This window comes from Schistocerca nitens, chromosome 4 (assembly GCF_023898315.1).
Source record: "Schistocerca nitens isolate TAMUIC-IGC-003100 chromosome 4, iqSchNite1.1, whole genome shotgun sequence".
NCBI lineage: Eukaryota > Metazoa > Arthropoda > Insecta > Orthoptera > Acrididae > Schistocerca > Schistocerca nitens.
In genome coordinates, this window is record NC_064617.1 from 204,709,038 (window position 1) to 204,813,209 (window position 104,172).

Consider the following 104,172-nt stretch of genomic DNA (forward strand, 5'->3'; position numbering starts at 1 on the left):
CAAAACATGCTGAATTTAGTTTTAGTGCTAAGCTCACCACATGGTCCTTCCAGTTTATCTTCTCATCAATGTGCATACCCAGGGATTTTGCACACTGTACTCTTTCAAGTTGTTTGCCCTCCATGGTGGGATTTAGGTCATCATGTTCACTTATTTTTTCCATATTGCACATAATTAGCTTTTTTTTTGCATTCAGTGTTAACTTTATTGCACTGAACGATTTTTGTATATCTTGTAGGACATGGTCCACAGTACTGTGCAATGACAGCTTCATATCACTAACTATTAAACTAGTATCATCAGCAAATAACATGATTTTAGCTTTTCTCTCTGACACCTGAATATCATTAATGTAAATGAGGAACAGCAAGGGGCCTAATACACTTCCTTGGGGTACTCCTACGGTGACCTCCCTTGGATATGATCTTAGTTTAATTTTTTGGTTAATATTTGGTGCTGTAATTTCAACCACCTGCATCCTCTTTTGCAGATATGACTCAAACCACTTTTTACCCAAGGTTGCTTCATCAGGAAAGAGGGAAGGAGAGGGAAAGACGAAAGGATGTGGGTTTTAAGGGAGAGGGTAAGGAGTCATTCCAATCCCAGGAGTGGAAAGACTTACCTTAGGGGAAAAAAAGGGCAGGTATACACTCGCACACACACACACACACACACACACACACACACACACACACACACACACACACACACACGTATCCATTCACACATATACAGACACAGGCAGACGTATGTAAATGTGTCTGTATATGTGCCGATGGATATGTGTGTGTGTGCGAGTGTATACCTGTCCTTTTTACCCTCTAAGGTAAGTCTTTCCACACCTGAGATTGGAATGACTCCTTACCCTCTCCCTTAAAACCCACATGCTTTTGTCTTTCCCTCTCCTTCCTTCTTTCCTGATGAAGCAACCTTGGGTTGCGAAAGTTTGAAATTTGTTTGTGTGTTTTTTATTGTCTCCTATCAACATACCAACGCTTTCATTTGGTAAGTTACAGTATCTTTGTTTTTAGATGTGTGTGTGTGTGTGTGTGTGTGTGTGTGTGTGTGTGTGTGTGAGAGAGAGAGAGAGAGAGTAGTAATTATCCCTCATTACGTAAATTTCATGCTGATTCATACTCTTTGTGTTAGCTATTGGGCTGCCTCCCAGCATGGTTATTCCAAAATCGAACAACAGAACAAACATAACAGGCAACCATGACAGGACAAAGTCATAGCTAAACAAGAAGAGACTTTTTCTAACAAATGTTAAATGAGCATACGAAAAAATTTTGTCATTATTGTGTAAAAGAAAAATTAATTTTTTCTATTTCTTATTGCTTGAATACAACTGCAACAAAAGCTGTTATTATATGAAAATGAGGAGCAGAGAATTAAAAAGGATGAATTATCCACCAACGGGAGACGTATGTCAGCCACTTGACTACGCTGAGAAGGTAGGAAATTTGCGCAGTAGCTTGCATGATTACACTTAGTAGTGCCTCTCTTATCATAATAAGCTTTCTTTCCTTTTTCCTCACCATTTCCCTCGTGGGATGTTTATTAATCGAAAGGACTCAAAAATCATACCAAACTTTGACTCATCAGCATAGTGTAAATTATTACAAAAATTTCAATCATTTGTGCCATAATACTTTTCAACAAATTGACAGGAACTGATAGAAATGTGATTTCACAAGAAATTGCAGGTTTCAGATGTAAGATTTATTTGCTTAAAAATTGTTCTACTTAAGTTTATTGTTATTATTATTATTTGTAATTGCTAGCACAATCAAAATGGTTGACAAAAAATTACCCATTGTTGATCATAACATAGAACATGCAATTGGCCAAGATTGCGGTGATTTGCAAGAACAGATAAATGAAAACGAGGTGCCAATCGCGCAGCTAGCACAAAGCCGACATACATCAGATATAGGTATCACGTACGTAACAAATGACCACACAGATACACAGACAAACTATGACAATACCATGACTATCAATGAGACTGTTTCACTCAGCTCCCAAAGTGATATATCACTGCTAAACAAAACAGAGTAATGTGAAACAGCAGTGTATTTTGACAACATATAACGGACACTGATTATCAGTAATCCGAGTATTAACATGCAAAGTACAGCTCATAACAATGACAATAGTACTACCTACCAATGTGCTGTTACCACAATTACTGACAACTGTGAACAATAAATTCCATGATATGAACACGAATTTCAATACAAGTAACTTGAACACAGAATGTATCGATTTGTCACAAGGTTTCTCAGATTTCAAAATGGAATGAAAGCAGGTGTTGGAAGATTTCCAAAACAATGTCACAAAAAAATTCAATGATCTGACAGAAAATTTACTCACAGAGATATCTGAAAACTTAAAAGAAATGAAAAAACAATTAAAACAAGAGATTATTTCTGAGTTTAAAGAAGGTATTGATGTTTTGAACGAAAAGGTAGGCTCATTTAGTGACAATCAGGAACATGTAGAAAGTGAAGTAAAGAAAATCACGGACACAAATAATAGTATGAGAGCAAATCAAAACCAAATGTGTCCTGCTATAAAGAAAGTGATCACTACTGTCAACAAGCTACACAAGGACTATGAAGGTTTACCATTGGCAGTAGAGAATCTAACATTAAGAGTAGAAAGCTTGGAATTAGAGTCTGAATGTCCCAAAAGAGAAAGAATTCAGATACGTAAAAATTTAGACAATATAACCAAAAGAGCAGAAGCAGGTACCTTAGATCAAAGTAGTACATTAGTGCAAACACCGGTAGCTGAGTGGTCAGCGCGACCGAATATCAATCCAAAGGGCCCAGGTTCGATTCCCGGCTGGGTCGGAGATTTTCTCTGCTCAGGGACTGGGTGTTGTGTTGTCCTAATCATAATCCTTTCATCCCCAGTGACACGCAAGTCGCCGCAGTGGCATCAAATTGAAAGACTTGCACCCGACGAACGGTCTCCCTGACGGGAGGCCCTAGTCACACAACATTTATTAGTGCGAAAGGTAGTATCTGAATGCAGAGTATATGTAGATGCAGTAGAAGAGGTCATGAATAAAAGGGAAACTGAATCATCAACTACCTTTGGCCAAGATGGACGCATGTAATAGTTATCCACATCTTGTCACAAGCCCGATAGTGAGTGCAAGTGAAGATTGCAGAATTTGTAATTTACCTGCAGCAGTAACTACAACACATGCACAATTGCCACACAGTGCTCTGCGCACTTGTAACACACCAATGTCAGATAATGCTGCATGTTTAACATCCATCTTTGCTGATGAAGGGTTGCTTGGACATAGGCAGTTTCCCGTGTATTCAACAGATGGAAAGCAGATGAACCCAGTAGTTTTTATCAGTGCATTCCACAACATATTTCCACATAACTGGATGGAGGCTCAAAAGATAAGATTTGTTGTTGCTTACACCCAAGGTGATATTCTTTTGTGGGCCATTGAAACAGCAGAATGTTGTCACAGTTACAAGCAATTTGAATGTGCTTTCTTAGACAAGTACTGGTCAGAAGCCATTCAAGAAAGATTAAGATCTGAAATCTTTAACCCGGCTCCATTTTATAGCAAGCATGAAAGCTTGCAGCGTTATTTCGAAAAGTATTTAAATAAAACCAGGTATTGGATCAATCCCATATCACAGGTGGATGTATTGAAGATATTAAAGAGCCGCCTTCTGCCACACATAAGGGAAAAATTAGCAACCACACCAGAACACAACACTGAGACCTTTTTCCAAGTTTTGGATTCTGTTGACCTGGTTTATGAAGAGGCACCATGGCAACATAAAGCAGCAAATAAACAAACACCTCAACCCATCTTTGGAAACCAATCTGTAAATAATAATATTACTACACAACAAGCATGGCAACCATATCCAACACAGTACATACAAAAGGGGAATGGATATGGTAATGGAAATGGGACAAACAAAAGATTTAAGCAACGTTATCAGAACAACAGGAACAATTACAACAGACAAGTGAACTACCATATGCCAGTACAATGTTATCCACTGCCCATAAGTAGTAACAATTGGCCGGTGTTGTGGCAAGTGGTCGGCAACAATCTAATGCCATGTGCTGTGCTGCAGCCAACCTACAGACAACTTAATAGTTTGAACTATAATTCTCCAACTACCAATACAAATTCTCATGGAGACGGGTCACGTGCAGCCAATGGCACGAATTGGCATAACACAACACACACTGTACAGCTCGCTGAAACTGCTCCCGTCACCAAGGTCAATGCTCCTCCAGTGGAGGGAAACTTCAACCAGTCACAGTGAGGCCCCACACTGCTGACCAAATAGAGAGTGGGGGCAAAACACTTATAAACACATGTTTCCTGAGATACAACGAACAAGGTGACATGAAGGATGACTTATACTGAGATGAGGAGGAAGTTCAAGAAAACTTGTATGAAAAGCAGGCACAGGCAGTTATAAAGACAATAGTATTTGACATGGAAGTACACTTAGTGTGAGACACAGGCACAATGACTAATTTAATGCAACTGAATTTTTCCAAGAATTAAAGAAAAGAGGTAAAATTCCCATGTTCCCAGTAGAGAATTGTAGAATACAAACAGTCACTGGAAACAAATCAAAAGTAGTGAAGTTACAAGCACTTATTCCATTGAAAATAGGACACATTACTGTCAAATGTAATTTCCTAATCATTGAGAAATTAACAGTAAATTGTTTGATTGGGATGAACACGTTTAGGACTTATAAGATGCAAATTGATATAGGAAGTGGTAAATGCTACTTCAGTGTAAACGAACAGGTATTTTCTGTCGATTTAATAAAAATGTCAGACAAGAAGGTCAAATACTAACAAAGAGATAGAGGGGCTGGCCAGTACTTACCTCAGCTCAGTACCATAGATGCTACATCCCTTTACACAAACATCCCACATACCCATGGTCTCTCTGCCCTTGAGCACTACCTTTCCCAACGCCCACCCAAAGATCTTCCAAAAACCTCGTTCCTTATCACACTTACCAACTTCATCCTCACCCATAATTACTTCACTTTTGAGGGCCAGACCTACAAACAAATCAGGGGAACGGCCATGGGAACCAGGATGGCTCCGTCCTATGCCAACCTCTTCATGGGCTGCATGGAGGAGGCTTTCCTGAAGACCCAACAGCTGCTTCCCCTGGCCTGGTATAGGTTTATAGATGACATCTTTGTGGTCTGGACTCATGGTGAAGAAACACTCCTTAATTTCCTCCATAACCTCAACTCCTTTTCGAATCTGAATTTCACCTGGTCCTTCTCCAAAACCCAAGCCACCTTCCTGGATGTTGACCTTCATCTTGTTGAAGCTCACATCCACACCTCTGTCCATATCAAACCCACAAACAAACAACAGTACCTTCACTTTGATAGCTGCCATCCTTTCCACATCAAATGCTCCCTTCCCTACAGCCTAGGTATTCGTGGCAAACGTATCTGCTCCAGTGACGAATCCCTCAACAATTACACCAATAACCTGACCAGTGCTTTCCTCTCCCGCAACTATCCTGCAGACCTTGTCCACAAACAGATTTCCTGAGCAATACATTCCTCCCCGTCCAACAACAACGTTCCTACCCCCAGACCACACAGAAGCATCCCCCTTGTCACCCAAGGTCACCCTGGCCTCGAAAACATCAACAAATTACTCCGCCAGGGATATGACTTTCTCAAGTCAACCCCTGAAATGAGATCATCCCTTGACAAAATTCTCCCCACACCACCCAGAGTTGCCTTTCGTCGCCCCCCTAACCTCCGTAACATCCTTGTTAAACCATACAATATTCCCAGACTACCTTCTCTACCCAGCGGTTCCTACCCCTGTAACCGACCCCGCTGCAAAACCTGCCCCATGCATCCCCCCACAACCATCTACTCCAGCCCCGCTACTGGCAAAACATACACAATTCAAGGAAGGGCTACGTGTGAAACTACACATGTCATTTATCAACTGACATGCCTGCACTGCACAGCCTTTTACATCGGCATGACAACAACTAAACTGGCTGAGCGCATGAACGGACACAGACGAACTGTCCGCCTAGGAGATGCCCAATACCCAGTAGCGGAGCATGCCCTCCAGCATAATTCTAGGGACCTAGGAACCTGCTACACCGTACGTGCCATTTGGCTTCTCCCACCCAACACCAGTCCCTCTGAACTGCGGAGATGGGAACTTGCACTCCAACACATCCCTTCATCCCGCCATCCCCCTGGACTGAACATACGTTAAACAACCTCACTCCCATTCACTCTTCAGTCTTCTCCTCTTTCCCTTTCCTCTTTAGCCATTCAAGCATCTTTTCATCCTACATAGTTGTGTTTATCTTTATACTATATATCTCTTTACTTCTGTATGCATCCTCTTTGGTTTGAAGCTGGCACAGTACTTACAGTAGAATATCTTTGGCTTCCCTCTGACAACCATGCCTCCATCCTTGCTACCCTCCCTATTTTCCTTTCCCTGTTGCTTCATAACCTGGGTTGTGAGTAACTGAATCTCCTTCCCTTCTTCCCTTTCTTTCCCCTCTCTCCTCCCCGATGAAGGAACATTTGTTCCGAAAGCTAGGAACTTAAATTTTCAGTTCTGTTTTATGTGTATCTATCGGCTGTACTGAGCTGAGGTAAGTACTGGCCAGCCTCTTTATCTCTTTGTTAGTATTTGTTTCACATCTTTATATGAGATTTTCCATTAATCATTTAGACAAGAAGGTCAAGTAGGAGAAGGCGTCTGATGTGACAGTTCAATTTGTATTTCCTACTGTATTATTTGTAAACACTCCCTATAATGAACAAGTGCCAGAATCAGATGTAAACTATGAAATGGTAGAGCAAAAGGTGAGTGAGTCCAGAAACTTAAATGAGCAGGAGCAACAGGATCTTACAAATCTGTTATTTAAGTATGGAAATGTATTTGGAAAACAACTGGGAGTTATCAATAATTACACAGCCCAACAATGGAAAAACGTTTTTGCTGAAAATACCTTATTCTTATGTTTTTCAGGGTGGTAAATCCAAATATGATATTTAAAAAACTATATCACCCACCATTTCTTCACATTTTGCAGTTAAATTTATTGAATTAAGCTATTTTTTAAAGAATTTAACAGCTTTTATATCCTTAAAATAATTTAAAAAGGAGCAGTAATGAATGTAGATGACATTGATAGCACTACTGAAAAACATTTGCTGGCAATAAAGGTCGATTTTATTTTTGTGTTAACAGATGGTGTTTTGTTTACTGTCAACCTAACCTCACTTTCCCATTTCCTGTACATGTGATCAATACAATATCAAATCATAGTTGTAAAAACTGCTGACAGTTTTTGTTACATTTGTGGTGAATTTGTGATTAAAAAACACCAAAAAACATTACAAACTTTGTGAAAATGGTTTATCTATCACACTTCTGATCGAAAATAAATCCTGGGCACCGCATAAAGTATGTTATGTGTGTGTTGAAGATCTGAGAAAATGGTCCAAAAAAGAGAAAAAAAAGCCTTTACATTTGTTGTCCCTATGATATGGAGGGAGCCAAGAAATCATTCCAATGACTGCTACTTTTGCAGTGTTGTTATTACTGGTCATAATTCAAAAAACAAGAAGGTACCACAATAAGTTACCCTAACCCTCCATCTACCATCCGACCGGTAGGGCATGGTGTAGATTTGCCAGTTCCTGAAGCACCAGATGATTTAAATTCTTTTCCAACAGAAGTATTTTCTGATGTACAATCTGATTTACATGAACCAGATGATGATGAATTCCATTGTAATACAGAAAGTCTAGAGCCCAAATTGTTTACTCAGGCTGAGTTTAACGATTAGGTTAGGGATCTGGGCTTAACAAAAGAAAAAGCTGAATTGCTTGGCTCTAGATTAAAAGAAAAGAACTTATTGGCAGTCGAAACCAGCATATACATGTATAGAAAGAGAAAGCAGCAATTTTCCAAGTTTTTTCAACAAGAAGGTGATTAAGTGTACTGCTCAGACATTCCCAGTCTGATGAATGAGTTTGGTATTAAATACAAAAAGGAAGACTGGAGGCTGTTTATTGATTCATCCAAAACTAGTTTAAAGGCTGTTTTATTACACAATGGTAACATGTATGCATCTATACCTACCTGTTGGACATTCTGTAAATATGAAAGAAAGATAAGAAAACCTAGAAATAGTGCTAAATAAAATAGGCTATTCTGCTCATGGTTGGATGATATGTGGTGATCTAAAAGTAACATGCATGTTTGTTGGTCAGCAAGGTGGCTTTACCAAATTTCCATGTCTCTTGTGTGAATGGGACAGTAGGGCTAGGGATCAACACTGGTGCAGAAAGAACTGGCCTGTGAGGGAGTCTTTAAAACCTGGTGAGAAGAACGTTGTATACAAAAACCTTGTAGATCCAAAAAACGTTCTCATACCACCTCTACATATAAAGTTCATTCTAATGAAACAGTTTGTAAAGGCTTTGCCTAAAGACGGACCATGTTTTAACTATCTCTGCCAAAAGTTTCCACACCTTTCAGAAGCTAAGCTAAAAGAAGGCGTATTTGTCAGACTTGACATCAGAAAATTAACGTTTGATGTTAACTTTGAATCCACAATGACCTTAAATGAGAAAGAAACATGGGTATCACTCAAGAAAGTCGTTATAAAGTTCTTAGGGCATGAAAAATACCCAGAATATGTTTCAGTTATAGCTACAATGTTAAAGAAGTTCAAAACTTTAGGATGCTTAATGAGCCTGAAAGTTCACTTTTTGAACAGTCACCTTGATTACTTCCCAGACAATATGGGAGATGTTAGTGAGGAATAAGGAGAGCGTTTTCACCAAGACATTAAAGTGAGAGAAAAATGCTACCAAGACCACTGGAATACCAACATGATGGAGGACTACTGTTGGTGACTTCACCGAGAAGTTCATTAAGTGAATCATCATAGAAAAAGGTACACAAGAAGCTTCAAAGAAAAAAGAGAAAGAAAATACAAACCAATTCCAGCTGACAAGTGAAACCTCTACTAACACATATCATTGTTTTAAGTGGCTTACTGTAAATACAAACCATGCTTATGTTGTAACAAAGTGTTTCATTAATTTCCCCATTTACCATCTAGCATAGGATTTTTATACTATAAAATAAAAAGCATATTGCTCAAAAACTATGGGTGATACAAAAAAACTAAGGCTACATTTGGATCCAGCTCATAAAAATCTATAAAGATCAGCCATCAAAGTAAAAAAAGTTTTTTTTAAAAAAACTTTTTTGTTGGCCTGTGTTATGAGTACAAAATGGATGTTTACCCACATGAAATTTTTTGTGTGTCATCATATCCCATTCCTTGGGCGAAAAGAGAGGCAGTACAAGGAGGAATCAATTGAATGATTGAATAGTGAGTCATTCAACCTTCCTTTTTACCTTATTGTAGCCCCATAGTGCCTGTAAATAAACTAGATGGATCAGTAAGATTGGTTCTGGACACTCGGGGTATTAATAAGATCCTAGTAACAGTTTGAATCGGGCCTTACAACCTAGATGAACAACTGTTGAAGTTCCATAATGCCCAGCATTTTACTACATTGGACCTGAAAAGGTCCTACTGGCAAATCCAACTCCATCCAGAGACTAGAAGGTACACACCTTTTGTATGTGGAGGTAGAAGCTTTGAATTCTGCATCCTGCCATTTGGTCTGAATATAAGTGCAGGTGTACTCATTGCAGCATTAGATAAAGTATTAGGACCAGAGCTACTAAGCAAGGTTATGGTCTATGTTGATGACTTGTTAATCACCAACCCCACTTGTTCAGAACACATTAACACATTCAGCTGATTGTGAAAGTTTTACATTTTTCAGAATACAGCCCATTTAAAAAAGTCTGACTTAGGCAGGGAGAAGGTAAAATTTCTTGATCACATTGTTTCCAAACGAGGTATCCTCCCTGATCCTAAGAAACTTGTTGCCATACGTAATTGTCCTGCACCTAGGAAAAAGGAACAATGTGAAGTTCATTTAGGATTAACGTCATTCTTCCTTAATTTCATACCCAAACAACTGATGAACAGTGACACCCTGCTTAATTTATTACGCAAAAGCAGACCATGGCTATGGAATGACAAGTGCCAAGAAGATTTAATAATATTAAAGAGGCATTAGTGAATGCAATTATATTTAGTCACCCCAATATGGAGAAAGACTTCTGTCTGTACACAGATGACTCCTCACAGAATCTGATGGCATGTTTGTTCCAGATAAGAGAGGAAGACATATATGTGTGGATGTGTGGATGGATATGTGTGTGTGTGCGAGTGTATACCCGTCCTTTTTTCCCCCTAAGGTAAGTCTTTTTGCTCCCGGGATTGGAATGACTCCTTACCCTCTCCCTTAAAACCCACATCCTTTCGTCTTTCCCTCTCCTTCCCTCTTTCCTGATGAGGCAACAGTTTGTTGCGAAAGCTTGAATTTTGTGTGTATGTTTGTGTTTTTTTGTGTGTCTGTCGACCTGCCAGCACTTTCATTTGGTAAGTCACATCATCTTTGTTTTTAGATATATTTTTCCTATGTGGAATGTTTCCCTCTATTATATATATATATATATATATATATATATATATATATATATATATATATATATATATATATATATATATATAGCGCTGGCAGGTCGATAGACACACAAACAAACACACACACAAAATTCAAGCTTTCGCAACAAACTGTTGCCTCATCAGGAAAGAGGGGAAATATTTTTCCCACGTGGAATGTTTCCCTCTATATATATATATATATATATATATATATATATATATATATATATATATATATATATATATATATATATATATATATGTGTGTGTGTGTGTGTGTGTGTGGAATAATCAGAACAATTGGCTTTTTGTTAAGCACCAAGCATGCTGCAAAAATACCATTTGTGTGACTTCACTATTGGTACATTGCATTGTACGTTCCTTACGCTGCATGGATGACTGTTCATGGCACCAAATTTAGTTTCAACAATGATGGCAAGGATGAACTAGTGGGTGATGGAAGGGAGTCTACAATGTCGATATAGACGTGAGGAAAATGATGGTCCACAAGGGAAAAAGGGGCAATAGAGCCTTCACATTACAGCCCACTTTGGAGTGCTGGCATGGGTGACAGGAGTAGGTCCAGTTGGTGCAGTTCCTCTGCATACCATGCCAGTCAAAATGCTACTGTATGAGGGCTGAGGATGCATGGATACTGGTGTGGGACAGGCCATGGTGGATTTTGAATGCCACCTTGCAGAAGTTGGGGGAATGGTATGAGCAAATATGTTCCACAAATTCACCTGGCTGATTGGTCTCGCATGAAAGTTGCTGCATACAGGTGGTGGGAACCATGCGGCATTTGAGGTTGAGGCTGGTGTCTTGGCTGCTGCCCAGTCTTAGCAGCCTGGGATAAGCTTCACGGATGACAGCAGAGCAGTCTAGTTGAGAGAAGCAGTGAGGACATAGGAACAGCTGAGGTGGTTGGTGATTATATTCTTGACACATGCTTCATGCCATATGTTGGTTGTGAACTGTGCTATGTATCCCTGCTGACAGAACTGCCTATTAAAAATTTGTGTGCCTTTCTTTTAACAAAACCCTATCATAAGGGGGCAGTGGTCAGTGAAGACCGTGAAGGGGTGTTCTTCCACTGAGGGGTGGAAGTACTTCATCACCTTGTGTGTGGCGAGGAGCTGGCAGTCACACAAAGCCCAACTCTGCTGTGGCACAGAGAGCTGCATGGAAAAGAATGCTAGCCACTGCCAGGACCCTTCAATGCATTTTGAAGGATGTCACCTAGTGCAGATTGGTTATTGTTAGTAAAGATTGTGAGTAGGCCATCTGGATGGGTGTGTGCCATGAGGGCAGTGTGCAAGAGGTCATGTTTCATTTGTTCAAAACTCTTCTTCACTTTTGCCATCCAGGAAAGGGCCTGCTAGCTTTAGTGTGGTTTCCTTTGATCGCAGCAGTGAGTGGTGCTTGCATACTTGGAGCATTCTTGTGGTGAGCTGGAAAAATATTTGCGATGCCAAGGAAGCTCTCTCTGGAGTTACTTAAAAGTTGTGGGGCATGAAAATTCAGGAACAGCTCAGACCTTCTCATACAGCAAGCAGGAGCCCATGAATGATATCCTGTGTCCAAGGAAGGTATCTTTGGAACACTGAAAATGCACTTCTCCTGGCTGAGCTTAACTCCCACCACCCTTGGAGGTGGGAAAATATCTCCTGGAGGTGCCAGCAGTGTTCCGTGAGATCACACAAGAAGATGAGGATATCACCCAGGTAGACGAAATAACCCACGGCACCACATAGGACATTACCAACAAAATGTTACCAGGTCTGGATAATGTTACAGAATCCGAAGGGTATAAATACACTTTCTAAAAGACTGTAGGGGGTGATTATTGGCATCCTCTCTACATCCTGCCGGGTGATTAGAACCTGCTTAAATGCTTTTGCATAGTCTTTTTTAAGTTGCTAAAGATGGTTGCACTGGATCATCACTGTACCTGTGCAAGAGGAGCAGTGGATAGTGGTTGGGCACCATCCTGGTATTGAGTGCCTAAAAGACACCACACGAGCGCCAATTACCATCTTTTTTAAGAGACGAGCTGTAGGGCAGAGGCCCATGGGCTTTTTGAGGGGTGAATACACCAGCAGTGATTGGTAGCTTGATTTTGGTCTGCATGGCTCTTCACTCACCTGGCAGAAGACAGTGGAGATGGTAGAAAACCAGGGGGCCCAGCTTCATCGTTATGTATCATGGTGTACCATCCGGAGGGACTGGAAGAGAGGTTGAGGAGAGGAAATTCAGTAATGAGGTCAGCAACGGGGTCTGGATTTTACAGTTGCCTGATGGTGAAATGGAAGGCAGTGTGTGATCTAACGAATGGAATGTCAGGATGGGCCATCAATGATGTGGAGATTTGCCAGGTTGAAGAGGAGGCTGCAGTGGGCAGTGAAGTCAGTGTCAAGAACAGGGTCTGAAACATCAGCCACTGTAAAGATACATGCAAAATAATTCCCATGGTTGAGATCAACATACTGGGTGTTGGAGCAGTAGGTTGTGATTATGGAGTGATGTGCCATAGTGAGGAGGAGTTTGGGGGGGGGGGGAGGGAGGCAGGTAACAGTTTGCAGGCATAGATGGAGAGGTTGGAGCTGTTGTCAGGCATGTAGGTTGTTAGGGAGGAGGGTTTCCAATCATCATGCACAAACAGGAGTTGAGAAACAGCAGAGTTGCTGGGCACAGCTACTGCTGGCTGCCACCAGTGTTTGGGCCCATGCATACAGTGAGTTCCCTGCCGTGCACAGTAGCTGTGTGGCCTGAGGCACCTTGCCATGGTTCATGCAGCTGCCCCAAATGGTTCAAATGGCTCTGAGCACTATGGGACTTAACATCTGAGGTCATCAGTCTCCTATAACTTAGAACTACTTAAACCTAACTAACCTAAGGACATCACACACATCCATGCCCGAGGCAGGATTCAAACCTGCGACCGTAGCGGTCGCGCAGTTCCAGACTGAAGCGCCTAGAACCGCTCGGCCACACCGGCTGGCTGCAGCTGCCCCCATTGGAGGTTCGAGTCCTCCTTCAGGCATGGGTGTGTGTGTTGTCCTTAGTGTAAGTTAGTTTAAGTTAGATTAAGTAGTGTGTAAACCTAGGGACCAATGATCTTAACAGTTTGGTCCCATAAGAACTGACCAACACCATACGGTGCCTGGTGATTTGTGGCAATGCTGCCAAAATGCTCATGATACCAGCAAAGGTCACCAACACTCTGAGTGTCCCAGCTGCCACTTGCTGCCTGCATGGGCATGTGTGCTGTTGGTCATAGGTGTCATTGGGCAGGGACAGGCACAGCATGGATGTGGGGGTGTGTGCATTCTCCAGGGTGGAGGTGAGGTTCTTCATCTTGCCTTTCATGTGGGTTAGGAGCTGTGCTATATACGTCGACATTTTGTGGGATGTGGAGGGTGTGGATGCTGTTTCAGGCTGTACATGACGGAGACTATGTTATGGGATATTGTGACACTGTGCAGCAACAGTGACGGTATGGGAGTCAAGGGATTCAAAGACCCTACCTGTCATGATGGCTGCCACATCAACATTTGTATAGTCATGTGCAGCTAATAATGTGTGGACTGCGGTGGGCAGACACATGAACCAATTCATGAGTATCAGTGTTTTGGGAATGATAGTAGGCAGAGACAGTGGAGATGCTGAGGGAGTTGCAATATCCGTATGTTGGTGCTCCCTATTTTCAGTCTACATGAAGTTTTGTTTTACTTGAGGTACCCAGTATGTTCATAGTCTGTTTACTAACACAGTCACTGTTCACATTCAGTTTTTAAGTTTGTTACATCATACCAAAACAAGATGAAGTCGTCACATGGCATGTCATGATTTCTTGTCAACTGTGCACTTAAGGAACAATTTATTAAACCAGGGCACCATTTATGATGTTCCACTTACCTGTTGTTTTGTTGCAATCAGTCTTGAAGTCTCATATTTCATTGAACTGAAATAACATACTGAGAACTAATATTGGACAGGAGAGATTAAAATGATGTAAACTGGGCATAAAATGAGTTTTAGATGTGGTTCATCTCAATATATTTGCACTGTTTTTTAGTAGGTGGCCAATTCACAGTATATAAGGTAAAAATAAGTGCATCTCCTTCTTTATAATTCCATAAGGAAGGAGCAGCACCCAACTAATGTATTAAGCAACATCATGGATTTGGTTAAAGTTAACAGTGGCATAACATATGGTAACAACAATATGACTGTATCAACACACAAAAAAGGGTCTGCAAATTGTTACCAGCCTAAGTAATACTTTCCTGCAAACAGTTTGCCAATCATTAATACCTTCAGACTGGATGCCATTTAGTTCACTCAAGGTTCATTGGATACAACCATTAATTAGGTAGATCTCATATTCTTTACAGAGATGCTAGTAGTGTGTATTATTTTGAGTCACATCATATTTGATTGCTCGGAGTAGACTCTCACTTTTACCAACAGGGAGATGTTAACTTAATGCTAGCTGGGCTCAAATTTTTACCCAATCTGGCATGGAGGTGTTAGCATAGTACTGCTTGGATGCAGAATATTATGTGATATGACATACAGTTATTGTCTGTGTGTTGGTCTTTTGTGAACTGCAGACTTGGGGTAGATATGACTATTTAAAAATAGCCTTAAGAACATGGTGTGAATTCTGAAATTACATTGTGCTTTGAAAGTCTCTTAGGTTAGATTCTACTGTTTTGCATGAACTCAGACTTTACTATTGTTTGGTTTATGAAAAATGTTTCAGTTTAGTAATTCACAAAAATACATGGAACATTATTGTCATGTGATTCCTGAAATCCCTTATTTACGAGTATTGGATCAATCTTGAAATAAATCTTTTATGATTCTAAAATATTTGAAACCTTAATTACTGACTTAATTAATTTTTGAGAGGTGGTGTCCAATTTAGAAAAAAATATAGCAATATAATTATATTGTCAGAGCTCTGAATCCTGTATTCATTCAAGTGAAATAGGTGGTCAAAATTTCGAAGATTTGAACTTTTAATGCTAATTATTTTGTAAGTTAATTACATTTAGCTACTTCCAAATATGTTCTCGAATAGTTGGGAGTGCTTGCTTTTGAATGAATGCTGACAATATTTCCTCTGCTGCTTATTTTCTCATAATGTTTTTCCTATTATATGACAATGTCATAACTTTAATTAGGGATTACTTTTAATTACTCAGGTTTCCAGTAAAACCAATTGCGTCATTATATTCACGAATATAACTGTGAACTACTAAGCTATAAGTTTAAATGAAATTTTGCATAAATAATAGTTTTACATATTCCTGCACACACACACAGTCATTGCACATGCCTACATAAGGTCTAGGATGAAAAAGTGAAACATTTTAGTTTTTCTTGGGAGCAGAAGTCATAGCAGATGGGTTAGTCCCAACTTGTTACATCTCAGGGTGGCCAGATAAAGACTGCCTTCATAACTCCTAATGGTCTCTATGAGTTCAAAGTTATGCTGTTTGGACTAGCTAATGTTCCAATCACCTTTGAGCTTATGATTGACAACCTGCTTCAACACCTTAAACACTGAATGTGACTTTGTTATCTGAAGTATGCATCATTCTCTGAATACATTTAAAGAATATCAAAGCTGCCTGACAACAACGTTGGATTTTATTTAGATCCAGGCCTCTGCATGAATTTGAAAAAGTGCATCTTTTTCATTCAAGAATTAAAAATCTTGGGGCACTTAGCTAATGGCGCTGAAGTCTGTCCTGACCCAGAGAAAGTATGAGCATTCACAGATTTCCTGACTTCTCAGCACATTTGTGGTGTGAGAAGTTGCCACAGAATGTGCTCATACCACCAACCAATAAAGAACTTTTGTACCATGGTGAGTCCCTTGCATGAACTACTACAGTGACACGCCAAATTTTTTTGGACTGAGGTGCATTAATCAACATGGCATGATACGAATGTCAAGACAGAATTTCATGCCAACACTAGTGATAATAGAATTGGTGCTTGTAGTACAAATTCAGGAAGGTGCTGAAAAGGTGATAGCCTATGCTTCCTGAATACTCTCTAAGGTACACTACTCTATAAATGAGAACGAGTGCCTTGCTATTATTTGGGCCATCAAGAAGCTCCAATCATATTTATTTGGGAAACCATTCACTATTGTGACAGACCAGCAATCTCTATGCTGGCTGACTAACCTGAAGAATCCAGTCAACTGATTGGAAAGATGAGCACTGGTATAAAAAAAATGGACACAGAAACAAAGATTACAAACCAAAACCTTTGGTGAAACACAGAGGTGAGGATGAAATCTTAGTCATTGCTGCATTAAATGGCACTGCTGCTGAACAGACAGAAAAATCCAGCACTGTTGAAAAACCATAGAAGCCTTGAAGGAGGAAGAATCAATCAAAGCAGAATTCCAATTAATAAACAGACCATGCCATGGTTTGCCTTAAACATAATGAGATTAGGGATATAACATTCTTTATTTTTGCTTTTTCACATTGTTTACATTATCCTCTTAAAAATGGTCTCCTCCACAATCCTTAAACAATTTCCCGTGAATTTTCCACTGTTGAAAGCAGTGTTTGAAACTTCTGAAAGTATGTTCATGGTCTCCAACACTTTTTCTTTCATGGCTTCAGTTGTCTCAAATCTTGTTCCTTCCAGTGCAGATTTCACTTTCAGGAAAAGAAAAAAAAATCACACAGAGCAAGATCTGAAGTTCCAACACAGGTATCCCATGCTTAGCCCAAAACAATTTGATAGGCAACAGGTTCTTGGGTACCATTTCTGAACAATCTGTCCTCATGTGAAAAAAGTCATGTAAAATCTACCAACTATTTCTCTGTTGACACTTACAATATCAGCAACTGCATGAATACTTATCTGGCAGTCTTTTTGCATTTACATCTCTAGTTCTTTCAATGTTTCATCCATTGTTGACATTATGGATCAGCTAAGCATGACTCATCATCATTCTCTTCTCATCCCTCTTTGAACTGTTTAAACTGCTTAGAAACTTAATTGCATGACAGACATTCAACACTGTACCCATGTTTCAGTAAAGAACGTGTCTCTGTAGTGGAGTTTCCCAGTTTCACTAAAAATTTCAGATTAATCTTGAGAATTTCTGCATAAACTCTAGAACTACTTTGCCTTCCTCCATCTCAGACACATGTTATTTTAAATAGAAGTGTGAGAGAGACGAATCTGACCTACTGTGAATTGCATGTTTGTGTGTGCAGGTCTAAAAACAGTAACGAACAAATTGTGGATGCAGCGGCAGAACGGCGGCTGACAAGTACCTGCTGTACGATCCATAGAGTTTCAGTGTATGTGTAGAGAGGAACAAGGAGTGTTTGTGTATTATTCTGTGCTTTTAGTGACTGTGATGATTGTTAAAGACAAATGAAGAAATGAGGTTAGACTCTCAAGTAATTCATGTGCTGGACTTGCTAGAAGCAAGACATGTTCATATTTATGAGTGGTTCTTAAACCAACTCGGTTATAAATGTAAGTAAATGTGTTTCTAGAGATTGAAAAGAGAGTGAAATACGAGAAGACAGAGATATTTACATGTGAAATGCGAAGATGTTATTCTGCATAATCCAATACATTGTTAATTGGTGAAAACATAAATTTCAATGCTATTGTAAATGTATTTAATCAAGATTAATGCGAGACAAATTGATTGACTTGCAAACTTTTGAATACTTATGTGAGAAATGGTGATTTTGTTCTTTGTGGAAATTGAAATATACCAAGACTAAACTAAAAGTATTCTGCGAGTATCCACTTATTTCATGAGCAGAGAGAGAGAGGTGGGTAAATTCCCTGAACCAGCTTTATTTTTCAGAGAAAAAGTTTTTGGAGATTGACCTGGCCGACTATCCAGAGAGGAAGATCGGCTGTGAATACAAAGTAAATCAACTGATGTGAGAGCAGTGTGAAGTTTGTATATTTACTCCACACATTCTATTGTCAAAAAGTGTTAGAATCTCTTGTTCTTTCAAAACACTAAGCAGGTTTTTGACAGGCTGCAGATACATGGTCTGATAAAAAAGAAGGCCATTACTGAGTGAGGAGCTGGCAGGTGACCAGGCAGTGTGAATGGAGAGAGAAGATGTCACTTGACTTGGCAATGTAGATTTGATCTTGAGGGCCAAGCTGCTTTTGTGTTAAAAAATCACTCATATTATTTTTTAGTTGAACCTCCTATAAGAGGAACTACGATCCAATTGTACAAAAATGGCTGCTCATCATCACAGCTCCTGTACAACCAGCTATCCTGAAGAATTTTCATGATGCTCCAATATCCAGTCTCCAATGGTTTAATAAGACATTGGCAGATAGTCTCTCGATAAATGATGATGACTGGGATACAAACTGCCTGTCAAGACATTTGCATATAACACAACAAAGCAAGTTGTTGCAGGCTTCACACCACTCTTTCTGCTCCATTATCTTGATGCTGAAATGACAATGAACACACTATGGTCATTTCATCTGTATGACACTCAGGATGACTATGTGAAACACATCATCACCAGGACTGAAGACGGAAGATAGCAGGTTCACATATGGTTCTGGACACTCAGAAGAAGGTCTGTGAATGCCATATAATATTGGCATAGATTTGTTGGCTGTACGGAAAGTGAGGCCATTGGAAAAGTTCCTAAAACATGCTTTGGACTGTATTGTGTACTTCATCACATAACAGACATCACACAAGAGGTTGAAAATATAATGTAATTGAATACATCAAATAATCTAATTGCCAAGCAATGGCAGGAGGACACACATACAAAGGTATTCAAATCTGCATGCTTTTGGAACCCATGGCTCCTTCTTCTGACAGAAAAGGTGAAGAGGAAGAGGAGTAAAGGAATAGGACTGCTGAGGTTTAAGAATTGGGGAGAGTTTGGAAAAGTCACCCAGAACACTAGGTCAGGGAAGATGTACCATACAGAATAAGAAGGAAAGACAGACTGTTGAGGACTGTATCGGGTAAGATTTGAAAATCTGAGAGCTTAAAGCACCCTATGTACCCTCCTACCACCACCTATAATATCCCCGTAACTGACAAAACATATACTATCAAAGTGAGAGCAACCTGCAAAATGATACATGTCATATACTAGCTATTATGTAAACACTGTTCAGCCTTCTACATAAGCATGACTACCACCAAATTATCAATTAGAATGAATGGGCATAAGCAGAGGGTATTTACTGGCAACTTGCAATATGTTGCAGACCATGTTCTACAACATGACATTCGTGATCTTGGCACCTGTTTCACTGGTTTCTTCCCCCAGACACCAGTTTCGCAGAACTCCGCAGGTGGGAACTAGCTCTACAACATGTCCTCAGTTTCTGCCACCCATCTGACCTTAATTTACCTTAACTTCTTCTGTCTCAGCTTTTCCTCACTGTAACTACATTTTCTACTGTCTTTCCTGTCTATTTTTCACCCCCACCCCCCACCCCCCACCTCTGTTACATACAATGCACTTCACTTCTCACTCTTATTAACTCATGCACATTGTTTTAATAGTAATCTCTGTCTTGCATATTGCCCTGTCTTCCACCTTTAAGCTCTCAGCTTTTCGAATATCATCTGATGCACTGACAATCAGTCTTTCCTTCTCATCCTGTACGGTAAGTCTCCACTGACCCACGGTTCTGGATGACTTTCCCAAAATCTGCCCTTTTTCCTAGACCTCTCCAGTTCTTTTCCTTCACCTTTCTTCCTTCATCTTCAACTCTTCTACCTGGAGAAGGAGCCATTGGCTCCGAAAGCTTGCCAATCACAACAGTGTTTTATGTGTGTGTTCTGCTGCCACTTGGTGGTTATATTTTTTATCTAACCAATTAAATAATTTTATCAATAATTGATTGTTTTGTTATATTAATAAACTTTCACGGCTAAATCTATGAAAACTAGCATTTCATTTCTCAGTTGGATGTAAAGAAATACATGTTAGAAGATGAAAGTTCCTGTGGAAACATCACCACAAGAATGCAAAAGCCATGATTTACAAAAACCTTGGACTCCAGCTACAAGAATCACTTTTTGGTCAGAAGTACATTTGGAAAAGACCATTATTCTGTGGCCTTAATTAGTGTGGAAAGGTTAGAAGGTGTTCCAATCTGTGAACAACATAAAAATGTGATTAAGCAAAAAAAATCTGTGCAGACCATACAGTCTACAAAAGCAAAGCTGTATGTGCTACACTAGTACTAGAAGTAAAAATAAGTTCCTTATAGACTCTGCATCCCTGTCTGTGTTTTAGAATGGAGTTTATATTCTGATGCAAAAGGCTATAACAGGTTACCTACTACCATGAGGCAGGAAATCGAAAATTCCAGATAATCAAGAAAAAAGTAAAAGAATATCTCATTAGCCACTTGTTTACAGTCGACCAGAAAATTTTGACTCATGGATGTAAATTCTGGATGAGTTTAATGTTCATATTACAGAGATGTTTACTTTTCCAGTATATGGGTTGAGGCAGCTAAATCAAGGCACCTGAACTATCTCTAAAATGAATATATGTATCTAGTTGCAGTTTTCACTGAGTTGTAGTGGACAGTGTGGCAAATTTTCTGACATACACAAATAATTGTTACTGTTTATAGTGGCTGAATTATCATATCATTTTTTAAATGCTACTATACACTGAATTTCATCTGGGCTTATTACAGAACAGGTCCACGCTAAACGACAGTTGATGTCTTTGGGAGATTGCTAGTGTTTTCTTGTAGATGTCTTTGTTTTGTTTTTCCTCACAGATACAATTATTTGTTAAGGATGGTGAATGACCAATCCACTGATGTTGTTATGGTCTGTTAGAAGGTCTGTAATTATTTGTGCAGTTATTGCACATTTTCAACTGACCGGTCATGCATATTGTTCAGCTTGATTTGCCTGTGATTTGTAAACAATACTCCATTCATAAACAAAATCAAACCTACATCACTCTGCTGTTTTTATAGACACCATTTTATGAAATACAATCAGTTTTGGAAGACATCAATATGAAGCTTTTGATGGAACAAAATGTGGGAAGGACAACATATAATGGAATGCATTATGTGCAGAACATTCCTTTGGCTGATATCAAACACACCTTCAGACTGCCTCAAAGTGACATGAGGACTGTGTGTTCCCATTGTTGAAAAGTTAGTTGCAGTTCTCTCATCAGCTGCTGTTCCTTTTCATTGGATTATTTTATTTTCACTCTTTTGGTTTCTAGTTTGTTTAAAAAAATAAAAATAAAAAAGATGTTTGACATGATCAGGATACTTTTCAACGTACAACCACACTATTGCTGCAACAATTTGGCAACATACATCATAAGTGAAAACAATACACATTTTTCAACTGTCATATACATTGTGGAAGTCTGAACAGCTTCACAAGCAAGCTGCCTGGTCAGTTTCTACAACATATGAGCACAAAATGATGGATTTCAAAAGCACAAGTAAACAAATAAATTGTAGATGAGTTACGTGTTAGCCTTCATTTGGTACAGGCCGAGTGGTACAATGCCAGACTACAGATTCTAAGCGCTTGGGTTTAGTCTCTGGTTAGTTGTAGGATCTTTATGTGTCACTTCTGGCAATGTTTGTTAAAGTAAAAATGTCAAACTGCTCTGTGGTTTAGAGTCTACATTAAACTATAGGCACCCCTACAACTGGCTGAGTAAGGCCAGAGGAGTGCAACAGCATACCAACTCTAGTAGGACCATGTCTAGCAAAACACAGTTGCGTTAAAACCAACCTTCAAATTGATGATGCCTGTAACTGTTTTTATTTAGGGCAGACATTTGTGGGACAGCGGTTTGTGGTGCTTTTGTCTTGTTACCATTTGATCAACAGTTCCATACATAATATCATTCAAATCTGCACCAAAGCCCTATTTTAGATACTGTGGAAAAAGTATAGAGTTCCATTTAAATAAAGCAAAGTTTGTATTATAATTAAGTAGCCAGAAATGTTAAGAACTTTTGCATATGTCACAAAGTTTGCCACTTTGGCTGCTGTAGCTTAGCGGAAACTACACCTCAATATCTTTACCCATTCCGGATGCATTTGGGATGGCCTTGATCAGCTGGCTCATCCTGTATAGACATCTGACAGTGATCTATGTTAACTTACACAAATGTTTTATTTGAAGTCTTAGGTAAATATAGTAAATGAATACTATAAGAGGAGGGGCAGTAGTTCATTTTCTCCTGATAAACATAAACAATCTGTTCACAATAAGTTGGTTCCTCCCATTCTAGAGTATGAGTGACTAGACCTTTTTTTTGCCTTTCCAACCTACCACCCTTTCCTCAGAGAAAAGCAGCAATAGTTCCTAAAGCTAGGATAGTTTCTTGTACTTTTACATGTGTCTGTTGGCAGTACACTTGGAGCTAGATACTGGCCAGCAATTCTGTTTTCTAATTTTATGATTTACACAATGAAGTTACCTTACAAAAGTAGTGCAGTGGATGTTTCTGCCCATCAGTGTATATCTTCACTCACTCCTCGAACTTGAAGGCTCTTCTTTATGGTGAGATTTACAGAATATGACATATGAAATCATGAATGAACTACCTTGGATGTAGAGGTTGACTATTGTGCAAGAGAATAAGATATTTCTTTCTACCACACTTACCATAGTTAGCAAAAATTAAAAAATTAGCTCAAGACACTTCCATTTCATAAACATAGGATGTTTACAGTGATCAAAGGCAGAAACAGGGTAGAGTCTTCTGGAAAATCATGTACACTGCTCGGGGGAAAAAAAAAAAAAAAAAAAAATAGGAGCACACAGAAGGGGAGAAGGAAATGAAATAAAACTTCTTGAGGTGAGAGGGTATGTGATGTTATTTCAGTGATTACATAACTGAATAAAATTTACAAAGAACTGCAGTCTCTCTGGACTGGACGTCTATACTGATCCAGTTGAGAAAGTTGTCACAAATTCATGGTATTCTCTCTCGAGGCAAGCTGACACACAACTGTTGTAACTGGTCTTTCATCTGAATACTTGGACTGGGATGGAGTTGGTGTCAGAGTTGGTCCCAAATATGTTTTGTCAGGGATGGATCTGGGGATACTGCTGGCTATGGGAGTACCTCAACATCAAATAGACAGTTCTGAGAGACATGTGCCATGTGTGGACATACATTGCCCTGTGGATAAATGCACCACAGTACTGTCACATCACAGGTAAAACATGAGGACATGAGATGTGTGTGTTGTATCATTGTGCTGGCAGAGTTCCCTCAGTCACTGTCAGCTGTGACTTGAACTTGTGCCTGATGACTCCTAATACCATGACACTAGCAGGAACACTGCTGTGCCTCTCCAAAATGGAAGTATGGGACCCCGTCCCAGGTTCTCACCATATTCACCAATTATGGTCATCCAGGATAGTGCATAACCACGATTCACTTCTGAACAAAATTCAACACCGTTCATTAGCTGTCCATGCTTCCTGGTCTTGACACCACTTAAAATGCAGTTGTTTGTGTAGAGGTGTTAATGCCGGCCTACACATGGGACAGTAATTCCTTATGTCAGCTGCCACTAGGCTCTGTCCAATGAGCAGGTTGACTTAGAATGTTGCAGGAAGTTAATTAAATGTTATCAGTTAGCAGGCACAGACATGAAGAGGTTACTGTGTGTTTGGTGCACAGTATGGCGATCCTTTCTTGTGGCAGTCAGATGATGTTGACAGGAACGTAGAAGATGAGTATGACTGCCTTCACGTTCCCATGCAGTCCAGTAATGGGCAATTGTCACATCCAAATGCCCCACAAATGTGGGTATTGTACAATCTGACCTGCCAGCCAAATGGGGACCCATAATGAGCCACTTTCTAAAGTCTGTCGGGTGCTGATAATGCTGTCTACATGAGTACACTGCATCTCTGTGTGCTTCACAGTGAGCTCTCAACAGCTAATGGTCTTCATGCCACTTATATACTCTACTAGGCTTGGTAACAGCACTAAACACAACCAACACTAACACATTCTTGTGACAGTTCTACTTGTCACAAAGAGTCGCAACACTAACCATTTACATATCTCCTGATGGTGTGCATGTATATGAAATTACACAGACATCCATCCATGCATTCTGAGTGCTTCACTTTTTTGCCAGGCAATTTGATTGTCCAACAATGAGACTGTGGTCACTGAAATAAACTTTCAGTTATACCAGGAAGGACAACAACCTTTCAAGAATAACTTTTACTATGGTTTTGTAATGGCAGGTGAAATGAATGAACTGAGGAAACAGTATTCCAGTTGATCTTCTGAAAGCAGCAGGAATCAGAGTGCATTAAATGTTTAAATATATGGTAATAATTAGCCGGCTGGCTTTTCCAGCATTGCCTAGAAATTGTTTGACACAGTGCCACACTGAAGACTGAAGTCCAAGCATTTAGAATAGGTTTGCAGATACTTGAGTAGCTCATGGACTTCTTAAATAATAGAACCCAGTGCATTGTCCGGGATGCTGAGTGTTCGTCTTAGACAAGAGTATCATCAGGAATGCCCAAGGGAAATGCAATAGCACCACTCTTGTTCTTTATATACATGAACAATCTGATAGATAGGGTGAGTGTCATCTTTTATGATGCTGTAGTGTATGGGAGAGTATCATTGTTGAGTGACTATAGTATAATATAGGATGATTCAGAGAGAATTTCTATTTGTTGTAATGAATAGTGCCTTTCTCTAAATGTAGAAAAAGGTAAATTAATGCACATGAATAGGAGAAATAATCTTGTAATGTTCAAATACAGCTGCTTGACACAGTCATACCTATGAAATATCTATGTGTAACATTGGAAAGCAATACGAAATGGAACGGGTACATAAGTTCACCAGTAGGGAAGGAAAATTGTCAAATTTGATTTATTGGGAGATTTCTAGGAAAGTATAGCTGATCTATAAAGGAGACTGGATGTAAAACACTAGTTTAACCCATTCTTGAGTGCTGCTTGAGTGTTTGAGACCACCATCAGGTTAGATTGAAGGAAGATGTTGGAAGAATTCAGAGGCATACTGCTAGATTTGTTACCGGGAGATTTGATCAAAACACAAGTATTACAGAGATGCTTCATGACAAAAAGTGGGACTTCCATGAGGCCAGACAATGTTCTTTTTAATGATTTTTTCTTTGGGGAGTGGGGCGTGGGGGGGGGGGGGGGGCACAGTCATGAAGAACCTTTTGAAAGAAATTTAAATAAGGGCTCTTATAGAGGCATACAGAGTGTCTGTTTTCCTTCACTGCATTTGTGAGTGGAATGTGGAAGGCAATGGCCAGTAGTAGTATGAAGTATCCTCTGCCATGTAATTGTACAGTAGCTTGCTAAGTATGTACGTAGATGTAGATGTTGATGTCTAGTGCTGAGAAAAATGTGTGCAAGGGGAATTCACAGCCAGTCAAATGTCAAACACAGTCTAGAGCAAAATAGTACACACCATTCTAAAAACAGTCTTGTTAATGCAACTGCGCCAGCATTGTTTGACTGACTTGTTTGGTTGAATAACAGTCAAATTTTTCATTTGTGTGGCCAATTTATTGGTAGCTGCTAGACAAAAAGTTTAGTAATTCTGATACTTTGCATGAAATTGTTCAAATGCATTTTTATGAGGTATATCTTATCTTGTCTTATTCTGTTGAAATATCATGATATGCTTCTTTCTTGCTTACAATGGGGATTTGATGTCTGCATGTGTATTTTACGAGAATTTTCACTTTTTCTGCTGATGTTATAAATAAAAAAGGGCAACAAACAAGAGTCAAGGGTAAAATTCATGGGAAATGTGCAAATCGGTGACACATCTCTTTGTAACAAAGACGCAAAAGATAAAATGCCTCTGCTGAAAAGTTTTAAGTGAATTAGTTGCAGCAAGTATAGTAAGTAAAACACAGCTATTACTATGAATATTGACTAGTGTGCTCTATGTACTGACCTGTCATTACTCTGCACTGCCTACTGTAGGCTAAATACTAGAAGAAATAAGTAGAAAAAAGGTCTTTGCAGACTGGAAGTAAATTTTATTTAATATTTTCAAAAAATTCTGTGATCTTAAATAAAGAATTACAGAAGCCACACAAGAATTTAACTACAGAAATTTCTCTTGGACACCATGTGTTTGATTCTGTTACTAATAAAAGTCTTGGATTGTGACACAAAATAAAACTGCAAACTTCATAGTATTGTTTGTGAGCTTTACAAATCCTTGAATATTTCAGATGAATCTGTCAAATGTAAATAGTTTCTCTGGAGTTTTAATCTTGTGTTGTATATCTGAAAAAAGAGAGTTTTATTAGATATTATTTTTTTATTTAGAATTCACTAGATGAGAGAAGGAAGTGATATTTTATTACAAGTACCTTTAGTTTTGAAGAATTGTATCAGTTCCAATTTTCATCAATTAGAAGAATAATTTTGGTGCTGTATTTGCACAAAAAATCAGGATTACACTAGACCACATCTTAATAGTGTATGTGAGTCTTTGCACAAATTTTCCACAACAGAATATAAGATTTTTACTTTCCTATGCTTAGATTTAATTTTTCATAAATAAAGTTGCCACTAATGACAAATTTATCAAGTTTGGTGTAGCATCTACTTTTACACATTATGTTGATTCCAATATTTGAATTATCTGCCCTCCGCAGTCTTCCCAATCTTTCTTTAGTAATATTTAGTTGATACAGAAGTTCATAGCATTTTTCTGTAAATTTAATACCCAACAAATACACATGACAGAGACTTTAGTCATCAATAATATGTTCTCCTTCATTATTTACAACAGTCTGTCATTTCAATTTGACAACTGTATAAATCAGGCGGTTTTGAGGCAAAGAATTCAATGAGCCATGTTCAGAGTGCATTTGCATCTTTAAAGGTTGTTTGATAGAGAGCAGAAAAGGTGAAAAACAGAGGGTATACAATCAGGTGAATAAGGGGGGTGCAGAATGACTGTAGTTTCTTTTGTCAGTCTAGCAGAACGGAGTAGCATCACTTCACGCAATCTTGTCCACAAGACATCTCAATTGTTGACAATAAATGTCAGCAGTAATGGTTATACCTCACAGAAGTAGCTTTTAATACACCACATCACATTTTGACCAAATGCTGTACATTATCTTTTATGGATGCATGCATGCCTTTGTATGGTGAGTTGCTACTTTGTATGGGCTCAGTCATCCCTTTCTTTTCCTTATGTTAGTGTAAAGTCACTGTTTCTCATGACCAGGATAGGAATGGCCAGTCTTGTTCATGAGCCAGTTGCTGATGAGCAAGCAGAGATGCACATATGGCAACGTGCTGATATTTGTACTTTTGGCTTAGTGCTTGCAGTATCCACACACCCAATTTTTGAACCTTCTCCACTGTATTCAAAAGTGGCTTGATGGTGGAATGATCATAGTTCATCATATTTGCCAGTTCTCAAACACACTGATGTGGATCATTATGGATTAATGTGTTTAAATGATCTTCATCAAACCCCAAAGGTCTTCCTAAATGTGGAAAGTCGTTAATGTTGAAATGGGAATATCAGTTTCTTGCCTTGCTCTGTTGAGTGGAATTATGCCCATACATGGCGCAAATGTTTCTCGCTGCCTCTACTGCTGTAAACTCAAGCAACAACAGTGAACTACAAATAAAAAAATGACAATTGATAAATGAACCCATAGCAATCAGAATACCAACATGCATAGCAAGAATGCTTCAAATTTATGCACGAACCTAATACATTAATGTACAGTTTTTTAAGAACTTGAACATATAACAACTCGAGAAATTCTCATGCACACTCGCCATCAATTGGAATTCAGCATGAGCTATAAATCGGGCAAAAGTATGTCATTCATTGTGTTTCACAGACAGCATTATGAAAAAAAACTTTCAGTGATGTGAAGCAAGACATACCACATGTTAACAGAGAGAGGAAGCTGACGGATACTTTCTGTATGCCATATTAATAAAGACGTCATCATAGACTGTATTTTTACTCACACTCTCTGCAGATTAACTTAAATTAGCATAGATGCTGCTACTTTCACAGTTACTGTTTATTTACAGTTACTTGTGCAATATGAGGTCATTTCTATATACTTATGTGTTGGCAACTCAAAACAATGTTTTGTGTTGTTTATTTACAGTTAATTGTGCAGTATGAGGTCATTTCTATATATTTACATGTTGGCAACTCAAAACAATGTTTTATGAATGCAGTACCATCTATTGGTTGTTTACAGAGGGCAATGGTTTGGTCCAGCAGTAGTTTGACTGTGGATGAAAGCAAAAAACTAATAGATTCAGAAAAACATTTATCCTGCTAGTTGTGAAAAGGATCCTATAATTCAATTTTTGTGTGTGAAGGGATCTACAACTACTCAGATTCATCAAGAGTTGTGTCCTATTTGTGGACCTACAGTAATGAGGGAAGGAAGTGTTAAGGCAATGGTGTCAGGACCTTTTTAAGTAATCATACAAATATTTATGATGAAGAGCAGAGTGACATGCCCAGTACCCAGGCTGATGAAACTGCTATGTCAGGGCTCATAGCTCTCCAGCACAATAACACTGCACCACAGGTGGCAGGTGGCCTATGCCAAAAATCACAAGGCTGCATTGCCAAACACCGCTACTGCAGTTCTGAGCAGGCACCTCACTGATGAGCGGCAGCAGCATCACTTCAAGAGAGCACAGTGAGTACAGACCTTCTCATCTCTGCAGGATCATATGCTCAAAAATAGGTCTCACAGTATCCTGGTGCCTCAACAGTATTTAGGTTGGTGAACAGGTATGGCTAGCCAGTTCCCCATGGATGAGCTCCCAGGGATTTATGCCAACTACTGCTGCAGTCCTCAGTCAGAATCTCTCATGGAATGCTCCTGCAACCTGTCATCTGATGCCAGTCTCCCAGAGTGGGATCTTTGCCTCCAAAACTACACGGTGCCATAAGAAGTTGTCTTCAAGCTATGCTGATAACTGGACCTCGGGGCTTTGGTATTTTGGCCCGAATGCAGTGTTTGTGTAATTAGATACAATCAGTTCCTCACGAACCAGTACTTCAACTCTATAGTCCGATTAAAACTACTTGACAGTTGACATCAGTTTCTTGTTCCTACAGTGTTGGCACACTGGCTGCCGGCTACTGTTCTGTTATGGATGACACACAAATATGGCAGATCACTTTACAAATGCTGTTAATGAGTACTGCGGAGCAGTGTTAGAAGTGCCCACCCTGAGGTATGAGAAATGACAGATGTCCTGTCAACAGCTGATTTAAAGTGACTAATGCCTAAATTGTGGCAGACAATGCATTTTGTATTGTTGAATTTAAACTCATGTCCTAAAGTAAGCACAATCTCATGATGTGCAATGTATCTGCAAAAGCAGCACTCAAAAATCTGATTGCTTTGTCCACTGCAATGAAAGCTAACTTCTATGACCAAATATTGAGGCAGAATAAATTTCTGTGCTAAAAGCAAACTATAGTTTCTCACTATCATTGGTTAGCTGAAATTATCCACATACTTACTACACAAGCTGCTGTGTTACCAACTGATGAGCAATCCTCATTGACTCTTGGTTGCAGAATATAGGCAACAGAGGCTGATTCCAAATGAAAAATGAATGATAGAAACAAAAATAGAAAAAAATAAAAAAGTCTTTGCAATGATAAAAATGTTGTGGCATAGTATTAAAGATAAGAATTACATTTAAATGTTACTCGAATGAAAATAATAATCAAACTATTTTTTTATTAGATTTAGCAAGAGAGAGCCATCTGTGAAATGACACATCATATACCAACTGTTACATAAACACTGTTCAGCCTTTTACATCAGCATGACTACCACCCAGTTATCAGTCAGGATGAACGGGTATAGGCAGAGGGTGTATACCTGCAACAGAGCATGCTCTACAACATGACAGTCATGACCTCTGTGCCTGGTTCACCACATGCGCCATCTTGATTCTTCTCCCAGGTGCCAGATTCTCAGAACTCTGCAAGGGAACGTGTGCTACAACATGACCTTGGTTCTTGCCACCCACCTGGCCTTAATTTATGTAATTTCTACGCATAACTACTCCTTCCTTCACTCCATTTTAGTTTTGTACATCTTTTATTTTCTGACCTGCCTATATTTTTCTGTTCCACCTCCCACCTCTGTTACATACAATCCACTTAGTTTTTCACTCTTATTAACTAATGCACAACATTTTAGTAGTACTCTTTGTCTTGCATATTACTCTGTCTTCCACCTTAAGCTCTCAGGTTTTCAAGTTTCACCTGGTGCAGTCCCTAACAGTCAGTCTTCCATCCTCATCCTTTCCAGTAAGCCTCCCCTGTCCCCTGGGGTTCTGTGTGACTTTTCTAAACTGTACCTCTTTCCCTCAACCTCTCCAGTCCTTTTACTTCACCCCTCATCATTTCCCATCAACTCTTTTGCCAGAAGAAGGAACCAATTGTTCCAAAAGCTTGTAAAAGGTAAGCCTTCGTGTGTGTGTGTGTGTGTGTGTGTGTGTGTGTGTGTGATTTTGTGTGTGTGTGTGTGATTACGTGTTCTCCTGCCACTGTTTGGTGAGTAGATTTTTTTATCTGTCCACTTACATTATAATGTCAATAATTGATTATTTTTGTTGTTAGACTATAGTGACTTTGATTCAACTTTCAGTGACTGACGGCCCAACAGGTTTACGTATCTCATCCACTTCAGAGACAGAGCCTTAATTGTGAACTATTCATTGTGTTGAGTAATTATGCTCCAAAGATGGAGAATCACAGTTTTATATTCATTTCAAGAAACTTGCTTTTGATTTCTACCTGTGCTTTAGTTTCTCTAAACTGAACCCAGCATTAGCCGTTTCACTTGGTGACAAGGCTTTTTTTCCTGTGGAATCACTTTGCACACTCATGCTATGCTCCAGACTGACAGTAATTCTTCAAATTTCTTTGAAGTTTCTCATGGATTAACATTTGCTTCTCGTTCCAATATGTCTACATCTATGGGCATAACCACTCAAGTCTTACTGCTGTTACAAAACATGGAACACACTCATGAACTATGCCACCAGAAAACTTCATGCATTTATTTCACATCCACTCATTGGTAAAGGGTCTCCTGACAGTGCACCCATCAATACAGGTGTTTGACAGAGGCACAGCAACAGTTAACTATGTCACCCTCCTTGAACAGCACTTCATTCCCCATAGGGTCTCAGGGGATGTCCAGCAGAGCACATTTTTTAGCCTATGCAGGAGCAGAAATAGGTCACCTCTTGCAGCAGCTAAAACCTGAGATTGAATCTTATGCTTTGCCTTACGAACATTTAAAACCCTGTTTGTTGCATATGACAGCCACCTGCCACAAGCTTTTTAGCTGCCATAATCAAAATGGACAGTCATACAGGGAGTGGGTAGCCCATTTGCAAGACCTTTTTAGGGGTTGCTGTTTCCAGTGTTCTAATACTCAGTGCAAGCAGTCTTTCACAGAACTGTTGGTTAGGGATATGATCCTGGTCCACTCTCCAGATGAAAGACTCCAGTACAACCTATTAAAGCTCAATGACCATCTTTAGTTACATGCCTTCCCCTCATCCAGGCTTTTGAACACTCCGTCAGGTCCTCAGCAGCTTTGCAGACACCAGGGGTGGATGACATACCCCCAATTACCTTCATGCAGTAATTGTTTTGTAACATGTCAGCACTAGCAGTTCTACTTTCTAAGGGCAAAATGCACAGCCTGTGGAAAAATGGACACCAAGTTAATGTGTGGTGACCATCTATGAAGATGAATGTTGCCTGTGTCCAATTCGTTTCCAGGGATCCCAATTCAGTTGCTGTACCAGTAATTTCTCAAATTGATGCTGGATCTTCAGCCACCATTGTCAACTGGGAGTAGTACTGCCACCTGAGCTCCTCTAAATTACCTTTTTCTAAGCATTTGAAAAGCTACAGTAATGAACCACTGAGGTAAAGGGTCAATTCAGCATTTGGGTTCAGTACCAACTAGTGTTCCTGCCAGTCCACATCTTTGTGGTCAACACAATGGGGACCACAAACATTTTGGATTTGGATCTGTTCAACTCCCTGGTTGTAGAGGTCCAGAGTTTAACATACAGGATCAAACTATTGCTTTCAAGTTCCTATCTGCAGGATCTTTCTTCAGAATATGCCTCAATTTTCTCTTATCAACTGGCATCACTGACTTTGAAGCACACGTCTCTTTACAGTGTTTGATGATGCCCATGTTTTTTAAGGCATGAGATGTTCCATTTGCTCTGTGTGACAAGCTTCATCTTGAGGTGCAAGGCATACAGGAAGAAGGAATTCTGACCCCTATTAAACAGTCAGTGGGCCATGACTATGATGATCACCAAAAAACCAAATACATAATTGAGGATTTGTGTGGATTTGAAGTCAGCTATCATTTCCCAGTCCATCAGTGACATGTACCCTATTCCTATAGTGGAGGATATCATGGTATGCCTTGCTGGATACAAAGTTATCGCAAAAACTGACCTATGGGATGCCTACTTGCAGCTCCCCATGGAAGTATCCTGGTCATCTACACACTACTTGATCTTCTTTGGTATAATTGCCTGCCCTTCAGTATCAGGAGTGCACCAGCCATATTTCAATTCCGATTGGAATGACTCATGTGGGATGTTCTGGGAATGGCAAATTATTTTGATGATATTACTGTCACTGGCAAAAATGCACAGGATCTAGAAATCAGTGCTCTACCATCTGAGCTACCCAAGCACGACTCACGCCCCGTCCTCACAGCTTTACTTCTGCCAGTATCTTGTCTCCTACCTTCCAAACTTTACAGAAGCTCTCCTGTGAACCTTGCAGAACTAACACTCCTTAGGCAAAGGTCCTGAGTTTGAATCTCGGTCCGGCACACAGTTTTAATCTGCGAGGAAGTTTCATATCAGCACACACTCCGCTGCAGGGTGAAAATCTCATTCTGGAAACATCCCCCAGGCTGTGGCTAAGCCATGTCTCCGCAATATCCTTTCTTTCATGAGTGCTAGCTCTGCAAGGTTCGCAGGAGAGCTTCTGTAAAGTTTGGAAGGTAGGAGACGGGATACTGGCAGAAGTAAAGCTGTGAGGACGGGGCGTGAGTTGTGCTTGGGTAGCTCAGATGGTAGAGCACTTGCCCGCGAAAGGCAAAGGTCCCGATTTCGAGTCTCGGCCCGGCACACAGTTTTAATCTGCCAGGAAGTTTCATATCAGTGCACATTCTGCTGCAGAGTGAAAATCTCATTCTAGTCACAGTCTTGTCAAAGTATCTGATTAATACATTCAAGACCAGGATAATACTGAGTGACAAGTGGTGTGCTCCAAAGTTGTTTTTAGGAGGGATCAGCAGTACCAGAATTGGATGTGATGGCCCGGGGAATCAGCTTTTGAATTAGTCTGATCGGATAATTACATCGAGTGAAGGCTAAGGTGAGAGCTGTGGTGTACTGCTGTAAAGAGTTTGCATCTGAACAGTTAGGTCTGCCTTGAATACCAAGATTGTATGGGAGGGAACTTTTGACATGGAAAGGATGGTAACTGTCAAAATGTAAGTACTGTTGTTTGTTAGTAGGTTTAATGTGGATGGAAGTGTGTAGCTGTCCTTTGGTGAGAATGAGATCAACAACAAGGAAAGTGGGATGGGATTCAGAATAGGACCATGTGAAATTTAACTGGGAGAAGGTATTTAGAGTTCCAGGTGAGTCTCACCATGAGTCGATGTGGTAAAGATGTCATCAATGTATCTAAACCAAACAATGGACTGAAGGCTTATGGAACCCAGGGAAGCCCCCTCCAAGCGACCCATAAAAATGTTGACATAGGAAGGAGCTATCCTGGTTCCCATGGCTGTACCCCCAATGTGTTTGTATGTCTGTCCGTCAAAGGTGAAGTAATTGTTGATGAATATAAACTTGATTAAGGTGAGCAAGAAGGATGTCATAAGTTTGGAATCATGTGGGCATTGACAGCAAACAGACCATGTACATAAGGGATGTTGGTATAGGGGTAGATGGCATCAATGGTGACAAGCAATGTGTGTGGTGGGAGTGGGACGGGTGCGGATTTGAGATGATTTAGGAAATGCTTGGTATCTTAAATATAGGAGGGAAGTATTTGTACTGTGAGTTGCAGATGTTGATCAACTAAGGCAGATATACAACTTCAGAGCACACAACTTGTCACTCAATATTATCCTCATCTTGAATGTATGAATCAGCTATTTTGACAAGACCATGACTTCCTAGAATCATGCCCTGAAATGAGACATGTCATATACCAGCCATTTGTAAACGCTGTTTGGCCTTTTACATCATCATGACTACCACCCAGCTGCCAGTCGGGATGAAAGGGCATAGGCAGAGGTTGTAAATCTGCAATGGATCATGCTCTATGGCATGACAGTCAAGACTTCAGTGCCTGTTTCACAACACGCGCCATCTTGCTTCTTCCCCCAGACACCAGTTTCTCAGAGCTGTGCAGGTGGGAATTAGCTGTACAACATGTTCTTAGTTCTCGCCACCCACCTGGCCTTAATTTACATTAATTCCTCCCATCTCAGCATTTCTTCACATAACTACTCCTTCCTTCACTCCAATTCAGTTTTCTACACATTTAATTTTCTGAACTGTCTATGTTTTGCCATCCCTCTCCCACCTCTGTTACATAATATGCACTTAGCTTTTCACTTTTATTAACTTTTGCATAATGTTTTAGTAGTGATCTCTGTATTTCATATTGCCCTGCTTTCCACCTTTAAGCTCTCATGTTTTCATATCTTGTCTGGTGCAGTCCCCAACAATCAGTCTTTACTTCTCATCCTGGCTCCGAAAGCTTGTAAAAGTTAAACCTTTTTATATGTTTCTCCTGTGCCACTTGATGAGTAAATAGATTATCTATCCAGTTACTATAGTCTGACTAAAATAACTTGATAGTTGACACTTCATGCTTTGGAGCTGGTTTTGCCCAACCAAAGCACTCAGTTTCACACCCAAACTATTTGCTGTTGCCAAACTGTCACAGCAATTGGTCAGTTCATTTCCAATTCCTTGTCCAACTTTCTTTCTTGATGTATTTGGATTCCAAATCATTGGCCTGGCACTTTTATTTCATATTTTACCACACACACACACACACACACACACACACACACACACACACACACACACACACACACATGACAATGCAAATGAAAATTTTGTAATCAGCAGTAACCAAGCACTTGTGGATACTTCTGCACAAGATGCAATTCAGAGTCACATATACAGCTGTCATTATCACAGGGATCAGCTTACATTAGGTAGGCTTTGCACAACATGTCATGAAGTCAGATTTTTGAAGATGACTAGGTAACTTCAGTTACATTTATAAGAGTTTTAGCCAGTGTTGTGCCATAGTGCAGTGATTAGCATACAAAGCTGACATGTTTTCAGCGCATCAGAGCTATGTCCCATTCTACATGATATCAAGGCCATACGAAACCTACTAGCCACCGGAGATCCAAAACTCAAATCCATGTTAGGTCAACGGAGCTATTAAAGGAAATTCATTCCTCATGCAGCAGCTATTACTGATCCACTACATCAGCTTCTTCACAAAAATGTTAAGTAGCAGTGGCTCTGATAAGGCTTTTCAAGTCCTCAAACAGGCTCTTCTCTGTGCAGTGTGCTTTACGGCATATGGCCTTTTCAAGCTCCTGATAGTGGTGGCAGATGCATCTGACTACAGCCTGGGGCCCTTGTTTCTCAGAGCATCAGAGGAGTTGGGAATGCCTGACTGAATTTGTTTCCAAGACATTAAAGAATCCACAGCAAAATTACAGTCAAATCAAAAAGGAAGCCTTAGCTATCATTTTGCATTGAAGAAATTTCATGATTATGCATATGGACAGCAACTTAGCCTGTTAATGGATCATAAGTGTCTATTACCACCGTTCAACATCCATGCTAACATTCCAACCAGGAACACCCACCATCTGCCGAGATAGGCACTGTTATTCTCAGGGTACCACTATGACATCCATTATCGGTCTACAGCAAAAAATGCCAATGCCGACATCCTATCACATCTCCCAGTGGGACAAGACTCCTAGTTTGATGTGGCTCCTGAAGTCTGCTTTCATACTGATGCAGAAATCAAGGCACCAGTGGCCAGATTACCCACTGATGCCGCAGTCATCACCTGCTGGTTGCTGGAGGATTTGGTTCTCTTGAAAGTCATGTGATTGGTGAATAATGGTTGGGCAGCAGATCACAACACTCATGAACATCCAGCCAATCAGGCCTGTTGGTACCACCAACATAAGTTGTCCACTCTCCATGGTTTGCTGTTGCTCCAAGGAGGTAACAGTCACACCAGAGTGGTCATTCCATAAACACTCAAATGTCACATCTTGACATTACTTCATGATGGTCATTGACGTATAGTCCTCATAATAAAGCTGATCTGCCAACATGTCTTCTGGCAGGGCATTGACGAAGAATGCTTGGATGCTGTGTGTGCACGATATGTCACAGAGTGTCAGTATTTTCCTTGGACTGATGTAACATCCCCATGGTCTCATTTGGATTTCACTGAGTCATTTCTGAGCTACTCTTGGTCAATTGTCATAGACGCTGGCAGCAGATTTCCATAGGTCTCATGGATGCACTCGGTGTCATTAACAAAAACCATTCATGCCTTACCTCGCATCTTCTTAACTGAAGTTGTCTCCCAGAAACCATCATAGCAGATAATGGCCCTCAGTTCATGTCAGCAGAATTTCACAGCCTTTACATGGATAATGGCTTAAGTTTGCTTCCAGTCAATTGCTAGAGAGGTCTGTCCATGCTCTTTTAAAATTCAACTGGCCAAATTACCCTAATATCATGGTCTCAATAGAGCACTCAGTTTATTTCTTGCCTCCTACCACTCCTCTCCACAGGATGGATCCAGTCCAGCTGAAAAATTCAATGGCAAGTCAAATTGATCTTACACTTGTCTATCATCCATTGCACCACTCTCCCGCCCCCACCTCCCCCATCAAACATTGCACCACTGCTGCTATACTCTTTAGGATGCTGTCTGAACACTAGTTTTTCCCAGGGGTCACTGACAGTGGGTACCAGCTCACATCACACACGTTTTGGGCAGCACAATGATCGAAGTCCAACTGCTTGATGGCTCCAGCTGTAGAAAGCATATCAACTAGATGCGCCCTTGCAGGGCATTAGCGGCCCAGACAGAAGAATTCTTACAATTTTCTGTTCAAGAATGTCCTCCAAATGCCCAGGAGCATTGAATCTTGACCATTGGCTTCCTCAGCCACAGGACCCACAGGTCACAGGGCCCAGGGATTACCAGCTGTCCTGCAGTACAGATGTCCAGTTCCATGGGTGTTGACAGCAGTCCTTCAGGTTCTCTGCTTCCCCAGCACTGGCAGTGTGACCACCACCTTCTGGGATGTCAAGAGCAATGCTATGTTGGGGTCACAGTCCTTGAACATAACAGCACAGCATCATGGCTGGCCTATGCCAAAAGGTGCAGGGGCTACAATGGCGAACACCACAACTGCAGTTCCATGCAGATGCCTCACCAAGAGAGGGCAGCAGCACTGCTCCAAGAGGAGACAGTCAGCACAGGCCTACTCACTTCTAAAGGATCACATGCTTGAAAATAGATCTCACCATATCCTGATGCCTGAACAGTATTTAGGCTGGTGCATGGCTACAGCTACCGTATTTACTCGAATCTAAGCCGCACTTTTTTTCTGGTTTTTGTAATCCAAAAAACCACCTGCGGCTTAGAATCGAGTGCAAAGCAAGCGGAAGTTCTGAAAAATGTTAATAGGTGCCGCCACAACTAACTTCTGCCGTCAAATATATGTAGTGCTACACAATGTGGGCACGAAGATAAATACTGGTGCCAAAACCTCTGCATCAGTAAATAAATTTAAAAAAAAGGTAGAAGACGAGCTTTTTTTTTTCTCTGCCCCGCGTTTCGACCACTGCATTTTCATACATTATCCAACGAAGTAAATACAAATTCCGTATTGTTCATCTTCGAATGTAGCAGAATTTCAATGTACTACGAAAATCCGACTGGCAAGACTGTTAGGGATGTTTGTCAATATGGCCAACTCTACGTTCCGAGTTTTTTCCTACCTGTGAGAAGAGATGGTTGCTAATAGGAACCTGATGAAATGTGAATCACATGCAGTATTCTCTTCACCATAAGAATAATACGAATATAAACATTTTGCCATGTATTCTTTCGTGTTTGCTGCTATCTCATTTAAATCCTGTCTGCGTAATAAACTACGAAACCAGAGTGAGACAACAGCAAACGCGGAAGAATATACGTATCGTGTCATGTTTATATTCGTATTATTCTTATGCCTAATAGTGATACAGTCAGAAATGAAGCACGGCAACTGACTAGATTTTAAATGTAAGATGACTAATTTCTGTGCAGAATTTGATGTACTAAAGAAGCGGCCGCAAAGATTTTCAAACGGAGGAAAATTTTCGCAAAACTCTCGTTCAGAACATGTTCTATCATACACATGTTCTATCATACGCATTTGGTTCTTGTTGATCATTATCAAAGAAAGCAGCAGTGTAAGTAACAACAAATAGCAGTCTCTTGCCATTGTTTCGCTAATGAGACAGTTCCTCTTTTTTTTTTTAAGCGGCGGTAGCGCGCACAAAAGCAAGTCATGCCGCGAGCGGCGACAGGCCGTAAACACGCACTATCAAAATGCGACAAACAATGCATTACACAGTACAGTAATGCATTTTCAGCTTAGAGTGACGTAAACACCTATAACAAAGAAAACGGCAGTTATCAGACCAAAGCAAAATAAGCAATCGATTCAAACCAGATGAAGCACGTGAAAAAGGAAGTGTACCTGTATAAATACGGACGGAGCACCTGACACATAGCAATGGCTACCTAGTAAAGCTTAACTGCTAAGCTTACGACTCGAACCAAACTACTGTAGCTGTATCGTCTTTCATTCGACCTAAATTGTGTCTCATATTACAATGGACCAACTTTGTTTCGATTTGGAGGTGCGGCCTTAAACTTTTCTCTCCCCTTGAATTTTGAGTCTCAAATTTCAGGTGCAGCCTAGATTCGGAAAATTTTTTTTTCCTTTATTTCGAGTCTCATTTTTCAGGTTTTCGAGTGCGGCTTAGATTCGAGTAAATACGGTAATCAGTTCTACAAGGGCAAGCTCTCTGGGTCTTGCATCACTGACTGCAATGGTTTCTCAACCAGGAGCTCTGCTGAAATCCCCCCATGACCTGTCATGCAAAGCCATGTTTGCCTCCAATGGTACGTGGAGCATAATATATTGTCCAATTCTACCCAGAAAGTATTCTTTCAAAATTTCAGCAGTACACCTCTCCATGATGCACACTTGTAGTGTCTGTCACTGGAGTTTGTTGAGCATCTCAGTTACTCTCTCATATTGAATAAATGATCCTGTGATGAAATGTGCCATTATTAATTGGATCTTCTATATTTCTTCTATCAGTCCTACCTGGTAAGGATAGCAGACTGATGAACAATACTGCAGAATTGCTAATCAAAGCACCTTGCCTTGTAAGCCACTTTTTTTATGGATGAATTACATTTCCTTAAGATTCTTCTATTTGTTTTATGGGGTAATTCCACTTAAGGTTGCTCAGGATAGTTACTCCTAGATATTTTACAGTAGGCACTGTTTCCAGAAATTGGTCATTAATAGTGTAATTGTTCAGTTGTGGATTTCTTTACCTGTATATGCATAATATGTTACATTTATTTACATTCAGGATCAACTGCCAGAGACTGCACCATTTATAAGTCTTCAGCAGATCATTCTGCAAATCAAGACTGTCTTCCAGCACTGCTCATTTCTTACAGACAACTGTAGCATCTGAAAACAGTCCTAAACAGCTTCTGACCCTTTCTACTACATCATTTATAGATATATTGTAAACAGCAACGGTCATATTACACTTCTTTGGGATGCTCTGGAAATTACATTTATATCCATAGATTTTGTTCTTTTAAGAGTAACATCCTGAGTTCCATTTGCTAGGAACCCCTGAAACTAGTCGCAAGTCTGGTTTGATACTTGGTAAGCTCATATTTTTCTCACTAGACGGTAGTGCAGGACACTGTCAAATGCCTTCCTGAAGTCAAGGAAAATGGCGTCAATCTGAGTGCTGTTGTGGACAGTGCTGTGAATCACATGGAGGGACAGAGTGAGCTGAGTTTCACAAGATCTATGTTTTCAGAACCCATGTTGATTTTTGTAGGAGAGATTTTCATTCTCCAAAGGTCATAATTCTTAAGCGTAAAACATGTTACATAATTCTTCATAGATTGACATCAATGATATAGACCTATAATTATGTTTGTTTGTTCTACAGCTCTTCTTGAAACCAGGAACCACCTACACTATTTTCCAGTCACTGGGTGCCCTTTGTTGCTCTGGAGAAATATGATAAACTGCTGCTGGAAGGAGAGCAAGTTCATTCACATAACCTTTATAAGCTTACAGGTATCACATCTGTCCCTGATGCTCATCCACTACTAAGTGATTGTAGTTGCTTTTCTATTCTACTATCGATTATCTCAATATCTGCCATTTTTATGTTCACAGAGTATGGGAGGGAAACATGGATGATAAATAGTTTAGATAAGAAGAGAATAGAAGCTTTCGAAATGTGGTGCTACAGGAGAATGCTGTAGATTATATGGGTAGATCACATAACTAATGAGGAGGTACTGAACAGAACTGAGGAGAAGAGGAATTTGTGGCACAACCTGACTACAAGAAGGGATCAGTTCTTAGGACATGTTGCGGGGCATCAAGGGATCACCAAATCATAGAGGGAGGCCAAGAGATGAATACACTAAGCAGATTCAGAAGGATGTAGGTTGCAGTAGTTACTTGGGAATGAAGAGGCTTCCGCATGATAGAGTAGCATGGAGAACTCCATCAAACCAGTCTCTGGACTGAAGACAACAGCAACAATGGTGATGATTGAAAGGAGGGACTGAATTATGATTCTCCACAGAAGACCGAATTCAGTATTTCCCCCTTCTCTCTGTTATCTTCTGTTTTGGTGCCAGTATGGTCACTGAGTGGCTGAACAGATAATTTTGACCCACTTTTCGATTTTACATAAGACGAAAACCTCTTAGGATTATCAATCAGATTGGGTGACTTATTTCAAAGTCATTGAACACCTCTCTTATTGATCTCCTTACACTCATTTTTGCTTCATTCAGCTTTTGTTTGTCTGCTAGGTGTCCGCTGCTCTTTAATTTGTGATGAAGCTTTCTTTGTTTATGTGGCAGTCCATTAGATCACAATGGCTCCTTCCTATCCCTTAAGAGCTTGCTCATAACATACTTGACTAAGGCATATTGAGTGTATTTTCAATATTATTCATGTGTGCTCCACATCTTTGCCATCAGCACTGAATATTGGTTGATGACTACTGAGATATTCTGCAGTTTGTGTTCTGTCACTCATGCTAAGCAAACATATTTTCCTACTGTTCTTAACATTCCTTGGTTTTCAATCTGCCTGTGTAATGTATATAATCTATGTAAGTAATCATCTTAGTTCTCAAAACAAATCAATTGAAGTATGCTTGAGCACATCTGAAAACCAATGTTCTACTTGCATTTTATTTTTCTTTCCTTTTTGATCTCAATTGGCAGTTCAAAACTGCTATTTGTGTAGGCATTGCCAGACTGGATTTCTTACTATGATCTCAGTACTTTTTCCTTTGATGTCATCATTAAAACCTAATAACATCGTCAAGTAACCACAACACAAAAGTAAAACTTATGAGCAGCACCATACTTGACAATAAAGTTTATCAGTTACCCACTGTTGTGACTTCCCTTGATGTGGCAGCAGAGAGGGGTATGCCAACAGTGTTGTATTCAACAACAACACTGGACACAATGTCATCTTTTTGGATAAGACTAGGTTTTGTCTACAGCATCATGATGGATGTATCAATGTGTGAAGGCTCCAAGGGGAATGAATGTTGCCATCATTGTCATATAGGACCAGCATCTGATGTGATGGTATGTGGTGAAATTGTGTATACAATGCTGTCACCTGTGGTTAACATAGCCAGTAGCATGGAGAGTAGCCATCAAATTTCTGAACTGTTCATACTGGTGGCCATGCCCTGCCTTTGACATCCCCATTTTGTTATCTTTCAATAAGATAATGCAAGGCCTCATGTTGTTCAAGCTGTCCTGATCTATGTCAATACAGAATGCATCAAACTGTTGCTTGGGCTAGCATGTTCTCTGGGTCACTCACCCACTGAAAACACCTGGTCATTGGCTGCCAAAAAACACATTCTGCCATTAGCCAGCCACCTATGATTGATGAACTCTAGCATGGAGTTGAAGCAACCCTTATCTAATGCACAAGTTCATTTTGACTCAGTGTCCATCCAGTTCAGAGCCATTGTTGTTACCAGCCCTGTTTACTAAATTTTGCTCCTAGTATACCCTCAAATCATGTACACACTTAACCATGGATTCGTTGTAGGATACAGTACACACAACAATTAAAAATTCATTATTTACTATCCTTCCTGGTGTTGTAGCTTTAATAGCAAGCTGTGTACATTGAGACTGAATCAACCAATGTCTTTTTAAAATGTCCCATTAGAACTGCCTGCAGTTGGTAGACTGTTGTAATCTTGCGGACAATGTTGCAACATGGAATTACTTCTGACCTCAGTTTTTGACTGAAACACTTTCTTGTGATCATGTAATTACACTTAGTGCTCCACATTTAAAAATTACATCTCGAACCAGAAATATGGCAATTTCTGCAGTAGACACTGCTACCCATTTATTATCATTTGTCAACTTGGGAAAATTCCTCAAGAGGTCAGTTCCAATCTGGTGCAATGGAGGAACTTCAGGAGGAATTAGTTCCAGATTTCATGGGAGTGAGCGAGACACATGCTTCTTTCACTGCAGTTCCCTACAATGGCTAATAGATTTTTTATCTGACACATCAGTAGAGAGCTGAACTATGATACCTGCTTCTAAATCTGTCAGTGGTCTTTGCAAATTTGTGATTTCCTGATGTTGGAGCAATGTGAAAATACTTCAGTGTCTTTGGCTACACATCAGCTGGAATGAGCAGCAACCAATCAGCATTCTTGTGTTTGCAGCCATTTTTGTACATTAATGCAATATCATATTTTGAAACTTCAGTGCCCATCTAGCCAATCTTCCCGATAGTTTCTTCTGACACATCAGGCAACACAAAAAATGACAGTATATCATTACACTGAATGGTCTGCCATATAAGTAAGATCAGAATTTACTGATTGCTCATACAACTGCAGTGCACTCCTTTTTAAGTTGTAGAGTAATACTTGTTGAACTCAGAAGGTACTCTAGAGGAATAAACCATTATTCTTTCAGCACCTCCCTGGATTTGCACTATAACTGCACTTATTACATGACCACTAGCATCACTGTGTACTTTATTCTCAGCATTCTCATAAAAAAATCCCAGGTTACAGAAACATCTTTCTTGCTTTTTCACTCCAAAAAAATTTGGCATCTCCCTGTCACAGTTCTTATTATAGCTGTTCCTTGTAACTGAACTCCTTTCTGAAGTAGGCATACATTGTGAGGAAGATATCACAAATGTTCTGAGGAGTTGGAAAATTTGTTCTGCCTTGTACTATTTATGGATCAGGATGGATCCATTTCTGTTAATTACGGGCAAAATTTAATGTCTTGAGCAATGAAGAAACACTTTCTTGGATTCACCATGGACATACTGCAGCACAGTTGTCAAGTGGCTTAAAAATATTCAAATGTCTTTTAAAATGCAACTATGCCAGCCAGGTAGCAAAGACACATTATCCATTTATGATGTTGAAGCACATTGTCCATCATGTATTAAAAGATAGCTGGAATATTGCACTGGCTGAACAGCTTAATTTTGAGTAAGGAGGCCACTAAGTGTCGTGAAAACAGTATTTTTCCTGTCAGCCTCAGTCTGTAAGTAGCCAATCTGCTTATCCATAGTAGAAAAGTACTCTGATCCACATAGACAGTACAAGGTGGCATCAGTTAGTAACAGTGGGTATACACCCTTTTTGATGATTTTCTTCAGCTTCTGGTAATTGTTGCAGACATGCCATGTGTCATGTTTCTTCTTCGTAAGGACCAAAGGGGAGGATGAAGAACTATGTAGGATATATGTTATGATGTTGTCTTGTAGCATCTTCACCACTTCCTTCTGAATTATCCACCTTTCAGATGGAGATACACTGTATGAGGGCTGTCTGATTACTTTTTTTTTTCCTTCTTGGCCACAGGGAAAGGGGGGGGGGGGGAGGGGGGGTGTTAATATTTTGTTTCACATTGGGGCATATGGTCTGCCTTGTCTCCACTCAAGCACTGAATGTGTCTAAAAATTGACATAAAATGCCCAAAAATCACTGACATTTTTCCTATGTCAATTGGGATTTCTAGCACCTGGACAGTCAATTCCTTCAATGAAAACCATTACCATGGTGCATGATTTTCCATTGGAGTAGGTGAGCTGACTGTTCTTGAACTGGTCTGCCTGTCCCTATCCACATACCCTGAATATATAAATTACAAATAAATTAAATACCATTTGCTATACTATCAAAATTCTTTCTGATTGCACATTGAAAGACACACTAAAAGATGTATACTTCACCCAGGCAGACTCCTTACTGTGATATGGCATAATCTTTTGGGGAAACACATCTGCTAGCAAAAGTTGTTTTATATGCCAAAAGAGAATTGTAAGAGCCATAGAAAATGCTGCATCAAGAAGCTCATGCAAGCCCTTATTCAAGGAACTACATATCCTTCCACTATCATGTCTGTACATTTTACAAGTAATCATATTTGTAAGGAAAATCTTAGAAAATAGCAACAATCTTGTGTGAACTAACCAGAGTATCCACCTGCATAACACAAGGAGAAAGCAAGACATTAATGTTCAAAATGCACACACAACGCTAAAACAGAATGGACCACTGCAAACAGGAAACAGACTATACAATAAGCAACCTACAAACAGTAAAACAATAAAAGACATTTCAAAATTTAAAAATGCTGTCCATAAATATTTATTGCAAAAATGTTATTATAGTATAGATGAATATCTTGAAACATAAAAATTTATTGAAAAAAAATTAGTTACTTGGGTTAAAATATAATCTATGAAAGCTGAACCTTTAGTGAATAGTGAATAGTGAATAGTGTTTCATTCATCTCATAATATACAATTTCTAATCATATGATTAGTGTACAAGAGACATGTCAAAAAATTGATAACACAACTTAGGCCTAATTGGTACAAAGAATTTTAACATTAATATAAACTTTTATTTTTCTTTCCTCCCTTTTGTGAAGGACAGCTACACTTACACACAAGACTATATGTAAATTTATCCTGCTCAAATGTTCAGTTCATCCTTCATGAACTCCCCAACAGTGTAGTAGCAGCGTTTGACAAGTATATCATATAGCTTTGTTTTCAGTGTCTCTAGGTTCATACTCAGAACATTCTTTCCTTTTAGCTCGTTATGAATTTTCATTGGCATATACTGAGGAGGTTTAAGCGATGAGTGGGAAGCACAAAATTGTCTTTGTTTCTCGTGTTATATGTGTGACTGAAACAGTTTTTCTTGAATAACTCAAAACTGCAGTATAGAAAGATGATAACATCATAGATGTATAAGGAGGGAACTGTTAATAACTGTTGTTTTTGAAATAGTGGGCGACATGAGTTCCTTGTATGGGCAGTACACATGTTCCTTATTATTCTTTTCTGTAACTTTAGTATGCACAATATATTGCTTCAATTTCCCAAAAAAAATAATACCATACCTTACAACTGATTGAAAGTAGCTGTGGTACGCAATTATCCTTGTATTTATGTCTGTTGCACCAGCTAATATTTGCATAGCAAATGCAAAGCTACGTAATTTGTTTAACAGGTAGTCCACATGTTTATTCCACAAAATTTTTTTATCTAGGTTTAACCCTAAAATTTTCACAGAATCCACTTCTTCTATATCCTGATTTTTATGAGTTATTTTAATTTCTTGGGGCTTTGACTGTTTTGTTCTGAATTGGACCATGAGGGTTTTGGGGATGTTAAATCTTAATCCATTCAGTTGGAACCATGTTTCTAGTTTGTTCATTGTGTTTGTTATGTAGAGAGGGATGTTTCCTGGCTCCTGGTTTTCAATTAATACATATGTGTCATCTGCAAATAAAATCGATGGAGCATTTATATTGTTCAATAAGTCATTAACAAAAAACAAAATAGGTCCTAGAATCGAGCCTTGAGGGACACCTTGGGCTACTGTTTTCCATTTTGAATAGTAATTTGCTGCATTTGATGAGACAATCACTCTTTGTTTCCTATTTGATAAGTATAAAGTAAGCCAATTTAGAACATTACCCTTGATTCCATACCTGTCAAGCTTATAGATGAGCAGTGCATGATTTACAGAGTCAAAGGCGTTTGTGAGATCACAAAAGATTCCTGCAACTTTATTATGGTTGTCTAATGATGTGCTGATCTTGTCAATAAACTTGTTAATTGCATCAATAGTACTTCTGCCACGCTGGAAACCAATTTGGTTTTCTGTAATACACTCCTGGAAATGGAAAAAGAACACATTGACACCGGTGTGTCAGACCCACCATACTTGCTCCGGACACTGCGAGAGGGCTGTACAAGCAATGATCACACGCACGGCACAGCGGACACACCAGGAACCGCGGTGTTGGCCGTCGAATGGCGCTAGCTGCGCAGCATTTGTGCACCGCCGCCGTCAGTGTCAGCCAGTTTGCCGTGGCATACGGAGCTCCATCGCAGTCTTTAACACTGGTAGCATGCCGCGACAGCGTGGACGTGAACCGTATGTGCAGTTGACAGACTTTGAGCGAGGGCATATAGTGGGCATGCGGGAGGCCGGGTGGACGTACCGCCGAATTGCTCAACACGTGGGGCGTGAGGTCTCCACAGTACATCGATGTTGTTGCCAGTGGTCGGCGGAAGGTGCACGTGCCCGTCGACCTGGGACCGGACCGCAGCGACGCACGGATGCATGCCAAGACCGTAGGATCCTACGCAGTGCCGTAGGGGACCGGACCGCCACTTCCCAGCAAATTAGGGACACTGTTGCTCCTGGGGTATCGGCGAGGACCATTCGCAACCGTCTCCATGAAGCTGGGCTACGGTCCCACACACCGTTAGGCCGTCTTCCGCTCACGCCCCAACATCGTGCAGCCCGCCTCCAGTGGTGTCGCGACAGGCGTGAATGGAGGGATGAATGGAGACGTGTCGTCTTCAGCGATGAGAGTCGCTTCTGCCTTGGTGCCAATGATGGTCGTATGCATGTTTGGCGCCGTGCAGGTGAGCGCCACAATCAGGACTGCATACGACCGAGGCACACAGGGCCAACACCCGGCATCATGGTGTGGGGAGCGATCTCCTACACTGGCCGTACACCAGTGGTGATCGTCGAGGGGACACTGAATAGTGCACGGTACATCCAAACCGTCATCGAACCCATCGTTCTACCATTCCTAGACCGGCAAGGGAACTTGCTGTTCCAACAGGACAATGCACGTCCGCATGTATCCCATGCCACCCAACGTGCTCTAGAAGGTGTAAGTCAACTACCCTGGCCAGCAAGATCTCCGGATCTGTCCCCCCATTGAGCATGTTTGGGACTGGATGAAGCGTCGTCTCACGTGGTCTGCACGTCCAGCACGAACGCTGGTCCAACTGAGGCGCCAGGTGGAAATGGCATGGCAAGCCGTTCCACAGGACTACATCCAGCATCTCTACGATCGTCTCCATGGGAGAATAGCAGCCTGCATTGCTGTGAAAGGTGGATATACACTGTACTAGTGCCGACATTGTGCATGCTCTGTTGCCTGTGTCTATGTGCCTGTGGTTCTGTCAGTGTGATCATGTGATGTATCTGACCCCAGGAATGTGTCAATAAAGTTTCCCCTTCCTGGGACAATGAATTCACGGTGTTCTTATTTCAATTTCCAGGAGTGTAATATCATATTTCTCCATAAAATTTCAAATCTGCATAGCAGCAGCATTTTCAAAGATTTTGTGATAATATTAAACCTAAATCAATGTAAATATATGTATTGTAAATCACAATTACTTGTCCAATATCATATTGTATACCTTGTACAACAAATGATCAAAAGAACCAATAAAAATGTAAAGTGATGTAATGCATTGTAATTATTCATGGCTGAGCTCTCTTTGTCCTCTTGTGACGATTATGACTGTCACTGGCTTGGAGATTTCTTTTGTGAGACAGTACATTTTTGTACTCAGCTAGAGCTTCACAGTTAGACTGAGCATCCAAATTGTTGACTGGAACTCATCTCCCTGATGACAGTGGGATGATTGTGTCTTGGGTTATAGACAATGTCCCAGAACAACAATTGTTGCATGGACTTGTCGAGGCTTCATCAAACTGAAGCTACAATCATTCACATTCTATGAATGCTTGTGATGCATGCAGGCTGTCCTATCCAAGGATAACATTTTGTCTGTATCCTTATAAAGTGACAAATTAAATGGGCTCTCACTGTCACTGATAGTTATTCTCACAACACAGTTTCCTGTCAGTTGGATGTATTTTCCATTTGCTCCTTTTAACTCAATGGTGCTTGAAATTCAGGACAAAATGTTTTTCAGTGATGAGCATCCAGTATTATAGAAAATAATGTCCCAAAATTGATTAGTGCCTGGACAGGTGGATTATTAATGATGACATTGAAATGATTTCATGACATCTTGGCAGCTGTTGACCATGAAGAACTTTTATCTGAGGCAGCATCACTACTATAAATAGTTCCCTCATTTAGTTTTCCTGATTTTGGCCGCTGGGTGAACGACTGGCTTCTCTGTAGTGTGACAAGAAATAACTGTGATGCGTTGGAGAGCAACCTCAAGCAGGATATGGCAATGGGCTTTGTCCAACAGGTCAGTTGTAGTCGTCTGCAGTTATCAGGGATGAATATAATAATTAAACATTCTTCTTTGTTCTTTAGAGTAGCATACAACATGCCCTGGGTGGCCACAAAGAAAATGTATCAGTATGTTGTCCTCTGTTCTCCAAATGTTCATTTTTCTGCATGGAAATCAAATTGGAAGGCAGCTAGTTGGATCTGTATCATTGATAATCTTGTACATTGTCTGGTGGTTTGTGGCATTAAGTCTGCAGTTCCTGACTGCATGAATCAAATTAGCAAAGAAGCTCATTCTATCTGCACCACTGAGAACCTTGGATAATGTCTGATGGTTGTGGCATAAGTCTGTGATTCCTGGCTCCATTCCTCAATGTTGGTCTGCTTTGAAGATACTGATGCCAATGAATTTCTTTCTGAATCAGTGATGTTGCCTCCTCCTGGATTGATTTAAAAATCAGTGCTGCTGCTTTTCGCCATCTGGGATTGACATTAGTCAATGCCATGAACCCTTGTGTCTCTTGTTTTACTATTTGTCATATTATTTATGCAAATTTTTGATTACCTTCAACACAGCCCATCAGTACAACATTTGGAAATCCACTTACAGTATTTCCATATACTCTTTCTGGTGCATTGTGCCAATGTACAGCCACCACTTGATGAATATCTCTGTTGTGGTGTCATCCTGCAGAATGAGTATTTGACAATGGTGCAGTGCCATGCTCTTCATTAAATATGAAATTTTGTTAGTTTCTATTATATTTGGATTCACTGTCCTGTGTGACACAGCACCAGAACACACTGTATATATGATCGTGTAGCCCCCCACCCCATCTCCTCCATCTTTGAACAATGTTCTTCAGTTGTTGTTTAACTATGCAGACCTGCTGCTGATTATCACTAAATGTTTTACTGATTTCTGTCCAAAACTTGTCCAATTTCTTGAACTTTTCCTTGCTGTTCTGAAATCATGGCTGGGCTATACCACAAAAATAAAAATAGAAACTGATAAAACATATGTCATCTCACATGTTGTGTGTAGTAATATGCTGATACCCCTCTCTTTAACCATTTCTTAGGACCTGGACAACATCTTCTGAAAGCACTGTTGGATGTCTGACGTGCATCTGACTCGCCAATGTTTTGTATACATCAGCACCTAAACAGTGCTGACTATTGGAAGAATGTACTGTTGTACTCAGATTCCTCCTTGGGAAGGCCATGTCTTTTGCACTACCTTATTGTAGCCACTGGGATGTTGATATCCAAGACACCTGGTATCTCCTCCAAACCAGAATGTGGAATCAAATGCCAGTTATAAGAGCAGGATCATCAACAACAACTAACACTTCACATGTTTGTTGAGCATACACAAAAGTAGAGCTGCAGCTGGGGTCTCCAGAGCAAGTTCCTATTTATCCATACATAGAATGTTCTACCACATTACAATGTTCTACATAAATAAGAAATTTCCACAGTGTTTCAGAAATCACAAATTTTAAATGATAAATAATTGCAGGAAACAGTAATCGAAATGTTGTCTCCAGTCAGTGACTATAACAGCTTTACCACATTGGACAATGGACTGCTCACAGAAATACTGAGATCCAGTGAGTATTGAGATCAATAAAGTTCTTTTATTTCATCCTCACACTCATCAGACTAAGCTTCAACATTTATAATTTTGTGAGTGAGGCGCATACCCTACTGGGAATAATGCCTGCACCACTAAATGATGTTGGTACAGGTTCATGAGCCTCGACAGTTATCTTTCTTAATGCATAACCGTATGACCTATTGAAAATAGCCAAGAGCAATAAGGAACTGTCAACATGCTTAGCAGCTGGAAGAAAATAGTCTGGACAGTACATTTCTTTGAGGTCCTCATAATATTAATACAGCCTTTGGTAAGAAATAGGGATATGGTAGAGTCTGTAGATCATGTTAAATGCTTCCATTACTTTGAGGTGCAGGTTTGGTGCAGCTCATATTGTTCTTTGTATTCACTTTGTTTACAGTTAATTTAGTAAAACAAATTCTTCATGAATGTATTTTGTATCTAGTTTCCAGTTCAGTGATTGCATTGGCACTATGTTCTCCAGACACATATTAACTTGAGCATTCACCTTAGTGTTGGTGTTCATAGGTAATAATTCTCTTTGATGCCCTCCTGACCCAATTACTCCCATGTTTAGCAGATAAAATTTCCCTCTGAATCCTATAAGTGAAGAGAAAGGAAGCTTAGTATTTAATGTCCCATAGAAATCAAGACCATCAGACACGGAGCACAAGCTTGGATTGTGTCAGGGTTAGGGGATGATATTGGCCATACCCTTCCAAAGAAACCATCCCAGAATGTGCCTGGAGCTAATCACAGAAAACCTAATCCAGATTGCCAGATGTGTGTTTGAACCATCATTCTCCCAAATGCGAGTCCAGTGCACTAACCAATGTGCCACCTCACTTGGCAAATATGACACTAGATATAATGGCAGTTATCCTGATTGCACTTAATGCATGAATATTGATAATTTGGTCACATTGAATGCCTCTAAAACTTGATATGATAGCAGATAAATATACCACCACAGTGACCACAGATGAAGGATGGGCAATTTGATTCCTTGAGAAGCAGTTACACAGGGGCTCAACAAGTGGCATTTTTTTCCGCAATGCAAGCAAGCACTATGCAAAGTCTGTAATTCAATCAATATATCTTCAAATGTGTTGTTTACACCCTCATATGAGCAGTCCTGTTCTTGTATATTATCCAAACATGACACCCTACAGCAAAGTTAGGCACATAGAAAAATTTTAATTTTATCTCTTATTTGTTGAGGAAACATTAATGCATTGTTTAACAAGTTTGGCAGATTACTTTGTTGTTATAGATGTAAATAAACAAAAAACACCAAAATTATTTTTAACCACATTAAACACTGAAAAACATTTACCCAGCAACACAAACTATTTCACTGGTTTAAGAGTTTTTCATGGTGTAGGTAAAACCTATTATTTAACAGGTTCTGCATGAGAGGTTGTCCTAAGCTACTGCACTGACCTTTTGTTCAATGTATTGCTGCCGTCTCTCTTCTGCCTTCATCTGTTTGTAGAGAATGCAAGACTTCAGTACATCCATTGGATCTCTTGGAGGGACTTTATGGTTTCCACCCCATGGCATACCTACAACAATAAGGAGAACTTTCAAGGATGTGAAATGAATCAAAGTATACAGTAACAAAAGACAGGTTAACAATAAACAAGCACTTTACCACCGAATGGTATTCATTCTCACACCAGCTAAGTTTAATCAAGAAAATTAGAAACAAATCTGCTGTTTCCTCATTTTATACAAATAGCTGCTGTTATCTCTTAACGATAGCTTAAATTTTTATTTACATTGATATTTTTCAAGGAAAACAGTTACCCACAGCTGTAAATACAGAGTTCTGTTTATAATATGCTATTCATTCTTCCACCAGCTAAATTTAATCAAGTAAATTAGAAACAAATCCACTGCCTCCTTAGTTATACCAGAGAGCACTGTTATCTCTCAGTGGTAGCTTAAATTTTTATTTACTTTGATATTTTCCATATAAAACAGTTACCTACAGCTGTAAATACACAGTTCTGTTTACAGTACATTACTGTTATTGATATATGTTTTCAATTTTCTTTTGACCTGGTAAGAATTCCAATTTCTTGTTTTGTGTTAGATGGGAGCTCTTGAAAGTCTTTCAACCATTAAGTAATTCACTTCCGAACCTAGATAAGGATGTAAAGTGTACACAAAAATTATTTTTTGTCTTGTACTGTGATTGTGCTCAGTTGAAACTGATTTCATTGCCAATGACAGAAAGCATTAAGAAGTGTAAGAAGAGAATGTAAGAATTTCAAGGTCCTTGAACAGAGCTCTGCAAAATGTGTTATTATCTAACTAACACAAAATTCCTACTGCTTGGTTCTGCAGAATAAACACTTTGTTTACTTTAGGTTAGTACCTCAAAAGATAATCCTATAAGACAAATAGCAACAGAAAATTAGCAAAAGTAGCAAACATTCTTATCTTAAGGCCAACACAATGAGAGAAGCTTCTAAGGGGAAAACATCCTGATTTGAGCTTCTTCATTAGTTTGCCTGTAAGTTGACTCCAATTTGTTATCTGATTGGACAAAATTAATTTTACACAGGGTGTTTCATTTAGGGTATGGCAATTAATGTCATTTTCTACTGACAAAAGGTCAGTTTTGCTTTTTTAAAATAGCATGACATAAGTCTTTGTGAGATTATGACTTGAACTGTTAGCTGTGAACCATGTTTAGACATGTTCAGCTATCATCTGAGGTTGAGTTTGAACTCATGATAGTATGCTTTTGTCATTGTCCAAAAATTACAGTTTTTGAACACCAATCTATAGTCATTCAAAGATAATTTATTTAAGTTAAGAGCAAGAGTGAGCATGTGTGGCACCCCGAAATTTATGTTCCCCTTTCTGAAGTTAGTTTCAAGCATATGACACAGGTGTCAATGAGTCCCTCTTGCTCACTATTATGAAGGTAAGACTCCACCTATGCAAGATGGTTGCCCTTAACACCATAACATTTTCACTGAACTATCACTGATACCATCATAGCCAGCAAAATTAATACATTTTAGTGCCTGATGAATTCCGCAATTGATATCTGTTAGTGGTGTAGTCATTCAGTGTCTCTACTCAAGTAAATCTAAGGAATCTGTAAAGTTATTTGGTTATTTATTAGGGCATAAAAATTTTCTCCCACTGTGTGGAGTAGGCTAATTATTGAAATTGGCAGCTGCGGATTAGAAAGTTCCTGCAAAAGCTATTTTTGGGGTCCTCCATTTAATCTGAATAACAATTCTTGTTTAATAACATATCAAATTGCTTTTGCCTTACTCTTGATGTATGTTATTTTTTAAACCTATATCATGTTATACTTTTTAATAATACACTAGACAACTTTACAATAGTGATGGTAACAGAGTTTCTACTCATGATCCCTGTTCATTGTCTAAATTATGTAGAGCTCTCTTTTCCTACCACAATACAGTTTAACCCCAAGAGTTATCCACCTCTTATACTTGTTTCTGTTTGCTTTAGCTTTGTTTGTTTTGTGAGTAAACAAAACTCAAAGTGTTGTGGGAATACATTTAAGAAAGAGTTAAATTTACCATCTATACTGTCTACTCTGTAATTTCTCACAAGTATTCTTCCCATGATTTCTCTGTAGCCACTATTATTGAGTTATTGTATTGCAGACAGTACTTCTTTTCTTTTTTGATGTCTATCTAACTGGACAATATATTTTATTTTTAACATTTGACCATCTTACTCAGATAACATTGACTACTGGTGTTAAAGCTAAATCATTGCAAGTTATTGGGTCTAATTTGAAATTCATCAGTAGTTTGCAACAAGATGAGAATAAGGCTGGATGGGAATCATATCTAGATAGCCAAGGTGGTCAAGACATTGGTTTGTGAGAAGCAGGAAATCCAGGTTCAAGCCCAGGTCTGGCATACATTGAAATTATTCCAATGCCTACTTACAGCCGACTCAGAAACAATTTCTTATCATTTCAACATGTATTTGAACAGCTGCAGGATCATGAATGGTGTCTGTGGTGACATCACAGGGTTTGTTCTTTTGGACATATATAAATTGAAATTGTTAGTTGCTGTTGTGGTGACATCACAGGGTTTGTTCTTTTGGACATATATAAATTGAAATTGTGACTGCTACACTCTAATGCAGGCTGAGCACTCACTGCAGCAGCTCGGAGCCCGTGTGGAGGGGGGAAAGCGAACGCACTGCCCCCTGGCCGCATGCAGCCGCACCTGATGAAATAATCCGTGTACAATGACAGCTACGACTAGCTCCTCTATTGGAGGATACCTTTCTATTCTGTATGTCATAAAGTATTTAAGGCGTTGCACGCAGAGAACTGGTAGCCAGGCTTAAGAACGACATACCAGGAGACGTAAGTTTAAAAACGGCTTCGTAATACGGAGGGTATCAAAACATGCAACATCGTTCATGTTCTGTCATGCGTTTATGATTTTCAGGTGAATGAGAGCAGAGAAAACACTGCTGAATCTGCAATTCGAGCAAGCTACAGGGTCACTCACATCATTGCAATGAGTGGCAAGCCGTTTTCGGTGGGACCACTCGTAAAATCGTGCATGGTAGCAGTTGCAGAATGTTTGTTTCCAAGGGAGGTGCAGGCAATTGAAGATGTTTGCCTGTCAAAGCAAACAATGTCTCGTTGAATCCTGGACATGGCAGCGGATTTAGAGACACAGCTCAGGAAAAAGGCGGAGAGCTTTGTTGCATTTTTGCTAGCACTTGACGAAAGCACCGACATATCGGACTGTGCTCAGCTTGCAGTCTTTGTGCGTGGTGTCAACATGGAGGTGCAAGTAACTGAAGAACTCTTGGATGTGGTACCACTCGATTACACCACAACAGGACGTGACATTTTTGATGCTGTTGGTGAATCAGTGGACAATATGAATTTTCCGTGCGATAAGCTCCATTCCTTAGTGACAGACGGTGCACCACAAATGATCGGGCGTCACCAACATTTTGCTTCTCGTTTGAAAAATAAACTCAGGGACGAATTCAGGAAAGACATTTTGACTCTTCATTGTTTTATACACCAAGAGGCACTGTGTGCTGAAACAGTGGAGCTAGGTGGCGTAATGAAAGATGTCGTGAAGTGCGTGAATTTTGTGCGGCATCACGGTATGAATCATTGCCAATTCAAAGGATTCCTGAAAGATATGGAAGTGGAGTATGGGGTTCGTTGGTTGAGTCGGGGAAAAGTTCTTGATGTTTTCTTTGCCATTTGTGAGGAAATATCCCTTTTCTCAAAATGAAAGGGGAAGAAAATCATTGTCTGAAAGATATAAAATGGATATCAGACCTGGCGTTCCTAGCTGACATAACTAGGCATCTGAATAATTTAAATCTGTCATTGCAGGGCAAAGGGCAGCTAATCATTGACATGCACGACCAGATCAAAGCATTCTTGGAAAAGTTACGTTTATTTGAGAGGCAGATGAGTAATGCTCATTTAACGTTCTCCAATCGTCTTGCTTCTTTAAAACTACCGGAAGGTACTACTTTCGGCGATTACCAAGCAAAGATAAAGCAGCTCATCATGTCATTTGAAACACGATTCCGAGACCTCACTAGTTTGGAGATGGAATTTAAGGTGTTCAGCACTCCTTTTTCAGTTTCCGCTGATGACTTGTGATCGTCTCTTCAATTGGAGATTATTGATTTGCAAAATTCAACTTTGTTGAAAGAGAGGTACTACAACACGTTGGATTTGTTATGATGGTATCGTTCATTACAGCAAAAAACATTTCCCAAGCTTCACAACAATACCGCTCAGTTCATGTGCATGTTCGGATCTGCAAACTGTTGTGAGCAGCTTTTCTCAGCAATGAAAAGAGTAAAAAGTAAGGAACGATCGTTTCTTCAGGATGCAACAATGAAGGCCATCCTCCGCATTAACGCTGCGAACACTTTCACGCCTGATATTTCCGATCTTGTAATGAAAAGGAAATGTCAAGCTACAGAGGCCCAATAAATTTAGTATGCAATGTCTTGTAAAACAGTTGTTTCTTATTTATTTCCTGAACATCGTATTTCCTGGTGTAGCATGTCACCACGTCTTAGCAGCTAAGAGTATGAGGTTGTCGATCTTGTAAGATGCAGCTGGCACATCAAAACGTTTGCCTTGCCACCTGCCTCAGCCAGCCGCGCCATGTGCCGGCGTGCCGGCCCACTTGAATGGTCACAGCGAGCGACACGGCTCCACGGAGCAGGGAGCACTCTGTGGCTCACCACGGAGCCGACGAGCTGGAACAGCCTGCTCTAATGAATGGAATTCAGACTGTCCAACTGCTTGTGCAGTTGGCTTCTTGCCCCAAGAACAATGTCAACTGACTGGCAAGTGGCTGGGAAGTGACCTGTAAAGCTTTCCAGTGGAAGAATACCAGAAAATTGTGATAGAGTCATGTGGCTTGTGGTGGTGTGCTAGTGCCAATGATACCAGTGCTGTATCTGATGAATTAAGTGCTATCAGACACCACAACAGCTGCTGCAGGTGTGATGTGCTGCAATTGAATTGCAGGTGCCTTGGAAGGGTGGCAACCCATGGGACACTGCTGTGTGGTTGGTGCCTGGAATGAATATGCTAGTCATGGTTACTCCATCCCCCTTCCCTATGGAAGAGATGGCAGAGGCATCTCACTAGATAGACTGTGGCTAGGACTTACATAGCAACTAATGATACATCATCCCCTCTTCCACAAGAATCAGTTGGCGGCATCATTGAGAGGGAGCAAACCTGAAAACTAAGAACCATGCAAGGTTGTTGTTGAGAAAATGCTGACCATGCTGCCAGAGGTGTCATGACCTGACAGGCTAGGCTTGTGATGAAACTTCCATGAATAGGTGCACTGGAGAACTACAGCTGAAGCCCCATAAATGCTGCTGTCTGTGGAGCGTAGAAGACCCTGGAAGTTGTAGTAGACAACGACAACTGGAGACATCTGGGTCTGGTGAACAGGGTAGAGCAGTGCAGAGTAGGGTCCAGGAGAAGGCATGTTGCATGCTGCAAAAGTGCCTGTTGGAGAAGAAACCTAGTGAATGAAGCTGGTGTGACCAACACTCTGTAGGGGAAAAGTCCATGAGAGGACGCAGCAATCTGAAGATGTGGGCTGAACATTGGCAACAGGCAGAAAGAATGGCTGAATCAATGGCAACGAATCCAGAGGGGACAAGATATGGTCAGCGGAGTCAACGGACAAAGAGCAAGAGTTCCTGAAGGGTATAGGAGTTGAGGGCAGAGGAAGCACAAGAGAGGGTCTGACGGAGGGAGGTGTCGAGTGGACTGGCAGAGTGAGGGTTGCTGATGTGAGGACCAGTGACAGGGGACCAGTGGCACTGGAGCCTGTAGAGGTGCCCAGACTGGAGGCAAAGATGCCAGTAGCACTGGAATCTGAAGATGCACTGGGGTCACTGGCAAGTGTGCCAGTGACGATGGAATCTGAGGCACTGGACCAGTAGCAAGGACCCTGCTCGTGCTGGAACCTGAAGAGGTGCTGGAGCTTGAGGAGGCATTGCAGCCTGAGGAAGTGTAGGGGCTGATGGAGGCCCAGGAGCCAGGGATACAGTCAGGAGGCTAAGGTGCTAAAGGGGGCCACAAGACAATCAATGGGGAACACAGAGGTGAACACAGCCACATAAGGCGTGCAGGCCATGAATCCAATGCACTGTCAAACTCCAAAGGAGACATGGACCAGGTTGTCACTGCTGAGGCTGATTCATCACCAGGACAGGTGAGCTGTCAAGAAAGAAGCTCAGAGGTATGCTGTAAGAGCCAGACTTAAGACTAAAGCTGTGGCGAAATGTCCTGCACTTGAAGTGGTGCTGCAACTGCACATTGAACCAAATGTGTAAAGGTAGGGAGGCATCGCTGCATGAGCCACCCCATAATTACACAAGCCAAGACAGAGATAGCTCCAATGTTGGATCAGCAGTAGCAAATGAACCTATGATATGAGGCAACTGGACTGATAAGGGGCATCCCACTCAAAAGTGAGTCATGTAATGTCCAAGATCTACAATAGCTCAACCAAAAATTGATTCACAGTCTATCTTTCCCCAAAATGCACAAAGTCAAAATCAATTATTTCTGATCTGAACTGTTAGCAGAACATGGTAATACCTTTCCACACAGTCAAAAAAAAAGTAGCACTGCATCAAGCCACCACTAAAATAAAAGAGATTATTTACAGTAAAACAACAGAAGTGAAACAGGCACAGTGAATAGCACAAGCCCCTAGCTCAGCAAAACTAAAACTCTGTCTGAACAAGCCATGAAGGCCCAACGGTACCAACCAGCTGCCATGTCTTCCTCAGCAACAGGCATCGCTGGATACAAATATGAAGAGGCATGTGGTCAGCATACTGCCCTCCCAGCTGTATGTCAGTTTATGAGACTGGAGCTGCTACTTCCCAATCAAGTAGTTCCTCAGTTTTCCTCATGAGGGGTGAGTGCACCCCATTTGCCAACAGTGCTTGGCAGACTGGATTGTCACCCATCCAAGTGCCAGCTTAGCCCAACAGTGCTTAACTTCAACAATCTGATGGGAACCGGTGTTACCACTGCAGCAAGGCTGCTGGCTGCTCAGCAAAACACCACAACAAAGAAAATTATGTGCACTATCACTAGAAAGAAACAAGGCAAATTAAGGAATAATATGGCATATAATCCTGGAAAGTGATAGAGCAAAAACTGTGCACACACAAATGATAAGTTGAGCACTTTGACCTACAAGGAAATCATAAACAACAGATAATGCACACAAAGCAGTGTTCTCATAGAAAATTGCATTAACAAAGAATTGGAAAGCATGAAATGTGCAATGATCACTTGTAACTCAAGGGCAACAGATAGTGAAACTGACAAGCCACAGCGCCACAGAATGTAAGGAAAGACCACACAAATGCAAGTAAGCCAAAGTAAATGGCCAACAACAATGGGTATATGTCTGAATGTGGAGCACAAACACGAAAAATTCCGTGTGGAGGACCCATTAAGTTGAGCACAAGAGCACAGGGAATGAAGTCCCAGAACCAAACATGTCATTTCAAAAAAGCATGCCCTTGTTGTCACTGTTGAGATGAGAGCATTACAGACAACAATTTCACCACTGTTGAATCCCAATGAGCAGAAGTGTCCATGTAGCCAAAAGAACAACAGAACTTTATTACACTGTACTTTAAGCAAGCACAACAGGAACCAGCTTCCGAAGTAATACCACTAAATATTGGCCCGATCTGATAAGGGTTGACACCAAACACAAAAATAATTTCTTGACAATATGAGCTACACCATTAAGCTAATGTAGCCACTGAGTTAAGACACTGTCCATCCAAAATTTGGTAGTACTGACATAGCCTGAAAATGTACATATGTGGAAATAGGCCATGACTGAAGCATTTGTGAAGACTTGGCCATTTGGATGCCAGTATGTGAGGCTGTAGGCTCTGATGGCATGTGTTGTGCTCCAACAAATTGAACTCTGACTTTCAGACCGCTTCCACAGTCAGCACTTGGCCCAGAGAATCGTACCTGTGACCTGGCCCAGAGGACTGTAGCTATGGACTCCTGATGTCAACTGATTAGCGAGTGGTCGGGCAGGATCCTATAAAGCCATCTGAGGAAATCATAATAGAAAGTCACATGTCTTACAAAGATAAGCTAATGCTGATGAAGCCTCCAGATACTGTGATTGGTATTGTAGGTGTAATGTGTTGTGGAAGACTTGCAGGTGCCTTGGAGGGTCAGCAACCCGCATCACCCTTCTGTGTGGTTGGCGGCTGTATCAAAGGGTGGCAGTCATGGTTACTATGTCATCTATCCTTTCATTTTGCTGTATGGATGTAAGTTTATCTTTTTTATTAATGAGGCAGCTGACGTTGTGAAGGGTGACATTAAATGCATTTTCTTTCATTTTCACATGTTTGTCCAAACCAGAGTTTTGTGTTTTGTTAATAGCTGTTTCCATTATAACTGTATTTATTGTGCACCTCCGTCTTCCAGATGAATTTGCCCAAAAACATGCCTTGGGGCACACTGTAAATCACTTGAGTTAGGATGAGTACTGCTTTGGTCAGAGTGGATGCTTCTGGCAGATAGTAATGTATGATGCAACTGAGTGAGAAGGAGTGTATCAGACACACCCATGTAAGAGTATCCCTCTGTTCTGAGCAATTTCCTAAGCTCTGCAGTAATACATTCCACAGTATGCTTCACTCAGGGTTTATGGTACTGCTGAAAGGGTGACAAGTTATTCACACTAGTGTGAGGAGCATTCTCTGCCATGTGTCTGATGTCATCCTCAGTTGTATAATTGAGATTATGATGTATACTGTTGCCTGTGACTCTCACTATTATTGCATTCTCTTATTTCCTAAGATCCTTTTCCAAAGAGTCTAAATCACAGGGGACAACACTGAGCTCCATGCACAAGGCTTAAAAATACTAGTTACCTGGTAAAAAATTCCCAGGGAACACTATAGCAGTTCTTACATACCTCCCCTACCCCGCCCCCACCCCCATGACTTTCACACAGCATTAATACCTTTTTGGTCTTCTTAAAACTTTCCCTAGGGTTAGCTTGTACCTTATGCCCTGTACTGTCTGACTGCTTCTGAACTTCTTGAATTGTCTGAATGCTCTCTTTCACACTCTACAAATCACTGAAGTTATTGGAGAAAGATAGAATTAAGCTATCAGATGTGCAGCATGTTTTCTTTTCACTTATTTTGAAGGCTTGACTGAATTCCTGCCACCTATGTGAGCCCTAACATTAGTACAGCAATTTGTAGCTCCTAAAACGGTTAACTCTTCTTGTGTTAATGCCAAATCAGTTCAAAGTTTCAAGAATAGTGACAATCCAGAAGTGACCAGCATACTTCCTCATGTAAGTTGTACTGCAACATCCCACATGAAAAACATGCTGACATTTCTCACACTGATTGGCACTCTTCAGTAGTTTGCACTCATGTATGTTTTCACAGTAAAGTTTTGTTATAAGTATTGGATAAGATATGGTATGGAGGGCATCCACAACTGAGAGGCATGATTAATTAATTTAAAGAAATCTGCTTAAGTTGTACTGCTGATTTATTCAAACCATGACCATTTTGGGATGTTAAAATCTCATATTCAAGTGTATAAAATTATTGCATTAGGTCATGCATAACAAGCCAACTAATGCCGTGGCTGGTGTCCATAGTGTGCAGCTGCCCAGTAGTGGACAGTTTCCACCTAACAAGCAGTGACTTGGAACCCTTGCAATGGCTGGCTCAACCACATGTTATGCATGACCAAATACAATAATTGTATCCACTTGGATATGGGATTTTAACATCTGGAAACCAGTTGCGGTTTGAATAGATCAATACAACTGATGCGGATCTCTGTAAATTAATTAATAAAGGTACTGACTGAAAAGCTTTTTCAAGGGAATTATGTCTTTTTTCCTTCAAGATAGCAATAGATGATGTGAATATCTAAATATTAAATAGATTTTACCACCTATGATAAAGTAGGCCAAAGGTGCACATTATTCTCTCCACATTCTTTCATCTCCCTTCACTTGAAGAAGGAGATGACACCTGAAAAGTTAGTTAGTTGTACTTCATTAGTGAAAGCAATAAGATGCTTTTTGTTAACTGGTCCTCATCACTGCACTTAACACATCTCTTTACTGAACAAGTGTTCATAGCTCTCATGAAATGGACTTTAGAGTCCATGTTTACTGGACTCTTTTCTTGTTTGGTTCATATTACCACTTCTCAGAATATGGAAAGCAAAGAGGTTGCAATAGAAAAGACATGTTCCACAGTATCAAAGGGTGAATAGGTGCTCATAGCTCTTAAGGTGCACATTTTAGAGTCCATGTTTCCTACAGTTTTTTTACTTCAAATGATCATTCCTGACATATCCCTGAATATGTCTTTGTCCTATGGACCAAGGCTATTGAATCACCAATGCAGATTTTGGACTATGGGACATAACTTTTGAATCACCCTGTAATGGTCCAACTTCTGGAGCAATATTTTGTGATCAACACAATCAAACGCCTTATTTAAATCAAAAAATATGCCAAGCATTTGAAACCTTTTGTTTAACCCATCCAGTACCTCACAGAGAAAAGAGAATGTAGCATTATCAGTTGTTAAACAACTTCTAAAGCCGAACTGTACATTTGATAGCAAATTGTGTGATATAAAATGATAAATTATCCTTACATACACACCAGCAAACACTGGTGGCATAGAAATCGATCTAAAATTGTCTACATTATCCTTTCCCACGTTTTTATAAAGCGGCTTTACTACTGAGTACTTTAATCATTCAGGAAACTGACCATTCGTAAAGGAAAAATTACAAATATGGCTAAGTACAGGACTAACATGTGCAGCACAGTACTTCAATATTCTGCTAAGCAGTCCACCATATCCATGAGAGTCCTTAGTTTTCAGTGATTTAATTATTGACTCAATCTCCCCTTTGTCTGTATCACAGAGGTGTATTTCAGACATCAATCTCGGAAAGGCATTTGCCAAGAAAGTTGTATGATTCCCTGTAGAAACTAAATTTTTATATAATTCAGAAGCAATGCTCAGAAAATGATTGGTAAATACTGTAGATATATCTGATTTATCAGTAACAGAAATATTTTTATTATGAACTGACTTTATATCGTCGACCTTGTGCTGGTGACCAGGCACTTCCTTCACAACTGACCATATGGCGTTAATTTTATCCTGTGAATTAGCTATTCTATTTGCATACCACACACTCTTTGCCTTCCTAATAACATGTTTAAGCACCTTACAATACTATTTCTAATGGACTACTGTAGCTTCATTGTAATTACTTCTAACATTTTGATATAATTCCCACTTTGTTCCGCATGCTATTCTTATCCCACTAGTCAGCCACCCGGGCTGCCTATTACTGCTAGTACCCCATTTAGAATGTTCTAATGGAAAGCAACTTTCTAAGAGCATGAAATGTGTTATGGAAAGCATTATATTTATAATCTATGTTATTGGCACTATGACCGCCCCCATAGCTGAGTTGTCAGCGTGACGGATTGCCGTCCTAAAGGCCTGGGTTTGATTCCCAGCTGGGTCAGGGATTTTCTTCACTCAGGGCCTGGGTGTTGTGCTGTCTTCATCATCATTTCATCCCCATCCAGAATGCAGGGTGCCCAGTGTGGCATCAAATGTAATAAGACCTGCACCAAGGAGGCCGGACCTGCTCTGCAAGGGGTCTCCCGGCCAATGACGCCAAACGCTCATTTCATTTCATTGGCGCTATAAACTTCCTGCCACTCTTGTTCTTGACAAGGTTTAAAAAGTTCTCTAATGATGTTGGATTAACTTTCCTACACATTTTGTAATTATATGTGACATTTGTTTGAGAACAAAAGCCTTTTAGTGTTAAAATTTGTGTATCACGACTGAAAGGCCACTCACTCTTTTACTAACAGAATGCCCATCTAGTAGTGAAGAATGTATAAAAATATTGTCTATGGCTGTGCTGCTGTTCCCCTGCACCCTAGTTGGAAAAAAACACAGTCTGCATCAGATCATATGAATTTAGGAGGTCTACCAACATCCTTTTTCTTGCACCATCATATACAGAATTTATATTGAAGTCACCACATGTAACTTAATTCTGGTACTAAAATGTAGACTTTCACAGCCGGAAATATCATGTCCATTATAATTATTTGGGCTGTTATGCCGTGGTCGGTTGATGAATTCATCAACCAACCACAGGATAACAGCCCGGATAATTATAATGGACATGATATTTCTGGCCGTGAAAGTCTACATTTTAGTATCAGATGTCTCTACGGGAAGGAGATGTCAAGAGTGCAGCTTTTATGTTCCCTCACATTCTTGTCTCATTGCAATGCCGTCGGGATTATACCGAAGTTTCTGCAGATAAAGCGACTGTTCTATTCGGGAAAGGCATATCGCATTTTCAGATGGACTGAGGAGGCCTTACTACGAGAGTGCATTCAGCAGACCCGACGGGACTTGGCAAGCACAAACTGTAAGTTCATGCCTCTCCATATTACTATCAGTAACAAACTGTGCAGCAGTGACTGGGATAAAATTGATAGACTACTGCATATACCATGGGGAAGCATATGTTGACAACGTCTAGTAGACAGAAGAAGTTTGATAATTTGCTACCTAAACAGACTGTTCGGCATTTAGACATTTCCCGGACCATTATCAATTTTTCCAAATGTTCGTTATCTAACAATGAGACATCTGTGCTTGCCAAGGGAGGAAATTGTGCTGTTAGTCCGTGTTTTGTGCCCACGGAAGAAATTATAGCCAGTGTAGAAGTGGGAATTCGCAGTGTGGATTCTGTAACAGATGAAGAAATCCGTATAGAAACAGTGAGTATATTAGCCAATGCAAAACCGCCGAAGAGTAATATAACTGTGGGTGAGAGAAGAGCTTTAAAACTCCTGAATGACAATGATAGTATTTTGATTCTCCCAGCTGACAAAGGAAGTGCAATTGTGGTTATGGATGTGGCCGACTATCAGAGTAAAATTACTGATCTACTGGATCCGCAAGCATATAGGAAGCTGAATAAGGACCCCACTAACAACGTTCTCAGAACTGTGTCGCGGTTAATAAAAAAGTCCTCCATTGAAGAGAGTGTACAGAAAGGTCTCTGCAATTCGGTTGCGCTACCACCAAGGCTTTATGGATTGCCCAAAATTCATAAAGAAAAGTGCCGTTAAGACCGATACCAAGTGCCATTGGTTCGCCCACCTACTCGTTAGCCAAGTTTTTGACTACGCTGTTAAAACCACATGTGGGCCGTTTTGGCTCTTACATAAAGAATCTGACACATTTCATCAGCAGATTGAATAGCATAGTGGTCCAGCCGGAGGACATATTGGTCAGCTTCGATGTGGTATCACTGTTTACCATGGTTCCACTTAATGATGTATTGGAACAGCTGGATTGAATTTTTCCTGCTGATATTTCAGAACTGTTTAAGTGTTGTTTGACGACCACATACTTCAAGTGGAATGAACAGTTTTATGAGCAAACAGATGGCTTGGCTATGGGAAGCCCCCTAAGTCCCATAATTGCAAACTTCTTTATGGAGAAATTAGAAGAACAGGCCTTAGGTACTGCCAGCAAAAAAACAAATGTATGGTTCCGATACGTGGATGACACGTTTGTGCTGTGGAGACATGGCAGGGAGGAACTAAGCTGGTTCCATGAAGATCTGAATAGTATAAACTCAAGAATTCAGTTTATAATGGAGGAGGAGGTAGACGGCAAATTACATTTCCTCGATGTGCTTGTTTTTAGAAATGAAAATGGTAGTTTGGGCCACTCAGTATACTGCAATCCCACGCACACGGACCGTTATTTGCACCGGGATTCGAACCACCACCCACAACAGAAGCGGGGTGTTATCAAGACGTTAGTGGACAGAGCTAGAAATATTTGTGAACCTGAGTTGCTCGATGCTGAGATGGAACATCTCCACAATGCATTAATGAAGAACGGATATTCGTCCGCCGAAATAAAACGTGCGTTGACGCAGCTGCGCAGAAATCATAGTGACATACAGGCTACTGCAAAATCTAAGGTTTTCCTGCTGTTTGTTAAAAATGTAACAGAAAGAACAGGGAGGATCATGACAGAGCAGAATATTACCAAAATTTACAAGCCCACCAGGAAGATACAGGAATACCTTAAGCCTGCCAAAGACGCTCGCAAACAATTGGAAAAAGCTGGAGCGTATAGGATCCCATGCAGATGTGGAGATGTTTATGTGGGTACCACTAAAAGAACTGTTTCTAAACGTTTGGAAGAGCACAAGAGCAATTGTAGAAGAGGAGAAATGGAACGATCAGCTGTTGTGGAGCATGCTTTCCAGCCAGGGAACCACAGTATTCGTTTCGAGGAGACGCAAGTACTAGTGGCCACAAGCGGGTATTACGAAAGGCTCTACAGGGAGGCAATCGAAATTGCTAAACACCCTAATAATTTCAATCGAAAGGAGGAGGGCATGAAATTAAACGGTATATGGATGCTGGTGTTAAAGAAGATGTGTACCACCCGTTCACTACTGGGTGATGGCAACAGCGATCGACGGTGATGGACAGCGGCCAATTACACTGATGTTTTCAAAACATGTGACGTCACGCTGCGGCACAAGAGCGCGCGGATATGGAATTTAGCGGCAGTCAGTAGCGAGCCAGTGGGTGTGTTGGACCTTCCATCGAGCTATGGACCCCCTTGAAGATGTCTTCCCCGCAGTCAGAGGCAAAACGTTGGGAATTGACACAGAATTCATCAACCGACCATGGCATAACAGCCCGGATAATTATAATGGACATGATTTAATTCTGGTACTTGCTACAAAGTGAATCAAGAACCCTCTCTAGCTTGAGCAGAACTGCTTTGAAGTCAGAGTTAGGGGAGCTATAAGCAACAGCAATTAGAAGTTTAGTTTCACTAAATTCAACTGCCCCTGCACAACATTCAAATATCTGTTCAGTGCAGTGCTGTGGTACATCTATGGATTCAAATGGAATACTGTTTTTTTACATACATACGCACTCCCTCACTCCACAAGGAACTCCTTGAAATACAGCCAGCTAACCTGTTCACAGCCCATAGGGAAAAGGCACATTCAACACCATCAACCCCTACAGACCTGCTTGACTGCTACTTCATCTTGCTTGTTTTCCATTTTTCTTCAAAGGCAGCTGCAGTTTTTCATATGAGGAACACTGTGAAAACTGTTCACTGAAAAGACTAATGGACTAACTGTCGTGCCTTTGATTGGTAAAGAAGATGGCCCAATGAAAGGCAAACAGAGGGAGTCAGCTGAATACCTGCTAACTGCTCTACTTCCTGAACACAGATCCTGAAATACATGCACAACTTTGAAGCACACTAGGTAATGAATAGGACAATCAGATGATGGTGTTACCTTTTGTTCAGGGAGAATTTCTATCACAATTTCCAAGCTCAAAACTGGAAAGCTGCCAAGTGGGGATGATGTCTATCCTGCATCATGTGGATGATAGGTCCCCTGATAGTGCCTTATTTGACAGCATTGCTAAATGTGGCATTGAGAATAGGTATAAATGGTGATTTGGAAAACACCTAGGGCTTTGATGACAACATCCACGAACATTCTCTTTGACTGGAGAGCTACAGAACAATATTGTGATGTAGAGTTGTTGGGGCTGACATCACCAAAATACTACAGATACATCTGCTTATCAAACATCTTGACCACAGTCCATGAGCATTTGCTTGCTGACTTGTTCCATGTGCACAGGGAGCTGTTGGGTTTGAACCAATGTCAATACGGATTTAGAAAAGGGAAATCCACAGGTATTGCGCCTTATAGGACTCTTCAGATTGCAGAAAATTTTACTCTGAAATATGCAGTTACACTCATGATTGATGTCATGGGCACATTTGATAATCTTCAGCAGTCTGCAATATTCACATGCCTCAGGGATCTTGGAATTTCCAAATGTCTATACAAGAGTTTTGTTAACTATTTTAATTGACGTAGCATGCAATACATTTGGGACAGAGCAAGGTAATAAAAAATGTTACAAAGGCTGTCTCCATGGGTTCATAAAAGCTCCATTGTTCTGGAATCTTAGTACTGAACCCCTGTTACATTTGTTAGACATGGCAGATACTGTTAAAGGTGTTGTGTATATGAGGGTGACATCTTAGTAGTTGTCTCTGTGGGTTCAAGTAAGAAACTTGAGGAAAAGATGAAAGACATGCTTCTTCAGATGCGACAGTGATGCATGTATAACAAACTGCCTATAACTGTCCATAGAATCTCCTACAGACTTCTGAACAGTAGATTTTCTCTCACCAGAAATTCTTCCCTGGGGCCTAACAGAGTCCCTATAAAATGTAGGGCTGTTTGCAAATGTCTAGGAAGGCTTCTGCATGAGAAGAGAAACTTCTTAGAACATGTACAATCTGTTACACAGAAAGTGATCCAGACTAGGAATACAATTGCCTGTGTTGACACTGATAACTATAAATTACCAATGCATGTTGTGCAGTCATATTATGAAGCTAACAACTTGTCTTCCAATGGACAACTAAAAAACAATACTGTGTTGAATACAGTGGAACATATTCCAGAGTATCACCAGTGCCTTCCACACTACACCTGTCAAGAATTTATGGTGATTCTTAAGATATGTTCGATGAATATCGTGGTATGTTATAGGGAAATGGAATACTGGTTGGAGTGTGAACAATATGTTTGCATGTACAAGATAACAGGAGCTCATATCTATAGAAATAAAAATCAGTTCCCACATGTATGAAAGATCATCACTTCAGAATGGCTCAAACAATTTGGCTGCCCCTCCCCCCCCCCCCCCCACCCCTCTTAGTTGTCATGATTTTTTTGTTGGAAAATCCATCAGGAAAGTCAGAAATTTGAATGCTATTGTTGTGTGAAAATCTCAATAAAAGAAATGTGATGGTCCATTTCACAGTTCTACTGTCACATGTTCTCATAACAATAAATAAATAAAATGTAACATTCAGTTTGACAATTCTGCTGTCACATGTTTTCATACCGACAACCAATTCTGTATTAAATATTGATATTTTGCAAAACAGAATACAATTTAAAGCAATATTTCAGTGTGTTATTGGTGGTGATCATATCTTTGATGTGTTGCAAAGACTGAATTGATGTCAGTTCATGGTAATTTGGTGTGTTGCAAACATTAAATTGATTTCAGTTTGTGGTTGATTTCTTTGGAAAAAACATCACAAGTGATGTGTCAAAATATTGGTCAGTGTGCATGCAGTGCAGGCTAACTATATGATCATCAAGTCAATGAGGCTGACAAAGAGTGTAGACAGTGTTTGGAGGCAAATTGTATAAGTACTTCTGAAGTGCAATCCATTATGATGGATGCAGTTGAACTCGACTCACCAGTTGAAGTTTACGTACAAAATAATTTGGAAAATTGATAAAACACAAAGCCAAACATGTGTTATCAGTGATCATATCTTTGGTGCATTCTAAAGATTGAATTGTTGTCAGTTCATTGTAATTTAGTGTGTTTCAAACATTCAATTGATAAGATATACTGTGATTGGGGGGAAGTTGATGGACAGAGATAGGGAGAGGGAAGAGGAGGTGAACAAAGGGAGGGTGGAGGAGGAGATTAGGATGTTCATCCATTTCCCATAAATATTTAGCAATTGCACAGCATTGCTGGGTTTGCTAGTTTCAAATAAAAGGCACTTATGAACCTGTAAGTTAGGCAAATGACAGTCTGACTGGAACATTAGAAGCACAGCTAGGTGAATATGTAACATATTCCCAAGCATTAAGGATCAGCATATGTGACACTGACCCTACTCAAGATATGATGAAGGTCATGGTACATATCCCAAACATCTACATCAAGTGAGATGCAGGAACACACCAATCTTTAAATGTTGAGAAAAAGGTTCTGCTGATCATGTTATTTTTAGTTGTCCCCATTTGCATGTAGAGAGGGAATGCAGAAAATTAGATTGCTTTTTGCAAACAATAGAAAATTATTAAAATTTATGAACTAGAGTTAATATGATGTTGTGTCATATATCTATAAAAACTGGTCAAGTTAAAGTCTTGAATACCAAAATGATATCAACGGATCAGAAAAACAAAGCAGAAGGGACAGTAGGCAGGAATGAAATATGACTGAGAGCAACTATTAAAAAATAAAAAAATGAGTTAAAACAAGTGTAATGGCCACCCACACGGGTATGTGTACACTTTAAGACTGCTGAGGCACACAGCTTATCAATTGGGGCAGTACAGAATAGTGCAGCAACAATAGGTCTACAAGTAGGTATGGTTGTAGTTAGTTGGCAAACCTCCAGCTTTTCTGAGGCTGGAGTAACAGATGTAGTAATATAAGCTGGAAGTTATTCACTTAGAGCTTAAATTAAATGTATTTTTATTTGACTATACTTCAACATTCTGTGTTATTCCTACATGAATATTAACAATAGTTGCTGTTGACATATTTTGTAGCTATACAAGTCGTTTACCTATAGTAGGTACAAATGAAAGGGGTGAGTCGAGGACAATGAAAAAAGCAAATGATCCTAACAAACATAGGACCAGAAACCATGGGATTCCTGATACAACATATGCACAGTAGCAGTAATAACAATGTTTTAACACTGTTAATGTCACATATGTTCCTGGTACCAGTTCCTACATTTTCTACCAAGCTAAAATATTGGCCATACGTACCTTTGTTCCCCCAGCACAAGCTAATTGTCTATGCAGATGCTGTTCTTTATGGTGAAATAATGTGTATGTCATACATGTATGATGATGCACTGTCACACTTTCATGTAGCTGTTCTGGAATATGTAATATGAATCATCAACAAGAAGTTTATTGGTCATGGATCACCAACATGGTCTTCAATTCCTTCTCCTATTACAATATTCCAGTCACCATTGATTACTAGATTTTCATCTCCCTAACATACTGAATTAAACGCAATATCTTCATACATTTTTTCTATCTGCTTCTGATGTCAACATGTATACCTCAATTATTGTTGCTGGCATTGGTTTTCTGTTGATACTGAAGAGAATAATCTGGAAAGGCTCTGAACTGTTCACAGCAATTCACTCTCTGTCCTGCCTTCCCATTCACAACAAATTCTACTTCTGTTACATCATTTTGTGCTGCTGGTGCTGCTGATATTTCCCTATACTTGTCTACCTAGAAATCCTTATCTTCACTGACCCCCCCCCCCCTGCCCCCTCTCTCCCAATTGTATCTAGACTCAGCATTTGCATTTACCTTTCTAGATTTTCTAGCTTCTCTACCACATTCAGACAGTGTGTGAAGCATTCACCTGTCACCTACCTTTACAATCTACCACCAGGAGCTGTATGTGGTTATGGTAGCACTGGAATAGATGAAATGAGACCAAGTGAACTTGTCTTTTATCTGCTCCAATTCCCTTAGTGCTCTACAGGTCCTCCGCCAAATGTATAAAGCAAAAACAATTTTACAGCACAAAAGATTCTCTTCTGTTGCCCCAGTTGGTGAAATTTTGCTAAGTACTTCAGCACAAGGGAATAAAGAGAATTCAGTTCGTTTCAACTGATTTACTGCCACACATTTTAGACCTGTTATTTTGAAACTCTAAACAGGTATTACACATTCAATAACCATGGCTACATACTCTTAAAATGCTTTATATTACACATACCAAGAGTATAACTATTATTGGCACAAATAAAAGGGAGAAAGTAGAGTATGATGAAACAAGCAAATAATCCTAATAAATAATGATCCGGAAACCATGGTTTCGCCAATATGATGTAGTATAATTGAGTATGTTAGCTCCTTATAACACGGTCCCTGAGAATCCAGATTATGATAAGCACTCAAGAACAAACACATTACCAACATTCCATATGGCCAACATTCTTCTGAAGACTGACTTCAGCACATCTCCTCCTTGACACCCACATATATTCAAAAATCCCAAGTATGTTCTATATGAATTGACAATCATCTAAAATCTCTTCCCATAGTATACTGACATTGTCAACAAGTCTGGAATACTCCAAAACTTTTAAATATCCCAAACTTTTAAATATCACAAAAAGTATGACAGATTCAAACCTGGAAAGCATGTGGGATAGGCCTGGAGGCATGAAAGATACTAGCTCAATTACATCAAAGTCAGACAGAGATTGCAAAATCAGATGTTGGGTTGTAGGGAGCAGGTGTAAACTCACATAACAATTTAGTAATGATGAAGAGTATATTAAAATTTAAGAGAAGCAACCAGAAAAATCATGGAAAGAAGTGGTATACAAAAAATTGAGAAAATGATGAGACATATTTGGAATTCTCTAAGGCTGCAAACATCATAATAATGAATACCACAATAGATAGTTCAGTTGAAGAGGAATGGACATCTCTTAAAGTGGCATTCACAGAAGTAGTACAGACAATTATCGGAACAAGAAAGTTAAATGCGAATATCTCTTACACAAAAGAAGAAGTACTTCAATTCACACATGAAAGAAGAATATACAAGAAAATTCAGGAAAAGACAGAAATTCAGTAAACTGGCACTTAGGAATAAAATGAACAGAAAGAGCAGGGAAGGCAAGGTGAAATGTGAAGAAATTGAAAAAGAAAAGGTTGTCATAATGACTGATTCAGCATGTACAAAAGTCTAAACAACATTCAGTCAAATTAAAAGCTAAGGCATTAAAATTAAGAGTGCAAGAGGGATTCCTCAGCTAATACACAGGAGAGATTGGATAGGTGGAAACAGTGAAGACCTCTGTGAGAGAAAGGAATTCTGTGATGAGAGAGTAGAAGTATTTTGAGTTGTTAGGAAGACTTAGATAAGTGATCCAGGATTAGAGTCAAGTTTTACAGAGCTTTGGAAGGCCTGCAAACCAAAACGCAGAAAGCTTAAGAAATATTTCTTCATAATTTCTAAAATTGCTGGAGGAACTGGCAACCAAACTACTACAAGAGTTCATGTGTAGACTCTAGGAGCCTGGAGATGTACCATCAGACTTTTAGAAAAATATCATCTACACAATCCTGAAGGGAGAAAGGGCGGATAAGTATGAGAACTACTTACAATCAGCTTAAAAGTTCACACATCCAAGTTGCTGATGAGAATAATATTTAGAAGAATGGAAAAGAAAACTGAGGATACATCAGATGATGATCAATTTGGCTTTAGGACATGTATAGGCACCAGAGAGAGAGTTCAGATGCCACATTTGATAATAGAAGTAGGACTTAAGAAAAGTCAATGCATGTTCATTGGATTTGTTGATTCAAAATTCTCAGGAAAATAGCTCTGACTTTGCACCTGATAATGGAAATAATCCTTAAGAAAAGTTCATAGAAGTTATTGACCTAGAAAATATGTTTCCCTGTGTGAAACAGAACGAGGTTTTTTAAATTCTTGGGAAAATATGTGTAAGTTATGAGGAAAAATAGGTAATATACAAAAGTAAAATAACCAAAATGAAAAAAAAAGTGCTTGGACAAGAAAGGGTACAAAAGAGGGAGGTAGTCTTTCACACTCTGTTCAGTTCAATTCATTTTTTCAATTCAATTCAATTTTTATTATCACATAACATGCCTTATACAATCAAAGATTGTGACATAGGTGACTTGCCAGTTTTACACTATATATAATAATATTAAAAATAGACAGTAAACTAATAATATATATGATGTAACATCTTCAAACAGGTATTTTAATTACAATTATAATGCATTGTTGCCATTCATGAAATCTTCTACACTATAGTAACATTTATCTGTCAGATATTTTTACAGGTCTATTTTGGTACCTTTTACATTTGTGTCATCCATATCTTTCCGTATTTTATTTACAAATTTCATGCCCATATAGTATGGGGTTTTTTTCATATGTTTTTGAATGGTGGGTAGATAACATGTAGCTCGTTCTATATCTAGTATCATATTGATGCAGGAAGAAGTTGCCCTCAAAAAAATGTGGGTTTCTTTTCATGAAAGTGAGAGTTTCATAGATGTATATGCTTGGAATGCTCATTAGATCTAGTTTTACAAATAAAGGTTTACAATGTTGCTTTGGTTTTGCTCCCACCATTGCTTGGATGATTCTTTTTTGTAGTCTAAAAGCTCTCAGTAAATTAGTTTTTTCAGACCCCCAGAAAATTATACTATACCTAATGACTGAAACAAAATATGCATTATATACAGTTTTTCTTACAGCTAAATCAGTAATACTATACAAGATATTCATAATATATACAAGGCTATTCAGTCGACCCAGTATGTTGTCCACATGGTAACTCCATAACAGGTTTTTATTGACTAATACACCAAGGAATTTGACACAGTCTGCAGTCTCTAACTGTTTGTCCATATACCTTATTTCACTTATAGACTGTGCAGATTGTTTTGCAGCGAAATGAACAATTTCTGTTTTTGTAAAATTTAATGTCAAGTTATTGTTTTTGACCCATGCCTCCACTTCCCCAAGTGTTTGTTCAATATGACGAATTAGGTCTACCTCATTTTGACAACAGACTACAGCTCTTGAGTCATCTGCATAGAGGATAGTATGACTGGACTTGACATGGCATATCACTAATATAATACAGAAAAAGTAGTAGCCCTAATATTGAACCTTGTGGACCACCTAACTGAGTGTGTTTCCAGCCAGAGAGGAATTTCTTGCCGTTGATGTTAATAAGTACTCTTTGTTTTCTGTCTGCCAAGTATGATGACATCCAGCTAAGAGATTTGCCTTGAAAACCATAGCGTGCCAATTTTTGGAGAAGCAGATCATGATTTACTGTGTTGAAGGCTTTGGACAGGTCATAAAAGATGCCTGACACACACATTCTATCATCAAAACATCTGCTGACTTTTGTGACTAATTCATTTATTGCATGGATTGTGCTGCGGCCTTTTCTGAAACCATATTGATTGCCTAAGATAATGCTGTTAGATGAATTGTGATTTTTGATCTGATCACATGCAGCTCTCTCAAATATTTTTGAGAAAATTGGTAACAGTGAGATTGGCCTATAGTTGTCCAATTCATCTTGTTTGCCTTTTTTATGTATGGGCTGAACTTCTGCATATTTTAATCGATCTGGGAAACATCCCTCATCAAAAGATTGGTTGATTATGAAAGAGAGTGGATATGCAATACTGTGACGGACTATTTTTATTATTTCAGTGGGGACCTCATCCCACCCCACAGATTTTGAATTTTTTAGGGACATTGATTTTGATGACATCTGAGATGGAAACATGAGGAAACTTAAAACATGGGCAATTGCTGTCTATCATATTGGGCTTTGTTTTTGGTGGTGAACAGTCACCAAATTTGTTACAGTTTATGAAAAAGTCATTGAATGATTCACAAATGGCACTGGGTTCTGTAACAGCTCTACCATTTATCACTATTTTAGAAGGGCATTTTCTCTCTGTCTCACTGCCAACTTCGCTTCTTATAACAGACCAAACAGCTTTTGATTTGTTTTTTGCATTTGAAATGAAGTTGTTATTCACAGTACGTTTTGCTAGTTTAACTATTTTGTCGAATTTTTTTTGTATGTGCTTACATCGATTTACTTTTGCCTCCATACGCAGTTTCCTCTTAGTAGCACTTGACACTCTTAATTCCTTTTGTTACCCAGGATCTACTTTTTTGGGACCTGGTCCTCACTGTTACAAAAGGGAAGCATTCATTGAATATACCCAAGAATTCAGTTAAAAAGTTATTGTAATTGTCACTTGTGGAAGTGTGTTTGCTGACTGTCCACTTGGTTTGGCTTAGTTTTTTGCAAAATACTTCCACATTTTCTTGACTGAAATTCCTACATCTTTTTGTTGTAGAGACTGAATTTTGCTTTGGTAGTGATACAAATAGCGCTTTATGGTCTGGTACTCCTAAATCTAGAAGAAACTTTTCTTTTACATAATAATTATAACTACTTACAATATTGTCAATACATGTTGCAGAGGTTGCTGTAATTTTTGTATACTGATCAAAATTATGATTTAGCCCATTTGTGGCTACCAGGTTCTTTAAGTGTGAAGAAAATTTGTCATCAGTCCTTACATCTATGTTGAAGTCAGCAAATATAACCACTTTCTTGTACAGTTTCTCACTTTTTAATTTATGTAGCAATGTATCAAACTTATCTAAAAAATACAGAGCTTATATGGTACCCAGGGGTGCGATATATGCTGATAAATAATATGTTATACTCTTTAAGTTCTATACAACAACTTTCAAATGTACCTTCTTCATTCAGATGGCTAAAATTCTGTCTGATATCATAGTCTACCGTGGAATGAACTAGTATGCAAGAGCCTCAATACCCATTGGTCCTACAAAAGCTGGTAGCCAGTTTATAACCTGTAAGTTTATTCAGGAGACTGATATTTTCAGATTTTAGCCAATGTTCATTAAGGCATATTACTTTCACAGATTGTTTCACACTTTCTAGCAAAATTTGTATATCATAAAGCTTCCTGATCATTCCTTCAGACAGATCTCTGATGTTTAAGTGCATAATGAAATTACTATCAGCATGTAATCAAAGTAATAATGACAGAAATGAAAGAAAGATTCATGTGTGGGATTAATATTCAGGGTGGAAAGATATCAATGATAAGATTTATTAATGACATCAGTAAAAGCAATGAAGAATTTCCAGACCTGTTAAATGGAATGAACAGTCTCTAATGAGCACACACTATGGATCGGGAGTAAACCAATAAGAGACAAAAGTAATGAGGAGTAGCAGAAATGAGATTAGAGATAAACTTAACAATAAAATTGGAGATCATAATGTAGAAAAAGTGAGGGAATTACATGATATTGAGAGCAAATTAACACAGGGTGGACAAAGCAGGGAGGCCATGAAAAACAGGCTAGCACACAGGCAAATAGAACATCCCCAGCCAAAAAACGTCTTCCAATTTAAATATCGGCCTTAATTTAAGGAAGAAATTTCTAAGAATGTACGTGTGGAGCATGGCATTGTGTGGAAGTGAATTGTGGACTGTAGTAAAATGGGAGAAGAAAAGAATCAAAGAATTTGAAATCTGATGTTATAGAAGGAATGTCAGCTGATCAGAAATGAAGAGGTTCTACACAGAATCAGTGAGGAGAGGAATACATGGAAAACATTGTCAAGCAGAAGGGACAGGATGATAGGGCATTGTGTTAAGACATCAAGGAATGACTTCCATAGTATTTGAGGGAGCTATAGAAGGAGAAAACTGTAGAATAAGACAGAGATTGAAATATATCAAAAAATTAGAGGATATTGGGTACAAGAGCTACTCTGAGATGAAGAGGTGTCAGCACAGAAGAGGAATTCGTGGTGGGCCACACCAAACTAATCTAAAGACTTTTGACCAACTCTTTTCATTAATTATTTGATCTACCCACCTGGTCTTCAACGTTCTTTTGTAGCACCAGCTTTCAAAAGCTTATATTCTCTACTTGCCTTTACTGTTTACCATAAAGATTCACTTGCATAAATGGCTGCACTTCAGAAAATATTTTTAACAGACTCCCTAACACTTAAATTTATATTAGATGTTAAAAATGTTTTCTTGTTCAGAAAAGCTTTTCTTAGTATTGTCAGTTTGCATTTTTAGCACCTATGTATCAGCTACTTTTAGGTATTTTACTGCCCAAATAGTATAACTTGTCCACTGCTTTCAGTGTCTCATATCCTAATTAAATTCCTTCAGCATCATCTGACTCATTTGATTGCACTCCATTACCTTTGTTTCACTTATGTCTATTTTCAGCTTAAAACCTCTATTAAAGACACTATTATCCATTCCAGTTTAAATTATCTTCCAAGTTCTCTGCTCTCTTAAGTTTATGTAAAATAAGAAAAGGACAACCACTCACATGTAGCAGACTGAAGTGTGGAACATAGAATCACATAATGGAAAACAGTATTCACACTAACTTTGAAGCTATTGCTATTTTTTTCAGTAGAAGTACACATACTGGCATATGAAACTACACAGACATCCAAACACTCCCATGACAAGACAAATTTGAAGGTAGGCACCATGTTAACCATTTCTTCAGAATAACCCAGAACTTTTAAATTCTGCTTGCTGCAAAGAAATTTATAATGCAGCAGTAATTCTTAAAAATGAATATGAGGATGATTTATGCTGTTAACTCCCAGACCAGGTAACTGGTTTCAAAAATGTTCTGAAAAATAAATGGTTTTGTGGTGAGTGCCAACCATGGCAAAGTTTTGTATTCTCCTCTGTACCAATTCTTTGACTTTTATCTCCCTCTCTTATGTTTCGTGCCATGCTTTGTAAAGTTCCATATTGTATTGTGTTCTCATTTTGAATAAATCTACTCAAATCATTATGTTATTGACTATTACAAGCATAGTCTACATCATTACCATATTTGTTATACACATTGGTGACCTGGACTGTGTTCATTGTTTATTTCATCTCTGCAAAAATTTTTCAATTGTCAGTGTTGTTTAATATGCACAGTGGACCTTCCACCATTACCAGCACACTTCCAAGTGCTTCCACAAGGCATTTCATATCAAGATTGTGAAACCCAGTGTGACATACAGTTCAAACAACCTTAAAATGGAACATAAATGTGCTCCTGTCGTTACACCATATCCACATGATCTAACCTGCAGGTCCCACAACAGCGTGGTTTTGGCATCTCACATTCTGCATCCCCACCTGGACTGGATTCATGTGCACATGCGCGGATGCCTCAACCTCCACCTCATGTGTGTTTCAGATTTGAGATTATTGCATAGTGCGGCTCCAGTGTGTGTTTCTCCCTGGAACAGACATTTTGTAGCCGGGGTCCCACAAACTGTTACACACCTCATTCTGTGCTCAGGGCAACTTATTCTCTGCATGCACCTTCTGCTACCATTCTTCTTTCATCATCCACACCCACGGCTATGCCTTCCACCCTGGGTGACCATGTTTCCAAGCACCATCGCTCCTGAACTGGGTCTTCAACAATGCACCACATATCACATTCACTGCACTTTCACTCCACTCACACCCTGCAACATCGATTACCTCATCTGCACCGGTAATGTTCCTGTTTTGTGTCCTGCATGTTGTTACTACCATACTGCAGCCTCGGATGACGCACCCTATGAAGTGTTCGCATGCTCTCAGTTGTTCCATCTTATGACAGTGCCACCTTCTACAGTGCAAGTCAACCTCGTCTCTGTTCCTGCTACTCCCCTTGATGAGCCCTACACCATGACATCCCAGAGCCATGACCCAGCCAGACAACCTCCTATACTCAATCAAGATTTCACCTCTCAACACTAGCCCTCTTACCTCCCGCATCGGCCTGCTTACTCACACCACTCGCTCAGGGGCAAACTACAAAAGTTGCCTCCACTCTCAACAGACAATCCATGCACTTGGTTTGCTCTCATTGAAAAATTATTCAATTTGCATGGTATATTGGACAATGATCACCCATCTCCAATATGGATGACCTTGCCAACCTACAAGCAAACAAACCAGAGTTGTCGTAATGGCTTCAGGATTCAAACTGTGCTCTAACATGACACTTATGTTCTGCAACGCTTCCACAGGTGCACTCTGCACAGTCATCCCCCCATCCCTCCATTGTGCAGTTTTTGACTCCTTTCATGGCCTCACCCATCCAGAGGTTGAAGCTACGATTACCATCATAATGGAACACTTCATCTGGCCAGGGATTAAAAAGGACTGCAGGAAATGGACACATCGATACACACCATGCCAAAGGAGCAAAGTCAATAGACATTCCAAGCCACCCCTCGGAATGTTTAGCATATCAAAGGGCAGGTTACGACACATCCACATCGACATCATCAGTTAGTACCATCATCTGACTGCTTCTGCTACATCCTGTCTATTACTGATAGTATGACATGGTGAGTTAAAGCCATCCCATTCCCTGATATCACAGTTGAGGCTTTAGCTCTTGCCTTCATCAATGTCTGGATTGCTCAATTCGATTGCCCTTGTACTATTACCGCAAACCAGAGCCGCCAATTAGAATCAGCACTGTTCTCCCACTTGTGCAAGCTCTGTGGGGTGAAGAAATTCCATACGACAGTATACAACCCCAGAGTAATGGCTTAGTGGAGAGATGGCATCATACTCTGAAGATGGCACTTACGTGCTACAACAAATCTTGATCCTTCACACTCCAGTGAGTTCTACGCGGAGTGCACACAGAGCATAAAGACGACCTCCAAGCCCCATTATCAGAGGTCTCATATGGTGAAGGCCTTGTCCTACCCACTCAGTTTGTCAAGCCAGTGGCCATTCTAACCACCGATGAGCTTCCAGAACTGGTTAAATGAGTGTGCCCTTCAAGGACTCATAACATTCCTCACACATTCCTGCATAAAGACTTCAAACATTGCAACTACATTATGCTACATGATGACTCAAGTCAGAGCCGCACTCCAGCCCTCCTATTCTAGCCCGCACAGAGTGCTCAGTAGAAGAAAGAACACCTTCGATGTTCTATTTAATGGGAAGAAGCAAACAGTATCATTTAATCGTCTCAAACCAGCCTGTTGTTTAACTGATGCCCTCCCCCCCCCCCCCCCTCCCCCTAGTATGTATGACAGTTCAGATTCTACAGTTGTTGGTTCCCAGGTCGAGGTTCCATTTATCTTCCGAGCGATTCATCTTCAGGTTCTTTACTCCCTGAGTGCAGTGTCTCTTCTGCACATGATTATTTTCTTTCACTTAGGTCAGTGTTCCACATCAATGTCTGTGATTTTCCCGATCTATTAGCGTGTGAGACAACACCATCTTTGTCTTCAGTGTTCCTTGAACCCCACCATAGGACACATCAATGCACTTCAACTTCATCCATCTCGTCATATTCAATGTCCCTGATGATGCCGACATCAACTCTCTTACAGTTTCTCCTTCAGGTGATGGCATCATTTCAATCTGCATACCTCTCCACACATTATCAACTGCTCTTCCTCGACTGCAACTCTATACTTGCATGGGAGGCTGCCAACATCCTCCTGGATGGCTTTGAGACTTTGTTGCCAACACTGTTATCAACTCTGCACCTACCTTGTGCTCTGAACTGCCCACAGGCGAGGGAGGGGAAGGGTGGGGGGGGGGGGGGGTGGAGTGCTCTGTGGTGAGGGTCAATCATGGCAAAGCATAATCACTGGTTCTGTATTGTCCTCTACGCTGACTTCTTTGACTTGACTTGTTAAGTGTCATGTTAAATACATCAAATCCACTCAAATCGTTATGTGGGTGACTTTTACTCCTACATCTCTACCATATGTAATATCCACAGCTACATTATCCTCTGTAGTTAACAGAACTCTTAGTAATAGAAAATCCCATTGAAGCTGCTAGTGTTCCAGATTTATGTACAGTATTTTACCTGTTTTTTAATTATTTCTGTTACTATTTCTGCAGATGAACGCTCATTTTTGAAGTTCAGACTTTAGAGTGTTATCTCTTTGTCCCGACACGCATAATGAATCGAATTATAAAATTATATTACAGCAAAGCAAGATCAACAATCGTTGTTATTGTTGTTGTTGTTGTTGTTGTTGTGATCTTCAGTCCAGAGACTAGTTTGATGCAGCTCTCCATTCTACTCTATCCCGTGCAAGCTTTTTCATCTCCCAGTACCTACTGCAATCTACATCCTTCTGAATCTGCTTAGTGTATTCACCTCTTGGTCTCCCTCTACAATTTTTACCCTCCACTCTGCCCTCCAATACTAAATTGGTGATCCCTTGATACCTCAGAACATGTCCTACCAACAGATCCCTTCTTCTAGTCAAGTTGTGCCACAAATTTCTCTTCTCCCCAATTCTATTCAATACCTCCTCATTAGTTATGTGATCTACCCATCTAATCTTCAGCAGTCTTCTGTGGCACCACATTTAAAAAGCTTCTATTCTCTTCTTGTACAAACTATTTATTGTCCATGTTTCACATCCTTACATGGCTACACTCCATAGAAATACTCTGAGAAATGGCTTCCTGACACTTAAATCTATACTCGGTGTTAACAAATTTCTCTTCTTTGAAAACACTTTCCTTGCCATTGCCAGTCTACATTTTACATCCTCTCTACTTCAACCATCATAAGTTATTTTGCTCCCTAAATAGCAAAACTCATCTACTACTTCAAGTGTCTGATTTCCTAATCTAATTCCATCAGCATCATCCAACTTAATTCGACTACATTCCATTACCATCATTTTGCTTTTGTTGATATTCATCGTATAGCCTCCTTTCAAGACACTGTCCATTCCGTTCAACAGCTCTTTCAGGTCCTTTGCTGTCTCTGACAGAATTACAGTGTCTTTGGCAAACCTCAAAGTTTTTATTTCTTCTCCGTGGATTTTAATTCCTACTCCAAATTTTTCTTTTGTTTTCTTTACTGCTTCCTCAATATACAGATTGAATAACATCGGAGATAGGCTACAACCCTGTCTCACTCCCTTCCTAATCACTGCTTCCCTTTCATGCCCCTTGACTCTCATGATTGCCATCTGGTTTCTGTACGAATTGTAAATAGCCTTTCGCTCCATGTATTTTACACCTGCCACCTTCAGAATTTGAAAGAGAGTGTTTCGGTCAACATTGTCAAAAGCTTTCTCTAAGTCTCTACAAATACTAGAAATGCAGGTTTGCCTTTCCTTAATATATCTTCTAAGATACATCGTAGGGTCAGTATTGCCTCACGTGTTCCAACATTTCTACAGAATCCAAACTGATCTTCCCAGAGGTTGACTTCTACCAGTTTTTCCATTCATCTGTAAAGAATTTGTGTTAGTATTTTGCAGCTGTGACTTATTAAACTGATAGTTTGATAATATTTAAATCTGTTAACACCTGCTTTCCTTGGTATTGGAATCACTATATTCTTCTTGTTGTCTGAGGGTATTTCACCTGTCTCATACATCCTGCTCACCAGGTGGTAGAGTGTTGTCAGGGCTGGCTCTCCCAAGGCTGTCAGTAGTTCTAATGGAATGTTGTCTACTCCCGGGGCCTTGTTTCGACTTAGGTCTTTCGGTGGTCTGTCAAACTCTTCATGCAGTATCATATCTCCCATTTCATCTTCATCTACATCCTCTTCCATTTCCATAATACTGTTGTCAAGTACATTGCCCTTGTTTAGACCCTCTATATACTCCTTTCACCTTTCTGCTTCCCCTTCTTTGCTTAGAACTGGGTTATCATCTGAGCTCTTGATATTCATACAAGTGGTTCTCTTTCCTCCAAAGATCTCTTTAATTTTCCTGTAGGCAGTATCCCCGAGTGAGATATGTTTCTACATCCTAACATTTGTCCTCTAGCCATCCCTGCTTAGCCATTTTGCACTTCCTGTCGATCTCATTTTTGAGAAGTTTGTATTCCTTTTTGCCTGCTTCATTTACTGCATTTTTAAATTTTCTCAGTTTCATCGATTAAATTCTATATGTCTTCTGTTACCCAAGGATTTCTACTAGCCCTCGTCTTTTTACCTACTTGATCCTCTGCTGCCTTCACTATTTCATCCCTCAAAGTTACCCATTCTTCTCCTACTGTATTTCTTTCCCCCATTCCTGTCAATCGTTCCCTAATGCTCATGCTGAAACCCTCTACAACCTCTTATTCTCTCAGTTTATCCAGGTCCCATCTCCTTAAATTCTCACCTCAAGAATAATAACCCCTAAAACAATGAGAACTTATGATTATTGATATTCTACAACAAGGTGTCCCACTTGAAAGGGGCCCCACAAATAAACGTTTGCTTAAATTACACTTATGGGCTTTGCACAAAAATCAGGAAATGAAATGAAATAAACATGTCATACCTTGTTCGTGTGAAAATGAAGATGAACCATAATAGGTGCTGGAAGTGACCACCCTCTACTAGTAAACATGGTTCAATACGATGCTGCAGATTCTTGAATGTTGCTGCAAGAAATGGCTGATGTTCTCTCATAAATCTTCCAATCTGTGTTGTTTGCATCTGTAGACTTTGCCTTTCAGGCCACCACAGAGGAAAAAGTTGGGTGGTGTTAACTGAGGTGACCCTGAGGGCCACAGTCCTTTCAAAATCACTGTGCCGGGGACAAATGATTCAACCTCGGCCATGGTCATTCGAGACATGTTGCATGTGGCGCCATTCTGTTGGTACCAGCCGGGGGTAAGTTATTCATCGTCCAGCTGGTTCACAAATTCCCAAAACATTTCGATGTAAACTGTACTTGTCACAGTGGACTTCATAAAAATTGGTCCAATGATGTGACACTGTGATATTGCAAAGAACATGCAAATCTTTTGTGAATACATGGGTTGCTCGAACAGTGCCTGTGGATTTTCATTACACCACAAACATACAATCTGAGAGTTTAATAGCCAGAGAAGTGTAACCACGCTTCATCACCGAACCAGGTATACTGCAATATTTCTGGCCTCAGAGCAACAAATTGATGATTCTTGAACAACTGCAAACCTGTATGTATACAGGCTGGCTTGCTCTGTGACATTCGACATTCCTCAGATAAACGTCAAACAGACATTGCCGGAGAGGCCAACACTCGTTTCACGTGTAACTTTTCTCTCCGGTAATGGCGACCGTCCCCAGCGCGAAGATCCAACACCGTTCCACTGCTCTCCATCTTGTTTTGTATGCATCATTTAAACAGAATATGCTCGTCTCCAAATTGTTCAACAAACATTCGTTGACTTGTCTAAATGGAACCAGTAATCCAATATTGTTTCTGTGGTGTCACCGCCAGACACCACACTTGCTAGGTGGTAGCCTTTAAATCGGCCGCGGTCCGTTAGTATACATCGGACCCGCGTGTCGCCACTATCAGTGATTGCAGACCGAGTGCTGCCACATGGCAGGTCTAGAGAGACTTCCTAGCACTCGCCCCAGTTGTACAACCGACTTTGCTAGCGATGGTTCACTGACAAAATACGCTCTCATTTGCCGAGATGATAGTTTAGCATAGCCTTCAGCAACATTATTTGCTACGACCTAGCAAGGCGCCATGTTCAGTTACTATTGATATTGTGAATCATGTACCGTCAAGAGCGACGTTCACCATTAATGGATTAAAGTTAAGTATTCCACCAGCTACGTCCGTTTTTCTAAATTCTAATTTCCTTGTCCTGTTCCTTGTCCTGCGTGAGCTAAAACGCGTGCCTTTTGGCCTCCTCTAGTAACACGGTGTTGGCTCTCTTGCCAACCACAATATTGGCGACGAGGCAAAACCGCGTTCTTATCGATACTGCCCTGATTTACTTGTGTAATGGATTCGCCACAATCTCCAGATGTACTGTCCGAATTTTATCGCTTACAGAATCAGCAGACGCAGGCCTTACTGGATGCCCTTGGACAGCTCGTCCAGGGTCAACGTGTGATGCAAAATGATGCGGCAGCAGCCGCTCCACCGCTAACGCAGCCACAAAACACAGTTGCACCAACTTCTCGACCTTTTGATGCTGCATTGGAAAGCTGGACGGAGTGGTCACGCCAATTTGGATTCCATCTCGCTGCCTACAGAATTCAAGGTAACGAGCGGCAGCCTTTTTTGTTATCATCAGTCGGGGTGAACACGTACCGTATGATAGTCAAATTATTTCCCTGACGCAACGTAGCAACTCTGTCCTACGAAGAAATTTTGTCTGCATTCGATGCATATTTCAAAGAATCAGTCAATGTAGTTGCGAAACGGTATACCTTCTTTCGTACAAAACGTACGGCAGGTCAGACTAATCGGTAGTGGGTTGCAACCTTGCAAGGCCTTACTAGGGATTGTGCTTTTGAGTGTCAATGTGGACTCCCTTATTCAGATACTATGGTACGTGATGCAATTGCGCAGAACGTTTCTGATGTTCGTATAAGGGAACAGATTTTGAAACAAGTCAATCCCTCCCTTCAACAAGTGATGGACATATTGGATCGGCAGGACACACTTGACTTTGCTCAGGAATCATTTGAAACTTCACCAGCCGTGTGTCAGGTTAACCGGCCCGCCGGGCGAGCTGCACGGAGCAGTAAACAGCCCTCGTGCCCGGCCGCGCCACTGCCACCAGGGTCTCAACCACGTGTACCGCGCCGGCAAGCAAATGCAGTGCTCAAATCATGCCCGCAGTGCACTACTAGACATTCGCGTGAGAATTTCCCGTCACACCAAGCTATTTGCTTTTACTGTAATAAAAAAGGACATGTTCAGAGAGTTTGCCAGAAAAAGCTCAGATCGGAAGCTCAAAACCATTCCAGGCCCTTTGCTTTGCGCCGGAATCGGAATCAAACCAAGGATACTCAGGCTCGCGAAACTTCGCCCATGGAAATTCATATAGTTCATTCCACTCCGCCCAGTGCCACTCTCTCTAACAGTGACTGTGTTCATCCCACAAATAGTGTGCGTCGACATCACCGGAACCCCCGTGAAGTCGCAAGTGATTTTGTACCAGTGTCAGTTCACGTTGCACGAGACAGTCGCTCTTGTCGTCAGCAGGACAATAAACTTTTTGTGGACGTGGACATTAACGGCAAAGTGATACCATTCCAGCTCGATACCGGGGCTGCAGTTTCACTGATCAATCAAGACACTTACAAACTGCTGGGCACACCTCCGTTGCGTGCCGCAAATGTTAAGTTAACTAGCTATTCAGGTCAAGAGATCCCTGTGTTAGGACAGTGCAGCCTTCTTGCAACATACAAAGGACAAACAAAGCTTGTGTCATTTTACGTCCTTCGTTCTTCTTCTGCAGTGAACCTGTTTGGTTTTGATTTATTTCAGTTGTTTAACTTGTCTATAATAAATCAGGTCCTATCAGTGAACCAGACTGTGCCTTCTGACAGTGATTTTCGCCTATGTGAAGAATTTGCAGACATTTTTGCACTGGGCCTTGGCTGCATTAAGAACTATAAAGCACATTTGGAACTGAAAGTAAACACGCAACAGAAATTTTTCAGAGCGCGCAATGTTCCCCACGCATTGCGTGATGATGTCGCAAAAACATTACACGATTTGGAATCACAAGGTGTAATTGAACGTGTGCAGGCTTCTCTCTGGGCATCACCCTTACTAATTTTGCCAAAACCTTCGGGAAAATTGAGACTTTGTGTGGACTTCAAGGCAACAGTGAATCCGCAACTAGTGATTTCAACTTTTCCTTTACCCCGCCTGGAAGATCTTTTTGACAAACTGTGCCCAGGTTAATATTTTTCGAAGTTGGACCTCGCAGATGCGTACTTGCAAATACCAGTGGACGAAGAATCCCAGGGCGTTTTGGTGGTTACCACGCATCTTGGTTTGTATCAATTCAAACGACTGCCATTCGGGTGTGCATCCGCCCCTGCATTGTTTCAGCAATATCTACAAACTGTTTGTGCGTCGGTCCCTACTGCAGCAAACTATCTGGACGATATTGTGATCTCCGGAAAGACTGAAAAAGAACATTTAGACAATCTCAGGACATTATTTCAGGTCTTGTGACAAAACGGTCTTCCCTTGCGGAAGGACAAATGTGTGTTTTTTGCTCGTGATTTGCCATACCTGGGACATGTAATCAATGCCCAAGGCATACATTCCAGTCCCACGCACCTTCGTGCCATACAAGACTTGTCTTCGCCGCAGAATTTGAAGCAGCTACAGAGTGTGCTGGGAAAAATAAATTACTATAACAGATATGTGCCACATACCTCTTCCATTTCAGCTACGCTTCATCGCTTACGCCGTAAAGGTGTTCCGTTCGTCTGGACGACGGAATGCGAACGCGCCTTTCGACAGTTGAAATCGGCGTTGCTTTCCAATACTTGCCTTATGCCATTCGATCCCCAGAAGCCCCTTTTGTTGATGGTGGATGCATCGGATTTTGGGATCGGTTCTGTGCTTGCGCACAAAGATGGCTCGCACGATCGCCCTATAGCCTTTGCGCCCAAATTGCTCTTGTCTGCGCAAAGAAATTATTCACAGATTGAGAAAGAAGCATTGGCTCTCGTATTTGGTGTTACAAAGTTTCATGATTTCTTGTATGGTCGTCACTTTACCATCATCACAGACCACAAACCTTTGACATCGCTTTTTCATCCGAACAAGCCTGTACCTCCACGTACAGCGCAGAAATTCATTCGCTGGTCTAATTTCCTCTCGCAGTACCGCTACGATATCTTGTATCGGTCCACTGCTAAGCACGGAAACGCCGATGTTTTGTCCCGTTTGCCTGTTGCTGAGGATAGAGCATTCAATTCCTCCGAACTTGCTTGCCTGTTCATTGATTCAGAAACCGATGATGTGGTCGAATCGTTTCCGATTGATTTTCGTCGTGTAGCTACAGCCACAGCTGCCAACCCTGTCCTTGCTACCGTTTTGCGTTTTGTTGCTACGCAATGGCCCTTGTCAAAGTCACGGATCGGGGATCTGTTGGTTCGCTGATTTTTTGCTCACCAGGAGAGACGTTTTGTACGATGTGGTGTTTTGCTGTTGCGTTCTGATAATGATCAGTCCACGGTCGTGGTACCACGTTCGTTACAGTCCTCTGTCTTACAGTTTCTCCACCAATGTCATTGGGGTATAGTGAGAACGAAACAACTTGCTCGTCAGCAATATACTTGGTTCGGAATCAATGCCGCGATCACGAATATGTGCTCTTCTTGCATGGTGTGTGCCGAACAACAATCAGTACCACCGCGGAAATTCTTTGCATGGCCAAAAGCCACTTCACATTGGCAACACTTACACATCGATTTTGCTGGTCCATTCTGGAATGCTCGATGGTTGGTTGTGGTAGATTCATTCAGTAATTTTCCTTTTGTTGTCCGGATGCCTTCCACGACGTCATCTGCCACCATCCAAGCGTTCTCTGCTATCTTTTGCATTGAAGGTCTTCCACAGACTATTGTTTTTGACAATGGCCCACAATTCATGTCCGCAGAATTTCAGTCATTCTGCAAGGCCAATGGTATTCAACATCTGACATCCGCGCTGTTTTCGCCACAGTCAAACGGTACCGCTGAATGATTGGTCAGGACGTTCAAGTCACAGATGTTGAAGTTGAAAGAGTCGCATTCTGGGAAGGACGCGTTATTGCTCTTTTTGTCCTCAAATCGCTCTCAGCCCCGAGATGGTCGCTCGCCAGCTGAGTTGCTCCACGGTCGCCATCATTGAACCTTGATGTCTTTGCTACATCCGCCGCATCAGGTTCTTGTGCAGCGGCAGACACCTGCTTTTGCTCCAGGCGATGTTGTCCGCTATCGCCACTATTGAGGTTCACGGCGTTGGCTCGAAGGGCGCACTCTTCACTGCCTCGGCCGCGCTATGTACCTGGTTTTGGGGGCCTCTGGTGGGGTGCATTGGTATCTCAATCAGCTGCGCCTTTGTCGTCGCACGGGATCTGCCACTCCCCATCTGCTTTCAGCAACGGTACCGTACGGCCAGCGCCCTGGGGACCCATCTACTTGCTCACCTCAGCCCCAGGTGTTACCGACGCTGCCTTCCATTTTGCCCCATGGCAACGCGCCACAGCCGCCGCCAGTTCTCCCGCCGGCGACGCCCGCAGTGGACGCTTCGCTGCAGCCGCCGGGCGCCTCCCTGGGTTACGCGCCGCCGATAGCTTCCTGTGACCAGTTGTCCTCCGACATGGAACTCTTGCCCACTCCGGACCATATGTCGTCTTCGCCCGTCGGGTGCCCCGACCCGATGGAGGTCGACCCTTCGGTCCCTCCTGTCTCTCTGCGGGCGCATACACCGCATGTTGGCGTGCACCCTGGAGCAGGTTTTCAGGCGTTTCCTAGCTCCCCGCGGTCAGAATGGCAGGGTGCAGGTGGCACAGCCTCGCCTGTTGTTAGGCTCCCCACCTCGTCGCATACGTCAACATGGGGTCCTCCCCCACGGCGGGCGGAAGCCTTATGCCACAACCGTACGCCAATTCGCGGGGGAGGAACGTGGTGTCACCGCCAGACACCACACTTGCTTTAAATCGGCCGTGGTCTGTTAGTATACGTCGGACCCGCGTGTCGCCACTATCAGTGATTGCAGACCGAGCGCCGCCACACGGCAGGTCTAGAGAGACTTCCTAGCACTCGCCCCAGCTGTACAACCGACTTTGCTAGCGATGGTTCACTGACAAAATACGCTCTCATTTGCCGAGACGATAGTTTAGCATAGCCTTCAGCAACGTTATTTGCTACGACCTAGCAAGGCGCCATGTTCAGTTACTATTTATATTGTGAATCATGTACCGTCAAGAGCGACATTCACCATTAATGGATTAAAGTTAAGTATTCCACCAGCTACGTCCGTTTTTCTAAATTCTAATTTCCTTGTCCTGTTCCAGACCTCACGCCAGCCTGCGTGAACTAAAACGCGTGCCTTTCGGCCTCCTCTAGTAACACGGTGTTGGCTCTCCTGCCAACCACAACAGTTTCACAAGAAACACGCGGTCTTCGATAGAACAGCGATACATTGTCACTAAACTCTGAACTCTGTGCTCCATCCACAGCAGAGCGCGGAAACACAATGTTGCGTCAAACGATGTTGCAGAGTGCAGTGTTGCCACGTCAAACGTCACAAATTTCCCGGTGCGTTTTCGGTGGAATTACTACACATGTTTGTGGGGCTCTTTCGAGTGGGATACCCTGTAGGAACAGTCCGAATATTGTGCGCTATATTTCAAAAGTCAGTTAAAGCCAAAGTACAGAAAGGATGTGCTGTTTTGCGTGGATTTGAAACTGTAGTAAAACTTTTGTATTGTACGCCTAAAAATGGCTACACAGTTGAATGTGTGCAACAGTGAAAAAGACAGAACAAAAGCATATTCTCATCCGACACAAGACAGCCATTGTGGCAGATTATCATTATGGAAAGTTGTTTGCTAGCTTGAGCAGATTGTCAATGAGTACGTTGCTTTGTTCATCGACTTGATACTCACTCAAGGGCGAGACGCTGCGTTTTGTGGACGGCATGCGCAGTTCTGCCACGGGGTCCATAGCTGCGGAGTCGGCTCGCAACTGGCGGCGGACGTCTCGCAGCCACGCCCACTGCTCCTCGCTGTTGCTGAAGTCTCCACTCGTCGTACTTTCTGTCAGAGGACTGCACACATGGGATCATGAGCGGTCAATTTAGTGAATGAATCTTTGGTGATAAATTTTGAGCGATGACAGCAAAGCAAACACAAAAGAGAAAGACAGGACAGGAATTACTGGCCGAAGAAATCACGTTTGTGGCTTCTTCTGACACTTCTTGGTACAACGATTTCCTATTTAAGGTTAAAAAGTAAGCAAACTGCGTTTATAGCAGTTTCCTGAAAATCTTGTAAAACATAGCAGTGATTTCATATAGTTGAATTGGCATAGTCAAGAAAAAATTTACTTCTTTCGCCTGAATTTCTCATGGCTGGTTTACTAAAAAAGACTACAGAAAAAAATTTATGTTGCAGAAAGAGTGGGAAAAGCAATAAAGAAGGTGGCAAAAAGTATACTTGCACATTGCGAACGGTCTATCCGCTGAGAGGCCCTAGCCACATGGATTACAGCTCCATTGATTACATTGTTTTCTATTAGTGTCTATTGTGTGCTGAATCATGGGCAAACCCCAGGAACAGTCTTTAAGTCAAGAAACTCAGTTGCAGGCCCAGCATATCCAAAAGATCATAACAGCAATGATACAACTGCTACAATTCCAAACCAATTTATTGGCGTCACTTGTGGCAGTTCAAGCAGCGCCACAACACTACAATTACCCGGCCATTCGATGCACAGCAGGAAGACTGCTTCGAATACCACTCTAGCTCGACGCCCTCTTCATTGCACATCATATTCAAGGTATGGACGAAAACTGTCTTTTTTTGACAACGGTATACACTTTTTCCCTCCGCCCGCCCCGAAAGCATAGAACTATGAGGTCTTGATTCCTGCATTAGATACACTACTGGCCATTAAAATTGCTACACCACGAAGATGACGTGCTACAGACGCGAAATTTAACCGACAGGAAGAAGATGCTGTGATATGCAAATGAATAGCTTTTTAGAGCATTCACACAAGGTTGGCGCCGGTGGCGACACCTACAACGTTCTGACATGAGGAAAGTTTCCAACCGATTTCTCATACAAAAACAGCAGTTGACCGGCGTTGCCTGGTGAAACGTTGCTGTGATACCTCGTGTAAGGAGGAGAAATGCGTATCATCACGTTTCCGACTTTGATAAAGGTCGGATTGTAGCCTATCGCGATTGCGGTTTATCGTATCGCGACATTGCTGCTCGGTTCATCGTATCGCGACATTGTTGCTCGCGTTGGTCGAGATCCAATGACTGTTAGCAGAATATGGAATCAGTGGGTTCAGGAGGGTAATACGGAATGCGGTGCTGGATCCCAATGGCCTCGTATCACTAGCAGTCGAGATGACAGACATCTTATCCGCATGGCTGTGGTGCAGGCATGCACATTCAAATACAGAAATTTGTAAACAGGCAGAATACGGCGCTGCGGTCGGCAATGCCTGTTTAAGACAAGTGCCTAACGCAGTTGTTAGATCGGTTACTGCTGCTACAATGGTAGGTTATCAAGATTTAAGTGAGTTAGAACGTGGTGTTATAGTCGACACAGGAGCGATAGGACACAGCAACTCCGAGGTAGCGATGGAATGGGGATTTTTCCGTACGACCATTTCACGAGTGTACCGTGAATATCAGTAATCTGCTAAAACATCAAATCTCCGACATCGCTGCTGCCGGAAAAAGATCCTGCAAAAACGGGACCAACAACGACTAAAGATAATCGTTCAACGTGACAGAAGTGCAACCCTTCCGCAAAATGCTGCAAATTTCAATGTTGGGCCATCAACAAGTGTCAGCGTGCGAACAATTCAAGGAAACATCTTCGATATGGGCTTTCGGAGCCGAAGGACCACTCGTGTGCCCTTGATGACTGCACGACAAAAAGCTTTGAGCGTCGCCTGGGCCCGTCATCACAGACATTGGACTGTTGATGACTGGAAACATGTTGCCTGGTCCGACGAGTCTCGTTTCGAATTATATCGAACGGATGGACGTGTACGGACATGGAGACAACCTCACGAATCCATGGACCCTGAATGTCAGGAGGGGCCTTTTGAAGTTGGTGGACGCTCTTTAAAGTGTGGGGCGTGTGCAGTTGAAGTGATATGGGACCGCTGATACCTCTAGATACGACTCCGAGGGGTGACACGTACGTAAGCATCCTGTCTAATCACCTGCATCCATTCATGTCCATTGTACATTCCGACGGACTTGGGCAATTGCAGCAGGACAATCCGACACCCCACACGTCCATAATTGCTACTGTGTGGCTCTATGAACACTCTTTTGAGTTTAAACACTTCCACTGGCCACCAAATTCCCCAGACATGAACATTATTGAGCATATTTGAGATGCCTTGCAACGCGCTGTTCAGTAGAGATCTCCACCCCCTCATACTCTTACGGATTTATGGTCAGCCCTGTAGGATGCATGGTGTCAGTTTCTTCCAGCACGACTTCAGACATTAGTCAAGTCCACCCCATGTCGTGTTGCCGTACTTCCGCTCGTTCGCGGGGCCCTACACGGTATTAGGTAGGTGTACCAGTTTCTTTGGCTCTTCAGTATATGTTCATCCAGAATGCACACGCAACTGGTCTGTTTCACTATGGAGCATTGGTAGATCACAAATTTTGTAATTTATTATTCTGGACTACTCTACCATACAACACTAGACTACATAACATTACACTACTGTACTTAGTATCAGACCCAAGCTGGATATCTCATTTGTCTGGATGGTTAGTGTCCCCGGTGTGCTGCTGTGCAACTCAGGTGCCACCCAAGGTATAGAGATTGGGAGATGGTTGCCAGGGTCCTAGGCAGTCCTTTGTGGTCCTCCGTGGGTCTCATCTCCTCACTACTTCCAGAAGGTTGTCGTAGGTGGTTGTTCTGCGGTGACACGTCTTGTTATCATGATGTATGGCCACTCCTTGGTTGTCTCTCAGCCATGTAGCATTGCAATTCATAAACTGATGTTTTAGCTGTCAGCGAGTTCAGCTTATGTCACAGTTCCTCGTTCCTTATTATACTGTAGACGTATTACCAAATCAGTTCCTGTCCTGGTCTGTAACATCTTGTCTAACGCCACTTTCCGAGACAATGTGACGTCGGGTGCCGCTTGCTCCACATTCTCAAGTGTGGTGTACGCTGGCGTGCTTTTAGTAAGTGGCTGGGATATGGACGATGTTCCGACAGATAGCTTGTAGCTCCACAAGGACAGTAGGACGACATCTGGAGCACCAAGTACTGTCTGCATGACGACCATCGTTGCGACTTTCCGTGACGCACAGGGATAGGCACGCCGACAATTGAGCGCCCAACAACAACAATAATGGAGGCAGAAGTAGCAACTACGTCGTCTTTCCAGACAAATCCCTTTCTGCGTACAGCACCACAATGGACATATTCGTGTGCGGAGGTTTCAAAAAACATCTGGTGTGATGGCATGGGTCCCATTAGTTATTTCCCAATTCCTACTTGTTCATGTAATTGCGACTGCCTTCGCTGGTTTTGGGAGCCAGTGCCCTGTCGCCCCAGTAAAAAAACAAAGATTTTCGTAATCCCTGATCTATCCTCCTCCTTGATTAAATTGAGTTCACCGTGCCTTGAGTTTATGCGCATGCCCTTCTACACTCTAAGAAAGAAAAAAAAAAAAGACGCACCATTAAGAAATATCCGAATGGGACCGAAGTGGGTAGATGTGATGTTCCTGTACAGACAAACAAATGATTACAATATCAGATAAATTGTATGATTTACACAAGAGAAGGGCTTCAGAAACGGAAATGTTAATAACGGCCGGCTGGTGTGGCCGAGCGGTTCTAGGCGCTTCAGTCTGGCAACGCACGACCGCTACGATCGCAGGTTCGAATCCTGCCTCGGGCATGGATGTGTGTGATGTCCTTAGGTTACTTAGGTTTCAGTAGCACAGTGTTAGTAGTAGGATTACAGGAACTTTTTTGTGCGCACTCTAATTAATCCAAACTTGTCTTCAAGGTCCCTAAGCGAGCTACATATATGGGTTTGTAGTATATCCTTAATTGGGTAGGTGGGTTAGGAAACTTTAAAAGGGAATTGGGTAGGATGAAGTTAGTCAAATACGGATTGTGCAAGAACAGGTCTAATGAATGAGAAAATAGGAATGCCGATAAGCTACTATGAGCAGCATCGTGAAAGCCTTATCGTAGTCAAGATGGACAAAAAGCCATTACTCACCACCGTAGTACAAGATTATATGCCAACTAGCTCTGCAGATGATGAGATCAATGAAATTATTTAGACAGTTAAATGATAGGAAAATTTAATACTGATGGGTGATTGGAATTCATTAGTAGGAAAAGGAAGAGAAGGAAAACTAGTCAGAGAATACGGACTGGGGGCAATGAATGAAAGAGAAAGCCACTTGGTACAATTTTGCACAGAGGAGAATGTAATCAGTGCTAATATTTGGTTCAAGACTCATGAAAGAAGGTTTTGTATGTCGTATCCTGTAGTGCTGTGTGGGTTCTAAAGGAAGGCAGAAAGAAAGAATGAAAGGCGCAACTACATTTATATAAAAGGCGTTTACTTAACTCAATGAGTTACCGAACATAATGAAGTCAAATCCAAAGTGTAATTTCACGAATCCCAGTGCATATCCGAGTCCATTATACTGTTGCCGCTTACGGAGAGAGGCTGTGTAGCTGCAGGCATTGTCCACCATAGCCTGAGGTGGCCTCTTACCTATATTTATGGCTGCCTGTTGTGGCAGTGCTCATAACGCCTGGTGCCAACCTCAGAACTATGAACAGACACATTTGCTAGTCGCCGACGCTTCCGCATACGGTAATGGTGAAGTGCTCTCCCATAGAGTTGGATCTAAGGACAAACAGATTGCTTTTGCATCCAAGCTTTGACCAAGGGTTAGTGCAATGAATGACGGGATGGTGGCAGAGAAACTGGTCATGGGGTGCACAACCTCATCCAGGAACGGAATGTCTTCATGAACTGGCGACGACGCAACGGCGAATGGTGGGGTTGGACACATGGAGAAAAGTGGCAGGGTGGAAAGGACCAGATCTCCATAGCACGGGCTGCTGACTCTGCGATGATGCCGACAGTGCCACGTCGATGTACATAAGCTCCCCTTCAAACACCAGCGATGTGGGACTCAAGGGAGGCGAAGGTAGCAGGGGCTGCGATATCCCATATGGTTCCATCTCTGAAACGGCGAAATCTGTGGTAGTATTACACAGCCAACAGGAGCGAAGCTGATCCATCCTGACGCTACTTGTGCATTCTGGAGGAATCCTGTACAAGATAAAGAGAGCAGCTCAAGAACTGAATGATGTCGTCCCTTTAGCCGGCCGGAGTGACCGTGCGGTTCTAGGCGCTACAGTCTGGAACCGAGCGACCACTCGGTCGCAGGTTCGAATCCTGACTCGGGCATGGATGTGTGTGATGTCCTTAGGTTAGTTATGTTTAATTAGTTCTAAGTTCTAGGCGACTGATGACCTCAGAAGTTAAGTCGCATAGTGCTCAGAGTAATTTTTTTGTCGTCCCTTTCCTAGCGTCTGTTTTCGTCAAAGTCACTAAAAATACATGTTCATTGACATTAAATTTAGTATGATGTAGAGGAAGAACCTACTTTGATGCATCCACCAGATGCAGCAGTGTTCTGTTTGGCATCCATGCAATAGTTCCATAGGCGACTTTAGTGACTAGTCATTTGTCACCAAGTAAAACGCACTTCCATAAAGATACTGGTGGAATTTTATCATGTCATAGTCAATCGCAAGTGCTTCCTTCTCTAACTGAAAATAATTGCACTGAACCTTGGTCAAAGCTTAGGTGCAAATGCAACCTGTTTATCCACAGATCCAACTCTTTGCGAAAGCAATTCACCAATCCCGCTTGCAGAAGTGTCCACTAATAACATGACTGGCTTAACGGGAACAGAATGCATTAAACAATTATCACTTGAAAAAGCTTCCTTCAGTTACTGAAAAGCAGTTTGACACTCCCGAGACAACACAAAGGAACATTTTTCCTGCGTAATCTGTGAAATGGGGCCACAATTTGCGCTGCGTTCAGAATGAAATGAATGTAGTGAGTGAGTTTTCTTAGGATAGCTTGAAGTTCATATATGTTGCGAGGTTCTAGGAGGTCACTAATTGCAGTTAAATGAAACTGTGAAGGATGGATGCCCTGAACTTTGACGACATGCCCTAAGTACTCGATTTCAGTTTGAAAAAAAGAACACATGTCTTTGTTGTACTTGAGACCAACAGCAGAGAGAACTTGAAATAAACTTCTCAGATTAAATGGTTCAAATGGCTCTGAGCACTATGGGACTTAACTGCTGAGGTCATCAGTCCCATAGAAGTTAGAGCTACTTAAACCTAACTAACCTAAGGACATCACACACATCCATGCCCGAGGCAGGATTCGAACCTGCGACCGTAGCGGTCGCGCGGCTCCAGACTGTAGCGCCTAGAGCCGCTCGGCCACTCTGGCTTCTCAGATTAGAGAGATGTTCCTCAGGGTTGTTTGGGGGAAGAGACCAAACAGCGAGATCATCGGTCTCATCGGATTAGGGAAGGACGGGAAAGGAAGTCGGCCGTGCTCTTTCAGAGGAACCATCCCGGCATTTGCCTGGAGCGATTTAGGTTCAAATGGTTCAAATGACTCTGAGCACTATGGGACTCAACTGCTGAGGTCATTAGTCCCCTAGAACTTAGAACTAGTTAAACCTAAGGACACCACACACATCCATGCCCGAGGCAGGATTCGAACCTGCGACCGTAGCGGTCTCGGGGTTCTAGACTGCAGCGCCAGAACCGCGCGGCCACTTCGGCCGGCAGCGATTTAGGGAAATCACGGAAAACCTAAATCAGGGTGGCCGGACGCGGGATTGAACCGTCGTCCTTCCGAATGCGAGTCCAGTGTGCTAACCATTGCGCCACCTCGCTCGGTGATGTTCCTCAGGAGTACAACCCGACACCACAATATCATCCAAATATTTTGCGTGTGAAAGCATTGTAGTAGTCAGCTGTTCAGGTAGTGGTTGGCGCTGAAGCACTGGCAAATGCCAAACGTAAAAACTTGAATAATCCTATATACTGACAATAAAAACTTTCTGAGACTACTCGTCCATTAGAATCTGTAAACAGGCACTCCGTAAATCTGTTTTAGAGGAGAAGTGACCTGCTCCTAGCTTGCCCATCAGTTCGTCAGGCTGGGCTAACGGAAGTGAGTCAATCTCTGTTTGAAGTTCACCTTTGACTTGAAATCAGCACAGAGTCTTAATTCGCCAGACGGTTTTCTGATGAGTACAATACGAGATGCACACACACTTTCCGCTACTGCAGTGATTACGCCTTTGTCCTGTCAGTTTAACAATTGCTGTGCCACTTCATCTCCACTGCTTGAGGGACGGGCCTTGCCCGACGAAAAGGCTTGCGGATTTTCCTTCATTGTAATCATATCTAAGAGATGGTTGCCTTGCCTAGGGCGTCCTCAAAAAGTTCACTACGTTATGCCCAAAGTTTTGAAACGCTGTCTTGTGGCACAGAAGAATTCACAGAAAGTACATTGTCCTGAATTTGCAACCCAAATCAATACCAATAAATGTATTCATTGATAATAATATTAAGGGTATGTATGGTATTGGTGGCCGTGAGGCCCCTCGCGGGGCACAAGTTCTTTAATGCCACTACGGCGACTTGCGAGTGCATGATGATGAAATGATGATGAAAGACACACAACACCCAGTCATCTCGAAGCAGAGAAAATCCCTGACCCCGCCGAGAATCGAGAACGCTACCGCAAGACCACGAGCCGCGGACTATTCACTGATGCTTTAACACAACACTGTAAATGAATCTGTTTTTGTAACTTTACGGAAAGTGGCAGGCAGGCTACAAACGCCAGGAACTGGGGTATCATGAATGTTATAAGCTGAGGGCTATGTTGCGACTTGTACAATTTAGACTTTCGTAACAATTCATATGTGCGTCTGATTAAAATTGTCACTGAAGCTCCCATATCTAACTGCACGAACACGTTGCGATCAGAAGTCTGCAAAGTGACACAGTTTGCTTGCTTGCCGCTTAGTCGGAGAAGAGATCTGAGACTTCTGCGACAGTGATTTTAACACCGACGTGGCACCATGATTAGCGCTACATGGGTTTGAAAGTATGACATTGATATTCATAGGCCGACATTTCGGGTGAGGAACAGATCGTTTGTGCGACTTCCTCTTTTGCAAACACAATGACTGTACTTGTGTTGTCGCAGTGGAAACACTTTGCGTCATGGGAGCGGCATGCCTGCCATTTGGGAGACGTGAAGCACTGAGGGCAAGATTTAACCCGTGAGAAGGCGCGTTATGAGCATTTCTCTCACACGAAAATTAATTTCAATAATCGTAGATGTTATTAACACGATAGCGCGGCGGGCGTCTCGGTACCTTCCTAAGCATTCATCCCCTCCCCGTGCACCACACTTTCGCGTCACTCAGTGTGCCTGCGACCTCGCAGTGAATCGGTTGTGCCACCGCGCCGTAACGGCATTTTGCTCATCGCGCGCCCATCCGTATAAGTATTTTTTTCTTGTTATGTAAATGTTTATTTCTTGCTTTATTACATTTTAACAATCCGAAGGTAATTTTATTTTTAGTAATTATGTTCTCTATTATATACTGCTTACAATAATCAGTATGGATGACCGACAAGCAAAACAAATAGTACTTGCATGGCTGGAAGACCCTGATTTGGACGAAGAATGTATATTGGATACGGATGATACAGACGACAATCGTGTAGACAACCCTGAAAGCAACTGCTCCGACATTGATAGTCCCCATCAGACAGATACGGAACAATCTGCGAATGAAGCAAAGAGGTAGGATACCATTTTATACCGGAAAAGATGGGTCTGCAAAATGGCTTGTACACAAACCCATAAGTAATATACGCACTAAGCTGCTGCCAGCCCGCCCCATTCGGGGTGAATCGAAACTCAATAAAGGAAATAAAGGAATAACCAATAAACCCGCAAGGTGTCGAAAGTTAGGATGTTCACATGCTTACACAGCAGCCGCCACTGGCAATGACGATGTGGCTTAGTTCCCTTGGCTACCAGGTCACCTGACCTAACGCCTTGTGACGTGTTATTTTGGAGACGTTTACGTAAACCCATTGCCAGAAGCAATGGAACAGCTCAGAGAACGCATTGATGCTACTGTGCTGACCATTGGTAGGATGTAGCTTCGTAACGTATGGGATGAACTCTACTTTCACTTGGACGTGTGACCAGAGGGGGGTACTCACAGAACATTTGTAGGTCGCAGCTAGTAAACTTGGTGAGTTTACAGTTGTATTCGTACATCAATCGTATTTGTACATGTAGTAATACGGAAAATATAGTGCTTTGAAAACGAATGAATCCTTTATAGTACCCCCATATAAAAATCCTTAGGAGGAACCATACCCGTGAACAAAACTAGAGAGAAAAGAAATGAAGCAATTTACGTGTTGATAAACGACAGGAAAAGTAGTAATAGAGTCTCTCTAAAAAAATTTGTATTGCAATATGCTCTGTCTGGTGTAATAGTATGAAAGTGATACTGTATATTTCACTGTTAATTGAGTCATTTATAAATATGTGGGAGTGACAAGTTGATAGTCGACAGGACACGGAAACATTCTCTGTGTGTAGGGGAAATTTCACTACATAAAGGAAAACGCCTGCGTGGATTTTATACTGGGAATAATCACTTTTATTGTACCGCACAAACACAATACATACATACGTTTACGCGGGAAACGAACACTACTGCTTCCTCCAAAGAGCCTCACTCGCAAAGAGAATGTTTCCGTGTCCTGTCGACTACCGATTTGTCACTCCCACAAACATAAAATCTAACCTTTATTGCACGAGTGCAGAATGTTTCCTGTTGATGTTTAGGTGAAAACATGTCGCTCCTGATTATTAATTCCACCGTAACAGTATACTAGACAGGCTTTTCATCAAATGATTTGCATAGATTATAAAATCAACAGTGATGTCAGATGTTTGGTCATACGTTCAGGCCACCACAGTGTATTCTCAACATTATTTAAGTTTTTGCAGTTTTTGGTTAAGAAGTATATTCCAAGTGAACAGTAAACTGAGGTGAATCTACTATGAAAAGTATCAATCGGACAGGACTGTCTCAGTCATCAATATGGCTAAAATTAACGAAGTAATTACCAGTGACATTACATCCTGGTATATTAGAATAAAGCCCATGGATATACGACGACAGTCGGATCAGTGATATGCTACATCGTTACTCAATTTGTCCCATAAGCTTCGTAAGCTACATTTCTTTCTGCTCAAGTGGTTTGCTTTTGTAACTTGTGTTTCTCTTTAACAGTACATGTTATGTTATCCTGTAGTTTGCTTACCTTAAGTTAAACTCATGTGTGCTGCGAGCCTCCATGGTGTCGTCCTCCATGTCTACCATGTAGAAAGAACCTCACACTACGCAAGACGGTGATGAACAGCAGTTGTGACAAATTCAGTTCACAATCTCTTGTTATACTAACGACGCAGTATCTCTGCATCAAACAGCTGAAAACAGTTATCTTTCCCTAGAGTTATCTGCACAGTCTAATACATACATGGAGGTATAAGGAGGGGAGATGGCACTATGGCCGTCTGCTGTACGTCTGTTTGAAGCCGGTGGGCCGCCATGTTTGATTGGTCAAAACAGTGACAGAGCTCTTGTTAGAATTGCGTGTTCTTCATATTTAACGTTATGTCTGCAAAATAATTTCAGATGATGAGTGTTACAATGTTTACATGCATAACACAACGTCAGAATAGCTTTTTCAGGTGTTTTCGTTTTGTTTTTAATGCGTTTTTGCCCCAGCAATACAACTGATTTGGTCTCGTTAACTTAAGTGTTTCTTTTGGATACGAACTTCGAATGATGAAAAATAACAGTGTACAAAGCTCTTTTCAAACTCAAATCACCTTTTACTGTATTTGTGTCGATGTAAACTGAAAGCAGAACCCGAAAGCTATGCTAGTTTACATACCGGATGATATTTCTTACTCGTTTACACACTTATACAAAATTTCATTTGTAAATACAAACATCGTTTGTGCTTTGTCAAGAAAAATAAGCATATGAACCCACAGAGCCCTACGAGCTTCATTGATCGGAAATCTGAAATAAAATAAGAAGAAAACAGTTTCACAAAACGTAAACAAGGCCGCACATCTCACGAATATAAACGACAATATTTTACGAACGGGGCCACTTACGCATGGAACGTGATTCCTTTTAACTTGGTAGCACTATTCCAACGGTTAGTACACCCGTAAACAACGCAAACCGGCATTTTAAAATGAAAAAACCTTCAGCAGCTCTAGACAGTAGCACAACCGGACACGAGTCTTCTGACCAAACTGCAATGGCGGAGCTCGGTTTCTGTCGGCTTCAAGTTTGTGACGTCATGGCATCTCCCCTCCTTATACCTCCATGAATACATATCATGATACATACACACTCTGGTGCGAAAGTTGCTACCGTCTGACTGCCGGAGCGAAACGAGTGCTCCAAGCAGTGAGAAAGCAGTCATATGCGTCGTAAGCATAATGTTAGTTTTTTAATTATTTTCTACTTGATTGACGATATAGTCGATATATTTTTGCATTCTATGAGCCAGTAAATTATCAAGAGATATGAATTATAACGAAACACATGTAAAAACAACCGAATCACACTTATTCAATGACGAAAGCTACAACTTATTTGTGATGAAATATTTTCAGATACGTGTATGTTTGCAGGCTACTGTGCTGAAAGCAAGAGAATAATTTCATGCAGGACAAGCATATATTTATGTTTGTTGTTATTATTGTAGGCACTTTCCTTGACACTTAACATTTTTATTCGCCCATTTTTACACTTCAGTCGACTTCCTAATACACTAATATTTTTGTAAATGTAATTAGTTTTGCTTCAAAAGCGAATGTGTTGAAGACTCTTGCCGTTTGTGGCTCAGATTTAGCAACAAGCGTTGAGTTGGTTTCTTCTGTGTTAGAAAAGAGTTTAATTGTTTTTGACAATTTATTATCAAATCTGTGTGTTTTT

At 40.9% G+C, this 104,172-nt stretch overlaps 1 protein-coding gene across 1 annotated transcript; it reads right to left on the reverse strand.

Annotated features, from left to right (window-relative positions):
• Nucleotides 1-26,773: 26,773 nt before the first annotated feature.
• On the reverse strand, nucleotides 26,774-102,684 carry LOC126252818 (uncharacterized). The gene is made up of 4 exons (XM_049953760.1): nucleotides 102,476-102,684; nucleotides 91,917-92,077; nucleotides 52,814-52,935; nucleotides 26,774-26,969 (listed from the first exon to the last, which is right to left on the reverse strand). Exons 1-4 carry the CDS (start codon nucleotides 102,532-102,534, stop codon nucleotides 26,892-26,894), a joined length of 420 nt encoding a protein of 139 aa, XP_049809717.1. The 5' UTR covers nucleotides 102,535-102,684; the 3' UTR covers nucleotides 26,774-26,891.
• Between the last annotated feature and the right edge of the window lie 1,488 nt (nucleotides 102,685-104,172).

What these genes read in the sequence shown, in the direction of transcription:
- LOC126252818 (XM_049953760.1), bottom strand. Translation starts at nt 102,534, where the DNA reads ATGGTAGACATGGAGGACGACACCATGGAGGCTCGCAGCACACATGAG. An exon ending in ACGCAGCGTCTCGCCCTTGA is followed by an intron (nt 52,936 to 91,916) that starts GTGAGTATCAAG and finishes TTATTGTTGTAG; the next exon opens with GTATGCCATGGGGTGGAAAC. An exon ending in AGCAATACATTGAACAAAAG is followed by an intron (nt 26,970 to 52,813) that starts GTCAGTGCAGTA and finishes CTCTTTTTTCAG; the next exon opens with ATATACAACACAAGATTAAA.